At 41.9% G+C, this 136,976-nt stretch overlaps 5 protein-coding genes and 1 long non-coding RNA gene across 20 annotated transcripts; 4 read left to right on the top strand and 2 right to left on the bottom strand.

The window, feature by feature from the left end:
* Nucleotides 1–18,236: 18,236 nt before the first annotated feature.
* LOC133387720 (uncharacterized) lies at nt 18,237–61,469 on the top strand. Its single transcript, XR_009763543.1, has 4 exons — nt 18,237–18,325; nt 18,433–18,623; nt 19,316–19,412; nt 61,108–61,469. It is a non-coding gene; the product is annotated as an uncharacterized LOC133387720 (long non-coding RNA).
* Nucleotides 60,859–77,064, bottom strand: TCEANC2 (transcription elongation factor A N-terminal and central domain containing 2). 2 transcript variants are annotated; one of them, XM_061633060.1, is made up of 5 exons: nt 76,919–77,064; nt 75,884–75,994; nt 74,167–74,308; nt 73,470–73,663; nt 60,859–66,499 (listed from the first exon to the last, which is right to left on the bottom strand). In XM_061633060.1, the coding sequence occupies exons 2-5, from the start codon at nt 75,983–75,985 to the stop codon at nt 66,311–66,313; spliced, it is 627 nt and encodes a 208-aa protein (XP_061489044.1). In that variant the 5' UTR covers nt 75,986–75,994; nt 76,919–77,064; the 3' UTR covers nt 60,859–66,310. The 2 variants fall into 2 exon arrangements, with proteins under 2 accessions (XP_061489044.1, XP_061489045.1); XM_061633061.1 differs by having other exon boundaries at nt 76,857–76,920.
* An 856-nt stretch (nt 77,065–77,920) lies between these two features.
* Nucleotides 77,921–92,713, top strand: TMEM59 (transmembrane protein 59). Of its 4 annotated transcripts, none has more exons than XM_061633056.1 (9): nt 77,922–78,286; nt 80,037–80,243; nt 83,576–83,681; nt 86,223–86,320; nt 86,854–87,006; nt 87,246–87,327; nt 88,041–88,122; nt 89,121–89,229; nt 90,010–92,713. In XM_061633056.1, the coding sequence occupies exons 1-9, from the start codon at nt 78,095–78,097 to the stop codon at nt 90,157–90,159; spliced, it is 1,179 nt and encodes a 392-aa protein (XP_061489040.1). In that variant the 5' UTR covers nt 77,922–78,094; the 3' UTR covers nt 90,160–92,713. The 4 variants fall into 4 exon arrangements, with proteins under 4 accessions (XP_061489043.1, XP_061489040.1, XP_061489041.1 ...); XM_061633055.1 differs by having other exon boundaries at nt 77,925–78,286; nt 88,038–88,122; XM_061633059.1 differs by lacking the exon at nt 80,037–80,243 and having other exon boundaries at nt 77,921–78,286.
* A 2,952-nt stretch (nt 92,714–95,665) lies between these two features.
* On the top strand, nt 95,666–107,719 carry LDLRAD1 (low density lipoprotein receptor class A domain containing 1). Its single transcript, XM_061630638.1, has 6 exons — nt 95,666–95,686; nt 96,023–96,077; nt 98,487–98,648; nt 103,428–103,565; nt 104,492–104,620; nt 106,960–107,719. Exons 1-6 carry the CDS (start codon nt 95,666–95,668, stop codon nt 107,106–107,108), a joined length of 654 nt encoding a protein of 217 aa, XP_061486622.1. The 3' UTR covers nt 107,109–107,719.
* A 2,241-nt stretch (nt 107,720–109,960) lies between these two features.
* Nucleotides 109,961–125,021, bottom strand: LRRC42 (leucine rich repeat containing 42). Of its 6 annotated transcripts, none has more exons than XM_061633046.1 (9): nt 124,877–125,021; nt 123,769–123,906; nt 121,660–122,132; nt 117,945–118,076; nt 116,187–116,305; nt 111,831–111,919; nt 111,546–111,659; nt 111,001–111,085; nt 109,961–110,262 (listed from the first exon to the last, which is right to left on the bottom strand). In XM_061633046.1, exons 3-9 carry the CDS (start codon nt 122,115–122,117, stop codon nt 110,015–110,017), a joined length of 1,245 nt encoding a protein of 414 aa, XP_061489030.1. In that variant the 5' UTR covers nt 122,118–122,132; nt 123,769–123,906; nt 124,877–125,021; the 3' UTR covers nt 109,961–110,014. The 6 variants fall into 6 exon arrangements, with proteins under 6 accessions (XP_061489030.1, XP_061489025.1, XP_061489029.1 ...); XM_061633041.1 differs by having other exon boundaries at nt 123,824–123,906; XM_061633045.1 differs by lacking the exon at nt 123,769–123,906.
* Nucleotides 123,720–136,511, top strand: IFT25 (intraflagellar transport 25). Of its 6 annotated transcripts, none has more exons than XM_061633052.1 (6): nt 123,722–123,922; nt 125,054–125,249; nt 127,609–127,715; nt 128,587–128,655; nt 129,525–129,568; nt 136,303–136,511. In XM_061633052.1, exons 2-6 carry the CDS (start codon nt 125,152–125,154, stop codon nt 136,408–136,410), a joined length of 426 nt encoding a protein of 141 aa, XP_061489036.1. In that variant the 5' UTR covers nt 123,722–123,922; nt 125,054–125,151; the 3' UTR covers nt 136,411–136,511. The 6 variants fall into 6 exon arrangements, with proteins under 6 accessions (XP_061489038.1, XP_061489036.1, XP_061489034.1 ...); XM_061633050.1 differs by having other exon boundaries at nt 124,921–125,249; XM_061633053.1 differs by lacking the exons at nt 123,722–123,922; nt 127,609–127,715 and adding exons at nt 124,219–124,447; nt 127,792–127,892 and having other exon boundaries at nt 124,921–125,249.
* The last annotated feature ends 465 nt before the right edge of the window (nt 136,512–136,976 follow it).

Here is a 136,976-nt window from a genome sequence, read left to right as displayed (position 1 = left end):
CGTACTGCTGTGAACAAAATTGGCAATTGCAAAAGTGTTTCACAGAAGAGCTGGGAATGGAGAAAGACATGTGCAGCTAAGCCACTGTTTCATTAGCTAGTTTGCTTGTTTTTTCCAAATCATACTTGGACTCTTCCATCCTTAAAATCTCAGTCCATCTTGCTGTCAATTTGGAACCACTTGAGAAGGTTCTTCACTTTGTTCTTCAACAAATTCTTGAGTAACCAGTTTTTATGTTCTCTAGTCCACTTCACCTAAACTGCTATTTACAGAGTTTCTAATAGTAAAAAGTAGACACCAGACTTTAACAGGCGCAAATTGGAACTACTGCAAACTTATGTATGCAATAGCTGTGAATAAATCCCACTGGATAGGGCTGTGAGGTAATACGAGGAAGTGACAATGCTGAAATAAAATTTGTTTAACTTCTACTAAGCCAAGTCAAATAGTGTGGCCATGTGCCCTGCTTTACAGAGGGTAGTCCTCTATTTAAAGGGTGATCCAGTCCAAATATAGATTAAAGATAAAGAACCATAAGGGATAAAAGGGGCCATGAAGTTGCCCATCAACACAGCACATGGACAGCATATTTCCTACTTTTAATTGCATAAGTGCCTCCCCATGCCAAGTGTTTTGTGGTCTGCACTGCAGATAGGTATTTTCCAACTGTATTCTGCAGAAACTTTGATTTCCTTGGAATAATGTCAGGCGTTCCTCAGTGGGATCAGTATTTATGGACAAGTTTCTCTGAAAAACACTTAAATTTTCTCTATCATTGTATGTTTTATGGTGCTCTGTTTGTTATCACAGAGCAACAATAATGTCCAATAGGCCTAACCACATGAACTGACTGCAATCTAGAATATGTCCCGAGAATTGGCTACAACGCACAGGGGTTCCACAGGAGAAGTTAACATGGAAAGCGTTTCCTGAATATAGAAAGCATGAAAACCAGTCAAATATGGAAGGACTGCTGCTCTGAGAAGATAGCACTAGATGGGAGAACTTTGTGTAAGTTTATGGTGTAAACTTTGTAAAATAATTCCACAGGATGTTCAAGTGTGGAACCACACAAACTTTAACTAACACAGGGCAACTCTTGCTATGCTAATCAATATGTTTCAATCACAGTGATAAAAAAAATTGTCACATATATTATTGCAGTCCTTATTGGCATTTCTGGCCTAAAATTTGACTGATTTCCTACTTTAAGTCCCAATGTTGGGGAAATTCTTTATATACAAACAATAAGCAAAATATATTATTTTATAAAGCTATAAAGGTTTATAAAGATTTATAACATTTTGATAGTTTAGTTTAACATTCTCCATATAAGGGATAGAGCATGCCACTTCTGCCCATAGGGAAACATGTCGTATTTCGGTTTTATGTGTCATTCCTACCTTTTCTAATCTCTATGGTTTTGATTATCTGGTGGTGTTCCACAGAACTGCTTTGCTCCATGCACCCATTCACAGAACACTTTGCTTCCTACAATTATTGCACCAAGGATACCAGATTTAATTTCATTTCATTCTGAAAACGTGTGAGAGAACATATCTTCAGAAGTTTTCGTTTTGCATATTATAGAATAGTAGAGTTGGAAGGGGCCTATAAGGCCATCAAGTCCAACTCTCTGCTCAATGCAGGAATCCAAATCAAAGCATTCCAGACAGATGGCTGTCCAGCTGCCTCTTGAATGCCTCCAGTGTCAGAGAGCCCATTACCTCTTTAGGTAATTGGATCCATTGTCGTATGGCTCTAACAGTTAGGAAGTTTTTTTCTGATGTTCAGTCAAAATCTGGCTTCCTGCAACTTGAGCCCATTATTCTATGTCCTGCACTCTGGGATGATCGAGAAGAGATCCCAGCCCTCCTTTGTGTGACAACCTTTCATGTACTTGAAGAGTACTATCATATCTCCCCTCAGTCTTCTCTTCTCCAGGCTAAACATGCCCAGTACTTTCAGTCTCTCCTCATAGGGCTTTGTTTACAGTCCCCTCATCATCTTTGTTGTCCTCCTCTGAACCTGTTTGTCTGCATCCCTCTTGAAGTGCAGAGACCAGAACTGGATGCAGTACTCAAGATGAGGCCTAACCAGTGCTGAATAGAGGGGAACTAATAAGTCACACATTTTGGAAACTATACTTCTGCTAACGCAGCCTAATATAGCATTTGCTTTTTTTGCAGCCACATCACGCTGTTGGCTCATATTCAGCTTGTGATCAACGACAATTCCAAGGTCCTTCTCACATGTCGTATTGCTGAGCCAAGTATCCCCCATCTTATAACTGTGCATTTGGTTTCTTTTTCCTAAGTATAGATCTTTGCATTTATTCCTGTTGAATTTCATTCTGTTGTTCTCAGCCCAATGCTCCAGCCTATCAAGGTCCCTTTGAATTTTGTTTCTGTCTTCCATCGTATTAGCTGTGCCCCCCAATTTTGTATCATCTGCAGATTTGATAAGCATGCTCTGTACCTCCTCATCCAAGTCGTTAATAAAAATGTGGAAGAGCACTGGGCCCAGGACCGAACCCTGTGGTACCCCACTCGTTATTTCTGCCCAGTTTGAGAAGGAACCATTGATAAGCACTCTTTGAATACGATTCTGGAGCCAACTGTGGATCCACTTGATAGTTGTTCCATCTAGCCCACATTTAGCTAGCTTGCTAATCTGAATATCATGGGGCACTTTGTTTTTTTTTTTTTTTTACAATAATTTTTATTCAAATTTTCATAAAACATAGAAAACAAAATCATAAAACATTCAAAGACAAAAAACAAAACAAAACAAAAATGATTAAACAAAAAAATAAAATGTTGACTTCCCATTTGTCACATATCAAATCAGTTATAGGTCTACAATATATAACAATCCTGTCTCTTAAATCATATTATAAAATCACTTTCCTCCAGTAGTTATCTTAATTAATCATCAAATCTCATAAACATTACTTTATTCTTTCCACAAAAAGTCAAAGAGAGGTTTCAATTCTTTAAGAAATATATCTATCAATTTTTCTCCAAATAAATCATCTCGTTAATAATTATAATAATCTTATTGTCATAACCATAGTCCAAATAAACATTTCGATTAATCCATCTCATCAGAATCTGTTAGGTCCAATGATTTCAATAGCCATTATTCCATTATCCCTATTAGTTCCATCTTCCATCTTCAATAGTCCTGTTAAGTCCAGTAATTTCAGTGTCCAATCTTCCATTATCAGTATTCCATAATAATCTTGCTGTTGTAACCATAGTCATATAATAAGAGTCTGATGGGAATTTCCTCTATCCCAAATATTTTCTTGCCATCCATTCTGAATAAGTTGCTGAAATACTGTTGTAAAGTCATATCTGTGTTCTTCTTTTTTACAAAATGCACTGGCTCATCTCTTAAGAGTTTTTCCATTGTCACATGGCTGCAGTTAATTCCATAGATTTTCTCTATATCAAGCTCCATCACATCATTCCAGTCCAGAAGATTATCCAAGCCATTGATAACTTTATCTCTAATATCTTCATTAATTTCTTCAGAGATAACGTTAAATTCCAAACAGTAGATTTTATTTCTAAAATCCATAAACTCCAGATCTTTTTCCAATTCCACATTTGTTCCAATCTCCAGGGCTTGTATCTTCCCTTTATTTTTTCTTTTCTCATCTCTGATCTCATTCTCCTCTCTCACAGGATCCCCTATTTCTTTAAGCTCCTGCGTCATTTTGCTCAGTTCAATTTTCAGCTCCTTACTACCCTGTCGCAGGGTTTGTTTCGTTATCTCAATCTCATCCATTATTTTCTGAAACATAGTTACTTCCAGATTCTCAGCCACTTTCTTGATTGCCATTTTTAAAACCACGAAAACAAAGCAAAACAAAAATAAAGAAGAACCACTTCTTATTTCAGCAACAATTGGGTTAATATTCCAGGCTTGATGACATCACAGTATAAACAGAGCAACCTGCCTTATCTCTCTATGTTCAAGAATGCAAAACAAATTTAGTTCCCAGCATCAAAACAGTTAGTGGCGTCGTGAAGAAGCAGAATCGTCAAAATAAAATAGACCAAAAAGAGGATAGTCCCAGACAATATAATATTCCTCGGAATAGAAATCAGGAATAGAAATCCCTCTTCTGTTTATATCTTTAGAATGCACTTCCAGGACAGCTTTTTGCGACAGAAACAGAGATAAGCTGTTAATTTCGTGAATAACAGAGAAGACTTATAGCTCACCCAGAAGTTGTCCAAAGCCGATCAATCTGACAAATCTCCTTTTGCTGCAACAATTTAAACCAAGTAATAAAAATAATAGAAAGAAGGGTGCTTGCCTGTTAGTCCGTTCTCTCTTTAAAGAAAAGATAAACGTATCGCTTAAACGGATAGAGCTTGTTCGGAAGTCCGTCCGGCATTGTTGGCTGGACCTTATCTCATAAATTAATGAAATCCAGTCCTCCCAACAAAAACAGGCTTTTGAGGTTGATCTCTACGTTTCTCCCTGCCCGGGAGAAATTACATCAGTCAAAAAAAAAAAATGTTCTGACTGATTTATATCTGAATAAGCTTCTTTTGAGGCGGGAGCCCGTCCCAAAAGCAGGCACAAGCGAAGTCACCCTTCCCGGAAGTCATGGGGCACTTTGTCAAAAGCTTTGCTGAAGTCGAGATATATTATGTCCACAGCATTCCCACAGTCTACAAGGAAGGTTACCCGATCAAAAAATGAGATAAGATTAGTTTGGCAAGATTTGTTCTTCATAAATCCATATTGGGTCCTAGTAATCACTGCATTGTTTTCAAGGTGCTTACAGATTGACTACAGGAGAGCCAGTGTGGTGTAGTGGTTAAGGTGTTGGACTACGACCTGGGAGACCAGGGTTCGAATCCCCACATAGCCATGAAGCTCACTGGGTGACCTTGGGCCAGTCACTGCCTCTCAGCCTCATGAAAACCCTAGTCATAGGGTCTCCATATGTCAGAATCGACTTTAAGGCAGTACGTTTACATTTTACATTTACAGATTGACTGCCTTATAATCTGCTCCAGAGTTTTTCTAAGGATTGATGTTCGGCTGACTGGTCTGTAGTTCCCTGGTTCCTCCTTTTTGCCCTTTTTGAAGATAGGGACAACATTAGCTCTCCAGTCTTCGGGCACTTCACCAGTCCTCCATGATTTCACAAAGATAATAGATAGCGGTTCTGAGAGTTCTTCAGCCAGTTCCTTCAAGGATGCAGTTTATTGGGCCCTGCTGATTTGAACTCATTCAAAGTGATTAGGTATTCCTTGACCGTTTGTCTATCAACCTCAAGCTCCAATCTGGCCCCTTCTACTTCATGTTTCCCAGGAGGGTCATAGAACCTTTCTTGGGAGAAGACTGAGCCAAAGTAGGAATTGAGCACTTCTGCCTTTTCTTTGTCATCTGTTATCATTTTGCCATCCTCATTGAGTAGTTGTGCCACCATTTCTTTTCTCTGTCTTTTACTATGGACGTACCTGAAGCAAGCTTTTTTGTTGCTTTTAGCATCTCTTGCTAACCTCAGCTCATTTTCAATTCCATGATACCTGCCTGTACTCTTCCTTTGTGGTCTGGCTTTCTTTCCACTTCCTGTATGTGTCCTTTTTGTTTTCAGGTCATCTCTAAGCTTTTTGTGGAGCCACATTGGCTTCTTCTGCTTCCCCCCTTTTTTCCTTGTTAGAATTGCTTGCCATTGCGCTTTTAGAATTTCCTTTTTCAGAAACTCCCACCCATCTTGGACTCCTTTTCTCATTATGGTGGCTTGCCATGGAACCGTACTTACAATTGTTCTGAGTTTATTAAAATCAGCTTTCCTGAAGTCCAGGGTGTGCTTATGGCTACTCTCAGCTTTTGCTTCTGTTAAAAGCAAGAATTCAAGTATGATGTGGTCACTTTCCCCCAGAGTTCCCATAACTGTCACTTCATCCACCAAATCATCTCTATTGGTTAGAATCAAGTCACTTTCTGTAGGAGAAAGTTATCTCCAATACAAGTCAGAAATTTCTTGGAGGGGCTGTGTTTGCAGCCCAGGGGTGAAATAAGACACAGACACAATATATATTTGGGTTAAATAACGGGCCACTTTATTAACCAAATTCACATTATATAATGAACCTGCAGAGGGGAACATAAGTGCGGGATTCAACTGGTGAGTCAGGCAAAGCCTGCTTGCAGCTATTGGGGCGATTCAACCCCTGCCAGGCAAGGGGCTGCCAATCTGCCAACCTCTTGCCCTGACCACACCCATAGGGTGTGTAGGAAGGCCAACCTGCGTCACCGCCTGCCCCCGGTGCCCTGAAACTCCGAGTGGATGAGACATGTTGGCCCCAAAGGCGACCCGTATCCTGCCCTCAGGCCGTAAAAACCCGGAGCTGCAGGTCTCCGGGACCGCCGATCACCTTCAAAGGTGCCTAAAGGTGTCACCTAGCTGCCCTTCACCATTAACCTTTCCCGCACTTCCATGCTATAAAGCGACCTTTTAAGATATTAAGATATTAAGATCAAACAGCCAAATCAACCTAATAACCATAATGCACCCGTGCTAACCCTGAAAGCCCTCACCACTAACCACAGTGTGGAGTAGGCAAAAGAAACCTGCCAGCTAAAGTACGCAGGCAAGCCAAAAATTCCTAGTCGGCCCCGAAGCGACCAAATTAGGGTAGGGCGGGTGCCAAAGAAGGGAAGAGGTGGCTGAGGGGCCGTCGCGAGCTTAAATATGCTCGGTTGCCCGTCATCCGCGGCGCGCCTTGATGACGTCATGTCATTCCTGGCGCGCCTGCCCTTCCATACCATGGTGGCTAGGGCTTCAACCCCGGGCTGCAAATCTCACACCCAGCTGTGTGCCAACACGTGAGTTCGCCGCCTGGCGGCCTGCCCAAAAGACCATACTATGGCCACAAAGAAGGATGAGTGCTCTTCCGTCTCCCCTCCAGTGGCCTGCCAAAACAAACAGCAGAACATGTAAACAACAACAAATTTTCAAGGCTGGGTGTGTCGAATCCCTTGAAATGGCCTAACATAAGATCTATAAGAATTGGAACGCCACCTCCCCAGTGCCTGCAGTTGCTCTTGTGAAAAACCCAGGCATGCGGCTGTGGAAGCCGCACCAATACAGAAGGAGTGAGTCCCAAATAACCGAGGGTCAAACCCCAAAATAGCAAGGGCCCTCCTGGTTAGTGTCCAGAATTGGAATTTAGAGAGGGGTGTACCATCCTGATGAACGAACAGATATCCATGGTGTTGGCCCCTCATGGCCACAAAATTCCGTAAGGCAGCCACTGGACAAATGCCACGATCCAGTGTTGGAGAAAGCAAAACCACCCGTCCCTTTCTACGCTGGTCAGTTTTTGACCATCGTAGTCGTATTAGGGCCTGCTCATTATGCCAACTGAGGTCAGATATCAACAGAGCCCTGAAGGAAGAATCAGCCTTGGACTACCTCGCTGATCCGGAATGCTCCAAAGAAAAGTGTGAGTGTGGCAGTGTGAAATAACCGTGCTTCATAAGTGGAAGCGCATAGTACCTCCCACTGTAGCTGAAGTCCTTGAAGAACTTCTGGGTGAGTGGGTGAACGGCCATCTGGAGCCACTATGTGCCCCCGGGTCCAACCTTCCAACATCCTACGTATGCGGAAGTCATTCGAGAAATCCTGAAATCCCTGGGACTTGGCTAAAAAGGAAAGGCCGGAAAGCTTACCTCTAATAGTCTTGACTGCAAGGCCCTTCCTCTTGCCTTCCACACAAAACTCAATGAGGTGTTCCACAGGGACAGGCCATCGCTGCTCATATCCCCTTTCAGCCCGGAAAACTAATAGTTCCCTACCTGATCTTTGGTAGCTGGCCATAGTGCTGGGCGCAATGGATAGGCTTATTGCCTGTTCAGATTCAAGACGCCAATCTCCCATAGTTCCGGCGGTACCACGTCTGGCTGAGCCCTGGCCCACGGTGCCAGCTGTCGAAATCTCTCCATCTGGTTCCGTGACAGAGCATCAGCAATACTATTATCAATACTGGGGATGTGGCGTGCCAGGAACAATATATTAAATCGGAGACAGTGTAAAACAAAAGCGCGTACTAGGTGCATGACCCTAGGATTCCTTGATGACAGTGAATTGATAACGTGTACTGTGGCCAAGTTATCGCACCAAAAATGGACTGTGGTATCCCGAAACCTATCCGGCCAAAGATACACTGCCGCCACTATTGGGAAGAATTCCAGGAGGGTCAAATCCCTAACCAAACCCTCTTGTACCCAGGTCTGTGGCCAGCTACCATGGCACCATAGTTCATTGAAAATAACCCCAAATCCAAAAGACCCCGAGGCATATGAGTGGACCTGTAGTTTGGCCTCCAGGAGGCAGTCCTGTCTCCAAAAAGAAACCCCATTAAACTCGTGCAAAAACGTAGACCAGACTGTAAGGTCTGCTTTTAGGGCTGCTGAGACCCTAATGTGGTGGCGGGGGTGAGAAAGCCCTGACATGGCCTCATATACCCTTCGAAGGAAGGCGCGACCAGGCGCTACTACTCTGCAAGCGAAGTTCAATGAACCGGCAAGCTCCTGAAGAGAAAGTAGAGTTGCCTTTTTGCAGGCAATAACTTGTGCCACCTTTCTTTTTAGTAAGTCTAACTTCTCCAGTGGGAGCCTGCAGCATTGGGCTAAGGTATCTATTTCAATGCCTAAAAAAGTAATAATAGGGGATGGGCCCTCGGTTTTCTCTTCCCCCAATGGGACTCCTAAGTCCTCAGATAAACCAGCGAAATGATCCATAAGATCCTTACAATCACCAGTGTATGCACGGCCAGCAAACAGAAAGTCATCTAAATAATGAATCACTGATTCAGAACCAGACCGCCTCTTGACCGCCCATTCCAGGAAAGAACTGAAACGCTCAAATACTGAGCAAGAAATCGAACAGCCCATGGGCAATGCTCGGTCCACATAAAATTTGTTTGCAAAAGCAAAACCTAACAATTTGAAATCCTCAGGATGGACAGGGAGGAGGCGGAAAGCTGATTTTATATCACACTTTCCCATCAAGGCCCCGATGCCACAGCCCCTGACCATGGTAACCGCACAGTCAAATGGGGTGTATCGCACCGAACAGAGGTGGTGCGGGATAAAATCATTTACTGACTGGCCGTGGGGATAGGAGAGATGATGGATTAGACAGAACTCACCAGGCGTTTTCTTTGGAACGATGCCCAGAGGAGAGACACGTAGGGAGGCAGTGGGTGGTAAAAGGAAGGGGCCTAAAACCCTGCCCGCCTTCCTTTCCTTATCTATCTTTTCTTGGACTACTTGTTCCATGCCCAAGACAGACTTAAGATTCCTGGACCGGAATGCGCACCTAGGTCCAGTGTAAGGGATCCGAAACCCTGAAGTAAAACCCTCTAAGAGAAACCGAACATCTTTAACTGAGGGGTAAAACGTTAACAAGCGTCGTAACTCTGCTAACTTAACTGGGCTGGGGCCCTTTTCCTTGAGTTGCCCCTTGATGCCCTTGTCTCCTGGGGCCGGGGGGATCTCTATTCCCACCCCTAAAGAAACGTCTCCTGGGGCAGGCCGTGCAGGCATGCTGTCCGCCACACATAGAACATTCGTGTCTAAAACGGCATGAGCTGTGACTGCAGGAACCACGGGAGCTGAACTCCCAGCAGAGTAGGCGGGATTGAACCCCCTGGCTCGCGGTCCCGCGGGCAGGGGGGAATGGTGATTGTCTGGTCAAAAGGTGGCCGCTATCTGATCTGTCACCGGGTGATGGCCTCGCATGAGACATGAACTGAAGCCACAGGTCAGCCTCCTTCTTGTCCCATACGAAACGCTTCATCGTACGAAAGCCAGGCCATACCCTGGAACTCTGTGTATGCTCTATAAATGATGTCAAGATATTTAATCATGACAGAACACTTCTGTGGCTGTTTTTGTAAGACTACTCCCAGATAAGTTAAGAAAGCAGGAAGCCAGTTGGCCCAGTTACACTCCACCCTGCGCCTTTTAGGCTTGTCCCCTTCCTCTTCCCCTTTCTCCTTTTCCTTCTTCATAGGCTCCCTGTACAGCAGGGAAAACAGATCGATGTAGTCGCCTGTCCATATCTTTTCCCTGGTTGCTGGCAGTAAGTGAAACCCTAAGGGGGCAGAAGTCTCTCCAAAAGGAAGGGCTCCTTCACTAATCTGCCCCAGGGGGTCGGTTGAAGTCGCCATTGGGTTGACACCAGGCGGAGGCGCGGGACGCGAAAGATTTGATTCCTCTGTCGCTGTTTCAATTGGTGAGGATCCCCACACCTGGTCACAAGCCTGCATAGGGGTGGGTTGTTGGCTCTCATCTACACCCCAAACTGGTGCTGAGAAGGGCCAAGCTTGCCCTGGCCCCCAATATGGGTAGCCCCATGTAGGCCAACCCCACGAGGGACCTGGTCCTTGTGAGCTAGTCGTGGCGCACTCACCCGAACTGCCCCCAGATCCAGCATCCCGCGACGACTGCTGAGCCGCAGCCCCAGCTTGGTTAGTATTATTCGCCACCCCAGCCAGCCGGCTGGGCCCCGCCTCGAGGGCATCCAAACGAGCTAGAATCAAATTCAAAGCCTGGTTAGTGGCATCCTCTGCAGAAGCCGAATGGTCACTGACTCCTGAGCTCGGCTGCTGTTGACCCTTCCCCCTAACCCGTTTGGTAATGGGGTTAGCCTGACTAGCAGCGGCTCGCGGAGAGGACGATACCAGGGGTGTGTGAACGTCAACAGCGGGGGTCACATTCTGCTGCTGTCTGTTCGTAAACTGTTTGGCATAGGGGTTGTGAGCCCCAGCAGTAGCCACCCGAATGGTAGTGGTTTGATGAGAGGAAGAAGCCGCGGCGGCATGGGCATTAAGATCCACATCGTACCTCTGTGGACCTCCCCCCCAGCCCGCTTTGCAGGGGGAATATGAGTTGTGGCAAGACGCCGTGAGGGGTCCCCTTCCAATGCCTCCAGGCGTGCCAGGATGGCAGCCCAAGGTGGCTCTCCATCCCCCGCACTGTCAGCCCTGGGGGGGGCAACATCCCTTCTAGGGGCCCTGCCCTTTCCCTTCGGCCCCCCTTGTCCCTTTTTGGGTGGCATTGTTATAAAATTGCTCTGCTTAAAACCGAAACAGCCACGCAATGTCACCAATCCCCTTGAGGGGGGGGGAGAAATTGACTGGGAGGCCTAGAAAAAAGGCCTACTCGGGCCGGGCCCTGTAAAGTGCTCCCTGATGGGGAGAAACGGCTAATAAAGCCCCCCACACTGAGTATGGGGACGGTGGAAAAGGCCCGATAGATGAGCCGTCGATGAAGCCGGCGGGCCCTGAAGGCCGATAGATGGGCCTCCAACGGAGCAGGCGGTCCTCGTATGAGGAAGGCCTGAGGCAGCAGCCTCTGCCCGGCTGACGGCCCGAACTGGGCCATGTCAGGGAGCGGGCCTCGTAAGAAAAACCAGGTAGCCGCCTCAGCCTGTACAAAAACGAAAATGGCGCCCGCCACGCCGCAATCGCGCCGTCTTAAAATGGCGTCCGTCGATCTGCAGCCTGACGCTCTCTCCGACGAGGCTCAGGCTGCCAAAGAAGGGAAGAGGTGGCTGAGGGGCCGTCGCGAGCTTAAATATGCTCGGTTGCCCGTCATCCGCGGCGCACCTTGATGACGTCATGTCATTCCTGGCGCGCCTGCCCTTCCATACCATGGCAGCTAGGGCTTCAACCCCGGGCCGCAAATCTCACACCGCGACGGTAAGTACCTTGCGGAGCGGGAGTTGGCAGAGTTTGTCTCCTAACAGATATCGGGATAATTGAAGTCCCCCATTACTACTACATCATGCCTCCTCAAAACATTGGCAATTTGCTTTTCAAAAGTTACATTCTCATCTTCTCCTTGATTGGGTGGTCGGTAGTAGATTCCAAGCACCACATTCCTTTTATTCCTTGCCCCATTAATTTTAATCCAGATACTCTCGGTGGAGCTACCAAGCTCATCTTCCTGTCTTTCTGTGCAGGGATATATATTTTTAACACATAGGTGAAAGGTTTATGATAGGTGAAAGGTTACCATACCCTTTTGCATGATTTTTTAAAGAATTCTGTAACAGAAATTGGTATGGGTGAATCTGTCAATTTCAGTTTCTCATTTTTCCAATATTAAGTTCCACTTTCCACATTTTATTTATTTATTTCATTACATTTATACTCCACTTTTCTTTCATCAATAAACCCAAGTGTCTCCCATCCAGTCACTGGCTAAGCCCAGACCTGCTTAGCTTCAGCAAGGTGGTAGCCTCATATACCTTCAGACCACACCCTGGAACAATCGATTGATTGATTGATCGATCGATACAGATAATCCTCATGAAAATTTATCAGCATTTTAGTATACATTTCTCCTAATAAACACATTTGTATGCATTTTTATTTAATATATTTTTGCAAAGCAGTGTCCCTGATATAATTCATTTTATATGTTTACTAATATATGCATTTATATGTACACTTTACCCCAGGGTTTATTCTAAGCTTTTTTTCCTACTGTACAAGCACTGCCTGCCCCCAAAACTAGTCAAGTAAATTGTCCCATAATATACTATTATCAGGGCTTGTTTTGTGACAGTACTCACCAATATTGAATAGCTGTGCCTCTTTTTTTTGCTGACTATGCCAGCCATTTTGTGCTGTTACCCACAGTACTTTTATCAATATATGAGTACTGGCACCTGTTTTTTTTTTTTTTTTTACTGAAAAGGCAATGACTAGTAGTACAAGGTTATGAAGATTTGAAAGGGTATTTATCTTTATTTTCTATTTTTAAAAAAATCTTTTTGCATCTATTTCTTTTTTAGAAACTACATAGCTCCTTATTAAATCCCATATGCTCAACTGTACAAAAACTTATTTCACACTGCACAATTTTTTGTACACCACACAAAATGTGTCTAGCTGCACATTAGAATAAACCTTGCTTTACTGTAGTATATGTATTTTTGTACGCATTGCTTAGCTGGAGAACAGCTTTGCAAAATTCGGAGAAGTGCAAATTTCAAATGATGGTTGTCATTTGGTTCGCATATTGTTTTGAAAAGTACACATTAGGTAGGTTTGCCTTTAAATGAAAACTGAATTGAAATTCTCCCTCATCCCTAACCAGAAAAAGATCCAGATTCACAAGGAAAACTAATTTGAACAAGCCAGGTGGTCTGTGTTATGTAGCACAGACTTTGTACAATGTCATGGGCCCTGTGGAAAGTTCAGTCAAACCTTTGCCACACCAATAAAAAGTCTGCCCAAGCCAACATAAAGGGTTTCAAGAGGGGTGTCCAGTTGCTGTGATGTCTTAGCTTGAGTAGTCATGTCTAATTATTAGGGATGGGATTCAACCTTACCCCCCCCCACTGATCCGCCTGCCCTGCGTACCCCTGGCATAACAGAGACGGGGTCTTCCCCAGGTGGCAGGACAGAGCAGCTGCCATTGCAAAGGCCTTCTACAGCAGGGCCAGAATGCAGAGGAGGAACAGGAAGTGGAGGTGCCACATTGCAAGGTGATAGGCTGCAGGTTAGGGTGGGTGAAAAATCCACTTAATTCTGACCACGGGGGATCAGAATTAAGCAGATATTCACTCAATGCAGCCTGCAGCCTGTCGTTTGCCCCGCAGTGTGGTGCCTCCTCTTCCTGTTGTTCCTCCTTTGTGGTCTGGCCCTGTTGGGGAGGCTTTTGCCACGGCTGCCACTCTGTGCTTCCACCCTGCAGGGCCCCTTTGCTCCTGTCTCCTTCTCTGTGATGCCAGCGGTGAACGGGGCGGGTGGGGCAGATCCCATCCCTACTAATTATGTTGTGTAGAGATACAGAGACATGTATCCCTGATCTGATCTATGAAATGCTGTAAGCTGAGATTCCACATTAAACATAATGGAGAAAAACACGAGTGAGTCTGAATCCAACACAGTTGGCCAGGACATATAGGTTGATGCATGGTATCTGCAGTTGTACAGATAAAAGAAACTGGTTGTTTTTTTAAAAATATAACCTGCGCTTTTCTCCTCATGATGAGAATCTTTGTTATTAGGCTCTTGATTTGAGTCAATGTTTGTTGAAGCGACACAGTGGTAAATGAAAGATTTATGAGTGAAATATTTGCCATCAATGCTAAGCTCTGTTAAAGAAATGTTTTTGTGTGGGTGTCTCCATGCTTAGAAAATAAGACCAAGCCCCGCCCCATCCCCATAAATTCTTTCTGTTAAGTAGTTGCTATGTACAGTTTATAACTGTCAGCATGAGACTAGTATCAAGGGGTGACAACTGAGGCAACTTAAAAGATATAATTGACCTTCTTCTGCAAGTGCAACTACACACAGCCACGTTAGAATACGTCAGTCAGTACTTCTGGTTGTGTAATTGCATTGTCACGTGCATAGTTCACTTTCACACATGTAATTTGACTGGGCAAAAAGTGCATTAGTCAGGGTCATGTCATATACTTCATCTAGTTGTGTAAGAAGATGCAACATAATGAAAATTTATTGTGCACAGCAGCTAATCTCTCACTACCATGGAGACTGCAGTGATGATGGTCCTAATCACAGCTCCTTTGTGTGCTCTGTTCACCTTCAACAGATTCTTCCTTTGGTTGTTAATTACAGCCTACTGAAGAACTGAATTATGGGACAACAGGGCAGAAAAGTGTCTTCCCCATCCCCAGCTAATAAGTAATACATTACACTGGTGTGGGGTGTGGCACTGCAAACAAGAACAACTGTACTCTAAAAAGCACAGGAACTGACTAGTTACCAATTAAATAAAAAGGCAAGGAGAAAACTACTAACTAAAATGACAGTAGCCCTGAAAAGCTACAAAGGCACTTTGCCAGTCTACATTGGATACACTAATGCTGCAATTGCATTTTTAAAGGCAAAGGGTAAAGATCACTACTAATTACATTTGGGGGGGGGAATGAGAGGACACAACATGAAGACACTGGAATTCAACAGGCAGGTAACAATGGGTGTTTCCAGATAGGGGCTTTATGTCAGAAATGGGTCATCCACAGCCAATTTCTCTGTATGCATGATTGGTACGCAGCTGTCCACACACTCCATGTTTAAGTCTTAGATTTTTCATAAGTGTTCTTGCCTGCCCACAGCTGTGGGAATTTCTTGATGGGATGTTTCCATGCTGTGTTCTCTTGACTCTTTCCTCAATCACTCCTTGTTCCCTCACCCTCCATTGCTTTTTCCCATTCTGGACATGAATGTATTTCTGTACCTGTGTGTGTGCACCCTTTAAAAAAACCCCAAGGAGTATATAAGAGCAAGTGTTATCAGCTCCAGTTATCATGTCTAACAATGGACAAAATAGAGGCATGTGCTTTTGGGGGCAGTCACGACAACATCAATTTTCATTTTAAAAATATTTTTAATAGAGGGGTCTTGTGTAATACTGATATTTAGTTACACTAAAATTCTGATAATGGGGTATCACGCAAGAATTCTGCATTTTATTTTATTTTTGTAATCCTAATATGTTGTTATGTTATGTTTAGGGTTGCCAGGCTCAGGGCCTGAGAATGATCCTGTATCTTTAGGAGAAGAGAAAGTCAGCCAAGTGCAGGTGTTCTTGCAACCCTGTAATGGGAAGAACCACAAGGTGGAATTCTCCCTTCCCCCTGCACAACTTTTAAAGATACAGAAGACCTCTTGGTTGCCAGGCCCAGCCTCTAAGAGTTCTTCTGTATCTTTAAAAGTTGTGCAGGGGGAAGGGAGAATTCCACCTTGCGGTTTTTCCCATTACAGGGTTGCAAGAACACCTGCACTTGGCTGACTTTCTCTTCTCCTAAAGATACAGGATCAGTCTCAGGCCCTAAACCTGGCAACCCTAGTTATGTTATATGGTTTATTTCTAGGCCACCTTTTGGCCAAAAGGCCCCCAAGGTGGCTTACACACAAATAGAAAAACACAAATACAAAATACAAATAAAAACAATACAAGTTACAAAAATTCAAGCCAAAAAAATACTAGCATTTCTAAAAATCAGCAACAGCTAAAAACCAAAAGCATTCATCTTCCTGGTAAAGGATAGTCCCCAGAAAAAATGTCACTAAGAGCAGGGGTGAGGGGGCAAGGCAGGTGGGAAAGCTTGCCCCTTGATGGTCCCAGCGCAGTCTCACCCCTGCAGCAGTGTATGTACCAGTGTATCAGAGCTTGGAAAAGTTACTTTTTTGAACTACAACTCCCATCAGACTAATCCAGTGGCCACGCTAGCTGGGGCTGATGGGAGTTGTAGTTCAAAAAAGTAACTTTTCCAAGCTCTGCAGTGTATACCCCCAATGTATGTACTGTGATGGTAGTTTCTAAGGTAATGAGATCTTGAGAGAACTGTTCCTCTGAACTGGGTTGTTGAAATTCTGGCAAGTCTTCAAGCATGCAACAGTCAGTGGAAATAGGCATGTTCATATTGTTTGATGAAAACAAAATGGCTGGCTTGTGCTCTGGAAATGGAATGGAAGTAAAGATGTGGCAATAAGGGTCACCCACCAAAACATTACTACATGCATAACAAACCGCCCACCAAAAAAAATGGGCTAATGAGCTTCCATACTAATACTGACTGCCATGTAATAAGAGGTTATTTTTACTTAATGGATTTTCCATAGTAAGAGGAGATCCGGATTAAATGTAAAAAAAGTGTGAGCTGCTATTTTTATTATGATTGTATAATGTGGATGGTATGAAAAAATATATTAATGAGCAACATCAATTCTGCAATAAATATCTACTGAGATATAGAGATGGATAGATCTGTCAATTTTGGTTTTCTCAGTTTCTCATTTTTCCAGTCTTAAATTCAGTTTTCTACATTTCTGCGGCAATTTGCATTTTTTTCCAAAAAAATCCTCATGAAAATACATAACCATTTTAGTGCAAATTTCTCACAATAAACAGATCTATATGCAATCTGTGTAATATACACATTTTTGCAAAGCAATTTTTCTTAATATAATGCATTTTTGTATGTTATTTTCACTAATATATGCATTTTATGCACACTTTAGCCTACTATATACATATTTATACACGTTATGTAGCTGAAGAACTGCACTGCAAAATCTGGAGAAGTGTGAATTTCAAAGGATGGCTGTGTTCCAGTTCTCATATTGTTTCAGAAAGTGCGACTTTGGTAGGTTCATCTTTAAATGCGAACTTAATTTCTTCCCCATCCCAAGCTGGGAAGCACCCAGGGACGTCCATATTCTGAGCAAAAAATGACTGAACGAAAGACACCCATTTCACACTAAACAGCTAGTGTATGGAATCAGCCTTATAGTCCTATGCAATACAGTATAGCTTGTACTCTGTTTATCAGGGCTTGAGATATTTCTCCCATTCCCAAATTTTAAAAAAGAAAGTTTGGGAAGGCAGTTTCCAGAGCAGAAATGCATCCAGCGCATATGTGCTATTTCCTCCAGATTTTGCCTTTGCAAGTTCTCACACCAAGTCCTTTCTAGAAAGTGCCTCCAATAATCACCAAAGAAAACTCTTGTGAAATTTTGGGTGGAGCACAGTGCACTGCAGGCCAGGCTCCCATCCTCTGATTTCAGACATGCTTGCTAGTATCAGCCCCCTAGTTCTATTTTAGAACTAAAACATTATGCCAGGTACAGCAACCCAAGCTCCCTTATCATGCGCTGGAACTGTTTTCATTATACCAGCAGCAGGCTGGCTGAAGAATGCCTCTGACCCTGTGCAGAGTATTTCAAATGTGTAACTATTAAGATTACAGAACAAGAACGAAAATTGACAGTTACCTGAACTGCTATACATACATGGAGCTTAAAGTACAGATATCAGCTCCTTGCCCTGGCCATTCTCAGTTTAATCTTAGTTTAACCTCTTCTCATTTGTATGTGATTAGGAACAGCATTTTCCCACTGTGCAGCTCCTCCAGTGTCAACAGTGCCATTTACACTGCATGAGGACCTGCTCCTGGCCATCTCTGACCTTCTACCCAGGTGCTATGACCACAGACAGCATGATTAATGTAATTTTAAACAAGAGTAACATTTCAGGACAGGCAGAGGCCAAGTAACTCTGCTCCCCTTTTCTACTGAGTGTTTGCATCCTGTCATGTTTCCTTCTTGTAAGTGCTTGTCGGGCTTGCTTTGGCTGATGTTCTCAGCTGTGTCTGTGATTACTGACTATTAGTGATCCCTCCTGCTCATTCATTCAATGCCTCCTGTGTAAAGAAAAGACTCTTTGCACTCCCTGCGTGATTGGTCGTTTGTTGGCCTCAGTTCCTGCTCTGAAGTATTTGAGTGTTTAATTTTCACTAGTAAGTTTCGGAATCCATTTTCTCCGTCTTTCAACTTTCCACATGCCCTGCTTAGGTCCTCTTGTTTAACACACTCTCTCTCTCTCTCTCTCTCTCAATGAACGTAGGCCTCATATTCGTAACCTCGGAGGAACTTTATCAACCTCTTCTCCCTCTGCTGAAATGCCACTGTAATATTGTCAGACTAATTGACAGTAATTCACCTCGCCACCCTTACTTAGGAGGCTAATAGCAGAAATGTCATTCTGCATTTATAAGGGGCCTCCCATCTAGAAGACCTTCAAAGAGCCTTGTAGCGGTATGTACAAGCTACTGCAAGTGCTTATGCATGTCAGAGTGTCTGTGCACATCATGAAATTACTGCCAGACTGGTGCTATATGAAGGTTTTGCAATTGCAACATTCCAAAGAAGTTAGTGTGGGGCAGCCTGGCAACTGGACAGCTGGCTTTTAAAACAAGATAAAACACTGGAATTAATTCAGCCACTTTTATGTGATCTGATTGCTATTTTGCTTCATGTTTATTCAATTCATGCACCACAAAACTATGCATGCACATAAGTCATTTTTGTGGCATGCCTTTCTTTGCTAATAGTGGCTGGTAGACTAAAGCAGGGATGGGGAACCCGTGCCCATCCAGATGTTGTTGGACTTTAATTCCCATCAGCCCCAGCCAGCATAGCCAATGGTCAGGGATGATGGGAGCTGTAGTCCAACAACATCTGGAGGGCCACAGGACTAAAAGGAGAGGGCTACAGTTTGTTATGTGCCTTCAAGTCGATTATGACTTATGGTGACCCTATGAATCAGTGACCTCCAATCTGTCATGAACCACCCTGTTGATTGGAGAGGTGGGTATCAGGAAGAGAGGTCCAGCACTAGCAGCACAATATGTGGTGCTGTTAATTTTCACCCTATATTCAAGTGTGCTTTAGTTGCTTATCTGGAAGGTGTGACTATTAAAACCGAGAAAACTTGTGTTCTTTTACAGCTTGTACTGAGGCATATACCTCTCTGTCTGACAAACAATATGCTTGCTGTCTTGAATGTCAGAATCAGTATCATATGCTGAGCTGAGGCGGGAGCAAGTAAGTATTTATCTGGTTAAGTTGGTGAATACTTTTTCACTATTAGTATTCCAGTTTTTCAACTGTTTTAAATGTAAATTGCAGAGAGAAGAGCTCTTTGTTGTTATGTGCCTTCAAGTCGATTTCAACTTATGGAGACCCTATGAATCAGCGACCTCCAGTAGAATCTGTCATGAACAACCCTGTTCAGATCTTGTAAGGTCAGGTCTGTGGCTTCCTTTAGGGGATCAATCCATCTCATTTGGTCTTCCTCTTTTTCTACTCCCTTCTGTTTTTCCAGCATTATTGTCTTTTCTAGTGAATCATGTAATAAAAGGATGATAGGGAAACTGTACCTTTAATAGTTGTACAAAAAGAGGTTTTTTATGGTAATGTGTACCTCTTTACATTTCCTCTTCTGTACGACCATTAAAGATACAAAAGCCTTATGTTCTACAGCAAAGGGGCACAGCCAGATTCTGGGTCTAATAATCTAAAGAAGGTGGGGAACAGTTTTACTACCTACCTTTGACATTAATTCCTGGGAGGAGCTGTGTAGATCCATATTTCACTGATGCCTTGGCTAGCATGCTTCACAAAATGCTCCAAATCCTATGTCTCAGCTTGGGTTGGTAAATCAAGTTTAAACAGAAAGCAATATTGGAATAAAGAATGTCTATTGTGTTATATAATAGGAGCAATTAATAAGGATTTATAATAAATTCTTCTAGCAAGACTTGTCCTAGTCTGGGGATTGCCATGACACTCGTGAAGGCCTCCTTTGATATCTTTGGGCATGATGGTGCCCAGTGGTGCTGGCTTGGTGACCATGGCATAGATTTTTAAAATATGTATATTAATTTTTCCAACAAAGTTTCACAATACTTTGTGAATAATTCATCCAATTATATGATTACCAATACAAACAAAGCAAAAGAAAAATAGTGTACTTCTGACCTATAAAGTTATCACTACTATACAAGGGGGGGGAAGGAATGAATGGTAAATTATGTTGATGTTCAATAAAGCTATTACTCACCCCTGTGTAGATTGTGCTGTGGGAATGGCAGAGCAGTTTGCTGGAGGTGGACAGGCCTTTCCTGGCCTTTGCACTCTGGTTGGTTGGAAAGATGTTGGGAGAGGGGAGAGAAGCGGCAGGGATGGCTTTCCATCTTGCCTAGTGGCCCATCCTGTTTGCTTGTCTGCTGCCCATTGGCCACGTTGAGCAGGTGGCAGGTACTTGTTTCACTCTACAAAGAGGCTCTTTTTTCGGGGGGGGGGGGAGGAAGGAGCAAGTGGGATTGTCCCATTTGTTCAGCTGGCTGTTGCCTGCTAGCATATGGAACTGGTGGCAGACACTTCCTTTGCCCATGGAGGAGCTTTTCTGAAGGTGTGGGGGGGTGTTGCTCAAGTATGTTCTCTGTGTGTGATTTGGAGAGAAGCAGTCTGGCAGAAAGAGAGGGAGAAATGTATGTGTGAGTGGGAGACAGAGACATGGGGAAGGAATGTATGTGTGGTCTGTGTGAGAGAGGGAGAGGGGTGTGTGTGACAGAGAGATGGACAGTGAGGTATGTGTGTGTGATCTGTGAAAGAGGGAGAGATGTATGTAGGAGCATGACAGGGAGGAGAGATATAGGTGTGGTTTGTGTGTATGCGTGGTCTGTGTGAGAGAGGGAGAGACGCAATTGGGCAGAGAGGGGGGGAGAGAAATATGTGTGCTTGTGTATATGTGAAGTGAGTATATAAGTGAGTGGGTGAGAGATATCTGGTCAGTCTGTGTGTGGTGAGTGTGTGTGTGTGTGAGAGAGAGAGAGAGTGAGTGAGAAAGTGAAGTATGGCAATGACTGTACTGTCCCTAATTTTGTATTGTTGCATGCCACCCCAATCTCTGAGTGGTGAGAGATCTCCAGGGGTCCCTGTGCTTGCCCAGGGTTTGGTTTCCTTGGAAAGAAGGTCAGCGGACACTGTGGTGTCTTTTAGGAAATATCGTTTTCATTTACACACATTCTAACCTGAGCTTAAGATGGAGGAGTTCAAAGCATTAGCAGTCCAATGAAAAATGGAAATGGACTGCCTTCAAGTCGATCCGACTTATGGCGACCCTATGAATAGGGTTTTCATGGTAAGCGCTATTCAGAGGGTGTTTACCATTGCCTTCCTCTGAGGCTAGTCCTCCCCAGCTGGCTAGGGCCTGCTCAGCTTGCCACAGCTGCACAAGCCAGCCCCTTCTTTGTCCGCAACTGCCAGCTGGGGGGCAACTGGGCTCCTTGGGACTATGCAACTTGCCCACGGCTGCACAGGTTGCAGGGCACGTAACCCCTGAGCCACTCACTGTGGGGGTGATCTTTGGCTGGCCCTTGACACCCAGGAGACACGAGCGGGGATTGAACTCACAGACTCTGGACTCCCAGCCAGGCTCTCTTCCTCACTGTGCTATACCAGCTGTAGCAGTCCAATAGATCTTGCTTTTCCATCAGATTTACAGGAGACATCCTAAAGCCATAGTGCAAGGAGCCAGCCTCGCTGCATGTCTCCAGTTCCCTGCACCTTGCTACAAGTGAACTAAGAGCGATGAAACAGGCTGGACGATGGCTAGAATGCAAGTGGTGAAAGATGTGCTGTGAAGCTGATTGGGCATGAGTAAAATATCATAACCATGCCTACTGTGTGGCAGTGAGGGCAGCGAAGAAGGCCCACATCACATCCTCAAATAGCCGTCCAATGGAGCTTTTCTGTATTGTCAGGTCTGCTGACATCAACTCCAGCAAATGGAGTTTTAGACCCTTTGGAGGCCCACTGTGAATTGTTTGCAAGGCACTTTGACAGTCAAGTTGCTTGCCTCCATAGCAATCTTAATGCCCCATCCACATCTACTATAGTCTTCTTTGACGTGTCCAGTGCAATGTCTGCTGCAACTTCTTGGGATTGGTTTCAGTTGATGCAGCCTGATGACATGGACAAGGTGCTTGTGACGATGCGGCCAGCAATATGCCCTCTCAACCCTTGCCCTTCTTGGCTTTATTAAAGTTTGCTGAGGGGGTGGATCCAGGGTGTTATCAACGCTTCATTGCGGGAGGGAGCGGTTTCAGCCACCCTGAAAGAGGTGGTGATCTGACTGATCCTGAAAAAGCCCGCCCTGGACCCATTGATTTATGACCCAGTCACAAATACCCCCTTTTTAGGGAAGGTAATTGAGAGGGTTGTGGCGCAGCAATTGCAAGTACTCTTGGATGAAACAGATTATCTTGACCCATTCCAATCTGAGTTCAGGCCTGGTTATGGGACTGAATCGGCCTTCATCGCCCTGATGGATGACCTTTATCGGGAGAAGGATGGGGAATGTGACCCTGTTATTCTTACTTGATCTCTCAGTGGCTTTTGATACCATTGACCAAGATATTCTTCTGGGCCGACTTGGTGAGATGGGTATTGGAGGCACTGTTTTACAGTGGTTCCAGTCCTATCTCCAGGGTCATTTTCAGAGTATAGCATTGGGTGATTGTCTTTCGGCCCCCTGGCAGTTGTGCTATGCGGTGCTGCAGGGTACCATCTTGTCCCCCATGCTGTTTAACATCTATATGAAGCCCTTGGGATTGGTCATCAGGAGATTTGGGGCAACGTGTCAGCAGTACAGTGATGATACCCAGCTCTATTTCTCTGTAACAACTGAATCGGGAGAGGCCATGCAAGCCCTGGACCGGTGCCTGGACTTGGTGGTGGGCTGGATGAGGGCCAGTAAACTGAGTCTGAATCCTAGCAAGATGGAGGTGCTGTGGGTTGGTGGTTCCTGAGTTCAGATAATTGGTCATCTGCTTTGGATGGGGTCATACTCCCTCTGAAAGAGCAGGTTTGTAGTCTGGAGATGCTCCTGGATCAATCTTTGTCGCTAAAAGCCCAGCTGACCTCAGTGGCTAGGAGTGCCTTTTACTAGCTTCAGCTGGTAAGACAGCTGCCACCATTGCTGGACCAATGTTGTCCATGCACTAGTAACCTCCAGGCTGGATTACTGTAATGCACTCTGTGCGGGGCTGCCCTTGAGGTTGGTCTGGAAACTGCAGCTGGTGCAAAATGCTGCGGGCGTGACTGCTCACTGGGGCAGGGTATCGCCAACATGTCATCCTGCTGCTGGAAGAATTGCACTGGCTGCCCATTTGCTACCAGGCCAAGTTCAAGGTTCCGGTTTTGGTGTACAAAGCTCTATACAGCTTGGGACCAGGATACCCCTTATATTCTCAGTTGATCACTATGCTCTCCAGGTGAGGGTCTCCTGCAGATACCATCTTATCAGGAGGTCTGATCAGCACAACATAGGAAGCAGAACTTTAGTGTAGTGAAATCTGCCCTTTGGAATTCCCTCCCCTTAAATATTAGACAGACACCATCTTTGTTATCTTTTCGGCACCTACTGAAGACCTTCCTCTTTCAACAAGCCTTTTAAGTAAAGATCTTATCCCAGTCTCTGTCTATGCTGGGATTGCTTTTTAAGTTGTTTTTAAAGCTTTTTTAAAAAGTTGTCTTTAAAGATGTTTTGTTTTAATATATTTTAAAGTCTGTTTTTAAGATGTTTTAGAGTGTTTTTAGTGTTTTTGTTTGCTACCCTGGGCCCGTACTGGGAGAAAGGGCAGGATATAAATTTAATAAATAAATAGATAAAATAAGTATATGAACAAGGCTGCACTGAGCCAATCAGGGTAGCTGGAAAAGCTGGAACCTGTGTTCAAATCGTAGCTCAATCAACCAAGAAACTCATTGGGAGACCATGGGAGGCTTTGTTCCCCACTAACAAAATAGGAACTTAACTTATCTCACAGGATGAATATGCACGCTTATGGGAGTAAGCCCCATTCAGCGTAGTGGGACTTCTGACTAAATGAGCATAGCCTCAGGCTACACAAGTGCTATATGAATATAATGAATGAGAATGTCAAAATATTCCTTCCCAGTGTTTTGGGGATGGGATGAGAGGACATCTCTTTGGAGTCCAGCATTTATATTGGTTGTATGGAGCATGTTCCTAGATTTGGCCACCTTTTTATGGCAGGACCTCTAAGCCATCCATAGCAGCATGACTGCTATCACTGTATCAACATGCTAATGGAGCCAATGCCTGCTTAACGTTTGCCTGTCATACAGTGTTAAAGGCAAAGGCACAGAAGTGCTGCTGAAAAAGGTGGCAACCCTGGGATCATATTTTTAAAGGGTTAATTATTAAACAACAGAGAGATGTATTTATGGTTACTTGGCGGTGAAAGAAATGCTTTCTGCAGGTATTTGGAGGTACCTTTTTATCTATTATTGCATTACACATTCCAAGGGAGATGCCATAATTCAGCAGTACAGTACGTGTTTTGCATGCAGAAATCCCAGATTCTATCCCTAGCCATTCTGATTAAAGAATCTCAGATGGCACTGCTGGAAAAGACCTCTGCTTGGATTCCCAGTGCCAGCCAGAGTAGACAATACTGATCTAAAGTCTAGACACAGCTTTGGAGTAGCTGAGGCTGGGACTACATTACACAATAAACAGAGGCTTCCCAAACCCCATGTTTGCTGGGTAATATGGGGGAGGGGTATTTGCAGGGGAAGAATCAGCAGCAGGAAGGGGGGTTACTTAACCCCCATCCCTCCCCACCCCTCTTCCCTAGCACTTTGGGCTCTAAGAAAGAAAACAAGTTCAATGGGAGAATAATGTCCAGGAGGAAGGAGGGGTGTAGTTGAAAAGTGGCAGGTGGGGAAAGTATGAGGCATCCCCTTCCTCCTGTCCAGTTCTCCACTCCTTCCACATTGGTGTTAGCCAGCAGGCAGAGATTTTATAACACATTAAGTTGCATTAGGGGCATAACTGGAAGCTCTTCTCTGGTGCCCTCCCCACCCTCTGAATTTAGGCAGGGGGTGATTGCCCATTCCTGGAACGCACTCCCTAGTGAGGCTTATGTGGTGCCTACCCTAATGTATTTTGGTGCCAGGCAAAGACCTTTTTATGTCTCCAGGGTCTTTTCAATGTGTAAACTGAGTTTTATTTTATTTTGTGGCAACACGAATCTCTTTCCATCCTCCTCTCCCTGTTGTTTTAAATGCTGCTGTCTTAACTACGCTGCTGTTGTGGATTTGTGATTGTTGCGTTTGTTTGTTTTATTGTATGGCAGCTGCAGGGATGGAGAAACAGTGGCCTTCCAGATGTTGCTGGAGGACAGCTCCCATTGTCCCTGTCTACTGGTAGTGCTGGCTGGAACTAATATGAGTTAGAATTCAACATCTGGAGAGCCAAAGGTTCCCCATCCCTGTTATATGGATGGTTTTTCATGATCTGATTAGCTGTCCTGAAAAGTTATGCTTATAGGGAGAATCTTTTGTTTTGCTTTCTTTTTTTAAAGTAGATAAAACACATCTGTCAAGATAAAATATTCTTAGATTGGCCTTGCAACTGAAATTGTGGGTTTGAAAACAGCCAGAGCTCTTGGCTGAGATGAGAGGGAGATGCATCATAGCCCAATGGTAGACAAACTGAAATCAATAAGGAATTATTTTCCTATCACACCATTTATTTTTATTTAAAATCATAGAGCCTCTGGTCATTTAAAATAAAAGGGTACCAACTGTATTGGTAGTGAGGGAGGATAGATGTGAGTTCCAAATAGGCAGCAGGCTCACTGATTGTGGTTCACATGCAGGCCTGGCACCAGCAGGTGACCAGGTGTGGCACTGGCCGAGGGCCCCTGGGGCTGGCTGAGGGCCCCTGTGGTTGGGAAGGTGGAGCTCCCACTCTGCAATCCCTGCCAGCATCGGGTCACAGGGTGTGATTGGATGGTGGTTTGGAGTGGGAGCTCTACTCTCCCAGGCAGCACCACCAGCGCTTGTGTACCTAGGTGGCACACGCTTAAATACAATCTCCTGTTGCATCATCACATGCTTGCCATCAATCAAGATAATGGCAGGGATACTGCCATGTTGGCGTGCCTGCCTGCCATCACCCAAGATGGCAGTGAGGGATGTTGACACCTCCACTGCCATCATGGGTGATTTCGGCATGTGTGCTGATGCAGCAATGCAAGACGTAGTGCAACCAGGTGCATTAAAGAGCAAGAGCCATAACCTTCTGGTATCCAAGAGCCTGCAGTGGTCTGGCCCCGGATGTGCTCACATGTGTTAGTCCTCACATCAAAGCATAGCTATCTAGGACTTTTCTTTTTTTAGCCAACCAATCCCTGTGTAGATCTCTTAACATCTTAGCATCATCCCTACACATTTAATGGCAATTGGACCCAAATATAAAGACTCAGGATATCCATGACTGGGATCTCCTGAAGTCTTTACTTCAGAGCAGCTTGGGAGTGTGGGAGTGTGATTTTGTTCAGAGAAACAGTGCAGGGTGAAGCATTATCTCTTTTTTGTATGTAAATGCAACAGAATAGTGGGCTCAAGTTGCAGGAAGCCAGATTTCGTCTGAATATCAGGAAAAATTTCCTGCCTGTTAGAGCAGTACGACAATGGAACCAGTGACCTAGGGAGGTGGTGAGCTCTGTGACACTGGAGGCATTCAAGAGGAAGCTGGACAGCCACCTGTTGAGTATGCTTTAAGTGGAATTCCTGCATAGAGCAGGGGGTTGGACTCGATAGCCTTATAGACCCCTCCCAACTCTATGATTCTAATAAAAACTCCTCTCTCACAGAGCTGCTTGCCTGATCAAATTGTCAACCCACCCCCACTAAAAAAGATGCTGGGAGATCTGGTCATTGATTTCCTTTGGCCCTTACATGATCAAGATTTATAGCTTGATGCTATCTTAGGCTTTATCTGCCTAACATCTTTTTCAGTGTACAGATTGTGCACATGAACCTAACCAGCACTGGATAGACCACGCCTGTCATGAGATTTGTGAGAGAATTGTGCGTGATAGGAACTCTCTGTATAGGCTATTATGTTACAGTTGCCATTTGGAGGGTCTTTCACTTCTCAATGGTCAGACGTGTTTAGGAGACCTGATAGCTGTGAGTCACGCATAACCTTCTATGTTGGAAATTTTACAGGTTTCCTCACTAACTGAGCCACAGAAACAAGGTTTCTACTCACTTATAACCAGAGCTATGAAACTCCCTGCCTATCTGACATTTATTTGGTTCATAGTGCTTAGTCATCTTTCACTTGTTGTTGTTGTTGTTATGTGCCTCCAAGTCGATTTTGACTTAGGGAGACCCTATGAAGCAGCGACCTCCAAGAGCATCTGTCATGAACCACCCTGTTCAGATCTTGTAAGTTCAGGTCTGTGGCTTCCTTTATGGAATCAGTCCATCTCTTGTTTGGCCTTCCTCTTTTTCTACTCCCTTCTGTTTTTCCCAGCATTATTGTCTTTTCTAGTGAATCGTGTCTTCTCATGATGTGTCCAACGTATGATAACCTCAGTTTCATCATTTTAGGTTCTAGTGACAGTTCTGGTTTAATTTGTTCTAACGCCCAATTATTTGTCTTTTTCGCAGTCCATGGTATCTGCATCTTTCACTCTGCTTTTTTTCTTGCTTAAAAAAATGGTTCTAGCCACATTATGTCAAGAATACATATTTATTTGTTGTTTTTTCATGGCTTCTGACTGGTCTTTTAGACCTAAGTCATTTAGATGAAAATGTGACACCTAGGACATTTATATGTAACTGATATGAAAGAAAAGAGCCAAAGAGCAACTTTGGAAGGCTTGAAATATTCTTCCAGGCTTTTTGCAGTGATGTGGGGAAGGGCTGTAGCTTGGTAGAGCATCTGTTTTTGCATGCAAAAGGTCCCAAGTTCAATCCTGGGCATCTCCAGATAGGGCTGGGAATGTCCCCTGTATGAAACCCTAGAGCTGCTGCCAGTCAGTGTAGATAATACTGAACTAGATGGACCCATGGTTTGACTCATATAAGGTAGTTTCCTGTGTTCCTTGTGTGAATGCTGAAGACACTCGAATGTTGGCATAAACCTATATGTATATACTTTCTTCAACCAGGATGAAGACTGCCAATTTTGCAGCTGGTTGGTTGATGTGCAAACATTAGCACGTAGTAGGGTTGCCAGGTTCTTGGCCTGAGACTGATCCTATATCTTTAGGAGAAGAGAAAGTCACCCAAGTGCAGGTGTTCTTGCAACACTGTAATGGGAAAAACCACAAGGTGGAATTATCCCTTCCCCCTGCACAACTTTTAAAGATACAGAAGACCTCTTGGAGGCTGGACCTGGCAACCAAGAGGTCTTATGTTTCTTTAAAAGTTGTGCAGGGGGAAAGGAGAATTCCACCTTGTGATTTTTCCCATTACAGAGTTGCAAGAACACCCGCACTTGGCTAACTTTCTCTTCTCCTAAAGATACAGGATCAGTCTCAGGCCATGGACCTGGCAACCCTAGCATGTAGTAATGTTTATCCCCATGTTATGGAAACTTCACCTGCTGATTGCTGCACCACCAAACTACTGTTAAAGGAACAACAGCAGACCAGGGGATTGGGGTGTGGTGGTGGGTACACTGTTTCTTAAAGGGGGAGTTTGATTTGGTGGTAGGTTTGCAGATATTTTATAGTGGCCTTCCACCTGTGCTTTTAACAATATCCCAAAGTACACACATTGAACAGGCAATGTTTTCCTCATCAGTTTAGCTCTAGCTGGCTTCTCAAAAACCTTTCCTCTGGCCTATGCAGAAGATAAGGGGACATAAGCAAAGGGAACTGTAGAAACAAAGTAGAAGAGAGCCTTTACTCACATTCTTAAAGGAACATATTCTTAAAGGTAAAGGCACTAAGTTAGATACAGACACTCAAACTCCTTTGCACTGATCCAACACCCTAGAAATACAATCAACTGTGATTCCCCAAGATCTCATTTTCTCTTATAAGTAAAACTTCGATTGGATAAAGCCTGTAGGCTTTAGGGCATGTATCCCTACATAATGGGTTTCTTAGCCAAAACAGCTCTTACTAATCAAGAAGAGATTAAGCCAAATTTAGATCATTTTGATCCTTTCCCCCAAAGTTCACAGACAGATTATGTTATGGTTTAGTGGCAGCATTTCTAACAGAAAACTAGTGATGTACATTGAATTTCACTTTGAACCATGCTTAACCACACTGTGCATGCAAAATCTGCATTAGGTCTTTTCTTGTACCACACAGCCCCAGGTAGGCTAAAACAGTCTGCTCGGATTAAATGAGGAGAATACAATGGGATGTCATTTTGATGAGGACAATGTTGTGTGAATTAGGGTTGCCAGGTCCATGTGTTTATGATGTGAGGATGGAGATGGGTGGAATTTCAAGAGTGATTTCTGCATCTCCTTTGGAAATCCTCAGATGGCTTTACTTAAGAAGACACCATCTAAGTTGACCCATCTTTAATGCCTTTATCCTGCTTCAAGAAAATCAAGCATTATTTTGCCTACTTTTGTGGCAGTTTCTTCACCTTTTCTTGAAGAACAGTGAACTGAACATAAGTAGAGACCTGCTGGATCACCAGACCAAAAACCTATTTAGTCCAATAAGCTGTTTCTCACCGTGGCCAACCAGATGCCTTCAAATGCTATAGGCTCAGAGGCATGGAACGCAAATGATAGCCTTATCCTCCATAGTACATAGTACATAGAAAGAACTTCCTTTTGTTTGTCTTGAATCACCCACCAATCCATTTCATTGGATGACCCCAAATTCTAGAGTTATGAGCAAGGGAGAAAAATGTTGGTTCGCTTTCTCCACACCATCCATAACTTTGTAAACCTTGATCATATCCCCTCAGGACTGACTCTAGGTTTGGGGGACATGGGCACGTTCCCCTTGGCGCCCTCCTTCATACCAACTGTCACTTGTACTGGTCTCCCACTCCACTATAGGGCTGCTGCGCACTCAATTATGAGGAGGACAAAGAGGAGGTGGGGCAGCCAGCAGTGTCCCCCTCTACATTTCCACATCAGTTTGCAATTTTTTAAAGTCCTCATAAAAATTCATCAGCATCTGAGTACACATTTCTCATTTTGCCTAACATTCACATTTTTGCAAAACGATTTTTCCTAACAATGCATTTTTGTATGTTCTTTTCACCAATATATGCATTATTATGCACAATTTACCCTAGTACGAGTCCCAATCTTTTTTCTCCACAGACCACTTGAAAATTGCCAATGGTCTTCATGGACAATGATTTTCTGCCTGTTTTAGCCATTGTGATGTGCTGTCTGTGCCAGATGTTGTATGATTTCTAATTGTATTTTTATTGCTTATTTTATTTCTGAGATTGTATCTTATTGTATTACAGTTTAAATTGTAATACCATAAAATACTATATAAGAAATAAAAGAAGCAATAAAAATACAATTAGAAATCAAGATGTTTTGATTTTTAATTGATTTATGGCGACCCTATGAGTAGGGTTTTCATGGTAAGTATTCAGAGGGGTTTACCATTGCCTCCCTCTGAGGCTAGTCCTCCCCAGCTGGCTAGGGCCTGCTCAGCTTGCCACAGCTGCACAAGCCAGCCCCTCCCTTGTCCACAACTGCCAGCTGGGGGGCAACTGGGCTCCTTGGGACTATGCAACTTGCCCACGGCTGCACAGGTGGCAGGGCACAAAACCCCTGAGCCACTCACTGTGGGGGTGATCTTTAGCTGGCCCTTTACACCCAGGAGACATGAGTGGGGATTTGAACTCAGACTCTGGAGTCCCAGCCAGGCTCTCCTCCTCACTGTGCTATACTAGCTGTAATATGAATATCTAATACAGACATGTCATGGACCACCTGGATGAAGCTCATAGACCATTGGTGGTCCACAGACCACAGTTTGGAAACTCCTGCCCTAATATTTGCATATTTTGTACATAATACCTAGCTTCAGAACTGCACTGTAAAATTCGGAGAAATGTGAATTTTGAAGAATGGTTGTGTTTTGGTTCCCCATATTGTTTCAGAAGTGTGAATTAGGTAGGTTTGCCTTTAAATGCATACTGTATCAAATTTCTCTTCCATCCTTAGGTGATGGTGGTGGCAGTGGTATGTAAGAACATTATAGGTGCTGTAATGGCTGGGAGCTGAGGGACTGCTCAGTTATTGGGCCGTTATAGCATCGTTGCCTGATAAGCACATGAGCAACTGAGTGAGGAAGAACTGTACCACCAGTGGGAGGGGGGCAAGTGGCTGCAGGCTGGGGGAGGACAAGAAAGGCACCAGCTCTGGTGAGTCTTGCTGGGGCACATGGGTCCTATTACACCAAATGTTAATGCTTGGCCAGGGGACGGTCCGGTTTCACAATAGCTCATGAATTCCCCCATGGCATTTGCAGATGGAGAGCCTTGGCTAAAGGTGAACCTCAGTTGCTTCTGTCTGGTAACTTACTGGGTCACTGTAATACTTGCCATCTTTGACAGCAGTGCATTATCTGCATGTGTCCCTTTGCTGTTCTTGTTTTTGCTTTGCCCCCTCAAGAGTTGGCAACCCTGTTTTTTAAACTGTAACATACAGAATCACTCTGCAAGCTCCAGGCAAAAGCAAACAGGCTTCCACACAGCCTGAGGTCCAGCTTTGTCTTCTCTATGGCACAGGAAAGACCACTGCCAGTCACCCTGTGAGCATAGCATGCAGAGACATCTAGCGTCTGTCTAATTTATTGCAAGAAGGATAAGTGATACTCAAATCCAGCCAAAGAGTACTCCAGACAAGTGGGTTTACATTTTTTTAAGCTAAAACTTCTAAAATAATATAAAATAAGTCAGGCAGGCAATTTGGTGGGGAAATTGTGGCTTTTGTTGCTCTAAATCCTACCTATAGACACTGATTGCAGTAGTGCAAATCACGTTCCATCCACCACTCACTCTTTCACTGAGCTGGAGAGTGGAGTGGAATGATGAGAAATTGCATTTTCCAAAAGACAGAATTAAATATAATTTTAATGCTGTGTATTTCACTGCAACCACAACATTCCCTTTGAATGCATCTGGATCCTGCGTACAACAACTGTGGAAACATTGTACAATTCTGCCACTTGCACTGTCATCATCTGGAAAGGTCCAAATAGACACAATGTGTTCAGTCAAGGAGTTTATAAGTGTTAATTTTTAGCCATTAAAAATAAAAGAAGGAATGCTCTTAATAGCATTGCTTATCAATACCATGGACAAGGTGTGGGGATCACTCATCATAGGCTGTTTTTGGCAGTATCTCTGTGACAAGTGTAAAATGTGCACCGTTTCTTTGTCTTTGCTACTAAAAGCAATACCAGCTCCAGTTTTCTTACGTTGTACTTGGGCAAGATTATCTCCGTTTGCTCCCTCTCTGAGTGGTCCCATTTTGTTCTTGGCATAGTCACTGCTGTCCATTCACTTGCCCTCAACTTTTCAGTCCAATCCACACATGAAGGAGAGTGCAAACAGGAGGACGATGTTCCATCTCCTCATCCTGGTCATAGTTTGCACACTTGGAGAGAGGAATAGGCAGCAGTGGCGAGGAGGAGAAGCAGCATGCCTGGGAGGCTTTGGGAGTCAGTACAGGGCCCCTGCGGTGTTGGGGGCCTTGGCAGGAGCCCAACAATGCCAACCCCTGACTAAAAGGCACAGAAATGTGGGTGATTGTGAACTCTGGTAAGCATGGCTTTGCCTTGCACTGTTGCTTGTGTCTGTCTCTTTCACGCCTGCTATGATCAGCAGGCTCCTGCTTTTTCTAGTCTTCATGTAACCACAAAAGAGGGCAAATGGTACAGATTCATTAAACAATGGGAGCAGGAAATTTCCCCATCTTGGCAGCCTGACTGCGGCATGTGTGAAAAAGGGGTTCTGCTCCTTTCCTCTTCCAACCAAAGTAGAGGGAGGCTTTCTGTATCCTTGCTGTTTCTTAATTGGCCTGCTTTTTTAAATTGTTGTTGCCACCATGAATTATCTGTCAGATTGTTCCTCCTGTCAGAAAGCTGTTGGAGAAAATGGGAAAACATGTCTGATGACATCCTGCTTTGGGTAACAGAATTCGTAACACAAGATGTTGCTAAAACATCTGCCTGCCTCATGGCTCACCCTCCCGTTAATGCCTGTCAAACCCATACAAAGCCAACAGACCACATTTTTCAGTGAGGCCTTTCTTACCTGGAAGTCTTTTAGTTTTAACTTTCTCCTGCTAATGTTTCCGACTCCTGTGGTCTGGAAGAGAACCTTGTCCCTGTTTGGAAAGTCTGCAGTGCAGAGAGGCCAGAGGTGGGAAGGAATGTGGGCAGTGCCCCGCTACTGGGTCCTTGTCACAGGCTGCTCTGCGTCCTACTTCAGTACGGGCAATTACACAGGCCAATGGAATGGCCCCTGGTATATCAATTTTAGGTCAACTTCAACTGGTTACCAGTTTGTTTCCAGGCTGAATTAAAGATGCTGGCATTAGCCTTTAAACCCCTAAACTCTCTGAGACTAAGGTATCTCAAGAATCACTGTCTCCCATACAAACCTGCTTAAAAACTATGCTTAGCTTCTGAGGCCCTTCTGACAGACGTTCTGTTGGTGGGGACAAGAAAAAGAGCCCTTTTCCCATTGTGGCTCCCGGATTTTGGATTACTCTCCCCAGAGAGATTCAGCAGCGTCCCCTCTCCTCATTGCCTGCTTTTGAGTGGGAATTAAGAACAGTATTATTTCAGAGGGCATTTTTAAATGTTCCTCGGACTGTTTTTGGTTTTTCCCCTTCTGTTTCTGTAATTTTAATTGTTGTTCTTTATTGTATGATTGTATTTTGTACCGTTTCATTATAGTACTTCATTTTAAAATATTGCAAGAGCTGCCAGCCTTTTTGGACTAGTGGGTACATTCTGAATTTTGAGAAAGTGCTTTCAGGGCAAAATTAACACTTTGATTGCACTTCGTAAGTGCAATGGTATACACTCATTTTAATCGCAGTTGACGAAATGCATCTTGTGTGAAGCAGCCCTGTGTCTGAGGGTTTTCTGCTTGATCAGTCAATGCACGCCCCAGCTGTGTCATTGCTTTTGTAATATTCCTACAAGTTGCTTTACAGTACTAATAATGTGATATTCTATCCACATATAGCTGAGGCAGGGGTGAGGGGAGATGGACAGACTGCAGAGTATGGCTGTTTGCTGTTTCACCCTTGTAAAATATTTGACTCTAGAGAAGGAGAGGGAAAATCTATAACGCCAAAGAATGAAAAATGAAATATACAATGAATAAAAGGCATCACATATTAGAGGGATCTTGCTTGGCAGGAAATAGCCTCACCACTTTTTAAATGATATTGCCAAATGAGGACTTCTGTGCAACAATTGTGTAAAGGAGAAAACAGAGCCTTAAAAAAAAATCAACACAACTTTGTACGCACGTTTTTATTGTTCACAAAGTAGTGTGGAGCTAACAGAGTCACTACGTGGTTCAAAATAATGTGGGTCCAATGAAGTCGACATTTAGTGTCATGCTACAACAAATGTCGAATGGTGACCCTTGGAGTCACAACAGACACAGAAAATCGCCTTATATACCAAGTCAGACCATTGACCCATCCGGCTCAGTATTGCCTACACTGACTGGCAGCAGCTCTCCAGGGTTTCACGTATTCCCAGCCCTTCCTAGAAAGACCAGGGATTGAATGAGGGATCTTTTGTATGCAAAGCATGTGCTCCACCACCTAACTGCGTCTCCTCCACCAGAGACACTAATGCACTTCATCAGAGCAGCATTTGATTTCTTGTGTGCAAAATATTATAGGCAAAGTGCTGGGAAAATGTAGCATCCCTGCCTGCCACCTTGAGGGGAATACATGTGGCCTGGGCAAACACATAATTGTGCTGAAAAGCTCTCCGCCCTTGAAACAGTATTTTGTGGAACTTTCCTGCAGATCCTGATCTATGAAGTTCAGAGCATTAGAGTCCTCTGTTCCGACCACAACCCCCTAACTGTATGTATTTGCTATCTCTTGCTGTTCTTTGAAAACACAATCTGAGTTCTGACTGGATCTTGTTCAGGCTCTGCATACCAGCATTATATGATCCTGGATCTTAAATTCTGATATTCTTGTCCTTTTGACTTTGCCTGAAGTCTGAACTGAGGATTTATGCAGTGTTTTTACTTTGTATTCCATTGTTCGCCCCCAAGACTGGACACTTGTCAGGAAGTCCATAGCAACCAACATCACATAGCTCCACCATTACAAGTGTTTGTGCCCAAATGGGTTCAACCACCAGAGGTCACAACTGTCTTCACAAAACAGTTCTGCCTAGTCAGGCCCACACACAACGGCCTGATTTGCATATCACACTAAGGGCAGTTCCACACCATTAGGGTTACCAGGTCTCTGTTTTTCGGCCAGAGTCTCTGGTTTTTGGGGAGGCCCTCTGGTTCTCCGGCTAGCACCCCTTAATCTCCGGACTCTCAGCTTCAATTTTTTAAAAAATTAAGTTTCTAGGTGGTCTGGTTCCCGAGATATACACCAAAACGTCAACCGCCCCCCCGTGCAACTGTTAAATCTGTTTTACAGATCTTGATAACAGCTCCTAGCTCTAACTACAACTCCCATCAGCCCAATCCAGTGGCCATGCTGGCTGGGGCTGATGGGAGTTGTAGTTTAGAAAAGTAACTTTTCCAAGCTCTGGCTCTAACCCCACACTTTCAGGATTGTAGCCAATAAATGAAGCCAGGGTTGTGACTTGTTGATCCAGGCATGCCTAGGCTTAATTTCAACGTTAGAAAATGGTAGCTTTGAGATTTTGCAGTTTGCGTAAGTAATATAGCTTAATGTTTGTTTTTTCCTCTTGTGTGCAAGAGTCAGACCCTGGGCTATGAAATATGCACAGCTTGGAAAACTTACTTTTTTGAACTACAACTCCCATCAGCCCAATCCAGTGGCCATGCTGGCTGGTGCTGATAGGAGTTGTAGTTTAAAAAAGTAACTTTTCCAAGCTCTGGAAATATGAAAGTATTTAATCCAATACTTGCTTTCCATGTACCTGAAGTAAACCCCATTGAACTCCATTAGGACTTACTTTTGAGTAGACTTGGTTAGGATTGTGCTGTAAATTAATGGGACTTTTGAGTAAACCATAGCACACACGTGTTTGTGTTATAAATCTTTCTCTCCCTCTCCAATCCTATTTTTAAAGCAATTAGGCAGGGTTTACTTATCACAGTTCTTATTATGTAGGAAACTAATACTGATTTTTTTAAAAAAAATGTTCTTCAATGACCAACTGGTTTGACAATAAACTATTATATGGGGTGTATTTTTACACCTGTGTGTGTAGCCTTTCCAACAACCCTGTGAGGTAGGGTTGGTGACTGGAAACCAAGGCAGCTCACAATAAGAAATAAATCCCTTTAAAAACCAATACTATTAAGGCATCTCTCTCCCGCCCAGCGGAGCTGTTTAGAGTTGTCCGAGGGCTTCTTTTTCTTGGCCCTCAGGACACTGCAGATACTTCGGTGGCCCACTGCAATGAATTCGCTGAGCACTTCCAGCATAAGATCTTATGCATTCGTCGGGACCTAGACTCTCATTTTATAGCAGATAATCCTAGTGAGGTGTCTGGAGCACAGTCTTATCACGTTTTGTTGGATGAGTTTCAGTCGGTTCAGTTCGAGGATGTGGACAAGGTGCTTGGACAGGTACGTGCAACCACTTCGGTACTAGATCCTTGCCCCTCTTGGCTAATAAAAACTGGCAAGGAGGGAACAGTTGGCTGGGCCAGGGAAGTGATAAATGCCTCCTTACGGGAGGGAGTGGTCCCTGGCTGTCTGAAGGAGGCAGCAGTGAGACCACTCCTGAAAAAGTCTTCCCTGGACCCAGAGAATTTCAGCAGCTACAGACCAGTGGCAAATGTTCCATTTTTGGGCAAGATCTTGGAACGAGTGGTTGCTGACCAGCTCCAGGCGCTATTGGATGAAACCGATTATCTAGATCCATTTCAATCGGGTTTCAGGCCCGGTTTTGGCACTGAGACGGCCTTGGTCGCCATGTTTGATGATCTATGTCGGGAGAGAGACAGAGGGAGTGTAACTCTGTTGATTCTACTTGATCTCTCAGCGGCTTTTGATACCATCGACCATGGTATCCTTCTGGAGAGGCTTACGGAGTTGGGAGTTGGAGGCACTGCGTGGCAGTGGTTCCACTCCTACTTGGCGGGCCGTCTCCAGAAGATAGTGCTTGGGGAACACTGCTCGACGCCGTGGGCACTCCAATGTGGGGTCCCGCAGGGTTCGGTCTTGTCTCCCATGCTTTTCAACATCTATATGAAGCCGTTGGGTGCGATCATCAGGAGTTTTGGAGTGCGTTGTCACCAGTACGCTGATGACACGCAACTCTACTTCTCCTTTTCATCTTCTTCAGGTGAGGCGGTCGATGTGCTAAACCGTTGCCTGGACGCGACAATGGATTGGATGAGAACTAACAAACTGAGACTCAATCCTGATAAGACTGAGATGCTATTGGTGGATGGATTTTCCAATCTGGTGGTGGATACATATCCTGTCCTGGATGGGGTTACACTCCCCCAGAAGGAACAGGTTCGTAGTCTGGGAGTCGTTCTAGACTCTTCCCTGTCACTCGAGGCTCATGTAGCCGCGGTGGCACGGAATGCGTTCTACCAACTTCGATTGGTAGCCCAGCTACGTCCCTACCTGAGTAGGGAGGACCTTACATCAGTAGTACATGCTCTGGTAACCTCACGTTTGGATTACTGTAATGCGCTCTACGTAGGGCTACCTCTGAAGACGGTTCGGAAGCTACAGCTGGTGCAAAATGCGGCGGCCAGACTGCTAACAAGAACGAAGCGGTCTGACCATATAACACCTGTCTTGGCCCGCTTGCACTGGCTCCCAATATGCTTCCGGGCCAAATTCATTTTTTTTTTTTTCAATAATTTTTATTCAGATTTTCATAAAACATACAAGACAAAATCATAAAACATTCAAAGACAAAAAACAAAATCAAAAATAGTTAAACAAAAAGAAAAAAAGAAAGAAAAAAAACAAAAATAAAAAATAAAGAGTAAAATATTGACTTCCCATTTGTCAAAGATCAAATCAGTTATAAGTCTATAATATATAACAATCCTGTCTCTTAAGTCATATTATAAAATCACTTTCCTCCAGTAGTTATCTTACTTAATCATCAAATCTCATAAACATTACTTTATTCTTTCCACAAAAAGTCAAAGAGAGGTTTCAATTCTTTAAGAAATATATCTATCAATTTTTTTTCCAGATAAGCATATCGATTAATCCATCTCATTACTAATTATGATAATCTTATTGTCATAACCATAGTCAAAATAAACATTTCAATTAATCCATCACATCAGAATCTGTTAGGTTCAGTAATTTCAGTAGCCATTGTTCTATTATCCCTATTAGTTCCATTTTCCATCTTCCATCTTCAGTAGTCTTGTTAAGTCCAGTAATTTCAGTATCCAATCTTCCATTATCAGTATTCCATAATAATCTTGCTGTCAAAGCCATAGTCATATAGTAAGAGTCTGATGGGAATTACCTCTATCCCAAATATTTTCTTGCCATCCATTCTGAATAGGTTGCTGAAATACTGCTGTAAAATCATATCTCTGTTCTTTTTTTCAAAATACACTGGGTCATCTCTTGAAAGTTTTTCCATTGTCACATGGCTGCAGTTAATTCCATAGATTTTCTCTATATTGGGCTCCATCACATCATTCCAGTCCAGAAGATTATCCATGCCATTGATAACTTTATCTCTAGAATCTTCATTAATTTCTTCAGAGATAACATTGAGTTCCAAACAATAGATTTTATTTCTAAAGTCCATAGACTCCAAATCTTGTTCCTGTTCCACGTTTGTTCCAATCTCCGGGATCTCCTCTCTCACAGGGACCCCTATTCCAGTCTCCAGGGTCTCCTCTCTCACAGGGACCCCTGTTCCAGTCTCCAGGGTCTCCTCTCTCACAAGGACCCCTATGTCTTTAATCTCCTGTGTCTCCAAACAATAGATTTTGTTTCTAAAGTCCATAGACTCCAAATCTTTTTCCTGTTCCACGTTTGTTCCAATCTCCGGGGTCTCCTCTCTCACAGGGACCCCTTCCAGGGTCACCTCTCTCACAGGGACCCCTATATCTTTAATCTCCTGCTTCATTTTACTCAATTCAATTTTCAGCTCCTTACAACCCTGTCGCAGGTTTTGTTTCGTTATCTCAATCTCATCCATTATTTTCTGAAACATAGTTATTTCCAGCTTCTCAGCCACTTTCTTAATTGCCATTTTAAAAGAAAAATATAGGAAAACCACTTCTTATTTCAGCAACAATTGGGTTAATACTCCAAACTTGGTGACATCACAGTATAAACAGAGCAGACAGCCTTATCTCTCCATGCTTAAGTAAACAAAATGCAGTTCCCAGGATCGAAACAATTAATGGCGGTCGTCAGGAAACAGATTCGTCAAAATAAAATAGACCAAAAAGAGAGTAGTCTCAGACAATATAATATTCTTCAAAATAAAAATCTGGAATAGAAATCCCTCTTCTGTGTATATCTTTAGAATGCAAATCCAGGACAGCTTTTTGCAACAAAAACAGAGATAAGCTATTAATTAGTGAGTAGCAGAGAGAAGTTATGGCTCCCCAGTGAGATGTCAAAAACCGATCAATCTGGCAAATCTCTTTTAAACAGCAACAATTTAAGTCAAGTAAAAGAAAAATATAGAAAGAAGGGTGCTTGCCTGTTAGTGCGTTCTCTCTTAGAAGATAAGATGAACGTTCGCTTTATCAGATAGAGCTTGTTGTTGAAAATCCGTCCCACCTTCGTCGGCTGGACCTCGTCCCATAAATTAATGAGATCTGGTCGTCCCAACAAAAATAGGCTTTGAGGTTAATCTCTTCGTTTCTCCCTACCCGGGAGAAGTTTAATCAGTCAAAAAAAAAAAAAAATCTGACTGATATATCTGAATAAGCTTCTTTTGAGGCAGGAGCCCGTCTCAAAAGCAGGCACAGGCTAAGTCACCCTTCCCGGAAGTGGGGCTTCCGGGCCAAATTCAAAGTGTTGGTACTAACCTATAAAGCCTTATACGGTGCGGGACCTCGATATCTGTCGGAACGCCTCTCCCGCTATGAATCGGCTCGTACACTACGGTCTGCTACGAAGGCCCTCCTCCGGGTTCCGACTCATAGGGAGGCCCGGAGGGTGGTGACAAGATCAAGGGCCTTCTCAGTGGTGGCCCCCGAACTGTGGAATAGTCTCCCTGAGGAGGTCCGCCTGGCGCCGACACTGTCATCCTTTCGGCGCCAGGTTAAAACCTTCCTTTATTCCCAGGCATTTTAATTTTAATTTTAATTTTTGTTAATGTACTGTAATGTCTGAAACTTGATTCTGAGCCTTTGCTGTTTTAGACTGTGATATTTGATTTTAGACTGTGATGGTTTTTTTTGTACCATATTGTATTTTATTGTATCTATGTTCACCGCCCAGAGAGCTATTGCTAGTCGGGCGGTATATAAGTTTTAAAAATAAATAAATAAATAAATAAATAAATAACCATAAAACAAGTATAAAACAGCTTAAAGTGGCATGATTCCAAATTTTGGGTTGGGTGAATGAAGTTTATTTATTTATTTATTTATTATTATTTTATTTATATCCTGCCCTTCCTCCCAGTGAGAGCCCAGGGCAGCAAACAAAAGCACTAAAAACACTTTAAAACATCATAAAAACAGACTTTAAAATATATTAAAACAAAACATCTTTAAAAACATTTTTAAAAGCTTTAAAAACATTTTTTTAAAAAAGAAAAGGTTTAAAAACATATTAAAAAGCAATTCCAACACAGACACAGACTGGGATAAAGTCTCAACTTAAAAGGCTTGTTAAAAGAACAAGTTCCTTATCACTTGAGGGTACAGTTTTCCCTGGTTGAGTAAGCCCCATTGAATACATTGGGACTTGCTTCTGAGTAAACAAACATAGGATTGCACTATAAATAGCTTTACAGGTTGTGTAAGTAATAAACATATTTGATAGTCATGCTTATATAAATATTTTGTCATACTATGTCCCAATCAGTATCTGATTTCACACTATGGTTGTACAATACTTCCTCTACATTTTAAGTACGACTTGGGGTGGTCATGGTTCTCCATTGTTTTCGTCCTGAGGGGCAGATAGGCTGAGAGATGGTGAGTAGCCCATGGTCACCCACTACAGTTTATAGCTCATTCCCATTTTGAAAAATTAATTAAAACAATTTACATGCAGGCAAAATTTATTAAGTGGATTCACACAATATGTTTAAAGCACATCCAGCTTGCATTTAAAGTGCACGACTTCCCCTAAAGAATCCTGGGAAGTGTTGTTTCCTCTCACAGTTATAGTTCTCACCACTCTTAACAAACTGCAGTTCCCATGATTCTGTGGTGGGATTCATGTGCTTCAAATGGGTGTTGAATGTGCTTTAAATGAATGGCATGGATCTGTCCTAGGTATGATGTGCATTCAAGAGTGAATTGAAAAGAACAACTTTAAAAGATACTTTTTACTCTTACTCATTTCTCAGACCTTTTTCTGAAGTGAAAGGTCAAATCTGTAAAGATGTTTGGAGCAGCCATGTTAAAAGACAAGGGCAGGGCATTCCAGGCAGGGGGTTACCAACCCTGCTTGGAAATGGATGTCTTTGCAGAGGATCCCTAATAAAGGTTTACCAACAACACAATCCAAACTATATCTACTCAGAAGTCAGTCCTGTTGAGTTCTATGGGGCTTAATCTCTTAGTAAGTGTGTTTAGAATTGTAGCCTTCAGGAGCATCCATCTTTACTCCCCAATGCTCCCATCTAACATCTCCACAACACTAGGCTCCTTTGTCCCTACAGTGGCCTTCTGGTGACTGCCCTGGCCTGAAGGCACTTAAACCCTTTTTGCCAAAAGCAAGTAGACTAGATTAAATGTTCCCTACCCAGGCTCCATCTTTTAGCTAAGATTTCTATTTTAATTTGCAATCAGATTTTTTTTTAATTGTATGCTCCAGGCAACTGTGATTGATGCTTAAAGTATCATGCTTAATGATATCACTCGGGTCCTCCCCGTAACATCATTTGGGCCCGCCTCATGACATCACTAGGGCCTGCCTCCATGACATCACTAGGGCCCACCCCTCACATCTCAGGTTTTGGGATGCTTCTGACCTGGCAACCCTACACATCATAGATTTAAAGCCCATCTATGCAAATTGAAAGCACATGACTTCCCTCCAAAGAATTCTGGAAACTGTGGTATTCCCCTCACAGAGCAAATTCCCAGGATCCATAACAAACTACAGTTCCCATTATTCTTTGGGGTAGTCATGTGCTGTAAACATGCATTGGATGTGCTTTAAATGTATGGTGTGGAACTGCCCTAAGCCAAACCATGGCTTTGTATGAACAAGAAAATGTGTGGGCTCTCAGATAGGAGATTGTGGCAGCTTTCCTCCTTTCTAGTTGTTTTGCTGCTGAGCTATATTGTGATTTGGTTTAGTGTGTTGTCCAAACCCAGGTTAATGTTTTAGCTCTGCCAGGCAAATCATGAAGTGCAGTCAAGGATTATGTTATGTTTGAGAGGTCATAGTTTGCCTGGGAGAGCTAAACTATGAGCCTGGGTTCAGATGACATGCTCAGCCAAATGATGGCTTAACACAGTAGCAAAATGACCGGGAAGGAGCAAAGCAACCACAGTGTCCTCTCTGAGAGTTCACACATTTGCTCGTTCACAGTAAGCCATGGTTTGGCTGGGTGTTACATGCAAACAAGGGAAATGTCTTATGCTAAGCAATTGGCATCTAGCATGCACCTGTTTCTCTGCTTAATCTCAGAAAAATAGAAGGACTAACGAAATGGTGAAATGGACAATGTTGTAATGTTTCCAGAATCCAATTTGAAGGGAAGGGTTAGAAATGTAAGGTTAGCAAACCCCCAAACAGACCCTATGTCTTTATTTGATTTTTGTGTGATTAGGATTTTAGGATGACTGGAATGTCTCTCATTTTAAGTTCAGGTATCTATCTGTCTTCAGCTTTATGAGCTTGTTTGTTTTGCAGCCTGCCTTATCGAGTGGAATGTGGTGGGGGGGGGAGGGAAGGAGAGGTCGTGTGCTGTTGATGGGTTAGAACTTACTGAGAGGAGTTTATTATGTGCTAAGGATGTAGACGTCTTCCCCCTGGGATGCACAAAGCTGCTGGTCTCAAGGCAAAAGTAACCATCGCAAGTCCCTGAGGAGGGACACAGAGCTTTCTCTGGTTCTATGGGAACATGTGCCCCCTCCTCCATTCTGGCACTGAATCAAGTCAGTGACACCACCAGCATAGGAAATGTCTGAGCCGCTTCCCTCTGAAACTGCGGAGGGGGGATGGGTGGCACCAGATCACATTGCTATGGGCTGAACAACAAAACGAGGACAAACAGGCAGCAGGGAGGAGGGATGTGAGCGGGGAGGAAGGAAGCCAGAGCCCATGCCAGGACATTTCAGCTGCCACTGACTTCAAAACAAGACCATTATATTTAGGGACTACCACGCATTGCCCCTTGGCAGCCAGGTGGCATGCTGTGAAAAGAAATAGTAGGAGTAACACACACACACACACACACACACACACACACACACACACTCTTAATTACAAATCCTCAGTTCTGTTGTAAGAACTGCAATACTTGCAGCAACATCTTTATTTAAATCATCCTTCCTCAACCTGGTGCCCTCTAGATGTCTTGGACTACAACTTTCCATTGTCCTTAACCACTGACCGTGCTGGCTGGGATAGATGGGAATTGAAGTCCAAAACCTGTAGAGGGCACCAGGTTGGGGAAGGCTGATCTAAATGGTGTTGCCTGTTACACTAACCTGTAGCAAGGACTTTGTGGCCAGTCCATTTCTTTGTCTGATCCCTATGGACTGTGAAATTCCAGCTAGTTCTTGACATGTTGGTTCAACCCCACACCATACCTGTCGGCTGCCTCTTGCTGATGAAATTTCTGACTCAAATATTATTTATTATTTTCCATTTTTATTTAACAAACTTTCTAGACCACTCAGAGTCAGTGGAGGATGTTGTCCTGTTGCCACATTCAACTGACAGCCTGCTCAGTTTTTGTACATGAAATGGGCATCTTGTTCTTCTCTTTAGGTAGCAAAATGTCCTAGGCCCACCCTGCCAGGAGTTCTAAACAAGGGGAGGACAGGAAGCACAACCGAGTGGTGCTTCCTCTTCTCACATGTACTTAGATCATTCAAAGCTGAGCCAGTACATCTTGCCACCTGCCCTCCCCATGGAGAGATGTATGTGTTCCAGATGCAGAGACAACACATCCGTTTCTCTCCAATGGGAAATGCAAGAGCTCAGCAGTAAATAAGTGATTGGGGGGGGAGAGAGAAGGAAGAACACAACACACTTCTTCTCATCTCTCTTTCTTAGAACATCCAAAACCTCTCATTGGGCTAGTTCAGACACAAGTAAATCCCTCTGTGCAGAGCAGTCCAACCTTGATTATGTGGATAGCTGCATGGAGGAAATAACATCTGGCCTATTGTATCCCCAGATACAGCTGCCACTTTTCAGTGCCAAGTCATGTGGGTGCAGCAATATACAACTGTGGAAGTTCAGGTGAACTACCTAATCCACTTATATTGCTGCTGACACACAGAGTACCCAAGGCTGCCCATGGCCTGATGGGTTTCTACTGATCATTGGCCCTAGATTCATTTGTGTCCTTGGCTTGCCTCTGCTTTCCTGGTTGCTTGATCCATTCTTTCTCTAGACATCCTCTGCTGTTCCTCAGCAGCAGAAGGCTAAAGGTGCATTCACAGTAAAAGTGGAAGATGGTAAGAACAAAATATGACAGACTGAGTTTTGTATAATTAGCAGGATCCCTTCCCACTAAGGGGACAAATGAAATGGCAACAAACAGGTCTTAGATTGAACCAGACCCTGGAACGTGTTTTTGGTACCAGAGCTTTTGATTTATTTTTTTACATAATGCATTTCCTGCAGTTCCGTTAAATTACATTGTCGGTAACTGCTTACAGCCGGAGTGGGGAATGTGTGACCCTCTCCAAATGTTAGCAGACTACAGCTCCTGTCAACCCTGACTATTTGCCATGATGGCTGGACCACCTTGGCTCACAATGCCTGATGTTCCCAACTTCCATGGACTTAGTCATAATAACTGAGGAACTCACAAGTGCCACATGACCCTATAAGTTGGGGGTTTCTGGTGCTAATTGGGCATGTTTAGACAATTCTTAAAAGGTCCAATCTGGCCCTGGGTGTGGAATCAGCATGCCTGCACCAGCCGTCTACATGGGGACAATCTGCTGAAATGCATGTTGGTGAAAAACATATGGCCAATCCTCAGATAAAAATCAAATGAATGCAGCCTTCACACATAGGATTTTAACTGTTTTTAGTACGTTTTTCTTTTTCTTGTTAAACTGTTTTGTTTATGCTTGCCAACCTGGGCTCTTTTGGGAGGAAGGGCAGGATATACATTCAACAGATAGATCGATAAACAGATATGTATGCAGACTACATTCAGATAGGCTGGCACTCCATCTCATGCCTAGGACCAGACTGAAACTGGGATTAACTTCTTCCTTTCGGTTCAAGTCTTGAGCGACATAGGCAGTGGCTTTGTCATAACGTTGGCTTAAGGCTTATATTGTGTGCATTAAGAGACAAGCACAGGGCCAGCCCATGACATTTTACTGCCTGAGGCAAAGGACGAGATGGCATCCCCTCCCCATTCCACCAGTCCAAAGGTGACTGGACTGGTAGTTGAATCTTACTTAAACAGTGGCAACAGGATAGTGTTCACCACATGTAAAGCAGCAGGCTAGTGTCAGCTCTGCACTGAGACAGCAGTGCCGGTGGGGCTGGAAATGCCTGGGTCGTTAGCAGGGGAGGAAAGTCCTTAGCCAGCAGTCTGGTTATAAATCTGCCAGGCAAACGAGGAGGGAACCTGATAAGGGCCAGGCCTGTCTGAAGCTTACTTTCCAAGTCCGAAGTCCAGAAGCGAGGTCAGTAGAGGTCCGGGATCAATGGCCAAGGGGTCAGTCCAAGAGATGCTGCAGGGAAACTAGGTATACACGAGCCACGCCTGACGTTGCAGTCAGCAACAAGCTGAAGGCAAGGGGTGCCTTATAAGGAGCAGGTTTGACAGCAGGTGTGAGCCCTCAGCGTTTGGGCCTTAAGGAGACGGGCCTGCCTCTCTTCTGCCTGACCTTCTGCTGTCTACGTTCTGCAGGTGAGGGGGGAGTATCCTGTTCACTGTCTGCGTCTGGCTGCAGGGCCTCTGCTGTATCTGGGGTGCTCTGCAGCTGAGGGGGAGAAGGAGCTGGATTCTCAGGAGGCTCCTCCGTGTCTCCTTCTGGGTCTGCTGCTCCTGGGTCTGCTGCTGTTACTCCCGAGTCGTCCTCATCTGAGGAGTCCTCTGAGGGAGCCATGACAGCTAGTTGAGGGCCCTGGGACAGGCTGTGCGGCATACACAGCTCTGTCCTTCAACAGAGGGCAATGGCAGGGGGGCTCAGGAGCAGCTCAGGAGCAGCAGATGGCCACTGCTGCCCCCCCCCAGCATCTGCTGCCTGAGGTAATCGCCTCACTCTGGCCTTAGACAAGTCTAAACTGGAGTCCAAAATGGGAGCAAAATTTCCAGTCTTGGTCATGACAACAACCTTGAGTTTTCTTGAGGGTAGAAATTGTGCTATCAAAAAATAAAGTAAAACTTGGGTCTCTGAAACTTTTTCCTTTGCGGACAACTTTTAGATCCAAAGATCTGGGGTGCAGTGTCACCAATATGTGGATGACCTCCAACTCTTTTTCTCTATTCCAGGCCTGGGGAACCCTTTTCAGCCCAAGGGCAATCTTCTACGGGTCCACATACCAGTGGTGGGTGTGGCCAAAGGCAAAAGTGGGAGGGGCCATGGATGTGATTCTTATCTTTGTACAATAGGCTACATTCCAGCCATGCACACACGCACACTCATCTTTCATCCAGGCGAGCAAGAAGGATTACCATAGTTCAAGGGCACATTGCAATCAGGCAAAAGCACTTGACGATGATGTGTAGCAAGGCCAGTGAAGCGTGTATCCTGGGGGAGGGGTATGGCCTGGACAGAATCCCACGGGCCAGGTGGAGAAGCCTGAGGGCTGCATTTGGCCCCTGGCCCTGAGATTCCCCACTCCTATTCCATCTGAATCAAGAGAAGCTGATGTGCTGAACCATTGTCTAGAGTCAGTAATGGACTGGATGAGGGCCAATACATGGAAACTGAATCCAGACAAGACAGAGATACTGATGGTGGACAGTCCCCATTTCCTGATGTGGTTAGGTAGCCTGTTTTGGATGGGGTTGCACTCCCCCTGAAGGAGTAGGTGCACCATCTGGTAGTACACCTGGAACCAACATTCAAGGCTTATGTAGCCTCAATCTCAAGAGAGGGGCCTATTCAAAACTCCAGCTGGTTCACCAGCTACAGTTTTCCTAAACAGGGATATTTTTGCTACAGTAATACATGCTCTGGTAACCTCCCAATTAGACTACTGCAATGTGCTCTATGTGGGACTTCCCTTGAAAGAGGTCTGGAAGCTTCATCCGGTGCTAAATGCTGTCACTAACATTGGTTTGACCATGTGACACCATTGTTAAAAGAATTGGCTGGGCTTCCAGTTAACTACTCCCCAATTTAAGGTGCTCACTTTCACACATAAAGCCCTAAATGGCTTGGGGGCTGGTTACTTGAAGGAGAACCTTTTCCAGTATGCACCAACCCATGCTCTAAGAGCTGTGGAGGATGCTCTATTGATGGTGCCTAGCCTACCAAATCACAATATATTATTTTTATTCAAATATGTGTAAATGTTAACATATTTGTGAAGGCTCCCAGATGATCAACAAAACATACTTTCCACTGTGGCACCCCAATTATGGAATACCCTTCTCTGGGAAGTGTGACTGATGTGACTCTGTTGATATTTCACCACCAGGTAAAGTCCTGCCTGTTTTCCTGGGCCTTTTTGGGCTCATAGTACTGTTTTTTGCTGTTGTATGGAGATGTATTAGCTACGAAAGATGTTTTATGATTGATCTTACAGGTGATTTTTTTTTACAGTTGATTTTAGATATGATCTTATCTTTTCTGGTTTGTTTTGTTTTAATTTATCATAACCCACCATTAGATCATATGATGAGGACAGAAGACAAGCATTATAAATCAATAATCATGTACAATAAAGAATATATTAAAATAACCTATAGATACTAATTAGTAGTAATGTTGATCTGAGCAGCAGAAGCAAGAAAAAGAGCTAATCTAAAAGCCTTCCAGAAGACGGTAGCCTTGCCCTGGTACCTAAAAGCTAATAAGGAAGAGGCAAGGTGAAGTTCCTTAAGGAGGGAGTTCTATAGGGTTAGTGGGACTACAGAGTAGGCCCTGCCCTGTGTTGCCACCACCACAATTTCTATGCTATGAAGCAGGGTGTCTGTAAAATCTCTATGAGAGCAGGGGTCCTGCAAGTATCCTGTGCCCAGACTATTAATATTTTAAAAGCTCAAAATCAGCACAATAAACGGGCCCAAAAACTAACTGGGAAACATTAAAGTCACTACAAAATTTATGTTTTATGCTTTATAAGTATGTAGCCTGCGTCACTCAACATCCTAGTGGCTACATATAAGACAACTTTCTGTACAGCATATTACAATAGTTTAATCCGTATGTCTATAACACATGAATGGCTGTGCCTCTATCATTCTTTTGAACATACATGCATCTGAACATATGAAGCTGCCATACACCATAGTCAGACCAGTGGTCCTTTTTCCAATTAAAACTCGCCAAAACCCAGCAGGCAACCATTTTAAGTGCTTATGCACCAACGTTAGATGCTGATGAACACATCAAGGAAAATGTTTATACCCAGCTGGACATCATCTTATCAGAGATACCTAAGGAGGATAAAATTATCCTCCTGGGCGATTTCAATGCAAGAGTTGGGCGTGATTTTGATTTATGGCCAGAAACATTGGGAAAGAAGGAGTTGGCAATAGCAACCTGAATGGCATTCTACTTCTGACTAAATGTGCAGAGCATAATCTTGTTATTACAAACACACACTTTCACCAGAAAGATAAATTTAAAACATCATGGAAGCACCCTCAGTCAAAGCACTGGCATCTCCTGGATTACGTAATTGTCCATGCCAGAGATCGTCATGATGTACTCCTCATCAGGGCCATGACGAGTACTGATGACTGCTGGACAGATCACAGATTAATTCGATCCACTATGGCCATTAATATAGTTCCTCAACGTAGGCTCCAAGGAAGAAGACCAAGGCGTAAAATGAACATCCACTCCCTTCAAGATCCTATTAAGTGAGCTTGCTTTCAAACAACTCTCAAGAAACATCTACCTACGGAACCCCCTGAAAACATTGAGGAACACTGGATTAAACTGAAGACTTCCATTATTGCAGCATGTGAACAAACTATTGGATACCAAACTAAGAAACATCAGGACTGGTTTGATGAGAATGACAGTGAGATTGACAAGAAAAGGAAAGCCTTCCAGATATGGCAAAAAGACATTAACTGTGCTGCTAAGAAAAAAAATCTATGCCAGTGCAAAGGCTGAGGTCCAAAGAACTAGAGAACTTAAGAACGCCTGGTGGATAAAGAAAGCTCAAGAAATCCAGCATTTTGCAGATGCTCATGATGCATGGGGCTTTTTTAATGCCACAAAGGCCATCTACGGACCAACAAATTATGCTACAAATCCCTTATGTTCAATAGATGGTACCAAACTTCTAAAGGACAAAGAGTCTATTGCACTGCGTTGGAAAGAGCATTACCACGACCTCCTTAATCGTAACTCTATTGTGGCTGATGAGGTCTTCTCGCAAATCCCGCAACAACAAATTAGAGATGAGCTTGCAGTATTCCCTAATTTGGATGAAGTCAGTAAAGCCATTAATCAAATGAAGAATAACAAAGCTAGTGGACATGATGAGATTCCTGCTGAAGTCTTTAAAGAAGGTGGGCCTGAACTTACACAACAATTTCATAAGCTCATTGAAAAAATCTGGATGAGGGAGGAGATCCTGGAAGACTTTAGGGATGCCATAATTATAACTCTTTTCAAGAAGGGTGATAGAACAGATTGTGGGAACTACAGAGGGATCTCTTTTCTAGCTATGGCAGGTAAAATCCTTGCAAGGATCCTCGCAAATTGCCTCCTACCTATCTTAGAAGACTTCCTCCCTGAATCCCAAAATGGTTTCCGCCCTTCCAGGGGGACAGTGGACATGATCTTCACTGCACAACAGCTTCAGGAAAAATACAGGGAGCAAAACCGACCTCTGTATATGGCGTTCAATTTTCAGAAGGATGGTCCAGAGACCAGTTCGATTTACAGTATCAAAGGCCTTAGTCAGATCAATAAACGCCCTGATAAATTTGTGAATATTTTGCGACTCCTCCATGACAACATGATGGCAACAATTTTGGATAACAATGGCTCTCAAAGTGATCCATTCAAAGTGGGATCAGGCATTAAACAGGGATTTGTCATTGCTCCAACCTTATTTGCTACTTTCATCGCCATGATTCGACACCTTGTTGAGGGGAAACTTCCCACTGGCGTGGAAATCACATATTGAACAGATGGAAAACTTTTTAATCTCAGTAGGCTGAAAGCAAAAAGTAAGGTAATTACAACCTCTGTCATAGAACTTCAATATGCCGATGATAATGTAGTCTCCACACATTCAGAGGAAGATCTTCAAACTATCTTAAATGTCTTTGCAGAAGCATATGAAAAGCTTGGCCTCTCACTTAACATAAAAAAAACCCAAAGTGCTTCATCAGCAAGTGCAAACCAATTCCTCTGTAGCACCATCAATCCAGCTTAATGGTGCAACGCTGGAGAATGTCAATCACTTTTCTTATCTTGGCAGCCATCTGTCTGTAAAAGCTGACATTGACGCTGAAATTCAGCGTCATCTGAGCTCTGCGAGTGCCGCATTCTTCTGAATGAAGCGTAGAGTGTTCAAGGATCAGGATATTCGCAGGGAGACCAAAATGCTTATTTACAAACCCATTGTACTACCGACCTGACTGTACGCTTGTGAAACATGGACCATCTATAAATGCCACTCCCAACTTCTTGAAAGATTCCACCAACGCTGCCTCTGGAAAATTCTGCAAATTACTTGGGAAGATAGGTGGACTAATGTTAGCGTATTGGAAGAAGCAAAGACCACCAGCGTTGAAACAATGATCCTCCAACATCAACTTCACTGGACCGACCATGTTGTTCGAATGCCTGATCACCATCTTCCAAAGCAGCTACTTTACTCCCAACTTAAGGATGGAAAATGGAATATCGGTGGACAGCAAAAGAAGTTTAAAGATGTTCTCAAAGCTAATCTAAAAAAATGTAACATGAGCATCGAAAACTGGGAAGCCTTGGCCCATGAGCGTCCCAATTGGAGGTCGGCCATTTTCAATGGTGCTATGGACTTTGAAGAAACACAAGTACAGGGCGAAAGGGACAGACGAGCTAAGTGGAAGGCACATCAAGCAAATCCTCATCGTGACCATCTTCCATCTGGAAACTTATGTCCTCACTGTGGGAGGCTGTATGGATCCAGAATTGGCCTCCACAGTCACTTACGGACCCATTGTTAAAGACCTTATCTGGGAAGACAATCTTACTCGGCCACGAGTGATCGCCAATGAATGAGCTCTGAATGGCCATCCAAAGCCTGAAGCAGAGGTCTTTGCCACTCCTGCTACTTGAGTTCCTTTTTACCAGAGACACCAGGGATTGGATCTTGAGCCTTATGTGTGCAAATACCACAATGATACGATTCCCATTTTGGTGGTTTTCAAATATGTTACTAAAGGACCTACTAATGTGCTTTTGATTATGTGCAGAAGGTGTGGGGAGCCTTTGGCCCCCAGATGTTGCTGAACTACAGCTCCCATCATCCCTGGCCATTGGCCATGCTTGCTGCAGCTAACGTGAGTTGTAATTCAGCATCATCTGGAAGGCCAGAGGTTCCCCACTCCTGATGTACAGAATCCACTAATCTTGCTGCTGTTGTTATATGCCTTTCTTGCTGCTGTTGTTATATGCCTTCGACCTATGGCGACCCTATGAATCTTTTGGATATATTCATAGGATTGTCATGGTAAGAGGTATTCAGAGGTGGTTGACCATTGCCTTCCTCTAAGCCTATGGCACCTGGTATTCCCAGGCGGTCTCCCATCCCAAGGCCTGACCCTGCTTAGCTTCCGAGATCAGATGTGTTTAGGGTAGTATGGCCATTGGCGTCCACTTTCGTAGTTGACTGTAAAAGCACATTAGGGCCTCGTCTTCCCACCACACTTGTTTGAAATTAGAAACAATGAAGTCTGCCTTATATTGAGTCAGATCATTCATTCATCTAGCTCGGTAGCGTCTACACTGACTGGCAGTGGCTCTCCAGGGTTTCAGGCCCAGTTCTCCCAGCCCTAGCTGGAGATACCAAGGATTGAACCTGGGGCCTTCTGCGTGCAAAGCAGATGCTCTATCACTGAGGTACAACTCTTCAAAATTATTTATGTGTCAGAAGGCAGAAAACAGCAGCTTCCAGTTGTTTCAGTCACAGATATACTTTGTGATATGCATGTCTTTTTGACATTGTGCACACAGATAACAAAATAACTGTATGTAATTATCAGATCAGAAGACATAACATGTGTGATCCTTACCTTCTTACCTAGTGGGTGTTCTTCAGGGGGCTGGCAGCCCAAAGAGACAGCCTACCCCAAACATATGTGATGGGTTAATCTTTGCTTTCTTCAAGCTTTCCTCCTCTCATATGCTAAGCAAATGAACTACAACAGGTGGCTTTTATCATATAATGATAAGATTATAGTCCTACTTCTCTTTATGATATATTTCCAATATGATCATTCTTAAAAATTGATACTTCATAGGGGTTAGTGGCAAATTTCCATTCCCTCTTTTTCAAATTGACATACTACTGATGGAACACATTTGTTAATATTAGGCTCAAACTAGACTCTACATTCTAGTAACATCCTTTAGATGAAGAAGAGCCACTTCCCTAGGGAGTCATTGGCAGCACAGAGGCATTTAACTGGTTCCCTGCCTGCTATTACCTCACTATAAAGGCATTCCCCTGCACAGATTTCAACTGTGTATTGGTGAGGGCAAAGACAAGACTGCCCTTGGAAACAGACATTTGAAATTTCACAGTAGAAAAGTTGCTAGGGGTGGGAGCAATTTGGAGAGGGAATAGGGTAGTTGGGGAAAGGGTTAAATACTCCTCCCAAGGCCCCTCACAAAAAGGGTATTGGAGTGATGTTGCATGTCTTAGCATGGAAAGGGTAGTTAACCCTTCATTCATTCCTTAGCTAATATTGGCATGGGGATAATGGGAAGGTATATATCACTCTGCAAGTGCTGCCCAAGAAAGTACATTGGGTACTCTGTGGCTGGAGGGAGGAGGGCACTCCCTTAGCTACTGTTTTAAGGAGGGTTGCCGTAAATTGGCTAAAGGTAGGGGAACTGTGGTTTGGGGCTTGTGGATTTCATTAAGCCTCCCCCTTACCTCCCACTCCACCTTATAATTTTAACACTGTCCTGGCTTTACAAAATATGGGTACCTCTCTAATATAAGCCTTCTTCAGTCATTTGGTACCCATGAGTACAAAATACATGTAGGAGCTCTCTAATTTCTGGGCTGTTACTGGAAGAAAGGACAGGATGTAAATCTAATAAATAAATTTCTGTTTGTGTGGATGAACATGAACATCCATGCGTGCATACGCCTCCTTCAGACTTACAGTGATCATGTGTTGAATTGGACATGGCCAGCGCATCCATCAATGCCAGCACATTCTCAAAATCTCCTTCATGCCCAAGGGTACCAAACAACCAAGGAGTGCTATAGACAAGCATTCTGAGATAAAACATATTTATAGTTCCAAGAGCACATTGAGAAATTTGTACTGATGGAGGTGTACCAGCATCCTTTGCAAGACTAATAAGGCAAATCCATTCTCCTACAACCGTTTCAGACAGTATTAATCTTTTGGGCAGAATGTGTGTAGTCCTTACTACTCTGAGCAGGTATTGTAACCACAGTGCTCTTTTTGCTGGGGAATCACTGCATTTGTATATTGAAATTAACAACAGTTACTGGGAAACAGCTATTCTTGTCCCAGCAACAACTACCACGTATGTGGGTAATGGTTGACCTACTATTATAGTGACCATCCAATCAGTGCCCATGATATAGCGCCTCATAACCCCACGCCAACCTCCTTAAGAACATAAGAAGAGCCTGTTGGATCAGGCCAATGGCCCATCTAATCCAGCATCCTGTTCTCACAGTGGCCAACCAGATGCCCATGGGAAGCCTGCAAGCAGGATCTGAGCACAAAAGCACTCTCCCCTTCTGTGGTTTCCCGGAACTGCTATTCAGAACCATGCTGCCTCCAACCATGGACACAGACAGCCACCAAGGCTAGTAGCTGCTGATAGCCTTATCTTCCATGTATTTGTCTCCGTGTACTCCTACCATTTTGAATGGTCTGCCAATTTTGTTTTTTTTTAATTCAGAGCTGCATTTCTCCTCTAGTGCTCAAGCAAACTCCTGCTACAATTTAAATAAAAAGACTATGTACTCATATATCATGTAAAGAGGATCTCTGGCTAACTTCATCCCCCTTCCATTACATGGGGACAGAGATACTGCTTACTGTGTCTAGCTCTAGAGAAGTACCCAGAGAGAAAAGTTATTTCTACTGAGCAAAGGAAAGGGTTTGAAAAAGCTCCTATGCTACAAAATCAGTAAAAGAAAATAACATTTAGGAATACAGAAGTATTTAATTGGATGTTTTGGATGAATGCGGTGGATTAAAGAAATACCACTCTATACATACAGAGCTGAATGTACTTGTAAGAATTGGATAAAATGAATTATCTATGAAGCTTTAAAAAGTGTTGTGGTGGTAATGCATGCTCAGTCCTGTCCCTATTCTGCCGTCATTCATCAAACATGTAATGGTTTTGCCCACTACCATTACTGTTTACTTATTACAGCTTATCCAGGCATTTGATGGCTGAAGGAGACTGTTCCTGGAAACCTGAAGATCATTGGATGAAAGAATATTTTGAACTGTAACTGTTTTCAGAATGCTTTTTAATTTTGTTGATGTATTTATCACCCTGGTCTCCTTTGGGAGGAAGGGCGGGATATACATCAATAAACAAATACAGTTTTTATTTCTTCCAAGAAGTTCAGCACAGCATTACAGTCCTCTCTCCCTCCCGCCCTCATTTTATCATCACAACAATTCTGTGAGGTAGGTTACACTGGGAGATGGATGGCTCAAGGTCATCTAGTAAGCTTCACGGCTGTGCAGGGATTTGAAGCCAAATTTTATTCTGATACTCTAACCACTTCCCCACATGGTCATCTAGTTAGGCTTCATCTAGTGACAGAGTGGCTTATACATGCAGTAGCACTGAAAGAAAATAGTTCCTCTCTGCACATATGCCAGAGGAATAATCACAACCCATCTTCCTACATGCAGAGCTGGCCCTGCCATTGGCAGAGTCAGATAGCTGCCTTAGGAGGCAGATACCAGTGGCGGGGGCAGCCCTCCACCATTCTCCCCAAATCCCCTAAGCTAGCTTGCTGCTCCCAGGTATGGTGGAAGATGTTGTCCCATTACCCATGATGAACTAAGATTCAACTGCGAGCCTGGTCAGATTCTGTACATGGAATGGGGGCAACATAACTGTATTCCCCTTAAAATGTATTGGACTCGGCCGGTGCCAGAGGGCAGTCAGGTTGGGCCATGGCAGAGCACCCTGCGGCACAGGGCCCCCCTGATGAGCCCCTCCTTAGGTGGGGTGGTGCTCCCGTTCTGTGATCTGTGGCAGGCTCAGAGAGAGAGCTCCCAGGCATCACCCCCAATACATACAGGGTGGGCTTTGATAAGCTTGCATGCACACCCCACCTACCTCTCCCCTCAGTTAGAATGCTGTGCGTGCATGCCTGCCTGCCGTCACCCAAGATGGTGGCAGGGGCTTCTCTAAGGAGCTGACACCCCTGCCACCATCTTGCTTGACGGCAGGCATGAGCTCTATGCGTTCACATCATTCATGAAAGGTAGGTGGCATGCACAGATGGGCTTATTAGCTCTGCGCCGCCTGTATGGGGAGGTGTTCAGCTACAGCATTGTGGGCCCAGAACAGGCTGGTGCCCAAGGGCCCAATTATGCCTGGCGCCAGCTCTGATTAGACTAACCCTGCCTACATCCAGGATCATCTCTTTTTAGACATTGAGTACTGCACACTCCCACAGCCTTAGCAGCCACTTGTGCAACTCACAGCTCTCCTTGAGAGCCTTTTGCCTTGTCAACATCCTGCTTGAATTGTGGGTGGCCAGAACTGAACACAGCACTCCAAATCAAACCAGAGCTGTTTTATTTTTTAAAAAAATCAACCATACTGGTGCTTCCCAAGAATGGGCAATGGATGGTACATTGTGTTAATGCAGCCTGAAATAGAATTGACCTTTTGGTCTCATCATCACATTGTTGACTCACAATTGGTTTGTCATCCACTGAGTGGTTAAGACCACTAATCATGTATTTCTGAAGAGTTTGTAGGTGTGAGGGCACCTTGTTCTCACACTATAAATCAGCTTCCCATTAGCACAGCTGTAAGTGGGCATCTGATTATCTATTAGTACATTAGGTAGTCTTTGCTGCATCACTTCCATTTGAACACAATGAAAGCTGAATTATTTTTGTAGTGCCAATGGATCAATTTTGAGAGGTGCTTTAAAATGTTAAGGAAGCATCCATTAAGGTTCTCAGGCTACGAGGGGTTCTGTGAGGCCTGACCAAGGGGAGAATGAGAGAAACATTCCATTTTTCACTGTTTCCTGATCCTCTTCTTACAGCCTAGTCTCAAATCCCTTTTCTACTGTTCATCAATATTGCATGCTATTTTTATGACTTCTCTTTCTTTTGAAATGGTCTTCCAACAGAAAATGGTGTAATTAAAATATTGTAATAAACTAGCATGGCAGTGTTGTATCCAAGACCTTGTTATTACTGCTGCTTGGAGTTTGCTTGAAAGTTGTACATAAGTCCACTTAAAATCAGAGACAGATGAGTCACCAATAAGTTAAATCCCATTAATTTCAAAGATGCCACATTGCTATTGGTATTAGCCAAGTCATAAGTGAACTTTATAGTAGTCTGAATGTATTTAAACTTGCCCACTGCCTGGCTTTGATTTTAACTTTTTCTTGGTCTTTTGTAATAGCTAATGGCTAAAACAGTAAAAAAATTAACTGAACAGAATATTTATTTTGAAGATACTTAAGTGTGACTAACTTGCTTTGGCTTCCATCATTTGCATCTAACATTCAAATTGTATGTTTTAAATCAAAATATTCAGTGCGTTGTGTATTACAATACTACTACCTGCAAACTTGTAAAATCTGCTTTGGACTGAGTATTTTTAAAACAATTTTCACTTAAATTATAAAGCACTTTTATATGCGAGTTGGTCACTCTCTAGGCTCCAAGAAGATATTGTGTAATTTATATTACTTACCCATACGATGAAAGGTTTTAGACAGCTTGAAACGTGAAGAAATTGCTTTGCAGGAAGTTTAAGAATGTAACACAAAAAAATTAAGTAAAGATGGTTAATTTGGTTGGGCATGATACAAGCAAAGTTACTTTGTTAAAGTTCCATTAATTTCAGTGGAGAGATTTAAGCACATGCTTAACTTTTCCATTGATTTTAATTAATTTCTAAAAGTGTTTAATTTCAGATGGATTGTGTCCCCCCCAATACATAAGAATGTTCTCACAGAGGTTCAGTGATCCAGCATCCTGACTGCTGCCGGCTGGGTAACCAGATCTCTCTAGGAAGCTCTCAAAGCACTACCCTGAATATGTATGGTCCATTTTAGGATTAGCTATCATGGCGAATAGCCACTGACTAGAGTGTTTCTCCTACCATAGAAAACAGCACAAAGGCAAACAGTTAAGATCTTGACGATGTAGAATTCATTAACATATTAGGAAAAAATATTTCCTGCAATGGAACAAGTATCCTATGCATATAGTGAATCCAAGTGAATATTTCAGGAAAATTTTCATACAATTCAAGAAGATCACCACACCATATCCTGCTGTGTTACATGCTCAGGAGAATTATGTTCCTTAGCTCCGCTAAAAGTTTCTATCTGCCCAGCTCTATTTCATGTTGTAGCAGAGTTGGCAGGTTTGGTTGTATGGGGCACCCTCCTGTGGTATGCAGTGGCATGGCTTTCACTTTGGATGTGCAGAATACCATACCCTAACAGACAGAGCACAAAGGGAAATGCCTGATCCACTTCTAGTCATACATAGCTGTGTGGGAGTAGTTGCACTAAAATGCAGATGAGGATGCAATGGTCTTAGCTATATGCCTTTGAAAGCATCAGATGCTTCTTTCTGTCTAGAGCAGTGGTTCCCAAACCTCCCCCCCCCGGCTCACTCGAACATTGCCCATGGTCATGATGCACTACATCATTTTTCTGTCTGTTGTAGCAGTTGCAGTGAGCTGTGCTAGATGCTAAATGATTTTAATTGTATTTTAATTGTTTCTTTTATTTCTTGTATTGTATTATAATTTGAATTCCATAGAATTCAGATTGTAATACAATAAACTATACTATAATAAAAGTAGTAATAAAAATACAATAAAAAATCAGTATGAATGTTTTATGTAGACATGCTGCAGATCACCTGAATGAAGCCTGGAGACCACAGTTTGGGAACCTCTGATCTAGAGAGTTAACTTTTTTTTTTTGTCCTAATGGCTAGAAGTTACTTGTTTGAAAAAGCTGAGCCTTGCAATCACTACTGCATTAGCCATATCACCTTTTGATTTGCAAAATATAATTCCTTAAAAGAGAAATATGCTTTTTACAAACACTGCCATTTCTTGTTAGCCGTAAGCAAAGTAATTGCTGAGTGTGTGTAAGCATGGATGAATGTGTGCAGATTGATTGAGATATGGGTATATTAGCGGGTGTGAAATGTGAGAAAGTGGAAACCTATCTTAGATATTTTATCTGTATTATTGTTTTACATACTGTACTGTTTAATTTTAATTTTCTTGTAAACTGCTTTATGATTTTTTAAATAAAATGTAGTACATAAATACTTGAAATAAAAACAGTAATAAAGTGGGGGCTACTGTTAGGCCATCAACAAGTTCAAAGGCTAGGAGAAATTAAAGCACTGAACAGGTACATGGAATTAACCGGGGAAAGATGACTGGATATTCTGTCTGCTATGTTGAGGCTGGTATAGCACAGTGGGGAGGAGAGCCTGGCTGGGAGTCCAGAGTCTGCGAGTTCAAATCCCCGCTCGTGTCTCCTGGGTGTCAAGAGCCAGCTAAAGATCACCCCACAGTGAGTGACTCAGGGGTTATGTGCCCTGACACCTGTGCAGCCGCGGGCAAGTTGCATAGTCCCAAGGAGCCCAGTTGCCCCCCAGCTGGCACTTGCGGACAAGAAAGGGGCTGGCTTGTGCAGCTGTGGCAGGCTGAGCAGGCCCATGCCAGCTGCGGAGGACTAGCCTCAGAGAGAGGCAATAGTAAACCCCCTCTGAATACCGCTTACCATGATAACCCTATTCATAGGGTTGCCATAAGTTGGAATTGACTTGAAGGCAGTCCATTTCCATTTTTCATGTTGAGCTAATACAATTCAGTGTTGTTGGTTAATTGAAAAAACCAACAAACAAAAAATAACTGGAGGAAACAGAGATCACAAACAATGCTGATTCTAGCATTTTGAGACCATTGGGCCCAGCTTCCTCAGTGGGACCCCTTAACCTGGAAGAGGTGGGACGTGCCAACTAAGAATTCCCTTAGGCTGCTCCTGATCTTCTTGGATACTCTATAGAAAGTGGAAATGTTATGGCAGTGAGCTCTTTGGTGGTCTTGAGGCATGGGCATTCGCCCAACCTTGCTACCCTTTGGAGCCAGCCCAGTTCAAGAATGGCTAGAAATGACTTTTAGTGAAATTGTATTTTAATACTTGTTCTCATGTTTCCTTTTTGAAAACCTTAAAAAACAGTCCCAATGTCAAACACAACCTTTTAACCTCTTGTGTGCCACATGTGGGCACCCAGGCGTACTATTTACTTACTTTACCTGCTTTCATTTGTACTCTATTCTTCTGCCAAAGAACTTGGAGCAACTTACATATGGTTTCCAGGAAGGATATTCCATACAGGCAGAGTACAGGGCCAGAGTTTGTTGTAGAACTGCATCAAGCACCTTCATATCATGCTTTGGAAAAGCAAGTAGAAGAGAGTTATTTTGAAATCAAATGTATATGCCAGCCAGTGCAGAGTTTACACCCACATTACTGGTGTGGGAAAAGTATAAATAAATAATTTTCCGTGTCAAGAGTGAAAATGCCTTTATTTTCCAGTGAAACAGGGAAGCATTAGAAAATCCACTTTTGTTCCCATTGATTTCAATTGACCCCGTTTCAAAACACTGCAAAATTGTGTTAAAAGATTCTCTGATAGAATGTTCTTAAGGACACTCTCTTTCTGTAGTTTGTAGATATGATGCTCTACATTCTGGGTTATACTGTTCTTGTGTCAGGATCTGAATTTAGACATTGCATCTATTTTTACTTTTCAAAGATACAACATTTCCTGAAGAATTACTCCCTGGATATACTGGAAACATCCTCTTTGATTGATATTTATTACAACCATGCTGAACCTGCCAACATACTTCAAATTGGGTTATATAATAGTAAAACTGTTTTCAGTGGCTTTTGATTTAGTTGTAATATTTGCTCCAGATTCCATCATCTTAAGGGCAATTTTACCTTAAATTAAATGTCACCTATATTTAAAATAAACAATTTTGTAGGTTCCAGATTTACAGTATGGAAATGTAGCTAATTAAATTATGAGATAGTGTTTGTGACACAGAATTATTGTAAGGAATACATGACCCTCCTTGTCCTCAGTTTATTAAAAGGCTCAAACTAAAATATTTGCTTCTGGTAAGCTAAAAGCTGAAGTTTTGTTTTTTATTTATAAAAACATTTATAAACAACCTTTTGGCCCTAACAATGGCCCCCAATATTATTACAATATTATGTACAAAAACAAAAACATTAAAACCAATTTTAAACAATAATCAGATTAAGAACACAGCAGAAAACATCATAGCAAAAACAAACCATCACATACTAAAACTGCTCAACAAAACCTTTTTTTATTGCCAGCCCAAAAATTAGCAGAGATTGGTTCAGTCTAATCTCGCTTGGGAAGGAATTCTGTGGTTAGCAGGTGCCACAGAAAAGGCCCTCCACCACATTCCCACCAACTGTACGACTTTAGGTTAGGGGTAGGGAATCTCAGCCTAGAGGCCAAATGTGGCTTATCTAGCCCTTTGGACTCCCCAAAGCCTTGCATTGCATCATGGTTTTTTGGGGGGACTGGCAGGAATGTGTTCTTGAACTGACAATGCTTCTTGCTTGCCTGGATAGAGAATAAAGAGGTTGTGTGACTGTGTATACAAACAAGCCTACTTTACAAAAGGTAACATTCACATTTATTGTTCTGCCCACTTTTGCCTCCAGCCTTGTCCACTACAGGCATATGGCCCTCAAAAGGGAATGCAGTCCTCAAGCTGAACATGGTTCTCCATTCCTTCTTTAGGTGATGGGACATACAGCAGGGCCTCAAAACAGGATTGTCATCTACAGGCAGATTTATATGGGAACAGGCAATCTTCCAGATGATCTGGCCCCAAGCTGTTTAAGAGCTTGATATGTAAGCAGCACCTGCATCTTGAGCTGAGCCCAGAAACAAACCATAGACCAGCCTTTCCCAACCAGTGTGCCTCCAGATGTTTTTGGACCACAACTCCCATCAGCCTCAGCCAGCATTGCCAATGGTCAGGAAAGATGGGAGTTGTGGTCCAACAACATCTGGAGGCACACTGGTTGGGAAAGGCTGCCATAGACCAATACAGTTGATATTCTCAAACCCAAATTAGTTTGTCTGCTGATCATAAGAATCTATCTTGTCCAAATTAAGCCTTAGCCTGCTGACCCCCATTCAGCCCATCACAGCATCCTGGCAACTGTTCAAGACTTCCACTAGCTCCTTAGCATTAGTTGGCAAAGAAAGGTAGAACTGTGTATCATCAGCTTAGTGATGTGATCTAATTCAAAACGACCTAAGCGGTTTCATGAAGATCAGATGTGGGGAACCTTTGGTCCTCCAGATGTTGCTGAACTACAACTCCCGTCATCCCTGGTCATAAGCTTGATGGGGCTGATGGCAATTTTAGTTCAGCAACATCTGGAGGACCAAAGGTTCCCCACATCTGATATAGATGTTAAAGAGCAAATATGATTTTAAAAAGCCTGAGTCACCCCATAAAACAATGTCCAGGGAACCAAGCAATAATCCCCAGCACCATCTGCTAGGAGAATTCAGCCAGCTACAGACAGAACCAACGCAAAATGGTCTCTGTGCCACACAAGCATCCCAGAAGGGTATCAAGGCTGATGGTATCAAAAGCCACTGAGAGGTCCAGCAGAATGAACAGGGACACACTTATCTATAGGTCATCCATCAAGGTTGTTTCTGGACCCAGATTGGAAAAGATATAATCAGCTTCAGTCAAGAAGTTGTGTTGCATACATGAGCAAAAGAGTTTCCAAGTATAATTGTATACACATTTAAATATACACTGACCAGTACTCTCTCTGCTTTACAGATTTTGCATGTAAGAGAACCAATTAACTCTGTAATCCTTACAGTCATATAGGAGTAAGTCCCATTGAACTTGGTAGGACTTGCATCTGAGTAAATGTGCATCTGATTAGGCTCAAAGTGGGCTTTATTGGTGTAACAGATGGCAAGCTGCTTAGGTTTGCCAGGTCACAATCCAGAGAGCCTGCCTGTCTCTTTTAACTGAAGAAAAAGGATGCAGAGTTTCTCTTGTTCTGCTCCCTCCTAAATCCTCGTTTGCCCATCCTTTCCCCATGTAGGAGACAAAGTGAGAGCCCTGCTTCCTCCAACAAGTTGGAGGGAAACTGAGATGTGAAAAAGATCTAGACAGCAGTAACCACCATATAGGAAAAGGTGGCTATGGTATGTTTAAAGAAAAAAGTAGGATCTCTGGATACCAACGTAACAGCTCGGTAAAGTATGCCATCAAACAGCACATACCTATACAAAGGGTAATTGAGCTCAGATCATGCTTACCATGTCAAAGGCAAAGGCCTAACAGCATGAAAGTTAATAGGCTTGCAGTGAGTTGGAGTAATTCCTAGTGGACTGGAGACCAGGTAAGTTGCTAAGGGATGTTCTTTATCGTGAGCCAAGGGAATTGTCTTATGTAAGCAAGGTACTGCAAGGGTTAATATGCCTGGAGAGGAGGGAAGGTAAGAAACTGCTGCTGTGATGAGATCATTTCCACCAGGCTACCAAATGCTGGAGTTTGCTGGAAGCTAATGGAAAGCTACGGAGTTTGTCCCATAGACTGTGTCTTGTTAGAATGAAGAAACAGCTTCAGAATTTATGGTACAAAGGGAATACTCATCAAGACCATTGCAACAGACAAAGCTTCACATTCATAGGCTGAAGCCTAGATGACAGAGGCCATAAAATGAAGATGAATTAGCATATTCTTCCTTTTTCAAACCAGCGTTTCTCATATTGTGTCTTGGGGTAGAACACCTCCAGCTCTGCCACCCCTGGGGTTATTCTGTTCCATGCACTTACTGCTTATGGCCGGAGACAGCCCTTTAGTCCTGATCATAGCATAGCATAGTATCGTAAGGAAATGTAACGACAGCCACTATGAACAGAGGCAGTAGTAGATGGAGAAAGCCGTAAGGACAAGCTCAGCAAGCCTGATAATAGTCTGCAGATCACCAGCTGAGGAACAGACATAGAAGTGGTTTGTATTTTTTTAAAAAATGTACTGCAAGAACATCTTAGGGTTCATGCCTTACTTCACACTTGTTTCCATACCAGTTTTATTGCACTGTGCTCACAACTTTCCTCCAACTGGTCCATACATGGACTATGAAAACAACTGTTGAATTTAACTCCCACTGTCCCTTAGTCAGGCATTTCCAGGCATCCAGTCTTCCTGGCACAGCATTTGATAGAAGCTAGGCTAGAACCTTAATGGGAAGTCCTAGCAGAATTCCATTTTGACCATGTCCTGATTAATATGAAAACACTCTGCTTTAAAAAAAACCCATAGAATTATGTGTATAAACACACTTTAAATGTAAATATATACTTAAAAGTCTTAATTCCCACTTGCCAGCTTCCCACTTACTTTTAGCTGGTCCTGCATTGATTCCTCTTCTATTCTCCACTATGGCAACTGCAGTTAGTAGGCTCATGTTCAAAGTCTAGCTACTGTTTATTTTTAAAATCCATGCTGTCTTGACCACACACAGCATGTTATGTGTGTTACAACAGGAGACTTAGATGAAGCTCTTTTGAACTGTGTTAAAACTTTTCAACAACTCATACTTGTCCTGTTCTTTTGTTTTTAGTTTAAAAACCAATGGGATGTATTCAATTTGTTCATGCACAAGCACAATGAATTTGTGGAATTGGATTGCCTATAGCCCCCCAAGCACCTACAAAATCTGCTCCAAAGGATTGGGGGATTCCCCAGAACAGATTTTGGGGCAGGTAGCTTCAGGGGGGAAGGAGATGAAGGTGGAATCCTCTTCTGCAGCATTGAATGTCACCCAACGTCTTCTGAAAGGCTATTTTTCCCTAGCAAACTACTGTATACTTCAAAATCTTATTGCAGTTCTTGTTTGTATCAGTATGGAGGAAAAAAGTTGCTTTGGTTTAAAAAACCAGCCCATGAGGATGAGATAGTGGTATTTTAGAGTAAATTAAAGTACTGTAATATGTAGGAAGGTTACTACAAGGTAAGAGTGTTCAGGACATATTTAGGTAGATGATTTGAAAATGTTGATATATAGCAGAACTATTTTGATGAATGGATGGGCTAAAGAGCAGCCTTTTTCCATACCCGCCCATAATAGTGCATAGACATGAGACCACTTGCCATTCCAGATCATCTAGGCATCAGGATCCTATGGAACTGTAGATGTAGAACCTCACCTATACCACTGAGGAACATTGCTGGTGTTGTTGGTTAATTGCATCAAATATAAACTCCTCCTTACTGTAAACTCAGTTATTAAAAGGCACTGCAGAATATAATTCTTCAGAGCAGGGCTGAGGATCTTGTGGCCCTCCAGATGTTGTTGGACTACAACTCCCATCAACCCTGGTCATTGAATATGCTGGCTGGGGATGATAGGAGTTGTAGTCCAACATCATCTAGAGGGCCACAGGTTCCTCTATCCTAGCTTTAGCTAGTTAGATATGAGCAGATAATTGTAGGTCAAGTGTGTTAGAGAGGCAATTTGATCCTAGAGGATAGATTGAGCTTTCAGTTATTACATTTGGTAACCAGTTTCTTTTAAGCATACTCCTTTGCTCCCTGTGATGAAGCCCACACAGGTTTGTGCCTCGCACTTTACGGAGCAGAGTATCACTAAGACCAGTTACTTTCCAGGCTGCTTAAAGGTAAAGTAGAGAATTCCCCTTCCCATTCCTCTTTACTGCAAATGGCTAACCACCCATTTGCATCAAATGAAGACTTAGCATCAAATGGACATCCTGAAATATTTGTGTTTCTCTGATAGTACTGAACCAATACATGGTTAATATATTCATTAATATTAATCCAAGAAGCAGAAGTGATTCCCTCTATTGTTATATGATCCAGTTACGCCAACCCCCTGCACTCATTCTGCAATAGGCGTTTGAGTCACTTTTTGTAGCTTTGCACAAGTGTGCTAGGTGACAGCACACCACTTTGCACTTGTGTTCGCATTTCAGGCTTGTGCTTTAAAGCAAATATGAGTAACCGTACCGTCCTGCGGTAGGGTGCGTTAATGAGACGGGAAGAGAGATGAAAAGCTTCTCGCTCAATATTTTCCACCAGCGGGTGACCAATCTGAAAACAGAAAGTAAGAAATGAGATCCTTATGTTTAATAAGGAGACTAACTGTATGAGAGTGGAGGCTGGTTTCTTAATCAGCTCAAATTAAAAAAAATCCACTTCACATCACAAGTAAAACAGGAAGAACAAATTAATTTCACTCCAGCAATTAAAGAACAAGGCAGTGTGGTCAGTCACTTTTTGCCAGCCCAATAGGAAACTAATCTACAGCCAACCTGGGGTATCAGGTTCAAGTGCAATTACGAACAATGTAGTACTGCCTCCAATAACATTCAGTAATACAAGACACTTTTGATAGCATTTCAAACTCAGCTCCAAAACCAAAACCTAGATGCTCTAAATACTTGGCAGGACTGACTGGCAGGGCTGTAAAGGGAAATGTAGGCTCTGTGAGCAAGTGTAAGGAGGTGTAATTAAGAAAACAGAAAGGGATTTGCTGAATGTTAATTATGAAGTTATTGCTTCAACATGTGCCAAGCTATGTAATTTGGCACAGCTGAGACATCTAAATAAATTATACAGAAATAAATGAAAAGCAAATATTGCCTACCCAAAAAAAGGTTTATTTCTCTTTTAGCCATTAGTGCCAAGGAATTCTAAACTGGGACAATCCAGAATGTTCAACTATTACTATCTTCATACTTATGTTCACCTCTGCTGTGTTTATAACCACTTATTTTTCCTTGAGTCTTATACCTGAATTATGCTGTTAGTATTCCACTGAAATCACTGATCCTGCTCATACTTCATAAGTTCACTGATCATTGCAGGATTGTGGATCTAAAATGCATTGCCCAAATCTCTCTACACCAGTTCTTTCATATATCTTTTAATTCTAGCTCTTTCTTATCTTATTTTACTCATAGCTCACCTCTGGTGGTTCATAATAATGCATACAGTGCTTCTTTGTTGGTAACAATGGTTCTTGTAGGAAAAATTCAAAGATGGATGGTTGCTACTATACTAGCTGGGTACACAGAACAGGGCCTTCTCAGCAGTGCTCTCCCCATTATGGAATTAGATTCCAAGTGAGATCAGACAAGCCCCATCCTTTGTTCATTTTAAACTGGCCTTAAAAACTTTTTTATGGTGGCTTTTGGGGGAGGTTTTCATATATGGAATGTTGACATGAATACTTTGGATGGAGCCGGACATTTTTAAGTCTTAATGATATTGTTACATTTTATGGATTTTTACTGTATACAGTTGTAAACTGCTTTGAGAGGCATTTTTGCCAAAATGTGGTCTAAAAGCTCATTAAATAAGAATTTTCACTGTCCTTGAGTTTCTTTTAGAAAACAATGGCATTGGCTACCAATTAGGTACCATGCTAAATTCATGGTGCTGGTTCTGTTGTACAAAGCCCTATACAGTTTGGGATCAGGACACCTAAAGATCATCTCACACTTTCTTCTACCCGACTTATCACTGAGTTCTCCAGGAGAGGGCCTCTTGAAGATACCACTCAGAACGTCTGTTCCGTATGATACAGGGATCAGCCCTTTAATGTGGTGGCATCTACCCTTTGGAATTCTCTCCAGTTAAATAAACTACAGGCAGGCACAGTCTCTATTGTATTTCAGCACCTACTGAAGACCTTCTTTCCATAAGCCTTTTAGGTAGAGATCTTTATCTGCATATATATTATACTTGTTTTTACTGTATTGATTTATCACTAATGTGTTTGTCGCCCCCGGCACCTTTGGGAGGATGGGTGGGATATAAATTTAATAAACAAACAAATGTTCTTGTGCTTTGTCAGTGATCATAATCACTAAATCTAACATTGCTGGGGGATAGCCTGAAAGAGTTCAACAGAGGGAGATCCCCTATGTTTTGAACTATTACCACCCTGGCCTTTGAAGTCTGTGCAGCTCCTAGCATGAGAAAGGATGCCACTTTTTTTCCTGACAGGGATTCTTTGCCAACAGCAACTTGCTAGTAGGCAGAAGCTCAACAGGTATAGTATTCCCCAGGATTAAATATAGACTGACTTTCACCCAATTTATTCCTAGAAAATACTGCAAATGGTTTGCATTATATATCTTATCTGGATAAGCACTTAAGATTCCTTTATGAATATTGGGACCTTCTTAAAAAGGGGTAATGTTTACTTACTCATCCTAGCCATTTTGGCACACTCCATGCTGCATTTTTAAAGTTTTATTCCTTTTTAAAAAAAAATTACAGCTGATTTTGTAGATATTCATAATTTACCACAGACACCCAAGTAGTTTTTGTGATAAGGGTGTAGGCACAATCTCAATTACCTCACAAGCCCATGGAGATCAGTCAAGATGCTCTCTTGCACACACATTTCCCCCCATTTGTACACTGCAGCAAAAGGCTGGATATGTGTTTAGTGAATTTCTACCTAGCCCTTCAGTTAAAAAAACCCTTACAATAATAATATAAAATTATGATTACAGAATTAAAACAGAAGAATAAAACAAACAACTGGTTAGCAGATAATTCTCCTTTATAGAATCCATTTCACAATTTAGGCAGTCACCAAGAGCACAGGTAGGAGGGAGATAGTAGGGGTCACTGTTATTTCTCCTGTCTGCTTGCTATGTCACTATGGGGTTGCTGGCTTGTTGATTATTCCATCATCTTATTCTGCATATAAGTGCATTTGTAAAAAAAAAGTTTGTTTGTGTACATTCAGTAGCCATCTTTTACCATCTGCACATATACAGTAACACTAGAATGAGGAACGGTGGCAGTAGTCACCAGCCAGATGCAGGAACAGCAATGGATGGAAAAAACCTGGGAAAAGGCAGCATATTGATCAGGTGTGTGGAACCTCTGGTCCTTCAGATGTTGCTGGACTACGATTCCCATCCTGTTGCTGAACTACAACTTCCATTATGTTGCTGACCTACAACTGGCTATTAGCTATGCTTGCTGAGGCTGATGGAAGTTGTATAAATATTTGTATACCACTATTTCATTTAAAAACATAAAGGGGTTTACAACAAGTAAAAACAATAACAAAATCCTTACAATAAAAACCATTAAAAATATAGTAAAAACAAAGGTCAGCTATTGCAAAAAACCCACAAAACTTCTTAACTGCCTGCATAAGCCTTGTGGAACAGAAAGGTTCTCAACCAGCATTTAAAAGTTAAAATAGAAGGCGCTTGCTGAATCTGTTGCCAGGGCATTCCAAAGAACTGGATGAATGACATTGTGGGCTCGATTTCATGTCGATGTTAAATGAGCCTTGCCAACCTGGGGGGCATCAACAACATCTGAAGGACCAGAGGTTGAGGTTCCCCACATCTGATATTGATATTTACACAAGGTTGAAATAAGGTGGCCCTGAATATGTATACCCAACCTTTTGACAAAAGCAGAAAGCATCTTGTGAATGCGTACTGCTGCATGTGAACAACTATGAGCCAGGACACTCTCCCAATTAAAACTGCTCCCAATTAACTACTGTTCCAGATCAGCAACATAAAGCATGTGTCTGAAGGGTAATATGGCAGAGTTGATGGGTCAAACTCAGCAGTCTACCTAGTAACTGAAGCTGGGCAGTCCAGCTTCAGGACCTGAAATTAGCTCTTTGGCAGAAATGGTTCATGATTTTCTGACCAGAGTTGACAAGGACTGTAAACACTGCTTCTAAATTTTGCACTGCAATTCCTAAGGGCCTTGACGTGCCATTTAAGGGATAATTAATGAATACATTAAATGGATAATTATTGAGTTTAATATAGCACGCAAACTAATCATTAAAGCTTAGAGAGAATTCTTGTTGTGTTCGTTACTTAAGAATACCACAGGGATCGAATATTTACCACCACTTTGTACACTACTGACCATCTCTGTAGGTTCTCATGATAAACTTTGATTTATAAATACTTAATTACAAATATAAAGTTCGCCTGAAATACAGAACATCCACAGGGCTTTAGCATAGATTTAATGCATAAAAATACTGGGTGATATCCAACATTGTAGAAGCAGGCATCTACTCACACCACAGGACTTTCCCTGCCTCTCTTACCCCTGCAGCTCCCTACACGCATCCAAAATTTGCTCCAGAGCCCAAACCCATGAGGGTTGCAAGGGGAAGAAGGAGAAGGGCAAGTCCCTTCTGCTTGCACAAGGAGAAGTCCCTTCTGCTTGCAGGCTGACATCACAATCGATCAGCCATTAAGAACAATCCATTTCCAAACTTTCCTTCCTTAGGATGATACATAAATTTGATTTACATGGTGGCCACGAAAAATATGTTTTGAACATCCTTCAATAGAGCAAGTCCATCAAACCTTTTGCTCCCCTGAGCCTGGAGCATAAGTTGTAGATGTGGAGGCACCTGCTGATCATCTCTAGACTTATCCATGCCCATTACACTACTGCAAAGCATTGTACGTGCAGATTCTGAAGACGCTTAGCTAGTACTCTAGCAGCTGTGTTTTGAACATAATGGGACTAGCTGTGAAAATACATCTCATTAACTCTTAAGACAACCACAGGGGCTGTTGAACTGTTTCCAAGCTGTGACCGCACAGGCCAGCTACTCCTGGGCAGGGATTCATATTTGATACTGACAAGGCAATTTAAGACATCGATAGGTTCTAACAAAATATTTATTAAAGACAGAGTTAAGAAACCACAGACAATTACAGCCCTTTATTGCTGTTAGGACATCTGTAACAGAGGTATGGATAGACTGTGCTCCTTAGGCACACATAGACATAGTCTGATGTCAGAATCCCCTATGTTCTGTACATGCCCTTTATGAGTGACCTCTAGTCTTGTGCCTTAAGTGACCAAGAGGTGGTGTTGCTACATCAGGAAAATACTCTCTAGTTATTTACTATTCTGTTCCCAGTTCCCATGATCTCACTGCTGTAGCCAAAACATTACTGATAAGACACCTATAGTTCTGTACTGTTTGCTATCCTGATGTTCCCATGCTGTGAAATGAACCTGCATTTCACAGCTTAGCAACATCAGTAAGCTGCAAGAAAGCTTAACATATTGGCTCTATTTAACAATACAATCAGTATTTACAATCAGTAAAATGGCTTCTAATAAGCATGGATCCAGGCCCCTGAATGCACCCCAATAGAGGTGTGCTATATGGACCTTGCACGTCATTTAATTCATGCTGGAAATCCTTTATGTGATGTTACACAAGCATAATTCCAAATGCTAATGCTTAAATTTAAAGCTCTAAACGGCTTGTGTCCTTGCTGTCTAAAGGATCACCTTTTACCACATGATCCTGCTCAACTTTACAATCATAATCAGATGCCCTCTCCTAGTTCCCCTACCTTCTGCAGGTAGGCAGGTAACACCAGGAGGGGGCTTTCTAAGTTATAGTGCCTGGGCACAAAGTGTCTTTTCCAGAACCAGCCAAAGACCTTTTAATTTGCCCAGCCCTTTTAGCATGTCACTGAATCTAGTTCTAACTGCTAAGTTTACTGATTCTGCTGGTTTTATCTTTCTCTCACACTTTCCTTGTTTCTGATGATTTTATATATTGTCTTGTTTTATTTGATATTGTTTGTAAAAACCTTTGAGAGCTACCTCCAAGTTTAGAGAATTGGAGAGAAGGATATAAAAGTTTTACAGAAATTGTTATTATGATTGCAGTTCCATTTCCTCATAGCATTTCTATACCCTCCTCATTTCAAACAAAGAATGTAGTTGGGGGGAAACGACAGTGAAAATTCCTAACAGTGGTTTTGAGTCATGGAATTTGACTGTACATTTGTATCTACCTGCAGAAAGGTCTGTCCATTCTATAAGGTCAAAAGATGCATTTCCATGTAATTTCTCACAATGTTTACATATATGGTACAACTGCGTTTTCTCACACACAGTCACTTTACTCATCTACATAGACTCTAGGAGTCTTCTCCTCTCCCTCTAATATCTCCAATACTTCCCTCCTCTTGTTTCTCTTCTCTCTGCCTTTGGTGCTGAGGCAAAATGCAGAAGAACAAAGAGTGTAGTGTCTTTAACAGCTGAATAATAGAGCTGTTCAACAGAAGCAGCTTCCCACCATTACTGCAATTGTACATCACAAAACTATCAAAGGCACAAGAGTCCTTATAGAACCCCCCCAATCCTAATAACTTCACCAACTTGAAATAAATTTGCCCATACCCCAAAAGCATTTTATAAGGTATATTTATTTAGACTTTATACTGTTACCTTCCTTCTCCACCAAAATGTGAAGACAGATGTAATTTTTTTTGGGGGGGGGGCTGGAAGCACGCTGCTTGGGGCAGAGGGAAAAGGACCCTGCTTTGTTGATTTTGAGGAGGGTTCTGTTTCATTGAGGAAAAGCTAGCTATAGATAATGCTGATTGGATACTACCTATGATACAAATCAGCACACATAACCCCGAAAGCAGCTTTCTAACTTTAAAAATTTGGGGGAAAATATATAAGAATAATAATATCTAGATACAGTAACTATAGGGCTAAAAAACTTTTTTTTTTTAAAAGAAGGACAGTTTTAAGTGTGCTGAAACATAAGGAGATTATATGATTCCATGTAGCAGATTTCCTGCAGCAGCAGCAGAGGGTTGGACTCATTGAACTTTCAGGTCTCTTCCATCACTATGATTCTATGCGAGGAGCAAGAAATCTGCTGTATAGACAAAAAAAATCCTCATGTTTCAGAGGCTAAACAATTTTTTAAGGTTTACATATTCTTCCCCTTATTTTTTAAAGTATTTTTAAAATATAATTTAAGTTACAAAGCATTCAGTTTGTTGATATGTGTACATCATGCAAATTGCAAAGCCAGGCTCACACCCACTATAAACTGCTGCTGAGCTTTAAACTTTATGGCTGTCTTTACTAAAATCAGCCATTTTCCATTTTGAATTCCTGGCAGCTGACCTAAATTAGTAATAGAACAACTCCATTTTGCAAACAAAATGTTTTTCATCCAAAGCCATTTTCAAACGATTTAACAATAAAACCACTCTACCTCCACCTCCAGGACTTCAGCAAGTAGCTTCCGTGCATTCTGTCTAAGGTTCTCTGTTTTGGGATCACTCCTCACTTCTATTGAGGGTCTATTTGAATGGTCTTTGATGAATGTTCGCCATTCAGTATACACTTCTTTGGCAAGAGCGGCCACATCCTCATCTGTATGCTTGCGCATCTTGTTCACAGTATGACCTTGCAGAAAATGAAAGAAACACAGATTCTTAGTACATATCAATACATAACATATTAGTACATGGCAATATTGAATGGAACTCCTAAAAACTAAGGCATACAAACACTTGGAGCCAGTACCCTGGGTGAGAAAACCCAACCCTATGAGGAATTAACACTTGGCACCCATTTCTCGGCCAGGGTTATTTCCCCTGAAACCTACTATGGCCCAGAGATTCAACAGCACAGCAGCAGCTGTAACATCTGCAGACACCTTTGTGCCTCTCTAGTAGTTCTTGACTATTTAAGCATACTGTAAGATGACTGGGTAACTTTGGTTAGTACAAGGAGTATAAATACCAACTAAGATTTGCTAACATAAGTTCAATGGAGGAAAAGAACAGAAGGCCTAAAAATAATGTCAAAATGCGGAATATTTAAGACAAACACATCTGATACGTCTCAGTTTATTCAAACTAACAATATGTATTTCCAATGGATTTTTTTTTTAAAAAAAATGTTACCTATTTTTGTAGAAAGTAAAACTTCCTTGGAAGGTATTTTCTTCCTTAATTCCATTAAGGCTTCAATTAGATTCTCCTTAGGCTGAACTGAAAGCTCTAGCACAGATTTCCATCTTTTTATATCTTCTACAACTACAACTCTCTACAAAAGGAGAATCATCATTAGGAGACAGACAGAACCGCATATAACTTACTACAGATAAATGTATTGTGTTCTGTGTCAGCTAATATGGTTATTAGCCTATGAATTATTAAAGATGACAGGTAGACTAAGTGCAAAAAACCTGGGTAATCCAAACAGATGAATACTTGTGTCACAGCAAGTCCCTGATGTGAAGCAAATGAAAGAGATCTAGAAAGCAAAATAAACTCATTAGACTGCCATCTTCAAACCACTTACTATTCTGAAGTGTTTTGAGCAGGGATTTTTTGTAAAAACACAAGAACACCCCACAGTCTTGTCCACTACCCCAGCTCTTATTTTTCACTTCCTCCCAATCCAAGGTCTCTCTTCCACTGCAAATGCTTAGTAAGTGTCAAATAATTTTTTCAAGCCACAACCCACCATCCACGTTCTTCACTCCAAACTTCAGTATGCCAAGAACCTCAGCAATTACAGACACCTCATAGCTTGGTTCTCCCTGTGAGCGAACTCTTTACTTCACCAATGCTACTCTCTTCATGATAAATCTTTACTGTTCCTCATATCAATTTCTTGAAGTTTCTTCTCCACTTTGGATCCACTCCTTAAACCAGTAGAGGGGAACATGGGGCCTTCTAGCCTCTGTTGGGACTCTTAACTCTCATCAGTCCCAGAAAGCATGGCCAATATCTCTGAGATAACATAAGTTCTGGTCCAGCAATATCTGGAAGTCAACAGGCTCCCCACTCCTGTACTAAGGACTCCCAAACCTAGTGTTCCAATCCTCTGTGAGCCTTCCCAAAGTCACTCATGTGCACAAAACTTTGATCAAGTGGCAAAGAAATTAAGCTTGTCAAAGTAAAGTGAATATTCAGAGCACTGAAGCTTTGGAACTACCATTTTAAGACCTCTCTAGCATTAATGGTTTGTAAACCCCAGACATAGCATTGGATCCTTCCCACCACAGCATCCCCTCCAAACTTCTCCTTAAGGTTGGGGGACCCTGTTGAATGAGATACATTGTGGCATAGAAGGCTAAATTAAATGGGTGAGATTGCTGAAAAATCAGGCAGAGCTCCCATGCATGGAAAGTGCCTCTACCTAGCTGCTGACAATTCTCTCCCTACTCCTTAACCCCACGTGCCACAGCGAATCCCATTCAGAAGAGCCCCCTGGAGAGGCTGTTGGAGAAACTGTGGGGGGAAAGAATAGGCAGGAAAGTCACCTTCCATCCAGTCCCTTCCCCCAGTGTTTCTCTAGGTCCAATCCATAGTATCTAAGATACACTTCTGACTACTTGAGGAAACCTTAATAGTTTACAGTGCAACAGGTTAATTAAGAAAGTTTAACAATGGTGAAGGGACTCTCCTTCCTTTGTAATGCCTCCCCTGCCCCACCCTACAAGCACTGATTGCCATCCTGGATTTTCTACCTTCATACCTCTGAAAATAGCTTCTGCTTGCTATTTGTACCCTTGAAACTACAGTTATCTGAAATAAAAGAATAACCATAAAATATTCCACTGGTTCTTTAATGAAGTTACTATAATTGGGGATATATAATTCAGTAGTCTACCTTCAGAGACTCTATAGTAGCTTGCTTGAAAACCTTTTCCCCAGAATCTTTCTTCTTCGAGCGTCGTTCAGTTCTGGGTCTTCGTGTAACAAACTTATCCATGATGCAATCCTTAAACAGACAGAATCCACTGATTATAGTAAAAAGACAAATCTGTGTCAAAGTAGGGAGGAATAAGCATGCTACATAACTACCTTCTTCAGTAAAAAAACCTGGGGTTGATACTGATCTTACAATTATAACTAATACAGCATAGTGCTCATTAATCTGAAAATAACAAAGGAGGCAGAAAAGGCCTGGTGGAGGAAGAGGCCTTTATGATCTGTATCTGGCAGCTTAGTATAAAATCACAGCATCTGGGTTAAAAATGTGTTACTGCAGAAGACATAAATGAAAGTTGGGCACCAGAAATTATCAGAAGAAACAAAGACCAGCAGTTAATACCCTCCAAAGAGAGGCCTGTTTGGAGTCATACTTTCCAATTTGGATATTCATTCCCAAAGCGCAGATTTGAGATGGCATCCTGTTATCACCCAGGGTAAGAGGTAGTTAGTTCTTTATTGTTACTTTGTACTGCAGGGCTGAGCAAACAAAAGGGAAATGATACAGAACATTCAGGATATGGGCTTGTTGCTCAAAGTGACCAATGCTAATGAGTTAAAAGGGCAGGCAGAAAGACTGTGATGCCCTGAAAAACAGTATATCGGGGTGGGTATGCAGAGTTAAGGGGGCTACCATCATCTTCTCTGGACAGCTTTACAGTTCAATGCCTTTAACAGGCAGAAATCTAAGCGGTGTAGTTTTTGTTAAGCATAAATATGTAAACGGTGGGGATGGGCTCCACCTGTTGAAACACTGCCTGTTAAAGACGCTTAAATCCTAACCCCAGGAGTCGGACGTGATTATAACCCTTGTCAGAGTGCTAATTTGGGAGCTGGGGAAGAATAATGAATGAGCTTAGTGAAGAGACTACCGTGTGAAACAGCTGAGGTCAGGGCAGCCCTCTTACATCGAGACAATGGGAGAAGAACTCACCTTGAAGTACCAGCATTTGCCCGATGATTCCCGGCTGCCTATTAGCTTCCGGTACTTCTTGTTCTCTCGAACTACATTTCCCGGCAGGTCTTGGGGCGCGAACCTCGTGTACTCTCACGACATCTTTTTCAACAGCCTCCCACAAAATTAATCATAGAGATAAATTATGATAGGGCAATCCTAATCATGTCCACTCAGAAATCCTATTGAATCAATTGGGGCTTACTCCCATATAAATGGGGTTAGGATTGCAACCTAAGTAACACAACACACTCCATCATAGACATAGAACCTGTCAGGTTTCTTTAGAACTCTTTCCCCACACCCCACGGACGAAAAGAAGAGTTACCCATAGGAAACAATGGAGAATTTGAGATTTTTAGCGTAGCCGTGATTAGGTACCAATCATCTAGAAACTCTTTCTCTCAGAGTTTATACCACGTGGAAAATGTTTTAAGAGTGCTCTAGAAATAATTCTGCTCTAGAAACAGTCCATTATCCACATGTTTGGTGTGAGTGGTTGGGCTAATCTGAAGACTAGAGAAAGAATCAAAACAGGTTTGGATTAAATCAGCCCTCATGTTGCAGCGAGCAAGGTCCGTCTCAGAGCCCACTCCCAACTCAAATCCAGTGGCCATTGAGTTGCATTGAGCAGCCTCGTACTAGATTGCATGCGATGCATTACCATCTTCCAGAGCTTGGAAAAGTTACTTTTTTAAACTACAACTCCCATCAGCCCCAGCCAGCATGGCCACTGGATTGAGCTGATGGGAGTTGTAGTTCAAAAAAGTAACTTTTCCAAGCTCTGCTAAATGTTTAAAAGTTTTTTTAAACAACAAAAACTCATTTTTTTCATATGAAACAAGTTACAATAGTACAAACACCTTCTTTTCTTTTGTTTCTTCTCTCCCACCCTCACCCCGGGGAGATACGCTGCTGTCTAACCACTATCACACCAAAAACCGGCGTTTTCCCATTCTTTTGTATAGGAAGCTTCCGCCCAGGGAGGAAAACAGACAAACAAAGGGAGGATTGTAAAGAAACCCGAAAATCAACATTCTATGTGACTCTATTCATTGAGTTGGTAAAGGTAGTCAGTGGGCGCCGGAAACAGGAAGCGCGAGAGGGACGTTTAGCAAAAATAAACAACTGTCTGGCTCTGGTTGGTGAGTTAAGATGGCGGCGGCACAGCCGAGGCGGTTGGGGTCTCTTCTTCTCATCCTGCTTGCTCTGGGGTGTGAGGCTGCTCGACTTGACATAAAGCCCGCTCCTGACTCCCTCTCCGAGGCTTTTGAGCCGGCCCTGGGAAATTCTGCCCTGTGTCAACGGACATGCCAGAGCACCTATCCGCTCCACACTTACCCCAAGGTAAAAAGAGAAAGACCCCTCACTTCGTCCTAGCTAAACTGCTGCTGGAATATCCCCGCTAGGGCCACGTCATCCTAGTAGTTTGCGAGACCCTCTCTGTGCTGTGACTAAGGCATTTCCCATTCTCCCAGTTATCTGCTGTTAAGTGCAGAATCCTTCAGATTTTCAAAGTTCTGGTAACTAGGGTTGCCAGGTTCAGGGCCTGAGACTGATCCTGTATCTTTAGGAGAAGAGAAAGTCAGCCAAGTACAGGTGTTCTTGCAACACTGTAATGGGAAAAACCACAAGGTGGAATTCTACCTTCCCCCTGCAAAGCTTTTAAAGATAAAGAAGATCTCTTGGAGGCAGGGCCTGGCAACCAAGAGGTCTTCTGTATCTTTAAAAGTTGTGCAGGGGGGAGGGAGAAATCCACCTTGTGGTTTTTCCCATTACAATGTTGTAAGAACACCTGCACTTGGCTGACTTTCTCTTCTCCTAAAGATACAGGATCAGTCTCAGGCCCTGAGCCTGGCAACCCTACTGGTATAACTGGTTAGGGGTAGGAGGGACAGGCCTGGTGTGTTAGAGAAGATACATATCACCTAACATACCCCCAGTAGCCCTTAGCATAGTGAATGGGGCCACAGCTTGCTTTCCTTCTGATCTGCAGCGCTAGAGGAACTGGTAGTTCGAACCCAATATTTTTTCTGGAAAGGAGGGGCACTGGGAAACAAGCTGCTGCTGCTTCTTTAGCGGGTGGATGGGCTAGGTTAATCTCACCCCTCACTGTGATGCACCCACCTTCTGGCCTATGGATGGAGTTCTTATTAATAGTAAACATTTTCTTTCTATGGCTGGGGTTGGGCCTCTGCTTGGCATGTAGTGCAAGGTGTGGGTGTGAGTGGTCTCCACGGTTGCCTCAGCTAAGTTGCTCTGTGGTCACTTGCCCCAGCTTCCTTAGCTCAACTCATGGAGCTGGCTACTCAGAGGAAGCTTACAAGTGCCTTTCAGTTTCATGTGCAGTAATATATGAAGTAGCATGCTGAGGTAAGGCTGAATTGTCAACTATACAACTAAAGCATGTTTGCCAAATGCTGCCAACTTCTAAAAAAAGAGTAAAGACCACAGCTATGCATACTTTATCTCCTTCTTTTGTTTATGTATGTTTATGTGGAAAACTAATAACATTTACAAAAAAGCCCACTAAACTAGAAAATCTGGAAGTGCCCCAAATTCTGGTTTCTGTATAAGCAATTCTAGTAACTGGTCAAAATGCCAAAAAAATGACTAGGCCAATTATTTTCTGGTTGATTGGCAGCTATGGTAACTGAAGCCTTCCAGTGTTTTCCCATGAGATATTAAGGCTGCAGTCTTATATGCACTTACCTGGGAGTGAGCTCTATTTTACTCAGTGGAACTTACTTTTGAGTAGGCATGTGTAGGATTGCACTATGGGGCACCTTTCTCAGTAAGCTGTAAAGATATTGGGTGGTATTCAGTGCTGTCTTACTTGGAGTAGATCCATTGAAGTTAATATATATTATGGGCAGAGCAGTCCAAATGCTGGGAAACCAGTGGAGGAGGAGCCGGTGGAGCGCTCTATGGGATGCTCCTCCTGCTTGGGAGCCGCTGGCCCAACAGAATGCTGGCTCCGTTGGGAGCTATTCGCACAAGCCAGCCAGGAAGTGTCAGTTTTGACAAACAGGCTTCCAGGGGAGTAAGTGTTCCCCATAGGCCATAATGAGGAATAATTAAAATGATTTTACTGCAGGATCAGGACTTGGGGAGGACTCTGAACGTGAGGAGGATCTCACATAAGTCCCCCCTATGGTTCTTCCCCCACCACATCCCATTTTCGGGGCTTCTGCCAGTCCTCTGTCCATTGGAGGGCTGCTGCTGGCAGAGTCTGGCAGAGCCTGGCAGAGCCTGGCACAGCCAGGGATCCACAACATCCAATTCATCCCAGCCTGGTAGAAAGGTGAGTTGGATTGTGCTCTAAATTAGGTTTATTCATTTGAATGGTTCTACTATGTTGAATACAACTCATTGTGTGATCTACAGGGAATGGACTGCAATAAGTATAGTCATTGTTCTGTTGCCCACTTTCCAGCCTATCAGTCCAGGATTAATTAACTATGTGCCTCTTAGTCCCACATATAGACCCAAAATAGTGATAATAATAATAATAATAAATTTTATTTCTAGGCCGCCTATCTGGCCGCACAAGCGGCCACTCTAGGCGGCGTACAAGATAAAGTAAAATACAACATACAAACTACATAAAAACCCAAGAACTACAATATAAAACGAAACCAAACCCACCCATAGCTAAAACCAATGGCACCCAAAAGGAAAAAAAAAAGCAGAAAAACAAAACAAAAAACAAAACCCCAGGCCACCTCAGCCAGCCGGCTTATGTATCCCTCCAAAGAGGGACAGGTGATTTGTTATTTATTTATTTAAAATATTTATACCCCGCCCTTTTTCCGAGGAACTCAGGGCGGCTTACATTAAAACATTAAAACAGCAATAATTAATAAACATGATATTCAGTTTAAGCAATTTAAAATGGAATTAAATAAACATAGGTTAAAACTAACTACATTGGTTAAAAGCCCGTCTAAATAGAACAGTCTTCACCTGTGCACGAAAATTTGATAATGAGGAAGCCAACCGGACCTCAATAGGGAGAGAGTTCCACAGTCTAGGGGCGGCCACCGAAAAAGCCCTATTCTGTGTCTCTGCAAGATGAACTTGCAGGAAGGAAGGGGTAATAAGTAGAGTCTCGCTGGAGGATCTTGAAGTCCGAGCAGGTTCATAGAGGGAGAGGTGCTCTGACATGGAAATGGCGCTCTGATGGAAATTAGTCACAGCTGGCTGGGTACCTGATGCTTTACTGACCTTTGTATATTAGGAATTTCACTTATGTTGGCTGGATAGAAAAAATATCTCAGTTACGGGTTGGCCAAAAAGTCCTTCACATCCTTGAATCTAGTTTAACTGATCAAGAGTCTTCTCTTTTCTTGATAGTTTCCTCCTCTCTGGATCAAAAATAGCCCATGCATACTACATTTTCCTTGTTTGAAACCCACTTCCCAGCAGAAAAAAGTGCAGTTCTGGGGCCTCTTACATTTCAGTGTACATTATAGGAAAAACACTTAAACCCTTCTTTTTTGATTCAGAAAAACAGAACAAAATATATAAAATCCTGTACAATAGAAAACAACCCATAATTGGAATTAAAACCACAGCAAAATAACAGACTTCTAACACAGACCCAGATGATAATACAGTTCCATCAAGGTTATCCAGTATTTTGGTATGCCCCACACTCAAGTACTTTCTGAAACAAGAAAGTCTTCAGTGTCAGAAGGAAAGATGCAAGGGAGCCAAGTGACCAACCTTTCTGGAGAAATGAGCTCCAGAGTTGATAGCTGTTCTACATACTCACCTGCCTCAGCTGTTCTACATACTCACCTGCCTCACCTCAAATAGTGGGTGATAGGATAGGAACACAGGAAGCTGCTTTACATTAATTCATACCATTGTTCGTTCAGCTCGGTATTGTTTTACACTGACTGGCAGTGGCTCTCCAGGGTTTCAAATAGGAGTATTTTCTAATCCAACCTGGAGGTACCAGGAATCTTTTTCATGGAAAGCATGTACTCTGTCGTAGAGATTCAGTCTTTCCCCGATGCAGAGCAGGTCCTGGACAAAGACAGAGAAAAAGGTAGGTTCATTTGGAAGTAAGTGGCTCTTGAAATATGGTCCCAGACCATCCAGGGCTTTAGAAGTCAGAATCAACATTTTGAATGGAAAGCACATTGGAAACCTGTGCAGGTGATATAATATTGGAATTATATATATATGTTATATAACAGGTCCCTAAAAAACATTAAAACCAAGTATAAGAACAAGAATAAATTAGAACCTGAAATGTTCATCCATAGTATATATAAAAGGGCAGATCCAACTCAACCCACCCCATTAAAAATATGAGCAAAAGAAGATGTTACAAGCATGCCTAGGTACCCTCCAAATTAAGGGCCAAACACCTGGGTGAATAAAAATTACATGGAGGTCAGACCACAGCAGGAAAGAGCACAGATCATATCAGTCTATGCTAGAAAAGTGCTCCTGGCTACCTCTGCCTGGATATCCAGGAACAGAGCTGGATCCAGAAATACCTGCAAATCTGCTTCTTGAGGGAGGATGCGACCCCTTCCAAAGTAGATTGAATACTCTAGTCCTGGTTTGGTATTATGGCCAGCAGTGCTTCCAACTTGCCTGAATTAAGTATCAGTTTGTTAGTGCACACCCAGTCCTTTGACTGCAGGCAATGTTTCAGGACCTCCACTGCCTCTCTGGAATGTGATGGAAAGGATAACCTCTCCCAAAAGTTTTATGTAGTTATTAAACAACAAGGGAAGCAAAATGAAACTGTACGGAGTACACAAGCAAGAGACCATGGGGTTTGGCAGCTGTCTCCCAGCACATCTATGAGAGCTTTAATGATTTAAAAACTATAGAATATAATTTTGTTTCTGTGTATCAGTATCTGCTTTGCTTATATACATCAAGGTTCAAAAACCTGCAGAATGGAAAGAATCTTAAAACTAGAACATAGCCCTTTACTCCCCATCTTGAGGTAGTTGCCCACTGCTAAACAAAGCCTAAGTTCAGTATTTCAAGACTGACTATATTAACTACCTAGCTTCAGATGTTTTGCTCCCTTTGTAGTTGGATTTAAAATAAAAATAAATTCTACGTTGATTGTTGCATTCACAAATACTCTTCAGTTTTTAAAATTTGGAGCAAAACTAGTATTTCCATTGCATTACCTTTGCCCAGTTCTCCATTATGCCTTGTTACACATCTGCCAAACAGAACTAGAGTGCATGAGTCTTGTCTGGACCATCATTTTTATGACAGCTTTTCATAACTGGTTAGGTATTTTACATGTGCACAACTTGTGCCAAAGTAAACTAAATGAAAATATTTTCTTCAATGGCTTGGTTTCAGTTTTCTTCAACAGCTTGGTTTATATTTCTATAAAAATATTTCAAGGCTTAAATAACTTTGTATTAAAGCTTACTTTTACTGACCTTCATAAAACCATAAGTTGTCATAAGTCTGTTAAATTCTTAGCTAAAAATCATGGGTCATTCTTGTCTGTGACATAATAAAATAAAAGGGCAAAAGATAAGTTAAACTGTCCCGCACATTGTGTGTGCTTTTGGGTTCAGTAAAAGTGTTATAATAGGAAGATTATAAAAGAGTGATACTGACCTATTGGTATTTCATTACCAGGAAGAAGAGCTGTATGCATGTCAAAGGGGCTGCAGACTCTTCTCTATTTGTCAGTTTGTGGATGATGGAATTGATTTGAATCGGACCAAGCTGGAATGTGATTCTGGTAAGATAAGCTAGCCTCTTTTTAGGCTGTAATATATCGGTGATAGCCACTTTTTGTCCTACTTAAAGTAGACTTATTGAAATAACTGAGCAAGTAACTATTTCAGTGAGTCTACTCTGAGTATAACTTAGTTGGATATTGCTGTAGGAGTCAAAATAATAGCATGATGTTTATTAACATTAAGAGGGTTAAACCAGAGGGAATCTTTCAAAATGATGCTGCAAAAGAAGCATCCATGTTAAGGGTACAGAAACTGATTTATTACAAATTCAGAAAGAATAAAATTGGCTTAAAGCCAAAGTGTTTCAAGCCACAGATGTCCTATCATCAGGGAATCTATAACTAATTCACAAACCTTAAAACATGTGCCTTGCCATAGTTTGTTAATATCATTAAAATATCTCATTGAAAGCTTAACAATAAAATTTTAGGCTGCATTAACAGAAGTATAGTTTCCAACTTGCGTTAAATATTAGTTCCCCTCTGTTCAACACTGGTTAAGCCTCATCTTGAGTACTGCATCCAGTTCTGGACACCACACTGTAAGAATGATGCAGACAAACTAGAACAAGTTCAGAGGAGGCCAACAAGGGTGATCAGGGAACTGGAAACAAAACCCTATGAAGAGAGACTGAAAGAACTGGACATTTTTAGCTTTGAGAAGAGGAGAGGAGATAGAATGGCACTCTTCAAGTACTTGAAAGGATGTCACACAGAGGAGGGCCAAGATCTCTTCTCAATCATCCCAGAGTGCACAGAATAATGGACTCAAGTTACAGGAAACCACATTTCAGCTGAACAACAGGAAAAGCTTCCTAACTGTTAGAGCAGTATGACAGTGAAGCCAATTACCTAAGGAGGTGGTGGATTCTCCAACACTGGAGGCATTCAAGAGGCATCTGTTGGGTATGCTTTAATTTGGATTCCTGCATTGAACAGGGGGTTGGACTCGATGACCTTATAGGCTCCTTCCAATTCTGTTCTATAATTCTGTGAAATGCAAAACTGCACTGTAGTAATGGACACAGAAAACTACTTTATTCTAAGTCAGACCATTGGTCCACGTAGCTCATTTCTGCTATATAGCTTCCCAGGATTTCAGATGGATCTTTTCCAGCTCTACGTGGAGATACAGAGGCTTGAACTTGGGACCTTCTGCACGCAAAGCATTGTTTATCTATTTCTTTAATATATTTATAGTGGCCTTTCTTCCATCATGGAATTAAAGGTGGTAGACATGGGATTCACAGGCAGTCTTCCATCCAGGCACAGACTACACCCATTCTCCTTAGTTACAGCAAGGTATCGGCATCATATGTCCAGACTTTGCTATAGCCCCTCCCTAATGCAAATGCCAAACCACATCAGTATATGTAGTAAAAGAGTGCTACAACAATTGTTCAATGATCTGTAGTTCTTCTGATGCCTTTGGCCCACCATCCTTTCTAAGAATGTAATGTGATGTTGGGATTTAGATAACCTATATTACAACTGCTAATATAAACCCTGCAAGTAGATACATATTATTTGTGTGCCCACCATTAGTCAAAGGATGGTGGGGAATGCTGATGGAAAAACAGACCATAGCTGATGTTAGCAGCCTTTATTCATAGTAGAAATTGCTTGCATGAAGGAAAAACTATCCAGCTTGTAGAGTGGCATGCAATTCCTCCCTCTGTGGAATTATTGTCCTTTTTATACAGAGATCTAGGAAGTGCTGGCCCCTAATGATACATTCAACTGTCTCTGATCTTCTGAGACACAAGGGTATTTTTGTTACATTTTGTTTTAATGCTTATTTTTGGGTTCTTGGCTAGCTTACAGTACAATCTTGTACCTATTTACTCAGAAGTAAATCCCACAGACTTGTGTAATACTTGCTTCAAAGTAAGCATGATTGGATTCCAAACCTAATTGGTTTGTTGCATGTACTTCTGGGAAGATTTTATTTTTCCTCCAGTTCCTGTTCACATGATTTTTCTCTTCCCTTTGTGATGGCATAATTGTGCATGTATCCTATCTAAAATGTTGAAACTGTAGGCTCTGGGAAGTTGCATCCTTTAGGGAATTGGCAAAACTGTAATAGAAGCACATATCCCAAGAGCATACAGAAAGTGAGTGGGTATAGTGGAGATGATTTTGTCCTGTTCCTTTTTAGCAGGGGTAGGGATGCTTTGTCTTTCCAGATGTTACTGAACTACAACTCCCATTAGCTCTAGCAAGCATGGCCAATGGCCAAAGATTAGGGAGTTGTAGTTCAGCAACATCTGGAGGGCCAAAAGTTCCTCACACCTGTATTTTAGCATTTCTTATATATATTTTTCAGATCTTTAATGTGAAATGGAGCTCAAAGTTCAATTTTACATGAATTTTCTCACCACTGACATATTTGATTGGAGAGATGGGTGTCAGGAAGGGAGGTCCAACACTAGCAGCACAATATGTGGTGCTGTTGATTTTCACCCTATATTCAAGTGTGCTTTAGTTCCTTGTCTGGAAGGCGTGACTATTAAAATGGAGAGAATTTGTGTTCTTTTACAGCATGTACTGAGGCATATACCTCTCAGTCTGATGAACAATATGCTTGCCATCTTGGATGTCAGAATCAGTTACCATATGCTGAGCTGAGGCGACAGCAAGTAAGTATTTATCTTGTTAAGTCAGTGAATACTTTTTCACTGTTAGTATTCCCATTTTTCAACTGTTTAAAATGTAAATTGTGCAGAGAAGAGCTCTGTCATGTGTCTTCAAGTCGATTATAACTTATGGCGACCCTATGAATCAGCGGCCTCCAATAGCATCTGTCGTGAACCACCCTGTTCAGATCTTGTAAGTTCAGGTCTGTGGCTTCCTTTATGGAATCAATCCATCTCTTGTTTGGTCTTCCTCTTTTTCTACTCCCTTCTTTTCCCCCCAGCATTATTGTCTTTTCTAGTGAATTATGTCTTCTCATTACGTGTCCAAAGTATGATAACCTCAGTTTCATCATATTAGCTTCTAGTGATATTTCTAGTTTAATTTATTTTAACACCCAATTATTTGTCTTTTTTGTAGTCCATGGTATGCTCAAAACTCTACTCCAACAGCGAGCTCTCTGATTAGTTTGAAATTTGTACTTTGCATGTTAATATTAAAATCAACCTTTAAAAACCAGCAAACTGTTTTTTTGCAGCTCATGTCCTTAATGCCAAGAATGCATCTTCTCTTCCCCCTTACACTTGTGAGATCGTTCTGGAGTGATATGATGGAAACAGCCCATAGCTTCATTACCTCCTCATGGACTTTCTACCTTCAAGCTGATGATGGCAAAATAGTGATATTCCAGGTACTTACTAACCTGTTCTGACATTAAAATTTCAAGGGACTTAAGGGAGGATACTTGTACTTACTCACCTTTAAATAGGAGAATTGCCTGGTATATCTCTGGCAGTGGTCCATTTTATTGGTTTTGCTGTTTGCTGTGCTTAAAAACTGTAAAAATATGTGTATGTTTAAATTATTATGTGTTCTTATGTAGATGAATGTATTAGGGAATGTATTGAAGGTCTTTTTTTATAATTCCAGTCAAAGCCTGAAGTTCAGTATGTTCAAAGTTCTGATCAGGAAACAACGAATTTAAAAGAATCATCACTCAACCAAGTATCTTGTAAGTTATTTTAAAGAACTTCCGGGAATGAAATATGACCAATGACTTGTATGAAGAAAATACTTTTCTGTTTTTATGAAAAAGTGGTTTTGTCAGACAGTAAGGATTTCTTATCCATGTCTGGCCAGCAATCTTTACCCGTTTTTAAATTGATTTTTAAAAATGTGTTTTTAAATTTATATATTTGTTTGTAATGTTTTTAAATGTTGTAAACCGCCCAGAGAGCTTCAGCTATGGGGCGGTATACAAATGCAATAAATAAATGATTGGAAATTGTTTGTACAGTTAGATAACTGTGGAAATCTTTAACTTATTTTTTTAAGATGTTTACTGTTTGAAATTGGTTTGATAAAGCCTCTCTGTGTAAAATATGGCTGCTGAAATGCATCTTTAAAAGTTTCCTACTACAGTTGTTTCAGTAGCCCCAGTCCAGCAAGACACTGTGGTCATACAAGTGTAAAACAAACATGTTTTTAGCTGTTCATTTTTCCTCAGGACTTTCTTCCAGCTAAACAAAAGTCACTTCTTAAACTTAATATTTATGACAAAGCTCGCAGTGCTTAGCAGGAGTATTTTCTGGAAGAAAAATGTTGGATAGGAATAATACATTCAGAGCTGAACATTGGTTAGCATAGACACAAGACACTTGAGCATACATATGTCTTGGGTTCTGTGATAACATTTAACAAAAATGTACTATGACTTTTCAGTAGATCTGCAGCCAGAAGGTTCACAGACACACAAGGGATTCTTTGAAGAGGATGAAAGTGACAACTTTTTCAGATGTGTTTCAATGTATGTATTTTTTTAGCATATGAAGTAATCACTTAAAAGGAGATGTAGCTAATTCCCTACTGCTTTATTACATGTAATTCAACTACTTGCACAATAGTGATGCCCTATCCTGTATTTGTCTTAAAACTAACCTAACCATTTGTGTTGCATCTAATTGACCTCTAAAAACAAAGGAAATAACCAGTGTCCCTGCTTCTTTCTTTTCTAGAGATATTACTCTCGCACTGCTTGCACTGAACATTTTTTCCAAGCCCAAACCATTCAGTTATAGGCCTAACATGGTAATATCTCCAAGTAAAGCCAAGTTTTGAGGAAAGCTGTTGGTTCCCCTAATGTTGAAAGTTAGTTTGAGAATGAAAGGTACTAAAGTTTTTCTGCTGTTAGGCTGAGATCACACATTTGTTGTTTTATTTAAAGTAACAGTTGTTACCCACTTCAGAACAAGCTAGGATCTTAAACCAACTTTAAATGGTGGTTTAAAATACTGGTTTGTTCTGAAGCTAGTAACCATAGTTTCACAGTTTGGATGAAATGGTAAAAAATGGTTGACTGAAAAAAGATTGCTGTTTTTCATTCAAGTGCACTATGAAAGCACTTTTGTGCACAGGCACAATGCTTATTCATATCTCAGCTTAATAAGTCAAAATATAATTGTGCGAACTGAACCATTGTCTTTCACTAAGGGTAATGGGAACAATATTCTCTTAACTAGATCCTAGAAGCTCATCTACAGTAGTTTCTGTTTATTTTCTGGGACTAGATTAAGGTAGTTGACATCATGGTGACATCTAAGGCTGGCTATTAACTGTTTTTAGAATGCCTTTTAAAATGTTTTTTGTTGATCTGCTTGTCACTGTGAGCTGCTTTGGGAGAAAGGGTGGGATATAAATTGAATCAATGTTTTGGGTTGTGTGGGTAGAAGACAGAGGAACAATGTGGTGAGAAACAGTTGTCTATATAGCTTGTGTTTATGAATAACCTGTTTTCTTCCATTCCAGAAATTCTGGCTGGATACTGACAACTACACTTATCCTCTCTGTACTGGTGTTGCTCTGGATTTGTTGTGCAACTGTTACTACTGCTGTGGAGCAATATGTTCCATCTGAGGTAACTTCAATCCTAAAACATCCAGCATCCTACCATATTATCTTCATTGATATCAGAATGCTTTGGGTATGATTAGGGTATTTCGCGGCAAGAGATTCAGGGAAATAAAAGGTAATTAGGGTGTCAGAGGGTGAGTTCTTAAATCTCCCAGCAGAAGGAAGACAGACGTACATCTCAAAGTAGGAAGTAGGCCTTTCTGATGAAAAAGACAGCCCAGAAATATTAATATAAAGTACCATTGCAGAAGCTACCGCAATGGCCACTCATATATTATGTAGCATACACATTCTCTTGCTGGAGTAGATCAATATCTATCATTCTAGTAGTTTTGTGGAGCCATATACAGACTTTAGAAAAAACCTTGGTGTTCATCTAAATGGCTAATTATGTTTCAGATGTCATGTCCAAAGTTTTTATTAAAATATGAAGTATTACATTGCTACTTCGTACTGATGCGCCAATGTCTCAAACCCTACTCAAATTCTATTGATGTGCCAATCTTCCAAACCCTTAATAATTTCACTTGTGTAGACTTGTTTGGGCAACCAAATATCCCTGATTTCCCCTCCCGCCCCCACCCACCACCCACTAAAAGTATGTTTAACAGTACAAACCTAAGCATGTTTACTTGGAGGCAAATTCCACTGACTTCAGTAAGACTTACTGTCTAGTAAGTGTGCATAAGATTGTAGTGTTAGTGTCTATGCATCAGAATGTACTGGAGTAAAAGATAATGTCTGAAATGGCTTACATCTAATATCACTTCTTTGGTAACTGTAGAAGCTGAGTATATATGGAGACTTGGAATACATGAATCAACAAAAACTGAACCGATATCCAACGTCTGCTCTCATGGTGTTTAAATGCAAGGATGATGAAGAAGCTGGACCTCTACCTACAAAAGTTAACTTGGCTCAGTCAGCAATATAGATTTAAAAACCAAATTCATTAACTAATTCTAAGACTTCTGTTAATTCGGGTGACTTTTTCAATGAAGGGGCTTGCGGGGGTGGTCAGTGTTCAGATTCAAATAAAGTTAAGAATTGATGAGGTTATACAGTCATGAAATTGATTTTTTTTCCACAAGGAAATCATGTTGAGCAGATGGGGTTTGTAGTGCTTTACACTTGTTTGCATCTTTTTTTTTTTGCTTACCCAAACCATAGGTATTGTCTATACATAAAAGTTGCGGTATTTGCATATTATGAACATCAGTATCGGAATGTATATTTGGAATATGTTTCTAAAACTGTAAGGAATTTTTTGTGGTCAAAGATCTTCTCAGCTGCGGATAAATGAAATTAACGTGTAGAGCTGCTTGAAAATTCAGTGCTTCAAATGGCTCATTTTCCACAAATAAAAATTCTGTTTAACTTTGTGTCAGTTTCTGGCACGTAAGTAGTGTGGGTCAGAAATTAATATATAGAGGAATTTACTATGGTGTCACTTCTATAACATGTAACAAATGAGCTTCCAAAATAGTTGTTTAAAATTAATTACATTGTTTACCTTGACCTTCCCTATTTTTCATTTGCTGCCCATATCATCTCAGAGAAGACTCCATTAAAAAAAACTTTTTCCTAAAGATAGGTAATATTGTTGGTAGACGCAATAATGGCCACTTGTCCATCTAGAACTGAAATGACTGCAGTATATGCAATATATTTGACATTGACTCAGTTAACAGTAAGTCTCAGATTCTTACACTCTACCACACACCAAAGTAAATTGAAAGCTTTCCATTTTAAACTAACTGCAGTTACCTCTGATGTAGATACTTGGGGAATAGACTAGTTAGTGAGAACAAGCCAAGATCTGAAACCACAGTTCGGTTCTGGCTTGTTTGCACTAAATATAGTTGAAACAAACCACAGATTCCTGAGGTCAACTGTTTCTAGAAACTATTAGTTTAAAACTGAAATAAAAAGCTTTCAATTTCTTCTTCTTGGGGACAAAGCAGGGAAGAAGCTCACAAGGCCAAGACAGTTGCAGCTCATTCTTGGCATAGAAAATCATGATTTCCTACTATATATGAAATTCAGCCAGTTTACACTTAACCTTGCTGGGACATGGCCATCTTTAAAAGCCTGCTTAATTAACCAGAATACATCATTAGCTTGATGCTTGCAGCTAAACAGATCTCTTTTCCAATACAGTTCTATACAAAACTACTTTTCAGTGAGTTTTCAAGTTCTCATTTTTTTATTTTTAATATAATTTAAATGTGTTGCATTGGGAGTTTTGTTCAATATTTTATACAAGTGCTTCTATAATATTTGATAATTTCTTGCTAATGAGTAAAAATATTCTGGAGAAGACTAAACATCTTTATTCAGTTTACTGAAGCGTTCATCCTTCCATCATTGTGGTTCAAGTAAATGAAGAAAAACAGAAGAGGCAACTATTGTAACTGAAGTGTCAAGCCAATGAAATTGGAATGAAGTGCTATCCTCTATAAATATCACTATTGTTCATAAATTATATTATATTAACTTTATATTATAATGATTCTCTAGTGGTGGTAGAAAACAAGGCTTTCTGTCTAAACATTTATAGATGGAAGCCTAATATATAATTTGAAAGGGCAATTAAGCAAATTATGCTGCTAATCGACTCAATACACATTGTAAAGTTTAAACTCATTTTAGTGAGAAACCATTAACGCTCCTTTTTTCAACCTGTGAAATGGTTACTTTAAAGCAACTTTGGCAACCTAGTTTGCTCTTTGTGTTGTATAATAACTTCCATAATGTCTATTGCTTTGAGTTTTCACTTGCAGGGCTAAATACGCTATTGCGTACCAATTATTTCAACCGTAATAGTTTTAACTTAGAAGTTTGTTTTGGATTTTGTTTCTAATCTTATGTGATATATTTGTAAAATATCCCAGACTAAATACAGGAAAGGTTAAATGGACTGAAATTTAGTACCTGTAGTCTGAAGGTTTTGTATTGTTACACTTGACTATTTGTTGGAAATGAGGACTCATTGCTATGATATTACTATGACAGCTTGAACAAAAATCTGCAAAAAATAAATCCATAGGTAAAAGATCCAGTGCTACTTAATGTATTTTTGTTAGGAGGAGAAGCCACTGTTGCCTGTTAGCAATTCTCAGAACTACATCAACATACCAAACTTCAGTTGTGGTTGCTGTTAGAATCAGCTCTGAACGCTCTCTTCTGCTGTGATTCAGACCATCCAACTAAATATCATCCATTCATGGTATTGAATTATTGTTTACAGAATCTACTGTATAACTCAGAATACTGTCTTCTGGGATTATAGCAAACAGTAAATATCTAGAGAGCATATCTCCATTGATTTATTTTTAAAATTGAAATCTACCTACCACAGTGTTAACAAGCAGGTATGTGTCAAATATATTTAAACATAACATCAATCTTGTCTTAGGCTACACTACACAGAATTGTTCTGATCTAGCTTTGGTAGATCAATAAAATGTATTGTGTTCACTAACAAAGATGCTTGATGTCTTCATAGTACTTAAACATAGTTGTGTCTAATATGTCTAAAAAAGCTGTGTTTTGAAGGCTTTATTTAGTGCTAGTGATATGCCTCAAAATTAACTATGGCTGAACTGAATATAGGGCTGCTTGACCATTTTTGCCTTGATAAATGTACTATTCCAAAAGAATGCAGGTACCTATTTGTTTTATCCATTTTCAAGCTTAGCTCCTTGGAGTAGGTGTCCTTATTCTAAGTAGTTTGATGGTGAATTTTTTATCAGCAGGCAGTGCTTTGTGGATTTTTTTTGGGGGGGGGTGCCAAGAATTAATTGGAATGGATGACTGAGGTTAAAGAACCTGTGGCTTTTGACATGTTGTTGGGGCTACAATTCTCATAACAGCTGACCATTGGTCAGGGTGGCTGGGGCTGAGGACAGCTGATGTCCAGCAACAGTTGGTGGACCACAGGTCCCCCACTCCTGACTTTTATGTTAGTACCAAAGTGTGTGCATTCTGCAGAACCCCAAACATTGTGACAGTGAAACTATTTCTAGCTCCAGCTTGAACTCTACAGGTTCATGCACGGGCCTAGCTGAACCCAGTGGTTTGTTTCCGTTGAACAGCTGAGCTATGCCATATCAAAAACTTCTTCGATGTCTTCAGCCAGCTGCACTGAAAGATCAATACTTTATAAACTGTGATCATAACATTAAAACTAATACATAGACAAATTTTTATTCATACAATTAGAAAAGCCCTTAAAGAGCTTCATTCCACACTTTCAACATAAACATTATTTATTATTACATTTATATACTGCTGCATAGCCAAAGCTCTCTGGGTGGTTTACAGCAATAAAAAAACATTGAAAACAAATATACGAATTTTAAAACACAAAAAAAATTAAAAACAATTTAAAAACATGCTAACATGCCTGGGAGAAGAGGAAAGTCTTGACCTCGCGCCGAAAAGATAACACTGTTGGCACCAGGCGCACCTTGTCAAAAAGATCATTCCATAATTTGGGGACCACCACTGAGAAGGCCCTCTCCCTTGTTGCCAGTCTCCCAGCTTCCTTTTAAGTAGGCACCCGGAAGAGGGTCTTGGCTGTTGAGCGTAGTGTACGGGTGGGTTCGTGTCGGAAGAGGCATTCCATCAGGTATTGTGGTCCTAAGCCATGTAAGGCTTTATAGGTTAAAACCAGCGCCTTGAATCAAGCTTGGAAACATACAGGCAACCAATGCAAGCGGGCCAGAATCGGTTTTATATGACTGAACCATCTGGTCCCTGTTACCAATCTGGCTGCTGCATTTTGCACAAGCTGCAGCTTCTGAACTATCTTCAAAGGCAGTCCCTCGTAGAGTGCATTGCAGTAATCTAACTTGGAGGTTACCAGAGCATGGACAACTGAAGCCAGGTTATCCTTGTCCAGATAGGGGCATAGCTGGGCCATCAACTGAAGTTGGTAGAAGCCACTCCATGCCACTGAGGCTACCTGAGCCTCAAGTGACAGAGATGGTTCTAGGAAAAACCCCAAGCTACGAACCTGCTCCTTCAAGGGGAGTGCAACCCCATCCAGGACAGGTTGGACATCCACCATCCGGTCAGAAGGACCACCCACTAGCAGCATCTCAGTCTTGTCTGGATTGAGCCTCAGTTTATTAGCCCTTATCCAGTCCATTGTCGCAGCCAGGCGCCGGTTCAGCACATTGACAGCCTCACCTGAAGAAGATAAAAAGGAGAAAGAGAGCTGTGTGTCATCAGCATACTGATGGTAACGCACTCCAAAGCTCCGGATGACTGGACCCAACGGTTTCATGTAGATGTTGAACAGCATAGGGGACAGAACTGACCTCTGTGGAACCCCATACTGGAGAGTCCAGGGTGCTGAGCAATGTTCCCCAAGCACCACCTTGAGCTGACCCGCCAAGTAGGAGCGGAACCACCGCCATGCAGTCCCTCCCATTCCCAACTCAGCCAGTCTTCCCAGAAGGATACCATGATTGATGGTATCGAAAGCCGCTGAGAGATCAAGGAGAATCAACAGAGTCACACTTCCCTGTCTCTCTCTCGACAGAGGTCATTATACAGGGCGACCAAGGCTGTTTCCGTGCCAAAACCAGGCCTGAAACCCGACTGAAATGGATCCAGATAATCAGTCTCATCCAAGAGTGTCTGTAACTGGCTTGCCACCACTTGTTCAAGGACCTTGCCCAGGAATGGAACATTTGCTACTGGGCTATAGTTATTAAGATTATCTGGGTCTAGGGAGGGTTATCCATTTTAGCAATTATTTTAAAAATCTTGGTTTAATTATTTAAGAACAGAAAGCCATGGATGAACACTGAATTACTGTGTAAGTGTATTCAAAGGGCAGATTAAAACTACATCCATTAAACAACTTGTCTCAATAGAAGATTTGCAGATGATCTACTTTAAAAGGGATTTGCAATATCAACTTTCTTATCCAGGTTGCTGGCTAAAAGAACAAACCAAAGAGGTGGCCATTATACCAAAAGAATGAACATAAAGTTAAGAACATTACATTACTGACATTCTCGAAGGTGCTGGAGCCATATCATTCGTGCTTGTAGTGTATCCCCAATGCTACTCATGGTGCTACCTATGTGTGAAGTTTTCTAATATGTCCAGTAGGGGCTGCAACACGATCACTTGCGCTGTTATTTTTTGTGGTGATTGCCAGAGGGAAGGCAAATAGGGTTTCCTGAGTTTGTGCTCACTTTCTTTTTGATAGGTATGGCTGGGATTAGAATGACTCTCCTCCGATCACTGTTTCTCTTAGTAACCAGGTAACACCACCCCAGGAATGCATTTAGTGGCTAATAAAACAAGGCAGTTCCTCTTTCCATATCTCAGCAACACAGCTTAAAGTGAACATAAATGGGGAAATTGTCAGAAGAATTCTACCTATTAGTTAATATACTCCTGCAGCTATTGGGGTCAAAATGAACAAAATTCATCCTCAGGTAATACCCATTTCATTAGAAAAACTAATTATTTTAATAATTCTTTTAACATGATTGTTCAGCCCCTAGTTCTTATATTGCTTTCTATAAACTACAGGAAAACCACAAATGCTGGAAATTTGTGTCTCTATTTTACCAAAAGGGAAACTGAATTAAAAATAAAAATTCTAAACAGTTTTAATTACATCTTCTTTATATGATGTTCACATGTTTTTAAAAATATGCAGATAAGGATTCTGTCCTAACTAATGAACCTGAATGTAGTACCTTGTATTGCCTTAAAGTTTCTCCCCCTCTATAATAACAAGGCATGTATTTTATTTCTGTTAATTACAGAATTTTGATGCAGCTTCATTTGGTTCAGCAAAATCGCTCTTCACTGCTAAGAGAGGTAATTGGTAGTCCTAAAATTTCAAATTCAAAATACTGGCCACTTACTAATTTTATACACTGAAGTCTTTTCAAAAAGTGGAAGTAGACAGCTCATTTTAAATATGCATACCACTTGACAACTGATGTTTCTATAGTTTTGTTTGAAAGTTTAGTTTTTAGTAGAGTGGTTTTATTAACAGACTGAAAATGCTTTAGTTCATTCAAAATTGACATCCCATTGGCAGGGATCTGTTAGAAAACATTTAATTAGGTACATTACATAATATAATCAGTATATTTTATGGATTGTATGAATGTATTAAATTTTATTGGTACTATACCCCAGTTTGGGATTATATTATAATGAAAATTGGGTAACAAATTTTATGAACAAATACAAATATTTTAGTTGCAACATTTGCTGGATTTTTTCTTTACTGAAATGGTGGATCAAATAAAAAATGTCTGGAATATATGAATGTGCAATGGGAGTGGGGAAAAGGAAAAGGGAGATAGCTCCCCCTCCCTCAGTTTTTTCAAGCTTGCTTTGTTTCTGCCTGTGCATCTTCTCCATTCACACTCGACATGTATTTTAGTATAAAAGCTTTGGGGAAAAGATACTGCAGTATTTCAAGCTAGCTGCAGCTAATTCTTAAGTATCGTGTGAAAGGATGGCAATTATCACCCAAAGACAGATATGAGCACTGCGGAGGAAGATTACACAATACAGTTGTGAGCTGATTCTTCCACAAATTGGGCTGATACGTATGTAAGGAACAGATAGCATTTTGCATTGTGAGATTTTTTAAAAATTGGATAAATCAATAGAGACCAGCCTCACTTTTGCTATACTGAATGAGCTTCCTCGAGAAAGGACAAGACCTAAAATGTGATAAATTCTACCTTTCTGGGCTTGGAATACTGTTTATTGCATCAGTTTACTCTTCTTTTGTGCTCAGTTGAATCTAACATGAGGAGGGCCCATAGTGATAGAGCACATGCTTTGCTCACAAAAGATACCAAATTCAACCTTTGGCATCTCCAATTAAAAGCATCTTAAGTCAGAGAGAGACCTCTTCCAGACCCACACACTTTGGCAACCCACTGCCGGTCAGAGTAAGGGATGTTAGGCTGAACAGATAAATAGTCTGAAGGCAGCTTAATATGTCACTACCGTGCTGTCATGTAATTTAGCTTTGAACAGGGCTGGGAAACAGGCCCAAGGACCAAATCCAACCCTCCAGAACTCTGTTCTGACCCTCAAGACTTTTCCTGGGCAACATCTCTAATTGGCCCTGCTCCATATCCTCGAGTGCTTTTGCCTTTCTGGAATGTATCCCTGAACTGTGATAATGCCCCTTTCTTGCCTGGACGGAGAGGTGTGGGTATGTGGAACCTCTGAGTTTCCCATGGCTATACAAAGGCAAGAGTTACACCTGTTGCTCCACCTGTCTTTTCCTCTGGCCCACCACTGGTATGTTATGCTACAAAGGTTGCCAGGAGATAATGCAACACTCAGGCTGCAAAAAAGTTCCCTAGCCTGTCCTAGAACATACCTTTGTTCCTGATGGGCAAAATGAGCTTTGCAGAAGGTCAACTGCCCTCTGCAGTTAAAACCCCAGGAGACTCTAGACAATTTTGTAAAAACATACTTTTAGAAATGTGAACAAATGCAAATATTAGGACATGATCTCTCTGCACCAGTATTATTTTTAGCATAAATGAGGGAGATAATAAGCATAGTAGGAGCAGAAACCTTTGGGCATGAGGATCTGTATTTGTTGTTATGTGCCTCCAAGTCGACTACGACTTATGGTGACCCTATGAATCAGTGACCTCCAAGAGCATCTGTCATGAACCACCCTGTTCAGATCTTGTAAGTTCAGGTCTGTGGCTTCTTTTATGGAATCAATCCATCTCTTGTTTGGCCTTCCTCGTTTTCTACTTCTGGTTTTCCAAGCATTATTATCTTTTCTAATGAATCATGTCTTCTCATGATGTGTTGTATGATAACCTCAATTTCATCATTTTAGCTTCTAGTGATAGTTCTGGTTTAATTTGTTCTAACACCCAATTATTTGTCTTTTTTGCAGTCCATGGTATGCGCAAAGCTCTCCTCCAGCACCACATTTCAAATGAGTTGATTTTTCTGTTATCCGTTTTTTTCGCTGTCCAACTTTCATATCCATACATAGAGATCGGAAATACCATGGTCTGAATGATCCTGACTTTAGTGTTCAGTGATACATCTTTACATTTGAGAGGATCTGTATAGTTATATAACCTTGTTTTAGAATTAAAAACCCATGTGATGTTTTCAATAAGGATTAATTAGTAGGAGCTGGCAGAAGCCAGTATCCTGCTTGTGGATTTTCCTACAAAATCAGTGCAAGCATTTAGCTGGAGTTAAGTCCTCTCTTTCTGACAGGTACTATACATAATCTACAAAGCTGCCATAATGATTGTCCTGCGTGTATCCCTTGCACTCAGCGATGTATCTGTGTGTCTGCCATTGGTCTTAGTGTACTTGGTGTCATCGCTGCTGTCATTGCATTGGTTGTCACAGTTGGTATCCCTCCACATACACCAGGTCAGTTACTTCCAGCTTTTGTTAATGTTATTGTGACCAAATTGCTTCCAACTGGAGTAATGCTTGCAATAAGTCAAATGATGAGTGTGCTGCTTGAGATATGAAAGGAAATTGAGAAAGAGAGACTTAGCTTGTCACTCAAGACAACAATTCCTATCATCCTTGACAATTTGTTATGCTGCCTGAATTGGTTGCATTGGTAGTTGTAGTCCACAACAGTGGGTATCTCAGTAACATTCTTCATGATGAGTTTTATGTGTATAAACTTGGCCCAACAGACCTTGAAGAAGTGGAATGACCTGCCCAAATGTATAGCTACTGTCATCTTGATGTTTTTGGGGAAATCAAAATACATTGTAGGATCTAATATTTTTTAAAAATTGTGTGAAGGGAAAGCAAAGAGGCAACAAGCGCACATATAGCTCAGGCATGTCCTGGTTTATTGAGACAGGATTTATGAATGGGTCCATAGTAGCATACTTCTTTGATAATAGCTATATCATACATCATAGTTATATTTCAAATTCAGACTGACCAGAAATGTACTATAGATAATCTAGAATAATGGTCTCCATCTTTTATTTACAGTTATTAATACCCCTTGATATGCTATCCGTTTGACTCATCTAATTAAATCCCAGATCACTTGAAGCTGTTTTCTGATCTGAAAACACATCTAGAAAAATTAATCCCGCAGCTGCCAAAAGACTGAGCACTAGCTCACATAGTAATCCATGAAGTATAGTAGACAATATGGATAGCTGTATACAGGGCCAGCACCAGGCATGCCAGAGCCATTGGGCACCCGCCTGCCCCGGACCCTAGCACCCGCACGCATGCATGCCCCACCTACCAACCTTTCCCTTGGTGAATGTTGCCTGTGCTGTGTGAGCATGCCTGCCATCAACCAAGATGGCAGCCAAGGCTTCCCTAAGGGGCTGATGCCTCCACTGCCATCTTGGTTGATGGAACATATGTGTGGTATGCACGCGCATCCCTGCTATCAACCATGATGGCGGCAGGAGCATCAGCCCCTTAGGGAAACCTTGGCCGTCATCTTAAGAACATAACATAAGAACATAAGAAGAGCCTGCTGGATCAGGCCAGTGGCCCATCTAGTCCAGCATCCTGTTCTCACAGTGGCCAACCAGGTGCCTGGGGGAAGCCCGCAAGCAGGACCCGAGTGCAAGAACACTCTCCCCTCCTGAGGCTTCCAGCAACTGGTTTTCAGAAGCATGCTGCCTCTGACTAGGGTGGCAGAGCACAGCCATCACAGCTAGTAGCCATTGATAGCCCTGTCCTCCATGAATTTGTCTAATCTTCTTTTAAAGCCGTCCAAGCTGGTGGCCATTACTGCATCTTGTGGGAGCAAATTCCATAGTTTAACTATGCGCTGAGTAAAGAAGTACTTCCTTTTGTCTGTCCTGAATCTTCCAACATTCAGCTTCTTTGAATGTCCACGAGTTCTAGTATTATGAGAGAGGGAGAAGAACTTTTCTCTATCCACTTTCTCAATGCCATGCATAATTTTATACACTTCTATCATGTCTCCTCTGACCCGCCTTTTCTCTAAACTAAAAAGCCCCAAATGCTGCAACCTTTCCTCGTAAGGGAGTCGCTCCATCCCCTTGATCATTCTGGTTGCCCTCTTCTGAACCTTTTCCAACTCTATAATATCCTTTTTGAGATGAGGCGACCAGAACTGTACACAGTATTCCAAATGCGGCCGCACCATAGATTTATACAACGGCATTATGATATCGGCTGTTTTATTTTCAATACCTTTCCTAATTATTGCTAGCATGGAATTTGCCTTTTTCACAGCTGCCGCACACTGGGTCGACATTTTCATCGTGCTGTCCACTACAACCCCGAGGTCTCTCTCCTGGTCGGTCACCGCCAGTTCAGACCCCATGAGCATATACGTGAAATTCAGATTTTTTGCTCCAATATGCATAATTTTACACTTGTTTATATTGAATTGCATCTGCCATTTTTCTGCCCATTCACTCAGTTTGGAGAGGTCTTTTTGGAGCTCTTCGCAATCCCTTTTTGTTTTAACAACCCTGAACAATTTAGTGTCATCAGCAAACTTGGCCACTTCACTGCTCACTCCTAATTCTAGGTCATTAATGAACAAGTTGAAAAGTACAGGTCCCAATACCGATCCTTGAGGGACTCCACTTTCTACAGCCCTCCATTGGGAGAACTGTCCGTTGATTCCTACTCTCTGCTTTCTGCTTCTTAACCAATTCCTTATCCACAAGAGGACCTCTCCTCTTATTCCATGACTGCTAAGCTTCCTCAGAAGCCTTTGGTGAGGTACCTTGTCAAACACTTTTTGAAAGTCTAAGTACACTATGTCCACTGGATCACCTCTATCTATATGCTTGTTGACACTCTCAAAGAATTCTAATAGGTTACTGAGACAGGACTTTCCCTTGCAGAAGCCATGCTGGCTCTGCTTCAGCAAGGCTTGTTCTTCTATGTGCTTAGTTAATCTAGCTTTAATAATACTTTCTACCAGTTTTCCAGGGACAGAAGTTAAGCTAACTGGCCTGTAATTTCCGGGATCCCCTCTGGATCCCTTTTTGAAGATTGGCGTTACATTTGCCACTTTCCAGTCCTCAGGCACGGAGGAGGACCCAAGGGACAAGTTACATATTTTAGTTAGCAGATCAGCAATTTCACATTTGAGTTCTTTGAGAACTCTCGGGTGGATGCCATCCGGGCCCGGTGATTTGTCAGTTTTTATATTGTCCATTAAGCCTAGAACTTCCTCTCTCATTACCACTATTTGTCTCAGTTCCTCAGAATCCCTTCCTGCAAATGTTAGTTCAGGGTCAGGGATCTGCCCTATATCTTCCACTGTGAAGACAGATGCAAAGAATTCATTTAGCTTCTCTGCAATCTCCTTATTGTTCTTTAGGACACCTTTGACTCCCTTATCATCCAAGGGTCCAACTGTCTCCCTAGATGGTCTCCTGCTTTGAATGTATTTATAGAATTTTTTGTTGTTTGTTTTTATGTTCTTAGCAATGTGCTCCTCAAATTCTTTTTTAGCATCCCTTATTGTCTTCTTGCATTTCATTTGCCAGAGTTTGTGTTCTTTTTTATTTTCTTCATTCGGACAAGACTTCCATTTTTTGAAGGAAAAAATGGTTGATGGCAGGCTTGCGCCTGCAGTGCAACCAGCATTTACATCAAGTGAGAGGTAGGTGGGGTATGTAGGCGGGCATTGTGGACCTGCACGGCAGTAGGGGGGTGACTGGGACCTCCCTCTCACAATCCGCAGCAGGATCGGGAGCCGACACTGCCACAGATCATGGGAGTGCTACCTACCCACCCTAAGGAAGGGCCTTTCAGGGGGCCCTTAGGACCCAGAGGCCCTCAGCCAGGGCGTGACCTGGCCTCCCTCTTGCACCAGCCCTGGCTGTATATCTAACTTTTAAAAATATACTGATCATCAATTCCCAAAGGTCTATAGCTCTTACACATCTCCACTATACATTTTCAAAGTTGTTTTTATCCTCTGATGGAATTTTCCGGTGTTTGGCTCATATATTTTACACAGTTTCCACTGTGTGAGGGCCATGGATATAATCTTGCATGGGCCACTTATCATTAAACATGGTAGGACTGGCCCTGCATCTCAATAGCTATCAATGCATGTAGCCATTGCGTGTGGGGTATAGTGGATAGCCATTGTCAGACTAAGGCTGGAGAGACCCAGATTCAGGTTCTGCTAGCCATGAAGTAAAGTGGATAATGTCGCCTGTTGCTCTCTCTCAGTCTAACATAATTTAGCTGGGCCTGGCAACCAAGAGGTCTTTTGTATCGTTAAAAGTTGTGCAGGGGGAAGGGAGAATTTCACCTTGTGGTTTTTTCCATTACAGTGTTGCAAGAACACCTGCACTTGGCTGACTTTCTCTTCTCCTAAAGATACAGGATCAGTCTCAGGGATTGAACCTGGCAACCCTAATTTGTAATAATACAAATTATAATTAAAAATTTAAAAGTATTTTTATATGAAATTGAACAAATATCATCTGTTGTACAAATCTACTCTGAAAATTTCATGTCTCTGTTTTATCTAATCTCAGAAACATTGGTTGGACAGACGACTGGATGGACCAAGCAAATAATTATGCTTCTGTTTAAATAAATATGCTTAAAAAGCATTAAATGGAAAGTAGAGGCAAAATGTCTCCCAGTTTACCAAAAACCTCACCCTAGATCTGCCTTTGGAGTTTGGTACCAATTGCGTGGTTCACCTAGGGCACCAGTTGCTGGCATGTGGTCTAGTGCCTCCCTTGGTCTCGGCCCCATGGTACCTGCTGCATTTTCTGGGCCTCAAGCAGGCTAGTTTCTGCATCTGCAACAAGACTCCTAGGTGCCTTTTCTGGATTTTACTCTTGCCTTGGGTCCGTTACCAAAACTGGCTCCCACAACAGAGTCTACCCTTTCAGGTTCTATATACACAATCTCTAATTGTCAATATGATATTTAAAAATTACGAATACCACTTTAAAGGCAGATGGCACAATCCATCTGGAAATTATCACATGCAGCCTCTATTGCATTGAATGGTAGCAGCACAAGCTTTCATTCGTTGTCATTACTGATGTGTGAAACATCCCAGTTATGTTGGAAGATTGGCTATGGGTATAAAATAGATTATTTGAGTGTGTCATTATAGTATTGGGGGTGGGGACTGATTAGGTTTGATCATTTAAGTGTCAGTATCTTCCATAGTTTAATCTCCATTTTATTTTTCAGTTAATCGTTTATGTGTGACCTCCAGTAACCAGACAGGCTTTTTATGTGACAACAGAGAGAGCTGCATTCCAGCCAGTCAGGTCTGTGATACAAGAAAAAATTGTGCAAATGGGGAGGATGAGCAAGAGGCACTATGTGGTAATAATCTTTGCTTTATTTTACCTCTTATCACACCCAGTCCATGTCATAAGCTTTTCCCACCGTATCTCAGCCATTTTATAAAGCCGCATACTTTAGCGTGATAGCTGGTGAGAAGAACAGAAGCTGGCTAAGAATGAGGTCACACATCAGCTTCAGAAGTCAGTTAAAGTTAAAAGTTAAAATTAAAATCGTTCTAAAGCAAAAGATGGTGATTGAACAAATTTAATTGCTGCTACAAAAATTGTGATTCTTGCATTAGTTATTTCATTTCTGAATGACTCTCATTTCCACCAATAAAATAAGGATAGAGATGCTTCCTTCACATAGCCACCATGTTCCTGGATCATGCTTAAACTTTCTATACAACTCACGCTGTTTTACCTGAGGATCTCTATAGCTTACAGTGCAATCTTGCACGTCTGCTCAGATCCAACTGGGTAGTATCCAATGCACTCATTCTGTTAGTGCAAGGATTTTTCCTTGTGTATCAGAAAGTGCCCCCCCTTTGCTTCCCAAATCTGCTGCAGACAGTTGGGGGGAAAACCCAGAACAAATCTAGGGGATACATGGGGGGAGGTGAGGGAAAACTTTGTTGCTATGGTTTGAAGGCACGTGAGGCCACCATCTTGTTGATGGTAAGCAGGTATGGGTCTGGTCAGTGCGACCACCTGGGAACCACAAGTATCCTACTTTGGGTTCTATGATGAAGGGAAAATAGTCTATAAATGTAATTAATTAGTTAATCAATCCTTTCACTAATGGAGTGAGTGACTTAGTGCTACGTTGGGTACAAGCCATAGAGTTCAATGAGATTCCCAGGATTGCCTTAGTTATTTTTCTTTTACTAATTAACACATTTTAAGCCACTGCTATTTTTTCCCAGTATACATGTTGCACAGTAAGGTGGTCTTTTTTTAAAATAGGTGATCTGCCCAACAGCCTTCCAGAATACTTGATATTCCATTGTGGCAACCGCAGGTTTTGGATCTATGCAGACCAAAGATGCAATGGAATCAATGACTGTGGAGACTGCTCTGATGAAATAGGAACTTGTAAGTCTATTCTTACAGAATGGTATTTCTAGTTAGCAGATATTTGTGAGATTTGCTGGACTGTGATCCCTGCAGGTAATATCCTCTTCTTGTCTGCTAGCAAAGAAATAAATTCTATGTGTATCTTCACCTTGGTTTTGTTCACATGTGTTATAAATATGCATGGGCTCCTTTGTTCTGTTGTACTGTTCAGAATTGTATTTTCCTTTTTGATATAGACTGAGTCAGGAAGGATGCTGAAAGAGCAGGTCTCTTCAGAGTCCCAGAACAAATTTCACAATACAGAGTAAATTCAAAGGCTCTCCCACTCTGCTCATTCTCTCTCTGTAAGGTTTAGCGACAGTATTCGTGGTCACCATCTTTTTCCAGATTTAGCCAAGGTTAATAGTTCATATTGCTACCACGTTTTACAACCCAGATCTTCCTCCCCCCCTTTTTTTGGTTGCCTCTGCTGCTTAGTCGTTTTGTTCAACAATCAGAAGGCTAGGACTGGGGAGGGCAGCTATGAGACAACTAGAAAAGGTCCTCAAATGCAAAGATGTATCACTGAACACTAAAGTCAGGATCATTCAGACCATGGTATTCCCAGTCTCTAGGTATGGATGTGAAAGTTGGACAGTGAAAAAAGCGGATAAGAGGAAAATCAACTCATCTGAAATGTGGTGTTGGAGGAGAGCTTTGTGCGTACCATGGACTGTGAAAAAGACAAATAATTGGGTGTTAGAACAAATTAAACCAGAACTATCACTAGAAGCTAAAATGATGAAACTGAGGTTATAATACTTTGGATACATCATGAGAAGACATGATTCACTAGAAAAGAATAATGCTTGGAAAAACAGAAGGGAGTAGAAAAAGAGGAAGGCCAGACAAGAGATGGATTGATTCCATAAAGGAAGCCACAGACCTAAACTTACAAGATCTGAACAGGGTGGTTCATGACAGATGCGCTTGATAGTCACTGATTCATAGGGTCGCCATAAGTTGTAATCGACTTGAAGGCAGATAACAACAACAACAAAAGTTTGTATGAAGTTGGTGTCCATGCACTGGACCACATCCAGTGCTGCAGCTTTGCCAGCACAAGGCCTTTGGTGTGTGTAATGGAACTTGCTCTTTCTCTCCTGTCCCCTCCATCCCCACCCCACCCCGTGACCCTCCAGAGCAGATTTTTGGGGTGTGAGGAGAAGAGAGGAAATGGAAGTCCCATGGTGCCTGTGGAACCCTGCTGGCACAGCACTGGCTACAACCCAACCAGTTTTCAAAGGTTTTTTTTAATCAGTGTGGTGAGGCCAATTTCTGAAGCGTTGCATAAAACCTGTAGTTGTTTGGCCAGAAGTCACTGTGGAACAGAAAGTGCTGCTAGAAAAGATGGTGCTCAGTAGCATATGTGTTTCCTCACTTGTCTAGCAATAGCTTTGACCCTGCACAAGTAATATTATGAAGGATTCAGTCTGCATTATGTTCCTTGTCATAAGTTGCCACCTACCTGCAATGCCCTTGTTAAATTTACTTCGGCCATATAGATTGTTCTATATGTAAGAGTACTGACATAAATACATTAAAAATGGCAGAAATCAGTAGGGAACATTTCAGCCTCCCTGAGTTAACTGCCCTCACTCAACTGCAGTAAACACTGTTACAGCCCCCTTTCAAGAAGTTGAATATACAGTAAAATGATAAATGATACGTTAGGGGTGTATCCACTGCTGTGCAAGTGGTGTTCCACTCATACTGTGGGAATTCCTCTTCCTCTTCTCTCTCTACATGCCTGCAAAGTCTGCTCCAGAGAGTCCGCCAACCCTCTGGAGCAGATTTTGAGGGTACACAGAGGGCTGCAGGGAAGAGGAGTGAGAGGTTCCATTGTGCAAACAGAAGTCTGCTGTGTGAAAAGAAGGGCAGCATTGGATACAATCCACATCATTCAGTGTTCTTTTTGTGTGTGCCATAGACCCCCATTTTTTTTGATATTGCCCTGGTGTCACTTCTGTATAGCACACTGGAAGCACTGCTATTACAGTGCATTTCATAAATGTAGGTGTGAAAAATGGGATTTTTCCCATGGCTTCTTGCCATGTAGGGACTAGAAAATGGCACCTACTAAAAGCCCCCTTTCTATATATTTACAAAAGGCAAAGGATGTCCTCTAGTCCAGGGATGTGGAACCTGTGGCCCTCCAGATGTGGACAACAATTCCCATCATCCCCGACCATTGGGTCATGCTGGCTGAGGACAGTGGGAGTTGGCATCCAACAACATCCGGAGAGCCACAGCTTTCCCATCCCTGGTTTAGGGAGAAAAGAGTACATCAATGATGACCCTTGTCTTTTTTATTGCAGGGGCCAGTTGCCCTCCTTGTGGGCCTCAGTGGTGGGGATGCACCATGGTAGTCTTCCATATGTACTGTACCTGCATTCCCAGACATCTTTGCCGAGATGGAATACAGCACTGCATTGACTGGTCTGATGAATATATCTGCACAAGATGAGCAGCCCAGGACTGTAACCTTCAGAAAATAAGGGGAGCTATTCATTAAGTACTATAGTTGGGGAATTGCCATTTCTTTCAGAGGGGTTTGCAGAGGATACTTTATGTAGTGTTAGAAGCACTGTTCATAGACCAGCGATTCTTCACTTTTGAGCTCATGAAGGTATTTAGAAACTCCTGTGCCTTCCTCAAAGCCCACTAAATACAGTTGTTACCAAATAGAAAGATAGGTGGATGGATAGACAGATAGATCTGGCTTTGACTTTACACACAGTGGTAAACCGTTTGTAACCCTGAATCTGTGAAACCTTGCTTGATAACAGCAGAAATGAGCATAACTCATCTCAAGCAATGTCCTTCTCATAGTTACAGTCTAATCCTATGAGTGTAGCAATGGTGGCTACAGCACAAGAATGTATGGTCATGCAAGCTAGTTGGTATCTTTTTCCTAGCTGGCATTATGAGGTCAGTGAAAACCTGTCACGTGAATCCTTTTTTGACTATTTCCCACTCTTTCCTTTCTTTGTTCTTTTCCCTTAGTAGGCTATAGGCATGTGGGTGTTTGATGAGTGAAAGGTCCTTAATTTCAAACTATGCTAGTGTGTTTGCAAATTTCTTTGGTGTTTGATGCCTTGCACTGCAGTATACAATATTACTGTGTGTCTGGTAAGCTGCATGAATCCTGTGAAGTGTTGTTGTCAGTTGTAACTAGGATAATGTGGCAAATGGAGTCTTCTAAAGAGGCTTGTGTGACTTTCATGCTTTTACATAGAAGTAAACATGCATCATCTTATATAATGGAATAGGTACTTTAAAAGACCTTTAAGTCAATATTTATATCTGATAATCAGGAACTACCATTATCAGACTAAAATGAATGACTCTTGTTGCCTATTGTGAAAAGTCATGCGATATAGATGGCGCAATAAACAAACATTTACAAGCTATTAATTGCCTAAGTAAATATTTCTCTCTTCACAGACTGAATGATAAAAGCATTTAAATACTAATGGCAGATGAATGGGGTTATGAGTCATGCTTATCTGTTTTTTGTTTGAAAATCACTTTAACTTAAATGTTGCATTAAATATGCTACTGCTTGAGTAAATAAAACTTAGTTTTAGTATGTTTTCTTATAACATGCTAGCACGTGTTCCTTGGTAAAATTTGAAGTCAGTCATAGCTTGAAGAGAACCAGAACTCAGCAAAAAGAAGGCAAGACAAATCCATAGCAATGAAGTAAACCATGTTATGAAACAATGTAGTAGGATACAAAGTTACCCTGTGCTATCCCTCATTTAATTCATTTAGGGATCTAAATAGAATTACAAATGTACTTCCGATATGCAAGACAACAGAAAAGTCCCTTTTGCCTACCCCATTTCCTGTTTTTTCTCTTCCTTTCCTCACATTTGTTATGTGCCTTCAAGTCGATTATGACTTATGGCGACCCTATGAATCAGCGACCTCCAAGAGCATCTGTCATGAACCGTCCTGTTCAGATCTTGTAAGTTCAGGTCTGTGACTTCCTTTATGGAATCAATCCATCTCTTGTTTGGCCTTCCTCTTTTTCTACTCCCTGCTGTTTTTCCCAGCATTATTGTCTTTTCTAGTGAATCATGTCTTCTCATGATGTGTCCAAAGTATGATGACCTCAGTTTCATCATTTTAGCTTCTAGTGACAGTTCTGGTTTAATTTGTTCTAACACCCAATTATTTGCCTCTTTCACAGTCCATGGTATGCGCAAAGCTCTCCTCCAGCACCACATTTCAAATGAGTTGATTTTTCTCTTATCCGCCTTTTTCACTGTCCAACTTTCACATCCGTACATAGAGATTGGGAATACCATGGTCTGAATGATCCTGACTTTGGTGTTCAGTGATACATCTTTGCATTTCAGGACCTTTTGACTACTTTGACCAGTACCTTTCCTTCATCCCAACTTAGCATCTACATATGTGCCTATGCATCACACATCCAGGGAACTCCTGCTGGTTCAACCATAACGATGCAACATGGTCTTTTGTAAGTCAGAGGATCAGCAGAAACCAATAATTTGACTGCTATGATTAATCCAGCCACATAGTGTTATCCTATCTTTAAGTATTTTATGCAGGAGAACAAATAGAGTTTTGTGTACCTTTGGCATTTACTTGCTTGAACATGTTTCAACTACTCAAAGGTTTGCTTGGTAAACTAATACCTAGTTAGTTTGTCGATAATGTACAAGAGTCAAAAGTGGTTTGTAGGTATGTTAAAGTAACTGGGAACCATCAAGCTCACTGCAAACTGATGTATTATTTTCCACTTCAAAAAGGATAAAATATTTAAGCTATATTGTAGATGTTATTTAAGCATCATAATTTATATCACCAAATTTTATTGTTAAACTAATTCATCAACTCCTATGTTTATTTTGTGAAATCCCATTCTTTATGGTTAAGTCTCACCCCATTTCTTTGGCTAGAGTATAAAACAAAATGAATACTAACACCCAAAGATGACTTACATGTGAAAAAGGCAGTCAGAGATCAACCTCCACTGAGGTTCATAACTAACATCACTTCAAGCACTATTTCAGGCACTGTCTCTCAATCAAAAGCCCTTCTCCTTATGATTTACAGCTGAAAATGTTATGTATAATTTTGTGAAGTGGCCCTTTGGAAATGAAAGAATGGACAGTGTTTATGAAAATTTCATCTCTTACACATTGGGCATTAGTCAAAAGGTGATCAGGTGTTCTCTGATCAATTCAGAAATGTAATGAGGCATTGCTTTTTTGAAACTATTGTTTCTTTAGACAAAAGGAAGAAACAGCATCCTTATATATTGTAGTAGAAATTTCAACCATATCATTTTTTAAAGTGTTTATCTTCATGCAACTCATACTAATGTTACAATCTGAATCAATAAGAATTTAGCAAGTCCCAGTCCGCCATGGAGAAGCTCAGCTGCTTTGATTTAAAGTTCTGTTCTTTATGCTCAGCCACACCACTCTTCTTATTCTGTAATTCTTCACTCACTTCACTCTTCCCTGTTAGTAAAGGGAAACTTAACATTTCTGCTCTTGGCTTGTAGAATTGCAAGTTCTCAGAAGGCTCACTTTCTTCAACTAGAAATTCAAGAGGTTCTTCTGTCCTGGCTCTTTTTCCATCTGCAAAAGAGATCTCATGCAATAACCTCACATAATTTTGAACGCAAGTTAATTTTGCACTGTTAAATTTTGGGCATTAGCACTAACTACTAACCACTAACAGAACAGTCAACCCAAAGGAACGGTTTCCAAACAGTCAAAATATTTAGGGGTACAAAACCTTCCTAAGAATTGCTGCTGCGACTCCTCTCATCATTTTAAAACAGATCTTAAAGGTGATGGTGGTGGCTGCCTGCAGCTTTTATGGGAAGAAACACATTATGTGCAGAAGGATTTTGTATGGAATTAGCACCGTGTCAAAGTATAAGCATTCATGTTTAAATTATCTAGTATTATATGATAAAAGTTGGATAACATTTTCACCTATCTTTTCATTTCCATCCTAACCCATTTCTAATTCATTACTAAGGATTATGTTCAGATTACAGGCCAGGATCTAGCTAAACTATTTGAAGTGTATAGACAATGCTGCTTCCTCATTTGCAGCTACAAGCTCCTACTGATAAATACAAGCCACTGCTCCATTTCAAAACCAGCTTGTCTCTTCAGTTCTCGGAGCTACTATGTGGAGACAACTTTGAAGGAAGCTCTACTTGCACTTGCTGTGTCTGGCTGTGCTTAGATAATTTATTTGGGTCATAGCTTCAGTTGCAAAAATACACCCCAACTCCAGTCTCTTTTCAGAAACGTTAACAGTGATGTTGGTTTCAAAATTACTATCTTCACACAGTTACTTACAGAAACATTGAGCTGCTGCTCTAGATTTCAAGGTTTTTTCTGGTTGAATTGCTTCTTGCATTGTGTGCTTCCATTGCAAGATGGTCTAAGGAAAGCAGAATTGCAAAATGCGTCAATAGGCAGCGAACTTATTCAAGTTAATGAGGCACTATATAACTTGACATTCACTGTGAATACCAGTCCAAAACATTTTCCGTATACATCATTTCAAGTGTTGTTCGTTAATGTATCACATTTCTCCTGTGATTCAACTGTGTTTAATCCAGGTGATAGACAGTTGACTGAGTATCTAGAGTTTGAATAACAATTTTGTAGTGACAGTCCCTGTGGTAGCTACTGTCCTTTTACACAGTGTTAAAAGGAAAACTAGTATTTTGTTAAAGAGCAAATACAATCCTTAATCTACTACTGGAGTATTCATATGAGAGAGCATTAAGTCTCTAGGTTCTGATTCATAAGTCACTTAGAAAATCCCCCCAGAAGCAAACATTTTTGCCACATAGAAGATGCCAAGAAATAGGTCAATAAGGTATATTATGACATACCTGTTCTGCCCATCCCTCTGTTTTGCAGCTATTATGATCAAATTCTTTCAAGGGCACCTCTGAATGAGCTAGACCTATTTGTGTCTGGATCCGACAAACAGCCACGTTTATGTCCTAACAAAAAAGGGGAGGAAATCCATAGGAGAACTCATCGCCAGCAAGGACCTGGCTTTACAGAAAGACAAAACTTCAACATTCCTTTGAAATTCCAGTTAGTGAGATACTCATTTCATTTGTGTCCTCAAAAATGCATTAGATATTTAGCAGAACAGAAAATATTTTCACCTGGAGGCCAGTCCTAGAAAGATCCAAATAATTCAGCTTTTTGAAAGAAAGCAGATACCCCAGTCCTGAATTTGTGATTCCTGGATTACCTATACAAAATCAAGAATATTGCATTAAATTTAAAATTCAGCTAACATGCAAAATAGTTTTAATTAGCATGAAGATAAAGGAGATTAAGCAAAAGGACTGTAAAGTATCCTATAATACTAGGAAGAAACTGTTTATCATGTACATACTGACCAGTAATTCAGAATAAAATTGCATACACTTAATATGAGCAGGGTTGATAAAACTAATTTGTTTTTTTCCTGTTCAAACAGTTGTACCTTAATATCTAGATATGGTTTGTTAGAGTCCCCGGGAGTTGGAAGAAAATATAAAACACACAAATGCATACTATATAAATCAGGTGCTAATGGATAACTTTAGAAAGTCAAGGTTAACAGTATCATAAGAACATAAGAACATAAGAAGAGCCTGCTGGATCAGGCCAGTGGCCCATCTAGTCCAGCATCCTGTTCTCACAGTGGCCAACCAGGTGCCTGGGGGAAGCCCGCAAGCAGGACCCGAGTGCAAGAACACTCTCCCCTCCTGAGGCTTCCGGCAACTGGTTTTCAGCAGCATGCTGCCACTGATTAGGGTGGCAGAGCACAGCCATCATGGCTAGTAGCCATTGATAGCCCTGTCCTCCATGAATCTGTCTAATCTTCTTTTAAAGCCGTCCAAGCTGGTGGCCATTACTGCATCTTGTGGGAGCAAATTCCATAGTTTAACTACGCGCTGAGTAAAGAAGTACTTCCTTTTGTCTGTCCTGAATCTTCCAACATTCAGCTTCTTTGAATGTCCACGAGTTCTAGTATTATGAGAGAGGGAGAAGAACTTTTCTCTATCCACTTTCTCAATGCCATGCATAATTTTATACACTTCTATCATGTCTCCTCTGACCCGCCTTTTCTCTAAACTAAAAAGCCCTAAATGCTGCAACCTTTCCTCGTAAGGGAGTCGCTCCATCCCCTTGATCATTCTGGTTGCCCTCTTCTGAACCTTCTCCAAGTCTATAATATCCTTTTTGAGATGAGGCGACCAGAACTGTACACAGTATTCCAAATGCGGCCGCACCATAGATTTATACAACGGCATGATGATATCGGCTGTTTTATTTTCAATACCTTTCCTAATTATCGCTAGCATGGAATTTGCCTTTTTCACAGCTGCCGCACACTGGGTCGACATTTTCATCATGTACCTTACAGTTTGCAATAATAGGGTTATGTATAATGAATGAAAACCAAGTTCTGATAGTACATAGCAACCTTGCATCTGTAATTCTCCTAAACTCTTGGTGGCAACTGGTGTCGATCCTATATGAAGGGGGTGATTAATTTGTGCTGTTTTAGAGTACTTTCTTTGGACAAACATTTTATATTTGTGTTGTTTAATTTATGTATTTTGTATTCTAAATCACTTTGGGACACCTCTGGATGTGTGAAGCAATATATAGATATAACAAATTAACTAATCCTTCCAGTCATGTGCAGCCCAGTCTTTCTAAGCTCTACACGATGGAGCCTCTCAAGCACTCACCACTATTGTTTCAATTGGTTTATCAAAGATGTAGCTCAGTGCTATATCCAGTCCAGGGCAGGGTTCCAATAGTTGACATGAAACTATATCAAACTACATAAGGTAAAAGCCAATTGCTCTTAGGACCAAGCAATAACTGCATTCAGACCGTAGATTGCCATTTGAACATGAGCAGGCACAAGCTTTAGGCTCATACACTTTTAAATCCTCTTTCCCCACACATGAAAGATTAGAAGCTTCCAATCATGGATTCCCATTTCATCTGAACACAGCAAACCAGGATTCTAAACCAATTTACACAAACAGAACTTGAACAAAACAGCAAACTGCTTTGCCACAGATCAGGAATGGAAGCTTTAATATCCACCCATTATATGCAACGGAAGGAGAAGAGGAGCACATTAGCCTGAAACTCTAGACTGCTTGTGCTTGCTATAACAAATCATGGTTTACTGTTACATTTAAATGCAGCTTATGTCTTGGATCCAAAGAATCCAAATTGCACAATATGACTTTCCTGATCCTCCTTCCTGTTGAAGCCTCTTACGACCCTGAAAAGCTGCAGCCTATTCAAAATGGCAGTTGAGGTTGAGTTTGCCCCTTTTGCTGTATCCTCAAGGAAACTGGCAGGAACCATGTTGCTCGCCATCTCTAGGCCAAATGAAGCAGTGCTCAATAAGCTGTACAATTGCCACAGCTAGCCCTGAACAGAATGGGACAGTAGCAGTGGTCGTGGTTGGGAGAGATTTGCAGTGGAAACAGCTCAGGAAACAGGCTCATGTGGCGATCTCTCCAGCCCTCTGGTCCTCCTTAAGAAGTAATGTGTTGATTTGCTGCTCCCTGCCCTGATACTGACTAAGATTAAGGGTGGGTTCAGGATAGCCTGTCTTATTTTCAGATCTGATAGACTAGGGGGCGTCCATCATCTTCTGGAAGCTGGCTTTACTGCTTAGGAGGGACTTTTTCCAGTCAGAGGTCCCACAGTTTCCAATGTGGGAAATACAACTTTTCAAGTCTTTCTGATCTATTATGCTGCCTGCTTGGATTTCTTTTATTTTACATAGACCTTTGAAATTACCATTTACGAAGACCTTTGAAATGTTTGAAGCACATAATAATGGATTGTAAGCTTAAATGTGGCAATGAGACAACATACACATTTCTCACCTCAAACTATATGATGGACAGTGGCCCATACTGAAGTAGAATTAAGTGGTTTGGATTCCAACTTTGCTATGGCCACTGGGAGCATCTCCTGAACAGAGGATTTTTGCCAATTTCCCTTTCCTGCTGCAGCCTCTTGTGCCCTCTGAAAATCTGCTATAGAAGATTGGAAGAAACAGAGAGGGGAGTTGGAGGCTGTAAGAGGATGAGGGAAATTGGGGAACTCACCTACACCCCCTTCCACTGGTGGGATTTTCACATGGATGGAGCCTTTCTGTTCACAAAAGGCTAATTTTGGATCCAAGTCAATGGTTTTAAGATAGATAACTGGTACATTTTCAGTCTGATCCTAAATATTCTTACTGAATACAATGGAGCCTGTTTGCTAGCATGTATATATATGTATAGTCAAGAAATAAGAAGGCTAGGACTGGTGAGGGCAGCTACAAGAGAACTAGAAAAGGTCCTCAAATGCAAAGATGTATCACTGAACACTAAAGTCAGGATCATTCAGACGGTGATATTCCCGATCTCTAGGTATGGATATAAAAGTTGGACAGTGAAAAAAGCGGATAAGAGAAAAATCAACTCATTTGAAATGTGGTGTTGGAGAAGAGCTTTGCATATACCATGGACTGTGAAAAAGACAAATAATTGGGTGTTAGAACAAATTAAACCAGAACTATCACTAGAAGCTAAAATGATGAAACTGAGGTTAGCATACTTTGGACACGTCATGAGAAGACATGATTCACTAGAAAAGAACAATGCTGGGAAAAACAGCAGGGAGTAGAAAAAGAGGAAGGCCAAACATGAGATGGACTGATTCCACAAAAGAAACCACAGACCTGAACTTACAAGATCTGAACAAGATCACGACAGATGCTCTTGGAGGTCGCTGATTCATAGGGTCGCCATAAGTCATAATCAACTTGAAGGCACGTAACAACAACAAATATATAGGATTAAGCCTCGGGGTCAGCCCATGCAATGGCTATTAAAATATATGGTTTTCAAACTTCTTCCTCCTCCTAGGAGGTTGGGCAGGATATAAATTTAATAAATAAATAAAAATAAATACTAAAATGTATGATAAAAATGGACTAGTCCTACTGCAGAATACACAGCACATTTTAATTACCTCTTATGTCAACTAGACAACAATATTGAATGGCAACTATTCAGATTCTCCCTGTCTAGTAACAGTTATGCAATAGTGAATAATTTTGATTTGTTCAATTCTTCTGATATTGACTAGGACACAGGCTCCCATACTGTGGTCCATGGACGACTAGCAGTCCGCAAGCTTAAATCAGGTGGTCCACAGCATGTTTGTGGATTTGTGATTGAAGATGACAGATGACACATCCATCACCCTGAATATTTATATTGATTTTTATTTCTATTTTATTGCTTTTTAATTTTTTATTGTATTACAATTTGAATTTGATGGAATTACGATGGCTACAGGCAGAAAAATCATTAAGTGGTCTGCCAAGACTCTCAGCAATTTTCAAGTGGTCTGTGGGATAAAAAGTTGAAGTACCACTGGCCTAGAACGAATGTTGGATTAGGAAGCATCTAGATCGAATCTGACACCATACTTACAAGACAAATCTAATACTGAGAGATTTTCAAGGCCCCTTTTCATCACTCGAACAGGTGCTGTCATTTTGCGAAGACCAACATCCGATAAGCAGTTATCTTTCAGGAGAAGCCGAGTTAAACTAATGTAAATATAAAAGTTTCAATTATACATAAAAGTCTAGGGTCATTTTTAAATTGTTAAAGTCTAATTTTAACAGACAGTAGTCAACAAGTATTTCATGTTTGCTTTTTCAGTTTTGCAACCAGCCTGGAGATTAAGTACAGTAAAATTTATGAATTCCAAGAGTGCTTAAGAATAGGTTGTGGAAGTTTCAAGGGTGAACCTCTGCCTTACTATGTATTATGCTTATTATGTATGGAATGCACGATCTGAATCTGTTAAGTTTGAGTTTGATTGTTTAAAAATGTTAACAATCTTGTTTATTTCCAGGAGACATTTGCTGTCAGGAGAAACAGAAGGATTTTGGATTCAAAGCCACCCCTGAAATGTCCTCTTTATACCAGTACTGCCTTTGGAGCAGCAAGGTTGGGGGAAGTTCCTGTACCTGCAATGGGGAGTATTGCAAGGTTAGACTATTTTTCTGCCCCTGAACCTCCCTCTCTGTAGCAGTTTCAGATCAGCTAAGCGTGCTCTCTAGTCTGGCATTTTGGGTTACTATTGTAAATTCAAGGGGTATCTGGTATTTATTCCACAAGGACCTTACAGTTTATATGCCAGCAGCTGCAAGGATGTCTGTGGGAAAACACTGTTAAGAGTTGGTGCACACAAATCATTGAAGAATGGATCAACCTGAATTTGGCAAATTGCATTCATGGAAAAGATTACAACTAAAAGTACTAAGAGGACTAAAAAAGGAGGATAAATTTTATGAACATTGGTTTTGTTTTCTCACTTCCATAAACAAGTGGGACTCAGGCATAAGTCCACCTGATATTCATTGGGACTCTATGGAGAGTATTTGTGGGATAAGGAACTATAACAAAAATGCATGTCCTAAATTACTATTGGAGATGGTTTATTAAAGGTGCAGGCAGACTAGGGGTAATTCTTATGTTAATTTGATGCAACTTCTTCTGAAGTTACCATATTGTTGAAAGCTTTAATTTAATAAAAAAAGAAGGGGAATTTGCTATCCCTGCACACATGCCAAAATCCACCCCCCTATTTTGGTAAAATAATGCTAGACTATTTTTCTGTGTCTGTGTAAAGCCAGTATAATTAGGTAAAAGGCTAGCATGGTTTTTTTTTTAAGTTTTCAGCATTTTATAAATTAATTGTGCTGCAGATATCATTGCCCCTTCTAAGTATAAGTAACTATCAGGAATATGCACACTGGAAAAATTCCAACATCTAGTTCTTAAAGACTATTCAAGCATCCATTTGAAACCCTATCTATGGGGGTGGAACTGCAGATGGGAAATGTTGGGCAGGAAAAGAGTAAAAATCAATCTCACCCTGAGGTGGCTATTAAAGCAAAACAAAACAAAAGAGTCATTGGCTTTCTGCTAGATATGGTGACATGCATCTGCAATACTAACACACAATGGGGGTTAATCCAATGCTCAAAAGCACTTAGTAAGCAGGTGGAGTTTTGCAAAGTTGAAAGGAAAGCTCTAAAAAAATTAAATCAGCTGTGAGATACACAATGAGTAAAATTTGCTGAATTTCAAACTACTTGAATTTAAGATTGATTTAAATTATCACAGTTCTTTGGGCAACAAACCAAAGTGTTGACTTCTTCCATAGTAAACTGGTACCTAGATAATGTCTTGTTGGTGATATGTTCTAGCAATTCATGCTCATCTCCAAGTTTACAAAAGGACAAATCCAAGCATGTTAAATCCCGGAAAGATTTAATTTCTTCAAGTTTTTCTGAAATTACTAGGTAACTGTAAAAGAATAAACATAATTATCAGACTCTTCACCCTAATCCAGTTTCTTTCATTCCTATAGGCTTAATGTCATCAACCTGCTTTGTAAAAAGAAAAAAAATTCAATGAGATTAACACACACACACACACACCCTGAATATAAACTTAAGATTGATTTAAATTGTCACAATTCTTTGGGGAGCAAACTAAAGTGTTCTCTGGTTAGAGCCCATTTTTGAGCCTACCATGTGGTGGTGATGATGGTGAAAAATGTTCACTTCTCTGCCACCATTGCGTCTGCCCAGTGCTGTCCGGCAATGCTTTTTTGGGTGGTCCAGGGTCTTTTGGGCTCTGACCCAACAGCAGACTCTGAACCATCAGTTGCTCACTGTGAAATGTTTGCGAGCCACTTCGCAGATAAAATTGCTTGCATTCGGATTGACTTGGACTCCTCGTTAATTACAGTTGTGTCAGATGTCCCCATTGGTCCCTCTGGTCATTTTTCCATGGATACTTTTCAGCTTGTAAAGCCTGACGATGTGGACAGGATTCTGGGAGAAATGAGGGCCACTACCTGCTCGTTTGCCCATCCTGGCTAATTAAATCCACTGGTTGGCTGACATATCTGATTAACACCACCCTAAGGGAAGGCTCTATGCCAACACTGTTGAAGGAGGCTGTGATTAGACCTTTGTTAAAAAAGCCTTCATTAGATCCTGCAGATCTTAATAACTTCCGGCTGGTCTCTAATCTCCCTTTTCTTGGCAAGGTGATTGAGAGGGTGGTGGCTGCTCAACTCCAAGTTTTCCTGGATGAATCAGATTATCTAGACCCTTTTCAGTCAGGCTTCAGGCCCAGTCATGGGACAGAGACTGCCCTACGCCGGGCATCAGACGGGGAAGTGCATCTCCGTTGGTGCTGCTGGACCTCTTGGCAGCCTTTGATACCATTGATCATGGTATCCTTCTGAGCTGTCTTGCTGGGATGGGTCTAGGAGGCATTGTTTTACAGTGGCTCCATTCCTACCTGATGGACAGGACCCAGAAAGTGGTGCTGGGGACTACTGCTCGACCCCCTGGCCATTGGCCTATGGGGTACCGCAGGGTTCCATTCTGTTTCCCATGCTCTTTAACATTTATATGTAACCACTGGGAGAGGTCATCCGGAGATTTTAGTGCAATGTCATCAATATGCTGATGACACTCAACTCTATCTCTCCCTTCCATCTGATGACAGGGTGGGAGTACTAGTCCTAAACCGGTGCCTGGAGGCTGTGAAGAGCTGGATGTGGGCTAACAAACTGAAACTTAATCCAGACAAGACGGAAGTGTTGCTGGCCAAGGGGAAAACTGTGCCAGGGTTAGGGTTGCAACCTGTTCTGGATGGGGTTCACTCCCCTTGAAAGAGCAGGTCCACAGTTTGGGTGTCCTTCTACATCCTGCCCTGCTGATGGAATATCAGGTGGCTGCGGTAGCCAGGAGTGCTTTTGGCCATCTCAAAATGGTCTACCAGCTGTGTCTGTTCCTGGAAGTAGCTGACTTGGCCACGGTGACACATGCATTGGTGACATCAAGGCTTGATTACTGTAACACACTCTATGTGGGGCTGCCTTTGAAAATGATTCAGAAACTACAGTTAGTCCAAAATGCAGTAGCCAGAATGTTCACGGGAGCAGGGCACAGGGAGCATATCATCCCTGTGCTTTGTCGACTCCACTGGCTCCCAATTTGTTTCCAAGCCCAATTCAAAGTGCTGGTTTTGACCTTTAAAGCCCTAAACGGCCTTGGACCAGTGTACTTAAGGGACCGCTTAAGTCCATATGTTCCTACCCTGAATTTAAGATCATCTGCCTCTGGTCTCCTCTGCGTGCCTGGAATGAAAGAAGTTAGATTGACAGACACGCGTGAGAGAGACTTTTCAATTGTGGCTCCCAGACTTTGGAATTCCCTGCCCCAAGACGTCCACTTTGCTCCCTCCCTGATGGTCTTCAGGAAACTTATAAAAACTATTTTGTTCCAGAGAACCTTTGGTTGGGACTGACGGGTCAGCCTGACACTGTTTAAAGTTTTTTTATCTTTTATTTTTATCTTTTAAGTTCTTTTATTCTCACTCTCTTATATGTGCATGCACATATCTACATGTATGTATGTTTGTATGTGTGTGTATGTGTATGCATAATGCATTTTATGTATTTTAATTGTATTTTATGCATTTTAATTTACTGTAATGTTTGTGTTTTTATTGTGTATTTTACTATATATGTGTGCTATTTTATTGTAGCCGCCCTGAGTGCCCTATTGTAGGGTAGAAGGGCGGGATAGAAATATTTTAAATAATAAATAAATAAAAATAAATAAAATGTTAATTTCATTCACAGGAAACTGGTACAAATAGCTAGATAGAGCAATCAAGAACCTCTCAACTGACCTGATCTGATGCTCTGTGTCCAATTTTGCTCTATTCTGCTACACCAGAAGTGGGGAACCTTTTTCAGCCTGAAGGCCACACGCCCTTCTGGAAAACCTTCCAGGACTGGGCAGGACCAGAGTCAAAACTGAGCATGCTCAGATGCAAAACTGGGCAGAGCAATGAATATTAATTTTACTTTTGTACAGGAGATTAGTTTCTAGACATGCTCACATCCTTTTCCATCCCCCCATCATGGCAAGCAATAAACATTATCAGAGTTCAGGGGCACTTTCCAACCAGGCAAAAACATTTGAGGCAGGTGCAAAGCAGGGTTGGTGAGGGCTATGGCTCGAAAGGATATGTGATCTGGGAAGAGGACAGACAGACAGACAGGCCTGGAGAGCTGCATTTGGTCCCCAAGCATAACGTTTCCCATCCTTCTGCTAAATAATCAGTAGCGAAAAAGCTATGTACAGGAAACAGTAACTGTCCTAGTAAGCCATATAAGGGAAACAGACGTTAACAACCCTCACCTAAAACTTGCAAAAAACCGTAGATATGCTTGGTGCAGATAAGAATACAAGGAGGAATCTTGGATTCATTTCTAGATTTGTCAGGTTGTGAAGAGTACAGAGAACCACACTTACAATTTGAGCTTGAATTCACTTGTTTAGAAGCAACATTCAATAAAGCTTCTTTTCAAATAATTGTGCTTAGTAAGGTTAAAAGGTGTTAGAAAGCCAATTCCGCATATTCTTTAATTTTGTTTCTAAGGACTAAAGTAAGGATATTGCTCCATTACTCTGTACAGGACAGGATAAACCTGCCACATAATAACCAAGTAAGAGAATAAATAAAGCTTTCCGTAGGACACCTTTCCAATCTCCCAGTTAAAAAGACATGAAGCATCAGAAAGAGCCAGAACTGTCACTCAACATATCCTAACCCATTTGCTCTATTTATTTATTTATTTATTATTTTATTTGTACCCCATCCTTCCTTTGAGCAGGAGACCAGGGCGGCAAACAGAAACACTAAAAACACTTTAAAACATCATAAAAAGACCTTAAAATACATTAAAACAGTAAGTCATTTTAATTTAGCTCTAGGCAGTATATGTTCTGATCCTTTCTTGATGACCCCCTTAATAGTAATGCAAATACGCTACTATAAACAAGTTATGCACACTTACCCATTTTTCAAGCACAGAGTCTGAAGCACTAAACTTCCATAAGCATCAGTAAATTTTTGTAAAGCACAAAGTCCTGTTCTTGGTTCTGTAAATTTCTGTCTAGCATCTGCCGCATAGAAAAGCTTTTCTGCTATCTGCTCTGGGAAGTCAACCAATGAATCAACATGATTAATGTTATCAGCGATGTAACTCAAGACTAGGCTGAAGAGAGACTTAGCAGAATAGCGGAGATTTCCCTTCTTTGTGTAAGTGAAGATGAAGTGATCTGTCCTTCCATTGTCATTTTCCCTGTTCACACAGAGCTCAACAGAGAATCCTTTGGAGAACAGTCTTGACGGTCTTGAAACACTGTTGTTTACTCTTCCTGAAACTTGATTTATCTTATATAGCTGACCATTTTGACGAACGTATACAGATGCTCTATCTGGAAAGTTTTCTGCATGAAGATAGTATGACATTCCTCTTTAAAGTTTCTGAGAGAGGAAACAAAGTAAAGTATAAAACAAAGCAAATGGGGATTTAATTTCGGAAAATGTCTGTGTGTGCCTTCCACATTTACAGAGTCACAAATATGCCAGAATTTACACATCCCTTAAACAAAAAACAAAACAGAAAAAGCCTCAAATCATTTAAATGTATAGGCAAAGTTAATGTTTCAGGCAAAATTCCTTTCCTTTGAAAAAGGAAGATGGCAAGAGATGGCAAAGTAAACTTTCAAAGTAGCCAAGCTTTCTTAGAATCATAGAATCATAGTAGAGTTGGAAAGGGCCTATAAGGCCATCAAGTCCAACCCCCTGCTCAATGCAGAAATCCAAATCAAAGCATTCTGGACAGATGGCTGTCCAGCTGTCTCTTGAATGCCTTCAGTGTCGGAGAGCCCACTACCTTTATCTTTTCTCACTCCTTGAAGTTATTACTAATCAAACACCTAATAACTGTTTAGAATGTTGATGAGCAGTCCCCAAAATAGAAAAGGGATTGTATCTATGACCAAGCGGAGAGAAAATAATCTCTCAAGTCAGCTATCGCCCTTGAAGTTACAATTCAATAAATCCATACCTTGAACCTGAGGGAGTAACCTTTCCCAGCAGAATCTCAATTTGCTGTAAATGTACTGAGAGGCTTTCATTCTCAACAATGCATTTATTTTTGTTAAATTTCTATCCTACCCTTCCTGCCAAAGGCACACAGCGCAACAAATAACAAAGTAGTAAAACAATACAATTAAAAATAAAATAAAAACATGTAAAGGATTAAAAAACTACAAACATCTAAAAGCGCACACACACTGTACTGTGAGTATAGGTGCGATGGTTTTTAAAAAAATATTTCCAAACGAAAAGCTGCCTGCACTTTTAGTTAACTAGAACAGTGGTTCCCAACCTTTATCAGCACGGGATGCCCTTTATAAGCTGAAAAAAAAATGTGACCCCCTCCCCCAGGGAGGCAGGCTGGCTGCCAGGAAGAAAAGGGGAAAGCAGACTTTCTTTGCAGCCTTGCTCCTTTTTGCTTCACAAGAAGCCCTCTGCTCTCATTCTAAGCAAGGGTGTTGTCAGTAGCTGCAGCGCAAGGAGACGGGAATCAGTGATAGTAATCCCCTCTTCTTCCTGGTAGCTCCACCCTCAGCCTCCTTTGGCATCTGCCATGTATTTTATAGGCAGATGCCTGCCCTTAGTGCGCCTGAAAGACGCTTTGGCGCTTCAGCAAAAGGCCTCCCCTCTTATTTGGAGCAAGGGGGAGGTGTCATCTGCAGCACCAGTGGAAAGCAGTGTCGAGGGAGTGAAGACTTTTTTTAAAAAATAATAAATAATTCATTTCTTTACTGTTCACGGCCCCCTCTGGATTACTTCGTGGCCCCCAGGTTGGGAACCACTGAACTGGAACATCAGGGAGAGGGCACTACATTTTTCTCCCAGGCACACTACACGTAACGAGTTTTTGTTGGGTTTTTTTTCCAAATGACACAGAGTCCCCCCTTCCACTTGAATTTCAGAGAATTCGACAACTCCGCCCCGCTACCTCATACTGCATAAGCGGCGGGGGAACCAATCATAGACATAATAAAGACAGGCTACAGAGAGAATAGAGAAGAAATTGTTCCCGCGCTACCGGGGGTTCGGTCCTCCAGGCTAGCGGGCAATATATCCCTGAGTGCCTCACGTACTTTCGGCGATGAAACAACTGCGCGACGTCCCCCGTTGACTGGCTTAAAGCCTGATGGCCTCTCGGAAGCAATACGCCCCGAGCCTATAAATATAGGAAGGTTAGAGTCACCCTTCCCTTCTCCGCATGATTTTGGGTCTCATCTCCAATTATTTTATATTGTTGGGATGCAGTCCTAATTTTCCTGGGAGTAAGACCATTGAATTCAGCGGAGGCTTACATCTGAGTAGGCATGCATAGGCTCGCAGCGTTAAGAGAGGTAAAAGCTCGGTGTAATTGCAGAACACTGAATGGCACACAAACGTCTGCGATAAAAGGGTTAACAGAAGGGCTGTTGAATTTAACTTGAACTGCTTTTGCTGATATGTGTGCTTCTGGCTGGGGTGGGTGTGTTTGAATGAGTGAGTGACAAGACATAAAGTGACGAGTTGAGGGAGGGTGGAAGGGTACAACTGCAGATTTAACAATTCGGATTGCTGTAGAAAAGGGTGGCCACGCACAAGCCCACACTGTAATACGAGCTACGCCTCCAGGATGCAATAATGGGTTGGTTTCAGACTAACCTAATCCTATTAAACATGCAATCCTATGCAGTAAGCCTCGATGAACTCAATGGGACTTATTGGTAAGCAGATTTGCTCTCAGGTTAAGTGTGGCTAGGAGTACAGCCGTAGTTGAAATCAGTGGGACATTAGTCGCATTGAGTCATGACTTGCTAGCTTTTAATATCGATTTCAGTAGGACTCCTAAACACAACTGGCTGGGGCTACAAGCCTAAACCACTTGCTTGGGAGTAACCCCCACTGAATTCAATAGGACTTGCTTCTGAGTAGACATGATTATCTTGCGCTGTTAGTCTGGATCCTATTCAACCCAATAACTATGAACAATATTTGCATTTGTAGCACAATTTTCAGATACGTTTATGTTGAAAAACATCGTGTTTTCCACAGGAAACATCTCCCGAATTAGAAAAAAACATGAAGTCTAGTACTTGCTTCTGCCTTTTGAGGGGTGGGGGCTCACCCTGCTGCTGCTGCTGCCGTCTACTCACCATATAATAAAATGCAGTATTTCTTTATTTTTTCTTATGAACAGCAATCACTTTTCCCGAGACGAAAAAAAAAACATGACGTTAAAAATAACCAGGAAGTGTTGTGCCAGTCTTGTGGGATTGTCAGATACAGAAACAGAAATGGCTAGTCACGCCTCTTCCTGGGTTTTCCCTTAGAATCGGAATTGGCTGCTAGGCAACCAAGCAACGTTCTTGGTAGATGACTTTAGCAAGAGGCCTTTTAGGAAGCAAATCCCTATGAATATAAAGAAAACATGAAATTTACAGACTATTGCCTTAGCTCAGAAGGAGCCGATGTTATTCTAGCAACATCAAGTGATGAAAAATACCCTCCAGAAAATATCACTGATGGGTAAGTCTCGATCCTGAAAAATAAGAGTCTTTTAGCACCTTAAAGACTAAGACATGCATTACGGCATAAGGTTTTGTGGACTAGAGTTCACTTCTCGCTCCTGAGTAGTTTTTGGTAAATAAAGATTTTATTTTCAGGTTAACAATTCTCACTAATGCTGTCTAGCAGGTTTTCTAATCCCGATTTTTCATAAGTAATGCCTTTCCTTTGGAACTATACCCATCAATGTAGTTTCCAAAATGGTTTTAGAATATGAACTCGATATTCATTTAAAAATATTATTAACAGGTTACATTTGCGTAGCACATTTCTAGCATTCAAAGAACTTCAGGTACATTGTTCAGTAATCCTAATAGCCTTGTAATAGGCTGGTATTTTACAGTATCTTTTGCTGTAGAGAGGGCTAGGTGGAAATAAATAGTGGCTTAACTTGTGTAAGATCCACACCACAGTGGATTCATGGCTCATATGAAATACCAGCCCTTTGTTGGGGTTGAGAGGCAGAATCCTTTGCAGTTTGGATTCAAATTCATCAAATCAGACCAGAGAATTTAGATTTACTTGTTCATAAATTAATACATTCTTTCTCTGGTTTGATGAATTTGAACTCTAAGGTTCATACTGAGCACCAGGTCAGAAGTGTACTTTTAAACAATGCACATGTCTACTTGGAACTAAATCTGGGTTCAGTATTAGCTTTGAATGTTTCCTCAGTGACCAATCAAATATATTTAGTTCTGCATACAGACATATAAAAACACATCATATTATATATTGTTGCAAAAAGTGATAATACATCTATAATATTCTAGTACAATGAACAATATAATATATGTTTTTCTTCATTATCAATTAATGCCCTTGCTACAGCTGCCTAGGAACTTACTGTGAGGAGATTTGAACTAGGGATTTTCTAGCTCAGACCTCACACTGTTATGGTGTTATCTTTGTTTACCTGGAAGTAGTGTCACTGATACTAGGATTGTAGGCTTAGCTGCTAGAAACACATAATAAATTATGTCAGAGAACTAACTCACACAAAATATTTCAGTTAGCTGACTGTCATCTAGGGTTGCCAGGTTCCTGGCCTGAGACTGATCCTGTATCTTTAGGAGAAGAGAAAGTCAGCCAAGTGCAGGTGTTCTTGCAACAATGTAATGGGAAAAAGCACAAGGTGGAATTCTCCCTTCCCCCTGCCCAACTTTTAATGATACAGAAGATCTCTTGGAGGCTGGGCCTGGCAACCAAGAGGTCTTCTGTATCTCTAAAAGTTGTGCAGGAGGAAGGGAGAATTCCACCTTGTGGTTTTTCTCATTACAGTGTTGCAAGAACACCTGCACTTGGCTGACTTTCTCTTCTCCTAAAGATACAGGATCAGTCTCAGGCCAGGAACCTGGCAACCCTGCTGTCATCCCATGCAAAGGTTTGGTAGGAAGAAGTCCCATTAAATTTAGTGGGACTTGCTTCTGAGTAAGCAGGTATTGGATTGAGCTGCATTTGAATTTAGTGTGGGCTTTTTCATAACTCCAGCATCATCCCCCCTTTTTTTATACTTTCCTCTATAAATCTCAACTTTCTCAAGAAGCCTATCACCTAACTAGACTTGATGGAGGACATTCATGAACAGTTAAATAAAAAAGAGCAAACAGATGTAGGGAATATGATTGGATCAGGATGATGTTTTCCCAATTAAAATCTCTCAGAGTTGTTCTTTTTATGGTAAGAGAAAACATGCAGGTAACCATATCTGTTTCCTCCACTGGGAAAGTAGCAGCTATTGGGGAGAGGGTGAATTTTAATCAGGAAAACAGTGTAGGGTGAAAGGGTTACGCCTACCACTTTGTTTGTCTCTCATAGCTGTTATTTTAAAAATGATATGATATTCTGATAACTGATTTTGAAGATTACCATGTGTAATTACTCCATTCGCTTTAATTTTCCTATATTTATTTTCTGCCTCATAGCCAAAACTTAGACTGTAAATTCTTTTGGGCAGGGCCCTGAATTTTTTCCTTATGAATGCCATGTATATTGATGGTACTATATAACCTATATACTAATAATACCACCTTCCCTTATTAATTTTGTGAAGCTATGCCCCTAATTCACAATCTCAGAACAAATTGGAAGCAATGGGATATTGCCAAAAACAGGGTATCGTATCATGGTTCCAAATAATGATGAAAGACGTAAGAGTGGTTAATGTTAAAATTAGCTACATTAAAATGTAAACACTGGTATTGGAATGTTGGACATCTTTATTGTTGTAAATGGAATAAAATTTCTCTGTTGCAAACATATCTGCAAAGTATTTCTAATACTTTACATTCTTACAGACTATTTCACTCTCTCTTAACAGACGATCCGAAACCTTTTGGACAACAACTGGGATGTTTCCACAGGAATTTATTATTTGTTTTCATAAATGTGTAACCATCAGCAAACTCACAATCCAGTGCTATTGTGGTAAATTTCATTATATAGCTAGGTTTTCATTTCCAAATTAGTGTCTTGTTCTGCAATTATGTTATTTTTGTTTTAGAGTGCAACCCAAACTCCCCCCTCCTGCTGGTGAGGCTTTGCAGAGCAGCAGGGCTAATGCTGCATCTGCAGTTCTCCTACTCATGGTGGCCATGGCAGAAGGTGAGAGGGTGCAGGACAATCAGGCCCACTTTGGACCAGATCACTGCGCCAGCTCCAGATTGGTGCAGCAGTCAGGCCTGGTACCATTACATGGCAGCAATGATACTGGCTCAAGATCCAGCAGATTCTGGGTTAGCTCAGCTCAGCCCCGCCTCAGCCACACCCTTGGAATTCCCCATTTCAGTGTCTTCCACTGGCTACAGCTGGAAGGCAGTCCACCACCAGCACAGATGGCTACTTTTGTATGACCTGCTAACACTGATCAGTGATTAATGAGAAACGTTGATCAGTGAGGAGTGTTAAGGGTTGTTCACTTGTGGTTCTATATAGGTCAAGGCATCTGTGTGGGAGACAGGATGTGAAGGTGGGTGCTAGTTTGTGTATGAAAGTAAGGTGGATGAAGCACAGCCAGTTGATTTTTCTCTTAACACACAGGGAAATCAACTGATCACAAGCTTATAGATGCCTCCCAAATGTGGCTCAGCCTTGGTGTTCTATGCCTTTTGATAGTTTTATATCTTGATTCTTACCTTCTGTGAATTGTGAGATTAATTAAATCTTTTGAGTGAATGAACAATAATATTCTTCTTGTATAAAGGCTAAGTACTACTTTGTTACAGATTTTTAAAGATTCATGTGAAACCAGGCAGTCTTAAGATGAGACTGACATAGGATTTTTTCATACTATTCTTAGTGCAGACATTACGGATTGAAAAAAGTGTGTCGAAAGATCCAATCAATTTTGAACAATGCGTTGAAAAAGGTAATTATATACTTAATTTAATAGCTCTGACTAGACAGATTATTGCAGTTTGATGTATAAATCAGTTAAGGCTGCAATCTTATAACACTGATTGGATAAAAATCCTATTGAACTCAGTTGGAGTAAGTGTGTATTTATGGGAGTAGTGTAGTACTAAGATCAAAGCAGACTTATTTTCTTTGAAGCCTAGGAAACCAAGGGCTGATTCACAAAATATTTTACATGCTGACTTGTTGCAGTTGCCTACTAACTAAAGCAGTCAACTGTTTGGTGTATATCCATTATGCCATTCACTGAATTATTGTGCTTTTTTATATTACCCCTTCTTGCCAGGCCCGGCCTCCAAGAGGTCTTCTGTATCTTTAAAAGTTATGCAGGGGGAAGGGAGAATTCCACCTTGTGGTTTTTCTCATTACAGGATTGCAAGAACACCTGTACTTGGCTGACTTTCTCTTCTAAAGATACAGGATCAGTCTGAGGCCAAGAACCTGGCAACCCTAACATTGACAATATTTTCCTGGGAAATCACTCAGCATTTTATTTGACACTCATTTGGGTTGAGATAGAATCCTCTATTTTCTTTATAAGATTATAATGAAAATTAACTAAAGTTTGTATAGCATTTTGAAGCGTCTTTGATATATATCTTAAATTCTGGGTAAATTGTTATAAGAAAGGTTGTTAAATTTAAAACTGTTTTTAACTGCAGTAAATTGACTCAAATGAAGCTTGTGACAACCCACGTACGCATCATTGGAGTTAAGATACTATGCTTTACTAGGATTATGACTTCTTACAATCCTGTGAATTCATAGGTCCAGGGTCCAAACAGTATGTTACGTATTAATGTGCTATTTTTTAATGTTCAGAGTTGCAATATAAAGAAGGAGAACTTCAGATAGAAGCATTTTCTGTGAGTATTTTTCATCTAGCATCCATAAACCATATATAAAGAGCATAATGAGATTGGGGGAAATCTTGAGTTAGCAAGTTAATTTTTAACAAAAGTTTGGAAAAATCTCATATAAAATCTGGTGTTTATGTGCCTACGTTATATTTAGCAGCTAACACACAAAGGACTTTTACAGTACCACTTATCTGAAACTATGTATACTTTTGAATGATGATAGTTACTATTAGGGATTGTCTACATTGGGTGGTTATTTATGTACTTTTGGACATTTGAAGTGCAATCCTAAGCATGTTTACTAAGAAGTAAGACCCATTAAGCTCAATGGAGTTCACTCCCCAGTAAATGTGTTTAAGATTGCAGACTCTGTTATGTGCAGGACTGTCAAGAGTCATTCCTAATTGTTGACATCTCAGTATTTTGGATATTTATTGTAATATATGTGTATATGTGTAAACAGGTATCTATATAGTTATATATGTATCCAGTTATATCAATATTTACCTTACTGTCAGGCCCAGGATGTGACTCAGGAACCAGACCAACGATTGTAGTTAATTCGTGTTTTATTAGGGTAATGTCCAAACAAAGACTGCGTTTTCTCATGAATCAATACAGGGATACAGGTCCTGCGGCATTGGGAGAAAGTTGACAGAGCAAGGGACTTCTTCCCGCCTGTTCTTTAAGAAGGGGCCAAACGGGCGCGCAATCTTTCGCTCCTCCTTAACTGCCCCTCAGGTACTGCCCGCCTTCCCCCCCTTCTCTCCTGTCTTTTCAGCTGTCTGCGTGTGCGCGGTGAGGGGGGAAGCATCACCCCCTCCTCTTCTGAAGTTTCCGATTCCAGGATGGGGGATAGGGGAGGGGCTGATGGTAAACTGCCTCCCCGCTTTTCGGCTGTGAGCAGCCCTCCCTCTTCCCCCTCTTGCTCTGAGCCTGAAAGAGGGGGAGGCGTGAGAATGTCCAGGGAGGGCTCAGGCTCCCCGTTGCTAAGCGACCTTATCACTGGCAGTTCCTCTGTTTCGTCTTCGCTCCAAAGGGGGGAAGTTCTTCCCCCTTCCCTCTGCCATCCATCCGAATACTCTTCTCCCAACTCTCCGGGATCCAGCTCCCCGGGATTGGGACCCCAGCTCTGCCTTCCGACACCATCCCCCCTCCCAGGCTGTGTCCCCCTCCCCTTGTCTGGCTTGGGACGGTGGGGAAAACGTTGATGGAAAAGTTTTACCAATTCTGGAGCATGCACATCAGCTGCATCTTCCCATGATCTGTCAGCCACCCCATAGCCTTTCCAGTGAATCAAGTACTGCAGCTTGTGGCGTCTGATCCTGGAATCTAAGATCTCCTCAACTTCAAACTCAAGCTGCTCATTTACCAGGAGTGGAGCTCCGGGAGGTTCCTCCGGCCGTAACTCACTGGGAGGGGTGGCTTTCGTTAAGAGGGATCGATGGAACACAGGATGTATTTTAAACGTGTCAGGCAGCTTCAGTCGGTACGCCACGGGATTGATTTGAGTTTCTATTTCGAAAGGACCCACCCTCTTGTCTTGTAATTTTCTACATTTGCCCAGCATCTGGAGGAAGTGGGTGGACAGCCATACCTGGTCTCCCGGTTGAAGGGGGGGGCCCTCCTTCCTGTGCAGGTCAGCAACTCGCTTGTACTCTGTTTTGGCTTCGTTTAACTGCTATTTCAGTGTCTGTTGCGCCGCTTGCAATTCCTTAAGGAAGTTCTCAGCTGCCGGTACCAGCATTCCTTCTGAGCTGCTTGGAAAGACTTTAGGATGGAATCCATAATTAGCGAAGAACGGGGTTTGTTGAGTGCTGGAGTGCAGAGAATTGTTGTAGGCGAACTCTGCAAAATGCAAATATGATACCCAGTCAGTCTGTTGATAGGACACATAACTTCGTAAATATCTTTCCAAAACGGCGTTTAAGCGTTCCGTCTGCCCATCTGTCTGGGGGTGATGGGCGGAGGAGAGTTTTAATTCCGTCTGCAACTGTTTCCACATTGCTCTCCAAAATTTGGCTGTGAACTGAGTTCCTCGGTCTGAGACTACGCTGTTTGGCAATCCATGCAGCCGGTAGACTTCTTTGATGAATAACTTGGCCGTTTCTTTAGCCTCTAAGGCCCCTGCACAAGGAAGAAAGTGTGCCATTTTGGTAAGTAGATCCACCACTACTAAGATGGCTGTCATTCCTTGGGACTTGGGTAGATCAGTTATAAAATCCATGGATAGGTCCTTCCAGGGTTCGTGTGGGACAGGCAACGGTTGTAACAGTCCTGCAGGTGTCCCTGTTTGTGTTTTTGTCCGCAGACAGACAGAGCAGGACTTTACATAACTCTCAATATCCCGACGCATTTTAGGCCACCAGAAGTCCTTGGCCACGTTCTGAATGGTCTTGTAAATCCCAAAGTGTCCCGCTGTGATGGAATCATGACACTGGCGTAGGATTCTGAGCCTTAATTCCCCTTCTGGCACATATCTGGTGGTTTTGAACCATAACAGTCCATTTCTCCAGTGAAAGGTTACTTCTGAGTCTTGACCTTGTCCCGTCTCCTGCTGATATTTTAGCATGTCTGCATCTTCTTGTTGTGCCTTTTTGAGTTCCTCTTCCCATGAAGGCTGGCATACTCCCAACGTTAATTTCTCTGGCGGGATTACGTACTGAGGCTGGTCCTCGGATTCACTTTCTTTGTATTGTGGCTGTCTGGATAAGGCATCCGCTCTCTGGTTTTTGGCTTGGGCATGGTAAGTAATCTGGAAGTTAAACCTAGTGAAGAACTGGGACCATCTTATCTGTCTCTGGTTCAGCTTTCTGGCGGTTTGGAGGCTTTCAAGATTCTTGTGGTCGGAGCGCACTTCAATTCGATGAGAGGTCCCCTCTAGGTATTGTCTCCAGTTTTCAAAAGAGTCCTTGATGGCCAGCAGCTCCTTCTCCCAAACTGTGTAGTTCTTCTCTGCAGGCTTTAACTTCCGAGAGAAGTACGCACAGGGGTGCAGCTCCTTCCCTTCTTGGTCTAATTGTAGCAGGACCCCCCCGATGGCAAAATCTGAAGCATCTGCTTCCACTACGAAAGGGCGGTTCGGATCAGCAAAGCGCAGAATGGGCTCAGTAGGAAACCTTCTCTTCAGCTCCTCAAAGGCCTCGGTGGCGTTCTCTGTCCATTGAAACTTCTTCTTCCCCCTTAAACAGTCAGTCAGAGGAGCTGTTAATTTGGAAAACCCTGGAATGAACTTTCTGTAATAATTGGCAAACCCCAAAAACCGTTGTACATCCTTTTTGGTGACAGGTTGGCCCCAGTCCAATATGCAGCTTACTTTCCCTGGGTCCATCTCCACGCCTTCCGCTGAGATTCGATATCCAAGGAAGTCTAGAGACTTGAGGTCAAATCCACATTTCTCTAATTTAGCATACAGGTGATTTTCTCTCAGTCTCTTCAACACCGTCTTCACATGCTGGTCGTGGTCTTCCTGGTTCTTTGAGAACACCAGGATATCATCTAAGTAACAGATTACATACGTGTCCAACAAGTCTCTAAACACGTCGTTCATGAATTTTTGAAAAATTCCTGGACTTCCACAAAGCCCGAACGGCATGACCGTTCATACTGTCCGTAAGCGGTCAAGAATCCTGTTTTCCATTCATCTCCCTCCTTCATTCTGATCAGATTGTACGCTCCTCTCAAATCCAACTTTGTGAAGATTTTTGCAGAGCGCAGTCGGTCCAGCAACTCTGAGATCGGGGCAGCGGATAGCTGTTGGGGATGGTGATCTGGTTCAATGCGCGATAGTCGTTACAGGGTCTGAGTTCCCCCCCCTTCTTTTTCACAAACAATAGTGGCGCTCCAGCAGGGGATTGTGAGGGGCGTATGAATCCTCGCCTCAGGTTTTTACCCCCGAATTCCTTCAGGGCCTCCCTCTCATTCTCTGTGAGAGAGTAGATTCTCCCTGATGGGATGCTGGCTCCTGGCACTAGATCAATCGCACAGTCGTAAGGGCGGTGGGGGGGTAAAGTCTCTGCCTCTTTTTCATCAAACACATCTTTGAATTCTTCATACTTTGGCGGCAGGGTCACTTGCTCGATCTCTTGCACTGCCCCCGCTAAGGTGTTCTTGATTCCTTCAGGTTGACAGTTCTCCTGGCAATACTGTGAGGTGAACCACACCACCGCCTCCTTCCAACTTATTTTGGGTTCATGCTTTGCTAGCCAGGGCATTCCCAGAATCACCTCAAAGTTCGAGAGATCTGACACGTATAGCGAAATGAACTCTTCGTGCCCAGGAATTTGAAGTTTCACTTCCTCCGTGGTTTGTGTCACCCCTCCTGACTTCAGGGGTCTCCCATCGATAGTCTCCACAGCTAGGGGAGCGTCCAGTTTCCACCGGGAAATTCCATGACGCTTGACTAACTTTGCATCAATAAAATTTGTGGAGGCTCCACTGTCAATTAAGGCAGTGGAATTAAACACCACTCCTCTGGAAGTTGTAATCCGAATAGGCAAGACCAACACCCCCTTTGAGGGAGGTTGGATCGTTGGGGGGCCTTTATACAACGCTGCCCCCAGTCAACCGGCCTGCACGTGGACTGGGTGTTCTAGTTTCCCGATGGCTCGGCTTTCCCCCCTTTCAGTCCACAGTCTCTGGCCACGTGGCCCGGCTTTGAACAATAAAAGCATAAACGTTCCCGGCGTCGTCTTTCCTTTTCTTCTTCCGACAGTCTTGGCCTAGCCCCTCCCTGTCCCTCAGTTGCATTACCTGCCATCCCTGTAGTGGGAAGGGTCTTGTTGCGGGATGCCGAGGCTGAGTATCTCGGGACCTCCTGCTTCCTTTCCAGGCGCCTTCCTTCCATCCGGTGATCTTATCTGTAGGCATAGCCGGATGAGCCCTGGTAGGTCAGCGGGGGGGGGGAGGTCCTGGCCAACTCATCCAGGATTTCAGCATTTAATCCACTCCGGTACATAAACATCAGGGCGGCGTCATTGTAACCAATTTCCTGGGACAGAATTTTAAAAGCGTTAGTGTACTCGGAAACAGTCCCTTTAGCTTGCTTCAGAGCGCCTAGTTGCCGCGCTACTGTTTCAGCCCTTTGAGGGTCTTGAAACATCTCGGTCATCTCCTGTATAAATCCTCTGTACCTTCCTAAGACAGTATCCTTTCTCACGAGATACGGAGTCACCCATTTTGCAGCTTCTCCCTCCAGGAGGCTAATCACGAAAGCTACTTTAGCCCCATCGTCTGGAAATTCCGTGTGCCTGACATCCAGATATAACTCACATTGAGCCACGAAGGTTGCCAACTGATCACTTTGTCCCGCGTATTTTGGGGGCAATCCAATGGGAACCTTTACTACGGCAGCTGGAGGGGCTGTTCGCATCTGGTCTATCGTGGCCTTCAAGGTTTGATTATCCGTCTTCAGCGCCTTGACTGCTGCTAGCAGGGCTTGAACATCCGTCTGCAAATCAGCTACCTTAGTCCTCAGGAGTTCCACTTCTTCCGTCTCAGAAGTGGGGTTCGTCTCCCCCGCTGCTCCCTTTGACATCTTGTCCCAGTCAAGTGAAGAGAGCGTTGAGGGTGATTTAGGTGGCTCTGTCAAGCTGTCAGGCCCAGGATGTGACTCAGGAACCAGACCAACGATTGTAGTTAATTCGTGTTTTATTAGGGTAATGTCCAAACAAAGACTGCGTTTTCTCATGAATCAACACAGGGATACAGGTCCCGCGGCATTGGGAGAAAGTTGACAGAGCAAGGGACTTCTTCCCGCCTGTTCTTTAAGAAGGGGCCAAACGGGCGCGCAATCTTTCGCTCCTCCTTAACTGCCCCTCAGGTACTGCCCGCCTTCCCCCCCTTCTCTCCTGTCTTTTCAGCTGTCTGCGTGTGCGCGGTGAGGGGGGAAGCATCACCCCCTCCTCTTCTGAAGTTTCCGATTCCAGGATGGGGGATAGGGGAGGGGCTGATGGTAAACTGCCTCCCCGCTTTTCGGCTGTGAGCAGCCCTCCCTCTTCCCCCTCTTGCTCTGAGCCTGAAAGAGGGGGAGGCGTGAGAATGTCCAGGGAGGGCTCAGGCTCCCCGTTGCTAAGCGACCTTATCACTGGCAGTTCCTCTGTTTCGTCTTCGCTCCAAAGGGGGGAAGTTCCTCCCCCTTCCCTCTGCCATCCATCCGAATACTCTTCTCCCAACTCTCCGGGATCCAGCTCCCCGGGATTGGGACCCCAGCTCTGCCTTCCGACACTTACAATGTATAGCAGTCTTTCATATACAGCCTCTGTTGCCAGAGTTTTCTAAATTTCAGGACTCTTATAAATGTTAAGCAAAAATGCAGCAATGTAGAGGAACTGTGATTCAGATCAGATGTTTTTAGATCAATCTGAAACATATTTTAGGAGCCTGATATTGACAATATCTTCCATCAGCTTATTCCTGTGACTTGAGTGTAATGTTAGGAGTCTTATACTCTGTCCTTTTCATTTAGCAAAGCAAGATTAGAATTGGGCTCTTACTTTTATATAGCAGTTTATTTCAGTTAACTGAGTATATTCCCATGCTGAGTATCAAACAACCACAGAATACATTTCATCCAGAACTAAGTTGTTTTAATTCCTATTGAGTTCACTTTTCATAAATTAAAAACACTCTTAAATCTCTCCCATTGAAATTATTGCAATGTAAATATCTTTCCTTGCACAGAATTATACTCAGGGTCTTATAACTGTTGATGTTTAATATTATTTTTTTCTTTTTGGCAGTTTCCTGAGATCCAGGCCACATATTTGCGATTCATAATTCTATCTGCGTTTGATGCTTTTGTGTCAGTTCATAGGGTGATAGCAGAAGGCATAGCACAAGATATTTAAAACCAAATGTAATATGCTGCAATCATAGCAGTAAAAACATTGTACTGATGTTTGTAATATAGATTATGTAATCCAAGCATTAAAGTATGTTTTTAACTGTGTCTTTGTCACAGAGGTTTTTTTTCAATTGGTAAATTCTTTTTAAAATATTTATATACTAGTAAACATACTTGTTTCCTGAAAACATAAATATGTTCCTTCCACTAGAAGTTCCCACTCCCTTATAGTAAGGATTGTTACAGTGTATCAGTTGAAAAATCCTGTGCAATTATGTCTTGATACAGTTTGAAGGCATTCCTGTCTTCATTAATTTGAGACTGTTTCAAATGTGTAAAGAAAAATCCCCTAGCCCAATATTATGGCCATTTCGTGGTTTGACTTGTTCTGTGCGGAGTGGTAGCTGTCAAGAATGCCTGGTTCTAAAATGGTTCTGAGGCAAAGAATTGTGGGGGGAAACATCTTGTCTGAGATACGGCCTCTGAGAGGCTATGAGTTTGCAGTTCTCACAACTGAAGCTAGTTAGTGAGGCTGCAAGCAAGAACCACCTGCTTAGCAGTGGAGATTGG

This window comes from Rhineura floridana, chromosome 6 (genome assembly GCF_030035675.1).
Source record: "Rhineura floridana isolate rRhiFlo1 chromosome 6, rRhiFlo1.hap2, whole genome shotgun sequence".
NCBI lineage: Eukaryota > Metazoa > Chordata > Lepidosauria > Squamata > Rhineuridae > Rhineura > Rhineura floridana.
Note: the sequence above shows the minus strand (reverse complement) of the source record. Positions and strands in the feature narration are given on the sequence as shown.

What these genes read in the sequence shown, in the direction of transcription:
- TCEANC2 (XM_061633060.1), bottom strand. Translation starts at nt 75,985, where the DNA reads ATGGATAAGTTTGTTACACGAAGACCCAGAACTGAACGACGCTCGAAG. An exon ending in CTACTATAGAGTCTCTGAAG is followed by an intron (nt 74,309 to 75,883) that starts GTAGACTACTGA and finishes CTCCTTTTGTAG; the next exon opens with AGAGTTGTAGTTGTAGAAGA. An exon ending in TTTACTTTCTACAAAAATAG is followed by an intron (nt 73,664 to 74,166) that starts GTAACATTTTTT and finishes ATTTTCTGCAAG; the next exon opens with GTCATACTGTGAACAAGATG.
- TMEM59 (XM_061633055.1), top strand. Translation starts at nt 78,095, where the DNA reads ATGGCGGCGGCACAGCCGAGGCGGTTGGGGTCTCTTCTTCTCATCCTG. An exon ending in CTGAGCTGAGGCGACAGCAA is followed by an intron (nt 86,321 to 86,853) that starts GTAAGTATTTAT and finishes GTTTTTTTGCAG; the next exon opens with CTCATGTCCTTAATGCCAAG. An exon ending in AGCAATATGTTCCATCTGAG is followed by an intron (nt 89,230 to 90,009) that starts GTAACTTCAATC and finishes TGGTAACTGTAG; the next exon opens with AAGCTGAGTATATATGGAGA.
- LDLRAD1 (XM_061630638.1), top strand. Translation starts at nt 95,666, where the DNA reads ATGAACAAAATTCATCCTCAG. An exon ending in GCTCTTCACTGCTAAGAGAG is followed by an intron (nt 96,078 to 98,486) that starts GTAATTGGTAGT and finishes TCTTTCTGACAG; the next exon opens with GTACTATACATAATCTACAA. An exon ending in TGAGCAAGAGGCACTATGTG is followed by an intron (nt 103,566 to 104,491) that starts GTAATAATCTTT and finishes TTTTTAAAATAG; the next exon opens with GTGATCTGCCCAACAGCCTT.
- LRRC42 (XM_061633046.1), bottom strand. Translation starts at nt 122,117, where the DNA reads ATGTCATACTATCTTCATGCAGAAAACTTTCCAGATAGAGCATCTGTA. An exon ending in CAGAGGGATGGGCAGAACAG is followed by an intron (nt 111,086 to 111,545) that starts GTATGTCATAAT and finishes TGCTTTCCTTAG; the next exon opens with ACCATCTTGCAATGGAAGCA. An exon ending in AGCAGCAGCTCAATGTTTCT is followed by an intron (nt 110,263 to 111,000) that starts GTAAGTAACTGT and finishes TCTCTTTTGCAG; the next exon opens with ATGGAAAAAGAGCCAGGACA.
- IFT25 (XM_061633052.1), top strand. Translation starts at nt 125,152, where the DNA reads ATGAAATTTACAGACTATTGCCTTAGCTCAGAAGGAGCCGATGTTATT. An exon ending in CCAGAAAATATCACTGATGG is followed by an intron (nt 125,250 to 127,608) that starts GTAAGTCTCGAT and finishes CTCTCTTAACAG; the next exon opens with ACGATCCGAAACCTTTTGGA. An exon ending in CACAATCCAGTGCTATTGTG is followed by an intron (nt 127,716 to 128,586) that starts GTAAATTTCATT and finishes TACTATTCTTAG; the next exon opens with TGCAGACATTACGGATTGAA.